Source organism: Schistocerca nitens, chromosome 2 (assembly GCF_023898315.1).
Source record: "Schistocerca nitens isolate TAMUIC-IGC-003100 chromosome 2, iqSchNite1.1, whole genome shotgun sequence".
Taxonomy (NCBI): domain Eukaryota; kingdom Metazoa; phylum Arthropoda; class Insecta; order Orthoptera; family Acrididae; genus Schistocerca; species Schistocerca nitens.
Window position 1 is genome coordinate 119852321 of NC_064615.1, and position 144179 is coordinate 119996499.

A 144179-nucleotide genomic window follows, 5' to 3' on the forward strand; every position below is an offset into this window, starting at 1 on the left:
AGGGTGGTCCATTGATAGTGACCGGGCCAAATATCTCACGAAATAAGCGTCAAACGAAAAAACTACAAAGAACGAAACTTGTCTAGCTTGAAGGGAGAAACCAGATGGCGCTATGGTTGGCCCGCTAGATGGCGCTGCCATAGGTCAAACGGATGTCAACTGCGTTTTTTTTAAATAGGAACCCCCATTTTTATTACATATTCGTGTAGTACGTAAAGAAATACGAATGTTTTAGTTGGACCACTTTTTTCGCTTCGTGACAGATGGCGCTGTAATAGTCGCAAACGAATAAGTACGTGGTATCACGCAACATTCCGCCAGTGCGGACGGTATTTGCTTCGTGATACATTACCCGTGTTAAAATGGACCGTTTACAAATTTCGGAAAATGTCGATATCGTGTTGATGTATGGCTATTGTGATCAAAATGCCCAACGGGCGTGTGCTATGTATGCTGCTCGGTATCCCGGACGACATCATCCAAGTGTCCGGACCGTTCGCCGGATAGTTACGTTATTTAAAGGAAACAGGAAGTGTTCAGCCACGTGTGAAACGTCAACCACGACCTGCAACAAATGATGATGCCCAAGTAGGTGTTTTAGTTGCTGTCGCGGCTAATCCGCACATCAGTAGCAGACAAACTGCGCGAGAATCAGGAACCTCAAAACCGTCGGTGTTGAGAATGCTACATCAACATCGATTGCACCCGTACCATATTTCTATTCACCAAGAATTGCATGGCGACGACTTTGAACGTCGTGTACAGTTCTGCCACTGGGCACAAGAAAAATTACGGGACGATTACAGATTTTTTGCACGCATTCTATTTAGCGACGGAGCGTCATTCACCAACAGCGGTAACGTAATCGGGCATAATATGCACTATTGGGCAACGGAAAATCCACGATGGCTGCGACAAGTGGAACATCAGCGACCTTGGCGGGTTAATGTATGGTGCGGCATTATGGGAGGAAGGATAACTGGCCCCCATTTTATCGACGGCAATCTAAATGGTGCAATGTATGCTGATTTCCTACGTAATGTTCTACCGATGTTACTACAAGATGTTTCACTGCATGGCAGAATGGCGATGTACATCCAAAATGATGGATGTCCGGCACATAGCTCGCGTGCGGTTAAAGCGGTATTGAAATAGCATATTTCATGACAGGTGGATTGGTCGTCGAAGCACCATATCATGGCCCGCACGTTCACCGGATCTGACGTCCCCGGATTTCTTTCTGTGGGGAAAGTTGAAGGATATTTGCTATCGTGATCCACCGACAATGCCTGACAACACTCGTCAGCGCACTGTCAATGCATGTGCGAACATTACGGAAGGCGAACTACTCGCTGTTGAGAGGAATGTCGTTACATGATTTGCCAAATGCATTGAGGTTGACGGACATCATTTTGAGCATTTATTGCATTAATGTGGTATTTACAGGTAATAACGCTGTAACAGCATGCATTCTCAGAAATCATGAGTTCACAAAGGTACATGTATCACATTAGAACAACCGAAATAAAATGTTCAAACGTACCTACGTTCTGTACTTTAATTTGAAAAACCTGCCTTTTACCAACTGTTCGTCTAAAATTGTGAGCCATATGTTTGTGACTATTACAGCGCCATCTATCACAAAGCGAAAAAGTGGTCTAACTAAAACATTCATATTTCTTTAAGTACTACACGAATATGTATTAAAAATGGGGGTTCCTATTTAAAAAAAAACGCAGTTGACATCCGTTTGACCTATGGCAGCGCCATCTAGCGGGCCAACCATAGCGCCATCTGGTTTCTCCCTTCAAGCTAGACAAGTTTCGTTCTTTGTAGTTTTTTCGTTTGACGCTTATTTCGTGAGATATTTGGCCAAATCACGATCAATGGACCACCCTGTATATATGTGATGTGTGTGTGTGTGGTGTGTGTGTGCGTGTGTGTCTGTCTGTCTGTCTGTCCAGCTTCTCCTCCCACACCCATGGGCCGGTTTCAACTAAATTTAGTGCATAGTACACAAACAGCAAATGTCATGAGTATCATTACTGTGAGGGTTAGAACCTCTGTGCTATGGAGGCTGTCCTGCGTGACAGCCATGTTGTGTGGGAGTAGTATCAGCCGGCCTTATCAACCTGTTTCGCAGAGCAGCCTATATGTAAGGACAAAAACCGGTTTTCAAACGCCTGATATGTAGACTCTCCTGCACTATAGGCATGTTGTGCAGGTAGTATCAGCCTGCTTTATCGATCTGTTTTGCTGGAGCTACAAGTGTGGAGGGTTACGGGTGATCTAAGAGGAGGGAGGTGATTCATAGAGGGGGAGGAGATGGACAGAGGGAGGATGAGATGGACAGAAAGAGAGAGCTTAAAACATCACTTTTAATTCTATTTATCATTCTAATTTTAATGTGGCAATAAAAATTGGCTCTGAGCACTATGGGACTTAACATCAGAGGTCATCAGTTCCCTAGAACTTAGAACTACTTAAACTTAACTAATGTAAGGACATCACACAGCCATGCCTGAGGCTGGATTCGAACCTGCGACCGTAGCAGTCGCACGGTTCCGGACTGAAGCGCCTAGAACCGCTCTGGCACCGCGGCCAGCAATAAAAATGTTTCCAAATATGTCAAAAATGAAGGCAACTTTCGAAAGTTAAAAAAGAGAAGAAATCTCTTATTCATTATGAATATGGAATACTGAGACTGTAATGAATAAAGGTTTTCAGAATTGACTGCGACCAGTCACAATTCGAAAATCTTTAGAAAGAAAATGGCTTGAACTTCAGTATTATGCGAAAGAGGTAACTGAATGGATGTGATACTGAAATATAGATCCTGGATTGTCCTGAATAAGGGTACAATGATGGGGTAATGGAAGAGAAAACTGCAAAAATGATTAGTTGAGAATGAGCTAGGGAAACGAGAACATAGGAAGTAATTTATATTTTATTAATGATCTCCCACTTATGTTTGAGAATAGAAAAAAAAGAAGAAAAGTGGTAGATTTTTCAAAAGATCTAACAAAATTTAATATCTCTCTGTAAAGTAAAACGTATGTCGTGATGGAAGTGACGAATGAGCCATTAAACTTAATGACGTGGATGGCGTAGACGGCGTACCTGTTAGAAATACCTGTAAAAAGAAACGGATATTCTCTCGTTACTCCGTTGTAATATAGTTACAAAACCAGGATATATAAATCTAGCGTAATTCTTAGACTTGATTAACGTTACAGAGATCGAAAATGTATATACTAGAAAGAGAGAGGGGAAGATGCTGTAGATAGAGTGGTGGAAACTTACGAAAGAGCTCTAATCAACTAATCAAAACCGGTTGTACTTTAGCGCGGAAATTATTGTTTGCTACTCACGGAGCCATCATGAGAGGAAGATGTGATTTAATTTTTTCTAATTTTGATGAGGAAAATTATCGTTGTTCTCGTATTCTACGAATCAGTATTGTGGTTTGTCAGGAATTCAAAAGTGGGGAAGTGATGATCATGCTTTACTGAGTAGAAGGGAATAGTTCCAAGACAGTTAAAATACCGCGAGCAGCAGTTGTGGAACACGTAACTCATTAACTGCCTAAAGATGCGCTAGCCATCGTATCCTACACTTGGAGAACTCCAACAAAGTATGAAGGAGCTGTCTGGTCTTGGGCGAAAGTGGTTCTATCAATCCCACGGAGATGGCTGTGACGTAGCTTTTAATTTCCGCTCTTGCAGCCTGTCACAGCCTCCACAGTGATTCCATTTCCTCCTTGTCATGGCTTCTGCTGTCCAGAAAAGGCTTCCCAAGGCCAGAACTGGCCTTCAAGATCGGTTTCCTCTTACTGTCAGAATGGCTGCTCAGTTCTGTGAAACGTTGATAATTGTTACGCGTTCGTCAACGCACAAGGAAATGAGTTTGGAAAGATTACGAGAAACCCAGTTTAAGGCAGGGAGCGAACTCGCATAGCAACCTGGGAACAATGACCACGCCTACAGACGAGCCATTCGAATAGAATCAGTCATAGATATAATACGATAATGTCGTGTGACTAAGGCCTCCCGTCTGGTAGACCATTCGCCAGATGCAAGTCTTTCAATTTGACGCCACTTCGGCGACTTGCGCGTCTATGCGGATGAAATGATGATGATTATGACAACAAAACACCCAGTCCCTGAGCGGAGAAAATCTCCGACCCAGCCGGGAATCGAACGCGGGCTCTTAGGATTGACAGTCTGTCGTGCTGACCACTCAGCTACCGGGGGCGGACACAGATATACTAGTACTGCGTATGGAAAGGCCATTGTTGCCAAAACGATTATTATACAAACGCCTCTTCCAGAGTGTAACACTTTATCATTCACGTTATGAAAAGTAAAGATTGGTTGCGAAAACTGCAGATCAATAATATTGAGTCACGGCTCCTCTTAGAAATCAAAGGAATAGCTAGGAAAGCACAATCAGGCAACTGTACAGAGGAAGTGCATCGATAAAACACTTTTTAGCCTCTACCAACGATAATTTCTTGACTATCTAAGTGAGATACATGCGTTTTGTTCTGACAGGGACAAATGAAATTTGACTGTCTTCTAATTTTGCACAGGAAACATATAATAAAACGTATCTGCGCCGGTTCCCGTAGACTGGGAGCAAGCCACAAAAACAGCGGAAAATTGACCACAATGTAACCTCGGCAGCGTTGCACTTCCAAATCAGTCGTTAGAATCTGTTCCTCAGCATTGTAGTTAATGTAGTCACATAAGACATGGGGCTCGCTATTTCCATGACTTGGCACACTATTTTGTTTTTAACTACGTGGCTCTATGCCTTGTCCTGTCACAGTCGTCAGTTAACCTAACGGAAGGAAGATACCTGCTCTATCTGTTTTCAAATGGTGTAAGCTTGGATCTGTGTGTTGCATTTTAACTGTTTGTGACTCATTTTTTCTAAGGCAGAGATTAGGGACCAGCCCAACAATGCCTAAACGAATGTGGGGCCGTCTAAACACTACAATCAGGCTGCAAGGTGTACCACACCGGCGGTTGTTTATCTGGCACACTTCGCTGTATCGCAAGCTACTACAGACCACATACACTCCTGGAAATTGAAATAAGAACACCGTGAACTCATTGTCCCAGGAAGGGGAAACTTTATTGACACATTCCTGGGGTCAGATACATCACATGATCACACTGACAGAACCACAGGCACAAAGACACAGGCAACAGAGCATGCACAATGTCGGCACTAGTACAGTGTATATCCACCTTTCGCAGCAATGCAGGCTGCTATTCTCCCATGGAGACGATCGTAGAGATGCTGGATGTAGTCCTGTGGAACGGCTTGCCATGCCATTTCCACCTGGCGCCTCAGTTGGACCAGCGTTCGTGCTGGACGTGCAGACCGCGTGAGACGACGCTTCATCCAGTCCCAAACATGCTCAATGGGGGACAGATCCGGAGATCTTGCTGGCCAGGGTAGTTGACTTACACCTTCTAGAGCACGTTGGGTGGCACGGGATACATGCGGACGTGCATTGTCCTGTTGGAACAGCAAGTTCCCTTGCCGGTCTAGGAATGGTAGAACAATGGGTTCGATGACGGTTTGGATGTACCGTGCACTATTCAGTGTCCCCTCGACGATCACCAGTGGTGTACGGCCAGTGTAGGAGATCGCTCCCCACACCATGATGCCGGGTGTTGGCCCTGTGTGCCTCGGTCGTATGCAGGCCTGATTGTGGCGCTCACCTGCACGGCGCCAAACACGCATACGACCATCATTGGCACCAAGGCAGAAGCGACTCTCATCGCTGAAGACGACACGTCTCCATTCGTCCCTCCATTCACGCCTGTCGCGACACCACTGGAGGCGGGCTGCACGATGTTGGGGCGTGAGCGGAAGACGGCCTAACGGTGTGCGGGACCGTAGCCCAGCTTCATGGAGACGGTTGCGAATGGTCCTCGCCGATACCCCAGGAGCAACAGTGTCCCTAATTTGCTGGGAAGTGGCGGTGCGGTCCCCTACGGCACTGCGTAGGATCCTACGGTCTTGGCGTGCATCCGTGCGTCGCTGCGGTCCGATCCCAGGTCGACGGGCACGTGCACCTTCCGCCGACCACTGGCGACAACATCGATGTACTGTGGAGACCTCACGCCCCACGTGTTGAGCAATTCGGCGGTACGTCCACCCGGCCTCCCGCATGCCCACTATACGCCCTCGCTCAAAGTCCGTCAACTGCACATACGGTTCACGTCCACGCTGTCGCGGCATGCTACCAGTGTTAAAGACTGCGATGGAGCTCCGTATGCCACGGCAAACTGGCTGACACTGACGGCGGCGGTGCACAAATGCTGCGCAGCTAGCGCCATTCGACGGCCAACACCGCGGTTCCTGGTGTGTCCGCTGTGCCGTGCGTGTGATCATTGCTTGTACAGCCCTCTCGCAGTGTCCGGAGCAAGTATGGTGGGCCTGACACACGGGTGTCAATGTGTTCTTTTTTCCATTTCCAGGAGTGTATAAGATTACTGCAGTAGCCAAATTGGTCGAATGTCATTAACGCATTATATTCTTTACGAACGCGCTGTGGGGTCCTTGATGACTCAGAGACATTTCAGACAAGTTCAGATAAATAAATTGCCATTCTTCTCCAGTTCACAGATTGTGTCAAAAAAATTTCTAACCAAAGGTTGGCATCCATGGGATTCCCAAGTTTCAGCCAAGAGTAACATGTGTCAAATTGACAAAGATTCACTATGATCAAAAGTAGCAACAGGTTTATTGGAAGTAGAAACCATGTTCTAATTGTTTATTTCATAATTCACTTGAGCGCTATCGGCTGATATCGGCGCGTGACTATTATCGAGTGCGTTAAAAATCGGAGCTCTGTCTACACTTCACAGGCGTCTCTGTAGCGTGGGAGCGTAATCGAAACTTTAGTACAAGAAAAGACCACCTCTCCCATTCCTACTAAGGATCTATTCTTGCTGCAGCTATAAGAAGGGTGATAGCGTGCGCATAGAGTAACTTGGCAGGTACCTACGCAGACGGTGGAGTAGGGGAAGGGACGACGGTAATGGTAGGGGTTCCATTGTGAACGGCCAGCACACGTAAAGGAACCATAGTTCAACAGTTCAAGCCCACACAAAAATTCAGATCTCACATAACTTGTAAGATGCAGATGGCGAGTTTGCAAACGATCATATTAACAAGTTACGTCAGGACGACCAGTAATTCGACAAATATAGACGTGCAAAGTCAACAGTTACTCACTAGAGTACCGAACAATCAATATTCGCATAAACAGAGCGTCATCCAGGGCAATACAAGTCCGATCACATGCTGCCAGAAGGAAAACTCACAAATAACAAAGTAGTTTAGTGAACAGCGTCACTTGCTACGATACTGAAACTACGAAATAAAGAACATGTGTCGCTCCAAATTATGTTATCAACCCACTGACAACCTGTTCGCCAATGTTACCTACACATACCGTTGAAAAAAAAAATCGCAACACCAAAAAGTCGTGCGACCATAATCACGTTGAAAGCGTATCCAGATGCCTATCTGAGTTTAAATGACAGCTCCGACAGAGCACTGCCCTTTTATTCCTTGCATACGCAATACTACCTCCACGTATATATGTTCATATCGATACCTCACGACTTTTGTCACCTCAGTGTATTTTACCAAGAGAAAACACGATTAGCACGTCTTTTGTAGGAAATGTAGTTTAATTTTGTTCTAGGAAACATTTTCGGTGGATGCCGCGGTTTTCGAGATATTCAAGAAAAATCTAAAAAAGGATGCTTTACATCCCCCACAACCCTTACAACCCCCAACTCAGGAATTCTGTTATTTGTTCATGACGCCGCCCCCCTCCCCCCAACTCCAAACCAATGTACAAAAATTTGAGACTGCACGAATGTCCCCCCTAATTTTCATTCGTTGACTGGAATAAAGAGCGCTGTCGATGAACCGCGTTACAGCGGAGTACGGATGGTGGTTATCGCTGAAACAACCTGTTTCCGGTTATGTCGATTTTTTCAGTGTCAGTTTAAGCGAAAACCGCTGAATGCAAGCGGTTTCTCAAATAATCGATTTTCGGTTTTTGTTCCTATTGTTTCCTGTAGTAAACGTTGAAAACGAACAAAGACTGAGAAATTTTGACTCTCTCAGTTCCAAGATGCCTAGGATCAAAATACTAATTTATTTGAAGATGGTATCTGTTCTTTAGGACATGTCAGAAAGAATAGATACCATCTTCATTTAAATATAGTTAAGGCTCACCGGCCATTTGACCATCTTCTTCTGTGCGGATGCACAGTGCCCGAACTCTTACGGGAATCGGCAGTACAGCCGCGAGTAATGAGTGTGACAGGCAGGGGCACTATGAAAATAGTGCGGGACAATAAGTTGCGACTGTGGGCCTCACGGGAGGCGTGCCAGAGGTAAGTCCCTGCAGTCGCACAGTCCTCTGTGTCCTCGGTGGCTCAGATGTATAGAGGGTCCCCCATGTAAGCAGGAGATCCCAGGTTCGAGTCCTAGACGGGGCACACATTTTCAATTGTCCCTGTTGACTTATATCAACGCCTGTATGCAGCTAACGGTATTCATTTCATTGTAATTTCAAAATACTAAATTAAATAAGCAAATAGATAGAAAAAAGTCTGTCCACCGCTTGCCGCTTTCCTCGAGAAGTGATAAGTGGCTGAATATCACAAAAGGTCACCAGTATTCTACTACTGATTCTAATTTTTTGGAACGCTGCTCAAAAATATTGTAATTGAGGATCATACCACTATTCTGGCATTAGGAATAGCCACTGCTAAAGGATTAAAACTGAGATCGAAGAACGCCGTACGTTTTCAAGGGATTCATGCAAATAAAAGAGCGTGTTCCTTAGACACAGGCAAAAGATCAGCTGCTTTCAGTTTTTATTGTAAACTATGAATGACTTATTAAATTACAGATTTTCTCCTTGTATGATGTCGCAGTTTGTTGTGGCTCCTCCAGTTCTTAACATTTTAAAGGAAATGGAGCATTGTACTTCACTGGTACCGCACCGGCGTCAACAGCGTGAAACTGTTATATAGACCAGATGAGATAAGTCTCGCACGCTGCATGTACACGCGAAGCATCCAGTAGGCCACGCCACATGGTTCAAAAATGGTTCAAATGGCTCTGAGCACTATGGGACTTAACATCTGAGCTCATCAGTCCCCTAGAACTTAGAACTACTTAAACCTAACTAACCTAAGGACATTACACACATCCATGCCCGAGGCAGGATTCGAACCTGCGACCGTAGCGGTCCCGCGGTTCCAGACTGAAGCGCCTATAACCGCACGGCCACCACGGCCGGCCACGCCACATGGTAACATGTACATTATTGTCTCAATAATGCTGTACCTATTCTTACGTCATGTGTTTGTCGCTCGTTTCTTTCAGAATTGTTGTTACAATAGCACTGATCACTTTTCCCATGTTCTATAATAATGTAGTATTTCAAAGCACTGGAAATTTTACGTATAAAAATTCCCTACTTGTAGGTAATTAACGAAGCCAACATTAAAAATCACTCAAATATTCCGCCTGTCATCAGAAATTAGAGTTACATCTAACTTTTTCAACTGCAATTTCCTATTTATTGACCATATTTTATTTCTCTGTTGTCCCACGACATATTCTTAACGAATTTCTGGCCGTGAGATATGACGGAGTTTAGTGAGTAAATTAACATGGAATATGTCGCTCTTCTTTTCGACCATTCACATACCCATTTCTTCTTTCCTTATTGTTTTTTGGACTGTGAGTCATAGTAATTTTTTTTAAAAAAGGCTTATTTAAAATCCAAAAATTTTAGCACTGCTGCTATGGCTAATTGATATTTCGTTATTTTTACCGGGTTATTAGTAAAGAATAAAACAACTGTTACCGAAAAATACCGGTTATTCAGAACTAAAATACCGGCCGGCGCTTCCCATCCTTAAGCGGAGTGGCGTGTGTCGACGGCGCGTATGGAAGGAAGGGCCAGCTGAGGCCGCGGCGCCGTCAGCGCAGCCAGAGCCGCGCGTAGTGTTGCGTCAGCCGGGGACGCGGCCTCGGTGACGCCCGCCACTGTGATAGCCGGCAGCGGCTGCCCGCCCAGCGGGCGGGAAGCACAGCAAAGCACACCGCGACCGGCCCCACAACGCGCCACCGCGAGAAAAATCAGGTGCGTACTTACAGCGTCCGTAGACGATCAAACAATTTGCCAAACCCACGTGGTTGTCAGATTACTTTGGCAGTTTGTTTCTTTCTTTGACGCGTTTGAGAGAGATTTTGATTGGCTGCAGATTTGACAAACAAGAATGACGATTTCAGGTGTGCCGCAGGTGAGTGTCGTAGGACCGTTGCTATTCACAATATACATAAATGACCTTGTGGATAACATCGTAAGTTCAAATGGTTCAAATGGCTCTGAGCACTATGGGACTTAACTTCTGAGATCATTATTCCCCTAGAACTTAGAACTACTTAAACCTAACTAACCTAAGGACATCACACACATCCATGCCCGAGGCAGGATTCGAACCTGCGAGCGCAGCGGTCTCGTGGTTCCAGACTGTAGCGCCTAGAACCGCTCGGCCACTCCGGCCGGCATCGTAGGTTCACTGAGGCTTTTTGCGGAGGATGCTGTAGTATATCGAGAGGTTGTAACAGTGGAAAATTGTACGGAAATGCAGGAGGATCTGCAACGAATTGACGCAAGGTGCAGGGAATGGCAATTTAATCTCATTGCAGACAAGTGTAATATGCTGCGAATACATAGAAAGAAAGATCCTTTATCATTTAGCTACAACATAGCAGGTCAGCAGCTGGAAGCAGTTAATTCCATAAATTATCTGAATTATCTGGGAGTAGGCATTAGGAGTGATTTAAAATGGAATGATCATATAAAGTTGACCGTCGGTAAACCAGATGCCAGACTGAGATTCATTGGAAGAATCCTAAGGAAATGTAATCCGAAAACAAAGGAAGTAGGTTACAGTACACTTGTTCGCCCACTGCTTGAATATTGCTCACCACTGTGGGATCCGTACCACACAGGGTTGATAGAAGAGATGTTGTTGTTGTGGTCTTCAGTCCTGAGACTGGTTTGATGCAGCTCTCCATGCTACTCTATCCTGTGCAAGCTTCTTCATCTCCCAGTACCTACTGCAACCTACATACTTCTCAATCTGCTTGACGTATTCATCTTTTGGTCTCCCTCTACGATTTTTACCCTCCACGCTGCCCTCCAATACTAAATTGGTGATCCCTTGATGCCTCAGAACATGTCCTACCAACCGATCCCTTCTTCTAGTCAAGTTGTGCCACAAACTTCTCTTCTCCCCAATCCTATTCAATACCTCCTCATTAGTTATGTGATCTACCCATCTAATCTTCAGCATTCTTCTGTAGCACCACATTTCGGAAGCTTCCATTCTCTTCTTGTCTAAACTATTTGTCGTCCATGTTTCACTTCCATACATGGCTACACTCCATACAAATACTTTCACAAACGACTTCCTGACACTTAAATCTATACTCGATGTTAACAAACTTCTCTTCTTCAGAAACGCTTTCCTTGCCATTGCCAGTCTACATTTTATATACTCTCTACTTCGACCATCATCAGTTATTTTGTACCCCAAATAGCAAAACGCCTTTACTACTTTAAGTGTCTCATTTCCTAATCTAATTCCGTCAGCATCACCCGACTTAATTCGACTACATTCCATTATCCTCGTTTTGATTTTGTTGATGTTCATCTTATATCCTCCCTTCAAGACACTATCCATTCCGTTCAACTGCTCTTCCAAGTCCTTTGCTGTCTCTGACAGAATTACAATGTCATCGGCGAACCTCGAAGTTTTTATTTCTTCTCCATGGATTTTAATTCCTACTCCGAATTTTTCTTTTGTTTCCTTCACTGCTTGCTCAAGACACAGATTGAATAACATCGGGGAGAGGCTACAACCCTGTCTCACTCCCTTCCCAATCACTGCTTCCCTTTCATATCCCTCGACTCTTATAACTGCCATCTGGTTTCTGTACAAATTGTAAATAGCCTTTCGCTCCATGTATTTTACCCCTGCCACCTTCAGAATTTGAAAGAGAGTATTCCAGTCAACATTGTGAAAAGCTTTCTCTAAATCTACAAATGCTATAAACGTAGGTTTGCTTTCCTTAATCTAGCTTCTAAGATACGTCGTAGGGTCAGTATTGCCTCACGTGTTCCCATATTTCTACGGAATCCAAACTGATCTTTCCCGAGGTCGACTTCTATCAGTTTTTCCATTCGTCTCTAAAGAATTCGCGTTAGTATTTTGCAGCAGAGACTTATTAAACTGATAGTTCGGTAATTTTCACATCTGTCAACACCTGTTTTCTTTGGGATTGGAATTATTACATTCTTCTTGACGTCTGAGGGTATTTCACCTGTCTCATACATCTTGCTCACCAGATGGTAGAGTTTTGTCAGGACTGGCTCTCCCAAGGCTGTCAGTAGTTCTAAGGGAGTGTTGTCTACTCCCGGGGCCTTGTTTCGACTTAGGTCCTTCAGTGCTCTGTCAAACTCTTCACGCAGAATCATATCTCCCATTTCATCTTCATCTACATCCTCTATCATTTCCGTAATATTGCCCTCAAGTACATCGCCCTTGTATAGATCCTCTATATACTCCTTCCACCTCTCTGCTTTCCCTTCTTTGCTTAGAACTGGGTTTTTCATCTGAGCTCTTGATATTCATACAATTGGTCCTCTTTTCGCCAAAGGTCTCTTTAATTTTCCTGTAGGCAGTATCTATCTTACCCCCAGTGACATCAGCTTCTACATCCTTACATTTGTCCTCCAGCCATGTCTGCTTAGCCATTTTACACTTCCTGTCGATCTCATGTTTGAGACGTTTGTCTTCCTTTTTGCCTGCTTCATTTACTGCATGTTTGTGTTTTCTCCTTTCATCAATTAAATTCAATATTTCTTCAAAAATGGTTCAAATGGCTCTGAGCACTATGGGACTCAACTGCTGAGGTCATTAGTCCCCTATAACTTAGAACTAGTTAAACCTACCTAACCTAAGGACATCACAAACAACCATGCCCGAGGCAGGATTCGAACCTGCGACCGTAGCGGTCTTGCGGTTCCAGACTGCAGCGCCTTTAACCGCACGGCCACTTCGGCCGGCAATATTTCTTCTGTTACCCAAGGATTTCTACTAGCCCTTGTCTTTTCACCTACTTGATCCTCTGCTGCCTTCACTACTTCGTCCCTCAAAGCTACCCATTCCACTTCTGCAGTATTTCTTTCCCCCATTCCTGTCAATTGTTCCCTTATGCTCTCCCTGAAACTCTGTACAACCTCTGGTTTAGTCAGTTTATCCAGGTTCCATCTCCTTAAATTCCCGCCTTTTTCTAGTTTCTTCATTTTAATCTACAGTTCATAACTAATAGATTGTGGTCAGAGTCCACATCTGCTCCTGGAAATGTCTTACAATTTGAAATCTGGTTCCTAAATCTCTGTCTTACCATTATATAATCTATCTGAAACCTGTCAGTATCTCCAGGCTTCTTCCGTGTATACAACCTTCTTTTATGATTCTTGAACCAAGTGTTAGCTATGATTAAGTTTTGCTCTGTGCAAAATTCTACCAGGCCGCTTCCTCTTTCATTTCTTACCCCCAATCCATAGTCACCTACTACGTTTCCTTCTCTACCTTTTCCTACTACCGAATTCCAGTCACCCATGACTATTAGATTTTCGTCTCCCTTCACTATCTGAATAATTTCTTTTATTTCATCATACATTTCTTCAATTTCTTCGTCATCGTCGGAGCTAATTGGCATATAAACTCGTACTACTGTAGTAGGCGTGGGCTTCCTGTCTATCTTGGCCACAATAATGCGTTCACTATGCTGTTTGTAGTAGCTTACCCGCACTCATATTTTTTTATTCATTATTAAACCAACTCCTGCATTACCCCTTTTTGATTTTGTGTTTATAACCCTGTATTCACCTGACCAAAAGTCTTGTTCCTCCCGCCACCGACCTTCACTAACTCCCACTATATGTAACTTTAACCTATCCATTTCTCTTTTTAAATTTTCTAACCTACCTGCCCGATTAAGGGATTTGACATTCCACGCTTCGAACCGTAGAACGCCAGTTTTCTTTCTCCTGATAACGACGTCCTCTTGAGTAGTCCCCGCCCGGAGATCCGAATGGAGGACTATTTTACCTCCGGAATATTTTACCCAAGAGGATGCCATCATCATTTAACCATACAGTAAAGCTGCATGCCCTCGGGAAAAATTACGGCTGTAGTTTCCCCTTGCTTTCAACCGTTCGCAGGACCAGCACAGCAAGGCCGTTTTGATTAGTGTTACAAGGCCAGATCAGTCAATCGTCCAGACTGTTGCCCCTGAAACTACTAAAAAGGCTGCTGCCCCTCTTCAGGAACCACACGTTTGTCTGGCCTCTCAACAGATACCCCTCCGTTGTGGTTGCACCTACGGTACGGCTATCTGTATCGCTGAGGCACGCAAGCCTCCCCACCAACGGCAAGGTCCATGGTTCATGGGAGTAGATAGAAGATGGGGGGGGGGGGATAGAAGAGATGGAGAAGATTATAGATAAACTCCAGTGGAAGACTCTACAGGAGAGACGCTCAGTAGCTCGGTACGGGCTTTTGTTGAAGTTTCGAGAACATACCTTCACCGAGGAGTCAAGCAGTATAAATATGCCCCCTCCTACGTATATCTCGCGAAGAGACCATGAGTATAAAATCAGAGAGATTAGAGCCCACACAGAGGCATACCGACAATCTTTCTTTCCAGGAAGAATACGAGACTGGTATAGAAGGGAGAACCGACAGAGGTACTTAAAGTACCCTCCGCCACACACCGTCAGGTGGCTTGCGGAGTATGGATGTAGATGTAGATATAGATTTAGCCTTGCGTTTGTCAGATGAAAGCTAGTTGTTTGCCGGACTTCGAAGATGATGGGCCGTACAAATGTCGATGTTTCGCCACGCCTTTCGAAAGAAAAAGAATTTCTATTACAGTTTATTTCTTTGTGTCGTGAGTCTCCACAATTGTGGAAACTAAGATCAAAGGTTTATATGGATAAAAACGACCGATCTCCTGCCATTACCAAAATGGTAGAGGGGAGAATGTTGTACCTTGGAACACTTCTCATACTTCTGCCTCTACTCAGTCCTGTAACAGAATGCATTTTATTATTCCATTTTTATATGGTGGCATTCACTTTTTATGTTCTCTACACTTATACTAAAATTTCAAAAATTGCTCCGGAAAATTAAGGTTTTTTTTTCCCAAATGTGACTGTATCTACTTTTCAGTGTGAGGTCGAAGTAATTCTAACAAGTTATTAAAATTTTGACTGTCCTTTCAGAGTGCAAGAAATGCTCTTCCTCTGCATTGGTAGCCTTTACCACCAGTTTTGGAATACTTCGCGACACCATATGCGCAACGTGACACTGCTTTAAAAGTGACGTTAAAGTTGACAAACTTGTTTAACGAATTCGAGGGTAGAAACAGCAAATGTGACAAACAATTTTGATTGTTTACGCGGGCCTTTAAGGACACGGACATGAACCATCTCCCAGGCACTTGATAGTGAATTGCAGAGTTATCATGTAGATGCAGATCCATGAGAGAAGATAGCGAAAACATTCCAGGTTGGTCCATATTTTGCCAGTACTTCCGAGGAGTGCTCACAAAGCTCTGATTATCACCTCGAAGAAAGGCAGCTGCCACCATCAAACTTGGTTTTGGCGTCAGTTATTCGCTACGTACTGACCTTTCATCACCATTCATATTCCCCAACTATGGATGACATGCCGCAAAACTTGTTTGCAGAAGTCTGCATTTTGGCTGTTCACGAAAATTCCACCTCGAAAATCACTTTCTTGTCATTCTGGAAATGCTAGCCATGCAATGGTATTTCTATCCAAAGAAAGAGGGAAAAGTGATTCGATAGCATGTCAGGAGAATATGGGGATGAACAAGAATCCGATAGCCCAAGGAAACAGCATGTTTGACTGAGTATGGTGTAGAAAGAGCTCGAGTGTTGTCATCGAGCAAAAGCATCCCTTAGATTTACCCCTTATGAGGATAATGTGTTCTGATACAGCTGCAACATTTGCCTCTGTTCAGCGTGTTTTTTTGAAAGGAAGTGACTAATCGCGGAACTCAGCGGGTACCGACATGCGTCATTTATTTATTTATTTTTGTATCAAGTTCCATGGGACATTGGGAGCCTTAGCTACTTGATCATGGGAGGAGTCATCTGATTACAATTTATAAACAAAAGAACTAAAGAATTAATAAATTATCAAAAAATTGTGAGAGGGTTTGTGAATAAATAATACACTACAAAGAAAAGTTGTGAACTACTGTAAGGGACGCCTCTGTAGAATAGTAGGAGTGTGTAAGAAAGAAACTTTTCTACTTGGATTTGGGGCTTAGGTTTTATCACTCAGTTTTTTCAGTCTGTTGGCAGCCTACTGGAAATGAAAGCTGATGAATAGAGCACGCTTTTCTGCACACCCTTCAGGAAGTGTCATCAAAGTGCATGTCGTTTTCCGTCTTGCGTCCACTGAATGAATTTTACAGTTTTTTTCCTGAATGAGTCAACAGGGCGAACAGGCTTGGATGGTGGGGTCATGTTACACGCATGGGAGAAGCAAGGTTACCCAAGAGACTCATGTGTTCAGCAGTAGAGGGTAGGAGGAGTCGGGGTAGACCAAGGAGAAGGTACCTGGATTCGGTTAAGAATGATTTTGAAGTAATAGGCTTAACATCAGAAGAGGCACCAATGTTAGCACTGAATAGGGGATCATGGAGGAATTTTATAAGGGGGACTATGCTCCAGACTGAACGCTGAAAGGCATAATCAGTCTTAAATGATGATGATGGTGATGATGTTAATATTGTCAACAAGAAATTCCACAACGGAATATACAGGGGCTGGATAAAAATATGTAATAACCACGAGACATGCATGTTTGAACATCAGTGCGGATGCTACTCAAGCCTGAAGGTTGCGCTGTTGTATTTGATCACGGACGGCAGTATCTTCAATACTTTGCAAGTGTTAGCCGTGGTCAGAATAGTATTCTGTGTAGTTGTGAGTGCGTTATGTCATAGCTAAGAGCAGTCGAACCTGGGAAAACTCTTGATGTTCGTCTGTTGGGCGCCTCCTTAACCAGGGAAGCCGAAGTGTATCCTGTTTCAAGAGGCACCACCTCGAAGATTTATACCTCATACAGGGAACGTAGAAAACCATCATCCGCCAAGTCACAACGCAGACGAAAGTGTGTTGAGTGACCGTGACGGACTGTCATTGAAGAGTTCTGTGAGGAAGAATGAGAGGACGACAGGTGCAAAAGTCACTGCACAACCCAATGTCGCACTCGTGAACCCTGTTCAGCACCAAAACAACACGAAGGGAGCTCCATAAGCAGGCAATTGCACTGCGAGCTGGAATTTCAGAACTATGCCCGTAACGAAAAAACGTGGTGCCGATGCCGTAAAACCTCTTCTATGACTCTTCTATGAAACAATGGAAGAATGTCATTTGGCCAGATAAGTCTTATTTCACACTGCTCGAACAGTCTACAGGTGTACTTCCGGTCCAGGGTATCCAACAGTCACAGTATTTCGGCGATCAGACATGTCGCCATCGTCATGTCCACTGACGAACTGAGATCCAGAGGATCTTTTTATTTTTTATTTTTTTAGCACATTTCATTCCTTCCCATAGGGGGAAGGCGGGCCTTACTAGAGCTTGCTTTGCTCTTTTTCGGTCGAGGGTGTACAGGGGACATCATTTGGTTGTTTTATTTTATGGGGGGGGGGGGGGGGGTACTTGTATCTCCCAGTTGGGAATTTATTTGCAGGAAGTTCGGGGGACAGCTCCGGTATTCACCTTACGGCCTGAGGAAGACCTGCGAAACCCGGCCAGAGCTGCTGGTGTTGTTGCCACCTTTGGTTGTTGTTTCTTCTCATTCCATGTGTTCCTCTTCCAGTCAGTTGCGGCGGAAGTTGGAGTAGCTTTCGGTTCTTCGCCGTCGCTTCTCCTCTTCGTCCCGGAGGCGAACTTCTTCCTCTTCTCTCCTCTTGATCGGTCGGAATACCAGCCAGCTGCACTGATCCCTGTTTCGCCCTTTATGATTTGGGCATGGTTCTTCCATGATCTCGAGGTCAATTATGTATCTGCTGTCTGTGATGACTTCTTTCGTCATCACTTCTTGGTCGATCAGCGTGGCGCGGTTTGTCTGCAGGGCTTGGTCTCTTGCAACAGACGGTTGTGATTCTGTTTATACCACCACCGCTGCCATTCGCAACTTGCTCTCGAATGCCTCCCGCAGCATGAGGCAGGCAGCTTCCATCTCCGCATGCAGCGCCATCTTGAAGTGCGTTTCCGCTTCTTTCAGTGCGGCTTCGATAGATGCGTGCGACTCTTCTTTGCTGCTGTCCTCTCGTGAGCCGCCTTCTGCCACTGCGGCGTCTTCGACTTTTCGGCGGTCTGGCGCCTTCCGACGTCGCCTGTTCGCGGTCGGCCGGTTGCCCCTTTGCCACTCTCACTGCGGTGGGGGCGGCTGTCCGCTCAGGTGCACAGCTTGTTGCCATCTCGTTGTTTCTCTGCGCTGGGGAAGAGCGTCAGGATTTCTTGCGTCTTCTTCTCCGTCGTCTCTTGTTTTGGCCTTGTTATGTTCTCCAGGCGCAGCTCGCTGCGCGTTGTCGTTTTTGGCACGGTCCGCAAAAGCCTTGGAGCCATGCCAACTGGCCACGTGCAGCCCGCCACAGCGGTGGTCTTGTGCATGTGTGGCTGTCACGATTGCCAGCGCCCTTGACACAGGTTGACTGGTTGCGGCAGTATTTTGCCACATGCCCTTCTTGTTGGCACTTAAAGCACTGAGGCCTGGTGTCCAGTTCCTCAGGCAGAGGATCCATCGTCACGTCGAATCCCAGGATGCTGTTCATGCCTGGTGCGTTCACGGCCAGGATGAATAGTGGAGGTCTTCTGCTGTCGGTTCGGTTGTGTAGCTTTACCGCTACGTCTCCGAACCCGTCGTCTCGTAGTGCTCTCTGTACCATATCCTCGGAGCACAGCCAGGGAAGTCCTCTAAGGAGGGCCTTGATGGTTTCTTTCTTCTCTTTTGGCTGGGGCTTCTCTTGGGCCGGCGCTCTGTATGTCTCCAGGATAGGTGTGAACACCTTGAAGTCATAGATGCAACTCGGTTGCACTTACAGTAAGGTGTTATTATCCAGACACTTCACCTTCAGGGGGCCTGTTGCAACGTTCTTCAGTTTGCCGTATATATCCCACCAATCGTCCCGGCATCGGATGTAGATCGGTGGTGGCGGCAGCGTGAGGTCGTTGATAGCTTGTTCTTCTTCATGTGTTCTTCTCCGTCGTTCGCCAAGTTTTCCTACGCGGCGGATACTTCGATCGACGAACTCCTTGTTTCTGCGTTCCTATTCTTATTCGATTTTCTGCGCATGGTGCAGTGCGCGCTTTACACAACAATTTTGCACTTGCCGTTAGAACGACAACACGACAATTTGCTGTGTGCGCGCACTTTTCACCTAGCAATTCCACTGCTCTGCCTCTGCACTAGCGAGCGCTCGCCTACAGCAACCCTCTCGCCATGGCTGCACAAGCGGAACTGGGAAGTGTCAAAGACGATCTCGGTTGCAGAAGGCCAGCATATACCAGATACCGTGTCAGTGTGGGAATACTTACATTGGACAGACAGTGCGCTCCACCGAAGATCGTTGCCGAGAACATGACAGGCACACTCGACTTAGGAACCTCAACAAGTCGGCGGTCGCAGACCACTGTTTGTCCGAAAATCACGAAGTGGACTACCAACATACCAGGGTCTTGGCACAGACATCTAAATACTGGGACAGCGTCGTTAGAGAGGCTATCGAAATTCGTTCCAGGGACGGACTCATCAACCGAGATTGTGGTTATAAACTCAGCAAGGCGTGGGAACCAGCATTGAGTCTAATTAAAAAGACGTTCAGCAAAGATAACGAACGGGCGACCAGGGCGGACGAGTCACTTACTCTGACGCCACCACAGACGCCGACGCCAGCGTCTCAGCGACCGACGACGCGCGGCCGCGGGCGCGGACCGCATAGAGAACGCCTCGCAGGGGGAGGGGATTTAAGACCGCCGTCCGCCCTCAGGAGCTCAGTTCGGCAGCGCACCTGACGATGGCGACGTGTCTGATCACCGCAATATTGTGCCCGTTGGACGCTATGGACGCGCACATTCCTTGAAGTCATAGTCAAAAGAAGAGCGGATGGCACCCCCGGCCACGGGGTATACAGGAAGAAAATGCCCTTCAGTCCGGAACCGCGCTGCTGCTGCAGTCGCAGGTTCGAATCCTGCCTCGGGCATGGATGTGTGCGATGTCCTTAGGTTAGTTAGGTTTAAGTAGTTCTAAGTCTAGGGGACAGATGACCGCAGATGCAAGAAACGCGCCGGGAGAAACTGGAGAAACACATTATTTCACACTGTTTCCAAATTACGGCCGAGTTTACGTCTCAAGAGTGAAACACGGCGGGGGTTCTTCGGTGATGATTTGGGCAGCAATGTAGCGTTACAGCCAAGGATTATGTGACCATTCTGGCTGATCAGTTCCATTCCATGGTACAATGTTTTTTCCCCAGTGGTGATGGTGCGTTCCAAGAGGGCAGGACCCACTTCACATACCTCGCGTGTTCCAGGACTGGTTTTGTGAGTACGACCATGAATTGTTGCATCCTCTGTAGATACCATAGTTACCAGATCGCAATATTTTCTAGACTTTGTTGACTGGTTTGACAAGAAGGGAACGTGATCGCTATTCCTCCTCCATCATCGTTACCTAAATTGCCACTATTTTCCAGGAAGAACGGTACAAGATTCCCTTGAAAACTCTGCAGGACCTGTATTTGTCCATTCAGAGACTCTTGTTTTGAATGCTGATGGGTTTCCGACACCGTATTAGGCATGGTAATGTGTATTGTTTTTGGTGTTTCCGTGTTGTGTTCCACCTCTTCTGTGTACAGGAATGGCAGAGTTAGAATTCCGAGACAGCTGAACAGCGGCCTACACGAAGTCCGTTAACAGATCAGTCTGATTGACCTTTCTTGGGTTAAGCCGGCCGCGTAGGTCTAGCGGTTCTAGGTGCGCAGTCCGGAACCGCGCGACTGCTACGGTCGCAGGTTCGAATCCTGCCTCGGGCATGGATGTGTGTGATGTCCTTAGGTTAGTTAGGTTTAAGTCGTTCTAAGTTCTAGGGGACTGATGACCACAGATGTTAAGTCCCATAGTGCTCAGAACCATTTTTTCTTGGGTTAAGAATCTTCTTGATGAGGGCGCATATAAGATAAGAAAGTGAAAGTAAGAAAAGTAAACCTACCTTCTAGTTTCAGTGTCAGGACCGTGCAGATCACCCTTATAGTTCTGCGCAGGATCTTGAATGCGATACGTCCAAAAAAAAAGTCCTCAGTCCTAAGAATTTAAAATGATAGACGTAACTGACTTCGAGAACCGGGAACAATAAAATTGCCCTTTTACAAGAGTTCTGCGGAACAAACTGTATACACTGCGTTATACTGCAGTACAGCAAAATATCGTACGAAATGAAAACTGGTTTTCATTTTTTCCACTGATTGTACCGTTTGTGACACGATCTCTACTTCTCTTAGTTCTTAACATTCTTAACAGACGGTTGGTCTGCCACTTCTTCTTCTTAATACAGACGTTCCACCACAGTGGAAACGTCTGTGCCAACTAACCACACCACCACTGTGTCATATGGGAGTGCGTTGCTGCTGTACACTTCTACCGAATGCTGGACAGTTGCGATCGCCGACATTTGCGATCCCTCAGGCAAGGGAGTCCCTTCCTCGTTCTCGTTGTGTCCGCTTTCAAGTCGCCGTCTCCCCATCTTGCCCGACACAGCCAGTGTACCAATTGCCTCCTCCTTCGACACCTTCCCTTCCCCAAATCATCCTGGCAAAAGAAAATACTGATATAATTATTGACGTTGCCCCACGAGATATGTTACTGGAAAAAAATTAGTATACACTTTTAGAGCTTTCCAATTCTCTTAAATCTTATTGTTGCGTAAGTGCATATGGAGTACATGAAACGCTTACTGAGCCGTGCGTGGCTCATGTTCGTGCCATCTATTATTTAACATCTTGTTTTTAGCGTACGGCCTCCTCGTGATTTTAATTTCTTTTACTGGTGTCACTGAATTGCTGTCTTGCCTGCCCGTGAGTGGCAGCAGCAGCGCGTATCGATATTAGCCCTGCCGTATTATCTTTGTTGTACGGCTATTACTTCTCGGTCGTCGTGGGCTGGAGATCGCACGTGGTAGTCGTTGAGTTGGAACGCGGCAGAAGTGCAGTTGGGACGCAGCAGCAGTCGGGGACGGAGCGCTAGGGAGGCGCGGACAGCCAGTACTCGCCGACCGCTCGCGACACAGGATGAACTGTCCGACGGACAGAGGTGGCAGCGGGGTCGGTCGTGGGTCGGTCGTTCAGTTGGTCGCCTCTTTGGGCGACGTGTGCTTGGTCTTTCTGAATATGGGCAATGACTTTCATGCAGGACCTAATGTAGCCAGTCTCTTCATAATTTTCTTAATTCTGTCTATTCTGACGTCCAGCTTCAAGTATTTCTTCTTCCTTCTTCCTCTTCTTCCCTTCAAGAAGCTGGTGAGCTCCGATTCCTTCTTGAGGCACTCCACCAAATGTGTGATTGTAGGGGATGAGATGCAATAACATTATTTATTTTTTTCTGCCACTCTTCCACATCATTCGTCGTTTGGTGCTTTTCCATAGCAATTACACGTTGCTTTGAGGATATCCAGTTGTCCACAAAGTAGTCAGGAGAGAGTCATTCGTTACCAGGAGCTTTTGCATGAAGGGCCGATATCGCAGCTGCCTCAAAATCGACGTTCACTTTTCTAGGACACCACTCAAGAACTGCTTGTTTAATCTGACGAAACAGGCGACCATGTGTGGCTTTCTTCTTATTAGGGAGCAGTGCAAATGGAGCAGGAAGAATGTTTGTTTCGTCGCTCGGGCCTCCTAAATTCACGTGTTTGAAATACATTTGGACAAACTGCTTCCGCCAACTCTTAAATGTCCTATCCATGAAAATTGGGAAGTGGTTTTTAAGCGTTCTTTTCCTTTGTTCCCTTTAAAAATTATTATCCTCTCCTCTACCCTATCGTCTTCTACAAGAAAAACACTGCCATCTCCCGTTTTTAAGAGAGCTTCATGAAGATTAGTTTCAAAAGAGTTCTTGGGCTTTTGTTGGTTTCCCTTCATAGATTCTGAGTTAGGCATCACTGTAGCAAATACAGAAACTTTATTATGAAAATTTCCCATTTCATCGCCGTGTATCTCGGATAATTGCGTAGTTATTTGTCGAGCCCTCTTCTTTGCTATCCCCACTTACTTCTTCACTTTTAGAGCTGCATCGCAAGGTAAATTGGAGCAGATAGCATCGTTGGCAGGGAGGCACCATCCAGGGAAGTTCGGCTGCCAAGCGCAACTGTTATTTCAGTCGACGCCACATTGGGCGACTTGCGCGCCGGTGGTGAGGATGAAACGATGATAGAGGACAACGCAACACCCAGTCCCCGAGCGGATAAAATCTCCAACCCGGCCGAGAACCGAACCCGGGCCCGCTTGCATGGGAGGCGAGCAAGTTACCACCCAGCTAAGCAGGCGGACTGCAGCACGAGGTGACCCACAGAGATATTCTGATCCTTTAAACACTTCCCCGTTTTTCGAATGCATCGTTACCTTGCAATGAACCGATGTTTGGCGTAAGACACCCGCGTTACACCTACTTTGGATTCCTTCACTACACGATATGCGTAACCACTCTACTGAACAGAACGCCTGCCCTTGGTCGTTCTAACAACTTCCATACTGATGGTCGCACTAGGAACTTCGGAAGCAAAATGAGTTTAAGGACTTGTGATTCGACCAGCGTTCGTTATTCCTTCGGAGCAGGTACAACCGTAAATGTGTGGACACTGTTCAGGGGAATTCCAGGGGTTGGACGGTGGGGGAGCAGGAGGAGAAAAGTGTACCCAACCGTTCGTAGCAAGTAAAACCAAAAATGTCGGGAGTCGCAAGTATTCGCGTTCCCATGTGTACGGATATCCTTCCACCAACTCTGAATGGAGAGTTGCATCATTTTTACCCTTTAAATGCAAATGATGAAATGCGGCATGGTACTCCATTTTGTGCGTAGACTGCGCCATTTTACCTTGACTCCCGTAGCGGTGAGCTACGGTGCCGTGGTGCGTGGACTTCCACGATTACAGGCATTGCACCTGGAAAAAAATAATCACGCAACTTATTATTTTCGAAGCAGTAATTTAAACCGATGACAATCATTGTTATTTTCAGAAGGGTGCGGTAGCTGCCTCTTCCTTCTTTGCGGGGAGTGAAAAGCTTATGTTTCATACTGTCCTCGTTACATGCTGCAAACACTTTGATCTGTAAAGTAAATTTGTACGGCATTGTTGATCGGGAGGGGGGGGGGGAGGGTTGAAGTATCGAAGCCAGCCCGTTTATGATACCGATGTCGACGGGACGTTAAACCTTACGTCTATTTCTACATCTATACTCCGCAAGCCACCTTACGGTGTATGGCGGAGGAGACTTTGTGTACCAGTTTCACTTCCCCATTTTGCTGTTCCAGTCGCGTATGGCTCACGAAAGAATAATTGATGGTAAAGCCTCTGTGTGGGCTCGAATCTCTCTAATTTTATCTTCGTGGTCTTTCCGCAGATACACGTAGGAGCGAGACATATAACAGTAGACCGTACTGTGATGCAGGACGGCACTCTTGCAGCGTCTGCCACAGGAACTGACTGAGCATCTCCGTGACGTTTTCGCTTTTAATAACTGAACCTGTAACGAAACACACTGCTCTTCTTGGATATTCTCTATTTTCGCTATCAGTCCTATCTGGTATGGGTCCCAGACTAACCAGCAATATTCAACTATTGGACGACGAATGTTTTGTTGATGGATTTCATTTCATGAAGATTATTCCAACGGATCTCAGTCTGGAATCTGCCCTTCCCGCGATTAATTTCATGTAGCCGTTCCAATTCAGATCGTTCCGTAGCATACTCCTAGATGTTTTATGGAAGTAACTGCTTCCAGTGATTGTTTTGCAATCCTGTAATTATGCGCTAAATGCTGTTACTATCTGTGTATTCGCAATACGTTACTTTTATGTTGAGGGTCAGATGCCACTCCTTGCATTAAGAGCCGGTCCTCTGCAGGTCTTCCTGCATTTCGGTACAATTTTCTGGCATTGCGACTTCTGTGTACAGAACAGTATCAGCCAGCCGAATTTTCTTTTACGTCTCTCCGTTGAGAATGAAATGCTGCGTTCTATTTGGTAGAAACTCTTCAATACAATCACATGGTCTGATATTCCGTACGCTAGTATTTTGTTCATTAGACTGCAGTGCGTAATGGTTTCAAGCCCTAATCTTCCTTTATGAACCGTCGTTGTGCGCTCCTAAACCACACACTCACAGCCTTTATACTCTTATGAGCAGACCATCGTCAGAGCTGTTGCCAGCGAAATGCGATAATAGCGGCGCTGACGGCGGTGTCCTGAGTTTCGCAATGGCTGCGCCCTCACGGATGGAAGAATAATTTCAAGCTCTCTTCGCTCTCCTGTGGGGGTACCCTATAAATGTTCTCTAAATAACTGTTCTCTAAATTTACTCCACAGCTTTTCGCGAAAACTACGTCGTCTTTCTTCAAACGGTTCAAATGGCAATAAGCACTATGGGACTTAACATCTGAGGTCATCAGTCCCCTGGACTTAAAACTACTTAAACCTAACTAACCTAAGGACAGCACACACATCCATGCCCAAGGCAGGATTCGAACCTACGACCGTAGAAGCAGCGCGGTTCCGGACTGAAGCGCCTAGAAACGCTCGGTCGCAGCGGCCGGCCGTCTTTCTTCCAAGGATTCCCATTTCAGTTCTGCGAGCATTCTGTTAAACTTTCATAAGTTGTATAGCTACGGCCGTTACCTTCCTAACAGCGTGTCTCTGAATTCGTTCGATGCCTGATGTTGTGCCTACTAGATATGGAATCCAAACGCTGCAACAATAGTATAGAACTGGAAGGACTAACAGCCTGTACACCATATCTTTTACAGATGCGCGGTACTTTCACAGAATCCTTCCGTCAATTTTCGGTCTTCCATTCTACTTCCATTGCGTAGGAAATGTTGTGTACGTCTTTTTGCACACCAGGAAGGAGAGTTGGGTTACACGATGGTGCGGCAACTGTCGTGATAGGAAACCTCGACAGGGACAGAAAAGATTAGCGAACAAGTTAACATAAGAAACAGAAGATATAATTACATTGTATTTCTTGAAGTGAATGAAGACTTTACAAATAATACTGTAAGGAACACAGCCCAGCTATTACAACAGCAACAACGATGGAGTTGGAGCATCGACTCGAGTGAATTGAGCCACTTCCGCCGGCCACACTATACTGAAAAGCCAAAGAAACTGCTACACCTGCCTAATGTCGTGTAGGGGCCCCGTGTGCAAGCAGAAGTGCCGCAACATGTCGTGTCATTGACTCGACTAATGTCTGAAGTAGTGCTGGAGGGAACTGACACCATGAATCCTACAGGGCTCTCCATAAATCCGTAAGAGTGGGAAGGAGTGGAGGTCTCTTCTGAACACCATGTTGCAAGACATCCCAGATATGCTCAATAATGTTCATGTCTGGGGAGTTTGGTAGCCAGCGGAAGTCTTTAAACTCAGAAGAGCGTTCCTAGAGCCACTCTGTAGCAATTCTGGACGTGTGGGGTGTCGCATTGTCCTACTGGAATTGCCCAAGTCCGTCGGAATGCACAATGGACAGGAATGGATGCAGGTGATCAGACAGGATGCTTACGTACATGTCACCTGCCAGACTCGTATGTAGACGTTATCAGGGGTCCCATATCACTCCAACTGCACTCACAACACGCCATTACAGAGCTTACACCTGCTTGAACAGTCCCCTGCCGATATACAGGGTCCATGGATTCATGAGGTTGTCTCCATACCCGTACAAGTCCATCCACTCGATAGAATTTGAAACGAGACTCGTCCGACCGGCAACATGTTTCCAGTCATCAGCAGTCCAATGTCGGTGTTGACGGGCCCAGGCGAGGCGTAAAGCTTTGTGTTGTGCAGTCATCAAGGGTACACGAGTGGCCTTCTGCTCCGTTTGCCCGTATCGATGATGTTTCGATGAATGGTTCGCACGCTGACACTTGTTGATGGCCCAGCATTGAAATCTGCAGCAATCTGCGGAAGGGTTGCACTTCTGTCACGTTGAACGATTCTCTTGAGTCGTTGTTGTCCCCGTTCTTGCAGGATCTTTTTCCAGCCGCATCGATGTCGGGGATTTGATGCTTTTTCCGGATTCCTGATTTTCACGGTATGCACGTGAAACGGTCGCACGGCAAAATACCCACTTCATCGCTATCTAGGAGATGCTGTGTCTATCGCGCGTGCACCGATATAACGCCACGTTCAAACGCCGGCACGGTAGCTCAGCGTGTTCGGTCAGAGAGCTAGTTGGCCTCTGTAATAAAAAAACTGAGTGGGAGGATCAACAAACGAACCTTAATGGATGTCATGTGACGTCCGCAACGACCAAACCAAAAAAATACCCTCACTTAAATCTTGATAACCTGCCATTGTAGCAACAGTAACCGATCTAACAACTTCGCCATTTAACTTGTTGTGGTACATATGCGTTGCCGACCGCAGCGCTTGTTTACATATCTCTGTATGCCTATACCAGTTTCTTTGGCCCTCCAGTGTATATTGCTGTGGCGGAGGGCACTCATAATACGGAGCTACTGGAAGCGTAGCTCAGCGGGTGCGCGCGACTGGTTTCGCGAGATCCCGTGCGACCGCTATCGACATCAGATGAAAACTTGTAATTCCTTTGCTAGGACGCCTGTGGGGTGGTACTGATACGTGATACCACTGACAACATTTAGCATAGCTAACAGTCCCTTCAGCAAACAATCTGATATTGCTTCTGGCCCCATCTAATAAATACACTCCTGGAAATGGAAAAAAGAACACATTGACACCGGTGTGTCAGACCCACCATACTTGCTCCGGACACTGCGAGAGGGCTGTACAAGCAATGATCACACGCACGGCACAGCGGACACACCAGGAACCGTGGTGTTGGCCGTCGAATGGCGCTAGCTGCGCAGCATTTGTGCACCGCCGCCGTCAGTGTCAGCCAGTTTGCCGTGGCATACGGAGCTCCATCGCAGTCTTTAACACTGGTAGCATGCCGCGACAGCGTGGACGTGAACCGTATGTGCAGTTGACGGACTTTGAGCGAGGGCGTATAGTGGGCATGCGGGAGGCCGGGTGGACGTACCGCCGAATTGCTCAACACGTGGGGCGTGAGGTCTCCACAGTACATCGATGTTGTCGCCAGTGGTCGGCGGAAGGTGCACGTGCCCGTCGACCTGGGACCGGACCGCAGCGACGCACGGATGCACGCCAAGACCGTAGGATCCTACGCAATGCCGTAGGGGACCGCACCGCCACTTCCCAGCAAATTAGGTACACTGTTGCTCCTGGGGTATCGGCGAGGACCATTCGCAACCGTCTCCATGAAGCTGGGCTACGGTCCCGCACACCGTTAGGCCGTCTTCCGCTCACGCCCCAACATCGTGCAGCCCGCCTCCAGTGGTGTCGCGACAGGCGTGAATAGAGGGACGAATGGAGACGTGTCCTCTTCAGCGATGAGAGTCGCTTCTGCCTTGGTGCCAATGATGGTCGTATGCGTGTTTGGCGCCGTGCAGGTGAGCGCCACAATCAGGACTGCATACGACCGACGCACACAGGGCCAACACCCGGCATCATGGTGTGGGGAGCGATCTCCTACACTAGCCGTACACCACTGGCGATCGTCGAGGGGACACTGAATAGTGCACGGTACATCCAAACCGTCATCGAACCCATCGTTCTACCATTCCTAGACCGGCAAGGGAACTTGCTGTTCCAACAGGACAATGCACGTCCGCATGTATCCCGTGCCACCCGACGTGCTCTAGAAGGTGTAAGTCAACTACCCTGGCCAGCAAGATCTCCGGATCTGTCCCCCATTGAGCATGTTTGGGACTGGATGAAGCGTCGTCTCACGCGGTCTGCACGTCCAGCACGAACGCTGGTCCAACTGAGGCGTCAGGTGGAAATGGCATGGCAAGCCGTTCCACAGGACTACATCCAGCATCTCTACGATCGTCTCCATGGGAGAATAGCAGCCTGCATTGCTGCGAAAGGTGGATATACACTGTACTAGTGCCGACATTGTGCATGCTCTGTTGCCTGTGTCTATGTGCCTGTGGTTCTGTCAGTGTGATCATGTGATGTATCTGACCCCAGGAATGTGTCAATAAAGTTTCCCCTTCCTGGGACAATGAATTCACGGTGTTCTTATTTCAATTTCCAGGAGTGTATTTTATGTTACTCACTGGACAAACATTACTCAACCCTTGAAATGAGCACACAGCTCGCTTTGGGAAGCTGCAGATGGTGTAGAACTGATACCACGTCCTCATGTGACTCTCCGCTACTGACGAAAGGCACTGCAATGAAGTCGTATTTAGGTGTATCTGTCTGAAATCAGCCACGTACGATTTGTCGACGTGGATACGCCATAAACAGCAGAAAGGAGTCATTGTGCTTGGACTTGTCCATCACCACATCATGAATGATGTTACCCGAAGTGTTAGTTTATCAACGTGGGCTGTCTGACATGTCTACAAGTAATGGCGTACCACTCGCTGCTTTGTAAAGAAAAAGATCCCAGTCGACAGGGAGCGGATTTCTTTTTAATCGGTTTTGGCCTACTAGGTCATCATCCCACTATAATTAATGATGGCCTTGTAAAGCAGAAACTGGCAGACGAAATAAATTTGCGTTGTAGAACATTCAAAATTTTGTGTTTTTCTTTTATAATTACATGTCCTTACTGGGCCAGACAACATGGACTCGGGATGGTAGCAGACTATATGCGTGTAGTGTAGTACGAAGAATTGAAATTTTGCCTCTTTTGAAGTGATGCATGGCGTCGATTGCACCGACGTCTCAATGAGGCGTTTAATGTGCATTGTGTGGAAGGTGCAGTTGGGGCCAGTTGTGGTTCTGTTATTTGTGGGATTTTTTTTTGTTGTACCATAATTTGCACAATTCTGACGCCTGCGTGACTGCACCGCTTTATGCGACTCCTTGCCTCTTCATGAAAATGTCACATGTGCCCAGTGTACACGAAAAGTCACACAGGTGTAAACGCATCGTTAGAGGGTGGGCGTGGTCTAGCTTCTTGTCTGATGTTTCTATTGAGTACGTCGGTGATCGTATAACGCTTCCTTGAGAAGAGCCAATTTACTTTCGTTTATGGTATGCGTCCAGCAGAATCTACTGGCTTCTATTAGTAAAAACGTCTGTCAAATGTAAATTTCTAGAAAGCTCTGCTTGGTATAAGAATTAAGTGATAAGAATTGCCAAATTATGTGCACTGTACGAAACAGTCTCTAACAATGTCTTCAACCATTTAGAAGACATCCGTTGCAGACATCATAACGCTTTGTTTTCATGTTCATCTTTTGCTGCCTAAAAGTCTCCCATCACAAGAAAGCATGCACGACGTCTCTAACAGTGACGTGACAACGCGATCATCAAAGTGGATGAGTAAGTTAGTATTAAGAGATGAAGATCACGATAAAATTTGTGAGAGCCAACAGTGTTTATGTGCGTGTATTGCGGTGACAGTGGAACTCGGTTGATTTGCTCCGATGGACTGCCGCTGTCTTCCTAGTTCGAAGCTAGGTCATTCGCTCCAGTTGGTGGAAAATCGACCTAATTTGTTTATGAAGATCGTTGAGATGGTAGAATACAGAATATCCCACAATGTGGTAACGATTTGTTATTGGGCTTCATCTACGTCTGCTTGGCCATAACCTTGTCCAGAAAGCAAAGACCACGGCATTATAATAAGAAGAAAATCAGGTGGGTTTCTTGGAGTAGGGGACCACAGCCCTGAACTGAACCACATTTGATTTCTTTGCGATGAAACGGAGCGGCTGTTGCATGTCATACCATTGCGCCCAAAACATCCGTAACAATCACTAGGCATTCTTCAGAGAGAGAGTGGAAACTACAGCCAACCTCGGCGTATTAGAACTTTGTTAACGTAGCAGGCCTGATTATTTCCTTATGATGCAATACTACCCACGACTAAACTAATATATAATACTACGATATGATATTTTAAACACCCTTGATTCTTTTTATATTGCTTTGGTATGTTTACCGTAATGTGTTGTAACAGATCAGGCTTAATGAAAAAAAAACTAATATGTAGCACTATAGGATGCAGGTTGCAGTAGCTATTCGAAGATAAACAGGCTTGCACGGGGTATATATATATATATATATATATATATATATATATATATATATATATATATATATATATATATATATATATATGTGTGTGTGTGTGTGTGTGTGTGTTTGTGTGTGATTAGTGTTAAGATCAATGAACATTTTTTATGCCTACTACACTAGGTATCTTTTTACAGAGTATCAGTTTTTAAATAATAATTAGTCCATGGAATAGAAATTGTCCTCAAAACGTTTGGTCGCTGTATAATGGACTTCTTTTAGAGATACCGATAGCTTCAATAACGTGTAACAAAGATAATTTATTTCCACAAGTGTTGTAGGTATGGGTTCTCGAATTGTGATGGATTATTTATGACTAATTTCATTAGTGAACATTTGTATTGCGGTGGTGCAGTTAAGGTTCCTAACACCTTGAAGAGATGCCTACACGATGACTCAGGTGACCACCATGTATCATTCTTACTGCTCGCCTTTGTGCACTCTGAGAGAAGAGTTGCCCTAGCAAATTATTTCATAAGACGTAATTGAGTGGAAATCAGCAAAGTATGTCAGGAGGTTGATTCGTCTGCGTCCACGACTAGCAACTGAACAAAGAGCAAAATAGTTGGACTTGATAGTTCGGCAGCACAGCAATAGGCATCCTACAGTTCAATTTTTCATCATGAAGTACACCCAAAAACTTGCAGTAGTTGGTCTGACAGCATTTGTTGTGCAGTAACGATTACAGAGGTTTTCTTAACATGAAAGGAGAACCAATTTGCAGAAAACCACTCAATAGTTATTTGAAAAACATCATAACATCATTAACAATCTATTCTGCTGCTTTCTCTCTAATGGTATTTATTATAACACTAGTATCTTCTGCAAAATTACCAATTCTAGTTGATGAATGTTAAGTGGAAGGTCATTCAATTATATGAGGAAAGGAGTGGATCGAAAACTGAACCTTGTGGAACTCTCTTTGTGGTTTCTCCTCAGTCACTAAAATTTCTCTCTCTCCAACATTGTTTGAAATATTCAGCACAACTCTTCTGGATTATGTTGTTCAGTATGATTTAAATATGTTGTGTGTAAAGCCATTGGTTCCATAAAAAGTAATTTTTCCTCAGAGAGTAACATGATCTGCATAATCAAATGCTTTGGAAAGATAATAAACATAGCAACTGGCCATATTTTATTATTGAAAGCTTATAATATTTGGCGAGTGAATATATAAATAGCATTCCGAGTCGAGCAGCAATTCTTGGAACCAAACTGTGATCTGGTAATTAAACTGTTTCATCTTAAATATGAGTACACTACTTTTTGGAATGTTTTCGAAAAAGACATCAGTAAGGATATTAGACGATAATTATATAAGCCTTCCTTGTCAACTCTCATATTATAGAGAGGTCTAACAACAGTATATTTTAATATTCTGAAAAAAAAACTTCTCAGAATTCTTTTTGAAATTAAATCAGCATTATATAAATTTTTGTTTTTGAATATTTATAATTATGTCAATTTGGATGAAGAATACTGGTGATATTTCTAGTTGCTTAAAGTTTTGTGGAGTGACATTTGTAATATATTCTCTTGCTTCTTCAACTGATCTAGTGAATCCACTTTTGCTGTTACATTAAGAAGTGATTGTTAAAAGTACTTGCAACTTGTGAATTATCATTCACGACATTGTCAATGAGTTTAATTGTTATGGTAATTTGTACACTGCCTGATTAGCATGTTTTCTGTCTCACAAAATCCCATATAGTTTTGATCTTGTTATCTGCATTATTAATTTCTGTCAGGAAGTGCATATCAGTATTTTAACGACTATTCTTAACATCTTACAGTATTTTTTTGTTGGATGCAAGTAATGTATTGACTTATTCTGGCTTTTAGAAGGATTTCGATATTCTTCCTACATGTGATTCTAAGCCCTTTAGTTATTCATGGCTTAGCTGTCTTTTTTAATGAACTTTCTGGATATTTTTCTAGAAAAGCTATTGACACAAAGCTATTGACACAAATTTACAGGCCAGTCTTCAGGACGTTACTACAGGTGCTCAGTTGCCAGTTACGCCATTGTCCCTCCAGATGGTTTTGGCTGACACACAAACGCCGCCCTTCCACATGGTCATTGCCGACCGGCAGCGTTTAAACCCTGGCCTGGCCAAGAACGTCATGATCTGCACAGCCAGGCTATGTTGTGGTGACCGCCGTGTGCTGGTTGCCGCTGTGAGACCTCCTGACACGGCCACTACCGCGACCAAGCTGCGATCCCCAGACCTGTGCCTGATTGCCCACACCCCGGAAGCCAGCACACTGGCTTGATCTCTTGATCTCTATGGGGCCGTTTGTCATCACCAGAGTCCACAAGCCACCTGTCGCCACTCTCCAGCCAACGGTTCGGGAAGGAAGTAAGGAAGATTGGCTTTAACGTCCCGTCGACATTGAGGTAATTAGAGACAGAGCACAAGGTCAGATTGTTTCAGGCATTTTATGCTGCACGCAGTTTTGAAAAATCGTTTCTCGAAAAAAAAAACTGTGTAAAGTTTGGGGAAAACTTTTATACGTATTATTACTTCAATTTGCTTAAAACTACATGTTATCGTATACTTTTGATGTCGCTGAACACATCTACGTCTACATGGATACTGTGCAAATCACATTTAAGTGCCTGGCAGAGGGTTCATCGAACCACCTTCACAATTCTCTATTATTCCAATCTCGTATAGCGCGCGGAAAAAACGAACACCTATGTCTTTCCATACGAGCTCCGATTTCCCTTATTTTATCGTGGTGATCGTTTCTCCCTGTATAAGTCGGTGTCAACAAAATATTTTCGCATTCTGAGGAGAAAGTTGGTGATTGGAATTTCGTGAGAAGATTCCGTCGCAACGAAAAACGCCTTTCTTTTAAAGATGTCCAGCCCAAATCCTGCATCATTTCTGTGACACTCTCTCCCATATTTCGCGATAATACAAAACGTGCTGCCTTTCTTAAAACTTTTTCGATGTACTCCGTCAGTCCTATCTGGTAAGGATCCCACACCGCGCAGCAGTATTCTAAAAGAGGACGGACAAGCGTAGTGTAGGCACTCTTCTTTTACATTTTCTAAGTGTCCTGCCAATAGAACGCAGTCTTTGGTTAGCCTTCCCCACTACATTTTCTATGTGTTCCTTCCAATTTACATTGTTCGTAACTGTAATACCTAGGTATTTAGTTGAATTTACAGCTTTTAGACTAGACTGATTTATCGTGTAAGCGAAATTTAACGAATTCCTTTTAGCACTCACGTGAATGACTTCACACTTTTCGTTAATTAGTGTCAACTGCCAATTTTCGCACCACTCGGATATCTTTTCTAAATCGTTTTGCAGTTTGTTTTGATCTTCTGGTGACTTTATTAGTCGATAACGACAGCGTCATCTGCAAACAACCTAAGACGGCTGCTCAGATTGTCTCCCAAATCGTTTATATAGATAAGGAACAGCAAAGGGCCTATAACACTACCTTGGGGAACGCCAGAAATCACTTCTGTTTTACTCGATGACTCTCCGTCAATTACTACGAACTGTAACCTCTTTGACAGGAAATCACAAATCCAGTCACATACCTGAGACGATATTCCGTAAGCACCCAATTTCACTACAAGCCGCTTGTGTGGTACAGTGTTAAAAGCCTTCCGGAAATCCAGAAATACGAAATCGATCTGAAATCCCTTGTCAATAGCACTCAACACTTCATGTGAATAAAGAGCTGGTTGTGTTTCACATGAACGTTTTCTAAACCCATGTTGACATAAATCTGAGATTAAATTTGCAGCCGGCCGCGGTGGTCTCGTGGTTCTAGGCGCGCAGTCCGGAACCGTGCGACTGCTACGGTCGCAGGTTCGAATCCTGCCTCGGGCATGGATGTGTGTGATGTCCTTAGGTTAGTTAGGTTTAAGTAGTTCTAAGTTCTAGGGGACTGATGACCACAGCAGTTGAGTCCCATAGTGCTCAGAGCCATTTGAACCATTAAATTTGCAAAAGTCAAAATGACTAATCCAATAGGGCGGAACAAAAATTATGTTTCGGTCAATTTTGACCAAAATTTTAACAAAAAAAGTGTTCTTGATTCTTACATTCAGTCTGCAATTCCAGGGCCGTATACGAACCCTTCCTCTAACTCTATTTGTTCCTGGAGAGCAGGTCCTTCGTTCTTTTTGGCGAGAGAAGCCGATCTGGCTGAGCTGTATATGCTGCGTTCGGCAGCCTGTACGCGTTGTTCGTCAGCTTTTTCGGGGAATATGTTTGCATGCATACTGCAGTATAAATCGTTTTGTGAACGTGCCTCACCCCACGACTACTTTTCCACATGAGCCGACCGTCTCCGGCTGAGAGCGTCCCACGGTGGCCGTGACACTGCTCCGAACAATGGGCTGTGGGAACTTTTGTAACGCACAGATTAAAAAACCTTTTCGTTCCAACATTTTAGACACATATACCTTTCAAAAATGCAATAAAAATCGAATTTTCGACCATTTTGAATGAGAACCTGGCCTTAAAGGAGTAGATTACGTACGTCCACACTGTTCCGCTTCCAGCTTTCCTCTCAACGCCATCAACAACACAAACACAACACTACAACTCCACTTGCACTCATCACATGCGACAAGAATAGTTACGACACAACTTTGGCGTTTCGCGAAGGACAGGTACCAAAGTACACAAAGAAAGAAACCCTTTACACTTCGGTGACTAAATCTCCTATTATGTGTCTTCCAATCCAGGGCATTCGATGACCATCGATATTTACAAAATATTTATTTTGAGGCTTGACACTGATGTTGCAATATCGATATTAAAGGTTTTGAAACATCATAACATTGATGTTGAATACAAAATATCGAACTTCCTTGCTGGCAAAAAAAAAAAAAAAAAAAAAAAAAACCAGGCTACGTGTTACCACTTCCAATGTTGTTTTTATCATTTAAATGAAATTTTTCTCACTATGTGCCCTGGTTAAAGGAGTAGAAACAGTATTTGGAAGAAAAGTCAACTATCGTGTTTCGCCAGATGCTCAATTTGGCAGCAAATAACATTTTTATAAACAGTGCTCAGGTTGAAACAATTGATGTGTACCAAACTGTTGCCGGCCGCTGTGGCCGAGCGGTTGTAGGCGCTTCAATCCGGAACCGCGCTGCTGCTGCGGTCGCAGGTTCGAATCCTGCCTGGGGAATGGATGTGTGTGATGTCCTTGGGTTAGTTAGGTTTAAGTAGTTCTAAGTCTAGGGGACTGATGACCACAGATATTAAGTCTCATAGTGCTTAGAGCCATTTGAACCATTTTGAACCAAACTGTTGGCAGACTATCTGATCATAACACACAATTAATGGAAATAAATAATGTAGCACCTTACAGCTCCGAGCCATTTTCATGCAAAGCAAGGGTGTTTATTAATAAGAACAGGGTACAGGTCTTTAAAAATAAGTCAAAAAAGGTGGTGTGGCATGAGGCATATATAGAATGGCGGGGTAATGTGAAATTCAGTACTGAATTGGCGCAGAGTAGCTGCGGAGAAACTGGAGTGAAACATAAAACAGTTCTCGCTTATCAGGATGTCTGAGAGTCTCCCTGTGGCACGGTGGAGTTGGTAGATGGTTTGCAAAACATCTGTGTTATGTGGGGGAGCTGCAGGTAAACTAGCAGTGAGTAAGAAACAGTTCTTTATTAATTTATTCAACTTGGACAGTCTTCTGTGTGCCGCTCTCTTCTGTGGCGCGGTCCGGCGTTCTTTCGTAATATTCCAGCGCTGTAGCAGCAGACAAGGAAGATATGGTGCTGCTCGGGCGATGACGTGTTGCCCTGTAGCCACAGGCACGCCGCAGCTGAGTCGTCAGCGGCGCCCGTAGAACTGCACGTGGCTCCTTTGTAGCGCGGTATGGGGCAGCCAGCAGCGAATGGTCCGTAGACTCGACAGCCAACCCGCTCGCCGAGACGCCCGACTGTGTGTGGACATCGGAGACTGTTTGGCGGACCCTACCTGCCTGCACTAAGAACGGCCTGGCTGGAAGCGCGTTTGAGGGTAGTAGGCAGAGATCCACTGGTCGAACCGACGCACCAGGACCGAGGACCCGACACCATACCCATCTCCCACACACAGGCGGATTGGCCGGCACACACCTACTCCGTGGACGCGTCGGCTGTCCGGTGCACGTGGGTACAGGGGCCATAAAGCCGTCGGCACACCGACCGTGCATCCGAACGTTAAGCGTTGAGCGTGCCGAGTTTCTGGTTTCTGACGTCATAGCGTGGAATAGCACGTTCGGGAGTCTTTCCGAAAGTGCAGAGCAATATCTGGCATGTAACATATTCTGAGCATGCGTCTGAGCGTTGACCAATGAGATGGCACGCCGTCTCCCTTCAGTACAGAGTCGTGCGGCGCATATTGGCATTCATTTCAAGCCTATATGTACCGGGTGATCAAAAAGCCAGTATAAATTTGAAAACTCAATAAATCACGGAATAATGTAAATAGAGAGGTACAAATTGACACACATGCTTGGAATGGCATGGGGTTTTATTAGAACCAAAAAAATACAAAAGTTCAAAAAATGTCCGACAGATGGCGCTTCATCTGATCAGAATAGCAATAATTAGCATAACAAAGAAAGACAAAGCAAAGATATTGTTCTTTACAGGAAATTCTCAATATGTCCACCATCATTCCTCAACAATAGCTATAGTCGAGGAATAATGCTGTGAACAGCACTGTAAAGCATATCCGGAGTTATGGTGAGGCATTGGCGTGGGATGTTGTCTTTCAACATCCCTAGAGATGTCGGTCGATCACGATACACTTGCGACGTCAGGTTACCCCAAAGCCAATAATCGCGCGGACTGAGGCCTGGGGACCTGGGAGGCCAAGCATGACGAAAGTGGCGGCTGAGCACACGATCATCACCAAACGACGCGCGCAAAAGATCTGTCGGACATTCTGCGAACTTTGATTTTTTGTTCTAATAAAACCCCATGTCATTCCAAGCATGTGCATCAATTTTTACCTCTCTATCTACATTATTCCGTGGTTTATTAACTTTTAAAATTTATACTGACTTTTTGATCACCCGGTATACATGCCGTTTCTGAGCACCGGCAAACTGAGAATCACTGGAAAACCCGTTGTTAACTGTGTGATTCGTTCCAATAAAATAATGAGAAACATCATATTCGTGGCAAAAGAATTATTGTAACTTGCGTATTATGAGAGTAGGCTATTTGAAGGCAGCGACACACTGAAGATCCATCCAAAATGTATTGTTTTGGTACAATTTGTTATAATTAAATTTCAGTTAGTAACATATCTACGATTAAGGTTTTCAGCAAGGGGTTTAGCGTAATGACGGCACGGTAGCTCAGCGTCTTCGGTCAGACGGTTAGCGGCCCTCTGGAAAAAAAAAAGAACTGAGTTACTCGATGAACAACGAACTTAAACGAATGTCATATGACGTCCGCCCCAAGTAGATGCAACGAACAAATGCAAACAAAATAAGATTAAAAAAAAAAAAAAGAAAGTAGAGTCACCTGTGAAGAGTTTTATGGTGGGGCAGTGGATCGCGTCTTGACCCTTCCAAATTTTTTTTCCTAACATTCGCGTTTTTATTAGGTTCTGATACTTCATTATTAGTTTAAAATAAGCATATACTATAATATTTGATGTTACGTAAATATAAGTTCACCTTTTTTTGAGGGGTGACTTTGTTGGATTGGCTTAACCTACAGGACAGCTTGCGCTACTTGTATAAAGATACAGGGTGTTTCAAAAATGACCGGTATATTTGAAACGGCAATAAAAACTAAACGAGCAGCGATAGAAATACACCGTTTGTTGCAATATGCTTGGGACAACAGTACATTTTCAGGCGGACAAACTTTCGAAATTACAGTAGTTACAATTTTCAACAATAGATGGCGCTGCAAGTGATGTGAAAGATATAGAAGACAACGCAGTCTGTGGGTGCGCCATTCTGTGCGTCGTCTTTCTGCTGTAAGCGTGTGCTGTTCACAACGTGCAAGTGTGCTGCAGACAACATGGTTTATTCCTTAGAACAGAGGATTTTTCTGGTGTTGGAATTCCACCGCCTAGAACACAGTGTTGTTGCAACAAGACGAAGTTTTCAACGGAGGTTTAATGTAACCAAAGGACCGAAAAGCGATACAATAAAGGATCTGTTTGAAAAATTTCAACGGACTGGGAACGTGACGGATGAACGTGCTGGAAAGGTAGGGCGACCGCGTACGGCAACCACAGAGGGCAACGCGCAGCTAGTGCAGCAGGTGATCCAACAGCGGCCTCGGGTTTCCGTTCGCCGTGTTGCAGCTGCGGTCCAAATGACGCCAACGTCCACGTATCGTCTCATGCGCCAGAGTTTACACCTCTATCCATACCAAATTCAAACGCAGCAACCCCTCAGCGCCGCTACCATTGCTGCACGAGAGACATTCGCTAACGATATAGTGCACAGGATTGATGACGGCGATATGCATGTGGGCAGCATTTGGTTTACTGACGAAGCTTATTTTTACCTGGACGGCTTCGTCAATAAACAGAACTGGCGCATATGGGGAACCGAAAAGCCCCATGTTGCAGTCCCATCGTCCCTGCATCCTCAAAAAGTACTGGTCTGGGCCGCCATTTCTTCCAAAGGAATCATTGGCCTATTTTTCAGATCCGAAACGATTACTGCATCACGCTATCTGGACATTCTTCGTGAATTTGTGGCGGTACAAACTGCCTTAGACGACACTGCGAACACCTCGTGGTTTATGCAAGATGGTGCCCGGCCACATCGCACGGCCGACGTCTTTAATTTCCTGAATGAATATTTCGATGATCGTGTGATTGCTTTGGGCTATCCGAAACATACAGGAGGCGGCGTGGATTGGCCTCCCTATTCGCCAGGCATGAACCCCTGTGACTTCTTTCTGTGGGGACACTTGAAAGACCAGGTGTACCGCCAGAATCCAGAAACAATTGAACAGCTGAAGCAGTACATCTCATCTGCATGTGAAGCCATTCCGCCTGACACGTTGTCAAAGGTTTTGGGTAATTTCATTCAGAGACTACGCCATATTATTGCTACGCATGGTGGATATGTGGAAAATATCGTACTATAGAGTTTCCCAGACCGCAGCGCCATCTGTTGTTGAAAATTGTAACTACTGTAATTTCGAAAGTTTGTCTGCCTGAAAATGTACTGTTGTCCCAAGCATATTGCAACAAACGGTGTATTTCTATCGCTGCTCGTTTAGTTTTTATTGCCGTTTCAAATATACCGGTCATTTTTGAAACACCCTGTATTTTGCTCCTTTTTGTTTTATGCCACCTAATTTACATGTTGCAAAGATTCTGCTGCTGGGTAGGTACAGTGATCAGTGATCAAGTCTGGCCATCCAGATTTAGGTTTTCCTTGGTTTTCCTACATCTACATGGATACTCTGCAAATCACATTTAAGTGCCTGACAGAGGGTTCATCGAACCACCTTCACAATTCTCTATTATTCCAGTCTCGTATAGCGCGCGGAAATAATGAACTCCTATATCTTTCCGTACGAGCTCTAATTTCCCTTATTTTATATTGGTGATCGTTCCTCCCTATGTAGGTCGGTGGCAACAAAATATTTTCGCATTCGGAGGAGAAAGTTGGTGACTGGAATTTCGTGAGAAGATTCCGTCGTAACGAAAAACGCCTTTCTTTTAATGATGTCCAGCCCAAATCCTGTATCATTTCTGTGACACTCTCTCCCATATTTCGCGATAATACAAAACGTGCTGCCTTTCTTTGAACTTTCTCGATGTACTCCGTCAGTCCTATCTGGTAAGGATCCCACACCGCGCAGCAGTATTCTAAAAGAGGACGGACAAGCGTAGTGTAGGCAGTCTCCTTAGTAGGTCTGTTACATTTTCTAAGTGTCCTGCCAATGAAACGCAGTCTTTGGTTAGCCTTCCCCGCAACCTTTTCTATGTGTTCCTTCCAATTTAACTTGTACGTAATTGTAATACCTAGGTATTTAGTTGAATTTACGACTTTTAGATTAGACTGATTTATCGTGTAACCGAAGTTTAACGAATTCCTTTTAGCACTCATGTGGATGAACTCAAACATTTCCATATTTAGGGTCAACTGCCACTTTTCACACCATTCAGATATCTTTTCTAAATCGTTTTGCAGTTTGTTCTGATCTTCTGGTGACTTTATTAGTCGATAAACGACATCGTCATCTGCAAACAACCGAAGACGGCTGCTCAGGTTGTCTCCCAAATCGTTTATATAGATAAGGAACAGCAAAGGACCTATGACACTACCTTGTGGAACGCCAGAAATCACTTCTGTTTTACTCGATGACTTTCCGTCAGTTACTACGAACTGTGACCTCTCTGACAGGAAACACGAATCCAGTCACATAACTGAGACGATATTCCATAAGCACGCAATTTCACTACGAGCAGCTCGTGTGGTACCGTGTCAAAAGCCTTCCGGAAATCCAGAAATACGGAATCGATCTGAAATCGTTCTAGGCAAATGCTGGGATGGTTCCTCTGAAAGGGTTCAAATGGTTCAAATGGCTCTGAGCACTATGGGACTCAACTGCTGTGATTATCAGTCCCCTAGAACTTAGAACTACTTAAACCTAACTAACCTAAGGACATCACACACATCCATGCCCGAGGCAGGATTCGAACCTGCGACCGTAGCAGTCGCACGGTTCCGGACTGCGCGCCTAGAACCGCGAGACCACCGCGGCCGGCTCCTCTGAAAGGGCACAGCCGATATCTTCCCCCTCAGCCGGAGACGCCCGGCTCAGGGAGAAAACTTGTCGTGGGGTGACGCACATTCGGAAAATGATTTATACTGCAGTATGCATGTAAACATAGTCACCGAAGAAGCTGACGAACAACGTGTGCAGAGTGCCGAACGCAGCATATACAGCTCAGCCAGATCGGCTTCTCTCGCCAAATAGAACGAGGGAACTGCTCTCCAGGAACAAATAGAGTTAGAGGAAGGGTTCGTATACGGTCCTGGAATTGAAGACTAAATGGAAGAATCGAAAACACCTTTTTTTAAAAATTTTGGTCAAAATTGATCAAAAGATAATAATTGTTCCGCCGTATTGGATTAGTCATTTTGAGTTTTGCAAATTTAATCTCAGATTTGTGTGATCATAAATATATGATAAGACGTAGTTTTATGCAAATTATACTAATAATACATACAAAAGTTTTGCCCAAACTTTAAGCAGCTTTTTCTCGAGAAACGATTTTTCAAAAGCGCGTGAGACATAAAATAAAAACCGTTCAACCTATTAACTTCTACCTTCGGCATCTGAAAACACATTTCTTGGGCGTTTATACCTATAATTTATGAAATTTGTTAGTATTAATTATTTTGTGAAGCCATAAAGACTGGGAAAAGAACAAATATCGTACTCAAAGTTCGAGTTAGCACCATAGCGGTAACTTAATTGTGGTTGGTATAAGCTCCCATAAATGTAATGTAGTATGGAGCCATGTTATCCATTTTTGATGTCAGATTAACTACTGAGGGGCTACCTTACACGCAGTCTGCTTACGTAGAATTCGCAGGCCCTTGATCAAACTATGATTACGTGCGCCATTGTGTCCTTTTTTCGCATTGAAAATCTAATATTCAAAGTATGATCAATCATAATCCCCAAACAAATCCTTTGTAAGTCTTTTCATTGTCTCAAAAAATTTAGCAAATTTTTCCAATTTTTTGCTCATTTGAGTGAGCCGCAGGGTTTCAGGTCCTCTTGCGTTAGGCGAATCGCTAGTGGTATGAAATGTGCTCACTCTGAGAGTCTGCACAGAAGTTCAGGAACCTAATTCAGGCGATTAGCGCCAGTTAAGACGATTAAGAATCTAACGCTACCACCTCTCCTGCTCTTGCTAGCCAAATACAGTCGGTGAACATTTCAAATGGTTCAAATGGCTCTGAGCACTATGGGACTTAACTGCTGAGGTCATCAGTCCCCTAGAACTTAGAACTACTTAAAACTAACTAACGTAAGGACATCACACACATCCATGCCCGAGGCAGGGTTCGAACCTGCGACCGTAGCGGTCGCGCGGTTCCAGACTGTAGCGCCTAGAACCGCTCGGCCGGCGTGAACATTTCTTCCACCACTAGGATTCGAACCGGCGATCTCTGTTTCCTCCGCACAAACGTGTGTACGTGACCTCAGCTACGGAAGAGTGTAAGGTGGCTTGGAACAACTGAATCAGCTCTTCATGTTGTAAACTCCGTACTGGTGTCGCTGAAAGCTCCGCCGTGCTACGGGGCAGCACGCAGTGCATCGCATGCTTGGCCGCACAAGGAATTCGCTCTCAAGGACTGCCTGTGAATCAGCGAGGTAACCGCAGAGCGCTCTAACGAAATGCTAGCGAGCTGCCGCTTCCTCGCGTATGGCAAAGCAACGCGTCTCGCCACACCAGTACTCGCCGCTGCGTCCGAATATGGACAAGTACTCTGAAAATCATACGAGGGTCGTTCAATAAGTAATGCCTCACATTTATTTTCCTCAGAACATATTTACTGTCAAGAGTCAGAATTTGGTGACAATATACGTCAACATGTCTTGTCCATGTTCTGTTTTTCTACGTAGTTTCCATCACGTTCTATGGCCATACGCCAACGTTGTGGAAGAGCATGTATTCCCTGCTGGTAAAAGCTCTTATCCTGTAGGCATAGCCATGTTTTCACTGCATGACTGACACTCCAGAATGAGATTTTCACTCTGCAGCGGAGTGTGCGCTGATATGAAAATTTCTGCCAGATTAAAACTGTGTGCCGGACCGAGACTCGAACTCGGGACCTTTGCCTTTGGCGGGCAAGTGCTCTACCATCTGAGCTACCCAAGCACTACTCATGCCCCGTCCTCACAGCTTTACTTCCGCCAGTACCTCGTCTCCTACTTTCCAAACTTCACAGAAGCTCTCCTGCGAACCTTGCAGAATTAGCATTCCTGAAAGAAAGAATATTGCGGAGACATGGCTTAGCCACAGTCTGGGGAATGTTTCCAGAACGAGGTTTTCACTCTGCAGCTGAGTGGCAGAGCACTTGCCTGCGAAAGGCAAAGGTCCCGAGTTCGAGTCTCGGTCCGGCACACAGTTTTAATCTGCCAGGAAGTTTCATATCAGCGGACACTCCGCTGCAGAGCGAATATCTCATTCTGGAAACATCCCCAGGGTGTGGCTAAGCCATGTCTCCGCATTATATTACATATTCAAAGGTATTTCTGAACAAAGAGATGGCAATATGGCTAGAAACCGTCTAAAATAAAAACTTCAATATAACAAAGTACGATGTTACTGACATGATGGCGGCAGGTGGCGGTGGACGTCAACTGCTAATGCAGCGTTACTCCAGGATACATAGCATAAGCTCCGCCCATCGCATACAGCTTTACATCATTTACAACCAGTCATGTACTTTTTATGTGAGGTATGCTAGACTGAATGGTGTAGTCGAATTTACAATATATATATAAGAACTATATACATTCATATTCACAACATATCATATCACAATTAATTTAATGTAAAGAAACCAGGTAATACACATGATCTGATCGTTTTGTGTGTAGACTGTGCCCTCTATGGGCATTAGTATGAAGTCACAGAAACTAGGCGTAGCAGAGATGCCCTTTTTTTAGCATGGTGCAGCAGAGTCAGCAACTGTAAAATGTAATTATATTAAATTTCAGCCTCCATTTGCATAAGCAAAGAAAATATATGAGTAATTATATTTAAGAGCTCCATAAAGTTTCATATAACTCCACTGGCTGTACTGTCTTCATAAGTTTGTGGTGTTGCACACACTTATTATCCAATAAATACATTACTTTATATGGTGTTCCACCTACGTCAGTAGCTGGCTACGACATACAGCCTACTGGTTTTCTTATGTATTAATTGCTGATCACATACTGTATATCTAACCGTTAACGTGTATGAGACAATTGTCCTCATTATCTTTCGCAGGCGTTAATTCTTAGCTAAGTTCCACACATTTCAGGCATTGTTAACCTTAACTTATGGCCTTTTCTTATTAAAAGGTTGCTTTAGGCTTTATTATGTTATTTACCTCCCATAGAACTGTATTATGGTTTATTTGCCAGTAACATTTCTAGCTGATGTATCACATAATGTTTATTCATACTTATGTACAGTACACTTTTTACCCGTCACGGTAGCCGAGAGCGCTAACGCGCTGCTTCCTGGACTCTGATAGGCGCGCCGGCACCGGTTCGAATCCGCCTGGCGGATTAACGACGAGGGTCGGTGTGCCGGCCAGCCTGGATGTGGTTTTTAGGCGGTTTTCCACATCCCGCTAGGTGAATACCGGGCTGGTCCCCACGTTCCGCCTCAGTTACACGCGTTGCAGACATTTGCAACATGTTCGCGCACTATTTCACGATTTACACTAGATACAGACAGCTGGGGTACACTGATTCCATCCCAGGGGGTACAGGGTGGCGGTAGGAAGGGCATTTGGCCACCCCTAAAACTAACCTTGCCATATCCGTTGTCACCATGCCGACCTTGCAATCGCTGCGGGACTCTGGCGTCAGCGAAAGAAAGAAAGAATGTACAGTACACTTTTTATATGTCTTTTGCTTATTATGGAACGGTAACTTCAGTAACTTAAGGGTTTAACGCCATTAATAGTCCGAACTATTGTAACAAACTATTTTCCATGATAACCTCAGTTAACATTTACTGTTTTTAAGTCTGTATTACTCCGCACCCGCATGCGCGCGGTCACCAGCCGAGCTCGCTGCGTCGCTGCCCGTGTCGCCGAGTTACGACTCAGCGCTCGCGGCTCACCTGTCTGGCCTGTTGGTGTGACCTATCGGCAAAACTTTAGTAGAAGTGACCCAGTATTATGACTATGTACTGTAGTACTAATATTTTAAGTCTGACAAGGCCAATATCTGGCATGTTTTAATTTAATTTTATATTGTGACATTTCTGAAGAAGGCTACATTATTATAGCCGAAACCTAGGTAAAGTTTCTTTGCTTATGCAACTGGAGGCTGAAATGTAATATAAGAGATGACTATGTTTGGTTACCATAGCAAAGGCTTGCCGGTATCGATAGTTAGGCTCCAGAGAGGCGCACCGCGCACACCACGGCAGAGGACGGAACGCCGAGGAGGCAGTCCCTCTCCGATTGGCTTGGAAGTCTTCAAAAGGTTCGAATGGCTCTGAGCACTATGGGACTTAACTTCTGAGGTCATCAGTCTCCTAGACTTACAACTACTTAAACCTAACTAACCTAAGGACATCACACACATCCATGCCCGAGGCAGGATTCGAACCTGCGACCATAGCGGTCTAGCGGCTCCAGACTGTAGCGCCTAGAGCCGCTCGGCCACTTCGGCCGGCGCTTGGAAGTCTATCATCGCGTGTACGATCTGTTATCAGCACCATGTTTGGACATTTAAGATCTGTCCTTAGAAATCTGAGGTCGAGTGTTGCAACATATTGGCGTTCTTTCTTCCAGTTCAGCTTCTATAGGATTGCCATCACCCTCTCCAGCAAATCTAAGAAGCGTCTGACTATTCGTGCGCATTCTGCAACCCTCCCCCGTCCCTCGCTCCCCCGTTGAACTCGAGCGGAATTCCTGTGCATGCCATAAGGAATCTCTTTCGCAAACGAATTTTAAATTGCTGGAATCGTACCAGTAAAGTGAAATCGAGTGTCCAGTGCTCCTAAGACTGAAACTTTTCACATCCTGACGCTGTCGTAGATGTCGAAGGAGTTGAAAGACCAGCTGAACAGAATGGGTAGTGTATTGTGAAATGAATTTGTTAGATTGTCATCATTAAAAGTGAAAGAAGTGAGTTGGTATGCCGGCGAATTAAGTCAGGTGATGCCGAGGGAATTAGATTAGGAAATGAGACACGAGCTTGACTATTTGGACAGCAATATTACTAACGGCGGCTGTACCAAAGAGGATATAAAATGCAGACTAGCAATTTCAAGGAAGAATCTCCTGAAAAAGAGGAATACGAGTTGTGATCAAAAAGTAACGGGAATTTTTATTCATAAATATCAGCTTTGTCCCCTTCAACGAAATTCCCCTCTGTGCCAGCGCTTTTTCTAGTCTTGGAAGCACTTCTGGAACTCACTTTTCGTTTTGGTGTTCAGCATCTTCAGCGATTCTGTTATTATCCCATCAATTGCGGCAGAACTACGTCCTTTCATGGTTCTCTTCAACCTCGGGAATATAAAGAAGTCGCAGAGAGCCATGTCCGGCGAGTACGGTGTCTGAGGCAACATTACGGCTTTTTTCCAAAAATCAGGAACAAGCATTGAGGTGTGAATGGGAGCATTATCGTGAAGGAATGTCCACGAATGGTTTTGCCACAAATCTGGTCGTTTTCTTCGGATTGCTTCATGCCAACGTCGTAAAATTTCCAGTTAGTATCCCTTATTGACTGTACGGCCATAAGGCAGGAACTCTCTTACTTACTTTCTTTCGCTTACGCCATAGTCCCGCAGCGATTGCAGGGTCGGCGTGGTTACTAAGGATTTGGCAAGGTTAGTGTTAGGGATGGCCGGATGCTCTTCCTGCCGCCACCCCGTACCCCTCCCCCCCCTCCCCCCTCCCCCCCAAGGACGGAATCAGTGTACCCCAATTGTCTGCGTCTGGTGTAAATCGTGAAATAGTGCTGACGTGTTTCAAATGTCTGCGACGCGTGTAACTGAGGCGGAACGTGGGGACCAGCCTGGTATTCACGTAGCGGGATGTGGAAAACAGCCTAAATACCACATCCAGGCTGGCCGGCACATCGGCCCTCGTCGTTAATCCGCCAGGCGGATTCGATCCGGGGCCGGCGCGCCTACCCGAGTCCAGGAAGCAGCGCGTTAGCGCGCTCAGCAACACTGGCGGGTCCATAAGGCAGGAACCGATGATCCACTATTCCATTGTAATCGAAGGAAACAGTGAGAAGAACCTTCACATGCGATCGAACGTGTAGAATTTTTTCAGGCAGTTTACATTGGGGTGGTTGGGCCTTGGTTTTGATGTCATACGCGTGTACCAATGTTTCGTCATCTGTTGTAACCTTCTTTAGATTAGTTTGGATTAGATTCGGTTTCCGATCCATAGACCCAAAAAATGAGATGATTCTCGTGGGTGTGGAACAAGTAAAATGGTTCAAATGGCTCTGAGCACTATGGGACTTAACTTCTAAGGCCAACAGTCCCCTAGAACTTAGAACTACTTAAACCTAACTTACCTAAGAACATCACACACATCCATGCCCGAGGCAGGATTAGAACCTGCGACCGTAGCGGTCGCGCGGTTCCAGACTGTAGCGCCTAGAACCGCTCGGCCACCCAGGCCGGCGGAACAAGTAAGAAAGTATAACATAAAACATTTGAATGTAATACTTTCTACCCTTATCATCTGTCAAGAGATTGTAAAAATCGGCGAATACAATGCTATAAAGTGGAACAGCTAAATTTACAGAATTAACACGCTGTTAGACTGAACCACTGTTATGCACTATTAATAAATTTATCATACACAGAATAGCTAATCTTGACTGTTGCGACCAAGTGTTGTCAAAACTGAAATCCAACAGGCATTTTTACTTAAGATGGCTTAACAGTCTGTGTTACGATATTCATCTACATAGCAAAAGGAGTTGCTTATCAAAAAGTCTTTCAAACTCTGTTTAAACTATGCTTTATCTGAAACGAAGTTTTTAATGGTTGCTGGCAATTTATTGAAAATGTGTGTTCCTGAATATTGGACCCCTTTTTGGACCAAGGTAAGTGATTTTAGGTCTTTATGTAGATTGTTCTTATTCCTAGTATTGATACTATGTATTGAGCTATTGGTTGGAAATATAGATGTATTACTTGCTACAAATTTCATTAAGGAATAAATAAACTGAGAAGCAGTGGTTAGAATACAAAGGTCCTTGAACAGGTTTCTACATGATGTTCTTGAATTTACATCACAAATCATTCTTATCACACGCTTTTGCACCCTAAAAACGTTTGCTCCGTTTTAAAAGTTGCCCCAGAATATGATCCCATATGACATAATAGAATGAAAGTAAGCAAAGTATGCAAGTTCAAATGGTTCAAATGGCTCTGAGCACTATGGGACTTAACATCTATGGTCATCAGTCCCCTAGAACTTAGAACTACTTAAACCTAACTAACCTAAGGACAGCACACAACACCCAGTCGTCACGAGGCAGAGAAAATCCCTGACCCCGCCGGGAATCAAACCCGGGGACCCGGGCGCGGGAAGTGAGAACGCTACCGCACGACCACGAGCTGCGGACAAAGTATGCAAGTAGTTTTGTATTTATATCTCCTACATCTGACATCATTCTTACTGCAAAAAAATCAATTTGTTGACTTCATTCAGCAATTCCTGAGCGATGTCTACGCGACGTCGTTTTTGGTCGAAATTCAACAATGTCGGAAGAAACTTTGCTGCCACAAGCTTCGTGCCCAAAACACCCGAAAACATCGCCTGGCATGAGCTATAAAGGATATGCCGACATCAACAGCAACCTGTCAGATGGTGATTCGGCGATTTTCCAGAACCATTTGCTTTACTTGTTCCACATTGTCGTCAGTAACTGGTGTGCTAGGGCGTCCAGAGCGGTCGTCTTCCTGAAAGTCTTCTAGACTCTGCTTGACACGTTTATATTACTGATAAACTCTTGTATTGTATTGTATGTTAACGGGGGACCTAGAAACGGAGAGGCTCCTTCCCCGCCGCAGACGCAGTGGTCCACAACCCCACGACGACTACCGCAGTCCACTTCACCCCTCCGCCGCCCCACACCGAACCCAGTGTTATTGTGCGGTTCGGCCCCCGGTGGACCCCCCCCCCCCCCCCCCAGGGAACGTCTCACACCGGACGAGTGCAACCCCTATGTTTGCGAGGTAGAGTAATGGTGGTGTACGCGTACGTGGAGAACTTGTTTGCGCAGAAATCGCCGACATAGTGTAACTGAGGCGGAATATGGGGAACCAGCCCACATTCGCCGAGGCAGATGGGAAACCGCCTAAAAACCATCCATGGACTGGCCGGTTCGCCGGACCTCGACACAAACAAACAAAAATTACGCGAAGCGAAATGTAGTGTGAGGAGGGCTATGCGAGAGGCGTTCAATAAATTCGAAAGTAAAGTTCTATGTACTGACTTGGCAGAACATCCTAAGAAATTTTGGTCTTATGTCAAAGCGGTAGGTGGCTCAAAACAAAATGTCCACACACTCTGTGACCAAAATGGTACTGAAACAGAGGATGACATGTAACCTCCCCCTCACTTATCGACCTTAATGACAGTGAAAAATGAAACCGCGTGTACCTAATGGGAATTTTGGAAAAGCAATCGTCATCGAAGTTAACCTGTCGGTAAAGAGGGAGGAAAGGGTTACATCTAAATGAAAGGAAAAATGCAAGTGAAACTGGTGGAAATTAATTTTGAAATAGGGATAAAGTTAATAAAGAAAGTAAATGTGCGGCCGTTACGTTAACAATCAACTAGCGGTAATTAGATATTTGAGATTTGGGGGAAATTACGGTCGCCAGTCCTATGGAAAATTACTATAATAACTGAAAAAGAAAGGTTATTACACATATAATTAGCACTAGAAGCGTGGCAACTGAAGGTTGACACGTGTAGTGTGAAAACTGAAAGTTTGTCAGAAGTAATAAATTTCGCTACACTTAATTTAGCAAAAGAATTAATGAAACCGGAAAATCGAAAGTTAATTTAGTGACTGAAGTTAATAGTGAACTTTCTTTCTGAAGCACATCGAAATACAGTTAGTCTTGGACTACCTCAACAATCATTTCTAAAGCTACTTGAATCTACGCAATTTAGAAAGAAGAGATTTAACTTTGAACTTGAATTAAATGATTCTGAACAATTAACAATAGTAAAATTTAGTACGTACCAAGCTGAGCTGTAGTCACAGGTAAGCTAAAATATGATAACAAAACTCGCACTCTTAATTTGTGCTTGTGTAATCTAACTATTGTAGCCAGCTATGAATACTTAAAGTGAACTTTGAAATTAAAGCAGTGAAATGGAATTATGCTGGCGTTTGAATTTCAACGACACTCGGGTTCATTTCGGAAAAGGAAGGGACCCTGCTTGGCAATGCAATTGGGACAATGAGCAACAAAGGTTCATGCTAAGTTGCTGTAATTTTGCAAGGCAAATGGAACAATTTGAAAAGCTGAGGTCTGCCATACAGTTCTGAAACTTTACGTGCTTTTAGTCTTCCTTGTTGGTTGATTGAAGGTTTGAAGCCGTCGATCGAGGAGGTGGCGACAGTCACTCATTGTCGGCCGTCGCTGTTGCAGAAGCTGGATGTTGGCGCGCCTTCTTCTCGACACGGTCACCAGACGAAACGGGCTCTTGATGTGCGCCAGCTAATGCTTCGCGTCCGCGACACCATGTCAGAAACTATCATTGCAAGTCGAGCGCAATTACATGCTGCCAAACCCCGAAAGCGCGGCAACTCGCGGGAGCGTCACACAACACACCTGCTCCACTCGCTACTCCAGCCAGACTCCGACTGCTCTGCCCGCGCTCCACGCGGCAGAGTTAACACTACCAAAGATCCTACACACTTTGATTCTTCACACGACCTATCGATGTAATCGTTCGATAGCAGTTTTCCCTAGGCAAGACCCAGCGTAAAAATACAAATAATATTTACGAAACAAACCAATTATACATCGACATAAATGCATAAATATATATATATATATATACAAATAGTAAAACAATTACAATATACGAAGACACAGAAATGTTATATATTCAGGTAACAAAAATAGGAAAAAATTATAGTACAATAGATGGAAATAGGAGGATATGCATTTCCGGCGTTACAGACAGACTAAAGGCCGAAATACTAAATGTCTTTTTCCAAAGCTGTTTCACAGAGGAAGACTGCACTTTAGTTCCTTCTCTAGATTGTCGCACAGATGACAAAATGGTAGATATCGAAATAGACGACAGAGGGATAGAGAAACAATTAAAATCGCTCATAAGAGGAAAAGCCGCTGGACCTGATGGGATACCAGTTCTATTTTACACAGAGTACGCGAAGGAACTTGCCCCCCTTTTTGAAGGGGTGTACCGTAGGTCTCTAGAAGAGCGTAGCGTTCCAAAGGATTGGAAAAGGGCACAGGTCATCCCCGTTTTCAAGAAGGGACGTCGAACAAATGTGCAGAACTATAGACCTATATCTCTAACGTCGATCAGTTGTAGAATTTTGGAACACGTATTATGTTCGAGTATAATGACTTTCCTGGAGACTAGAAATATACTCTGTAGGAATCAGCATGGGTTTCGAAAAAGACGGTCGTGTGAAACCCAGCTCGCGCTATTCGTCCACGAGACTCAGAGGGCCATAGACACGGGTTCACAGGTAGATGCCGTGTTTCTTGACTTCCGCAAGGCGTTCGATACAGTTCCCCACAGTCGTTTAATGAACAAAGTAAGAGCATATGGCCTACCAGACCAATTGTGTGATTGGATTGAGGAGTTCCTAGATAACAGGACGCAGCATGTCATTCTCAATGGAGAGAAGTCTTCCGAAGTAAGAGTGATTTCAGGTGTGCCACAGGGGAGTGTCATGGGACCGTTGCTGTTCACAATATACATAAATGACCTTGTGGATGACATCGGAAGTTCACTGAGGCTTTTTGCAGATGATGCTGTGGTGTATCGAGAGGTTGTAGCAATGGAAAATTGTACTGAAATGCAGGAGGATCTGCAGCGAATTGACGCATGGTGCAGGGAATGGCAATTGAATCTCAATGTAGACAAGTGTAATGTGCTGCGAATACATAGAAAGATAGATCCCTTATCATTTAGCTACAAAATAGCAGGTCAGCAACTGGAAGCAGTTAATTCCATAAATTATCTGGGAGTAGGCATTAGGAGTGATTTAAAATGGAATGATCATATAAAGTTGGTCGTCGGTAAAGCAGATGTCAGACTGAGATTCATTGGAAGAATCCTAAGGAAATGCAATCCGAAAACAAAGAAAGTAGGTTACAGTACGCGCGTTCGCCCACTGCTTGAGTACTGCTCAGCGGTGTGGGATCCGTACCAGGTAGGGTTGATAGAAGAGATAGAGAAGATCCAACGGAGAGCAGCACGCTTCGTTACAGGATCATTTAGTAATCGCGAAAGCGTTACGGAGATGATAGATAAACTCCAGTGGAAGACTCTGCAAGAGAGACGCTCAGTAGCTCGGTACGGGCTTTTGTTAAAGTTTCTAGAACATACCTTCGCCGAAGAGTCCAGCAGTATATTGCTCCCTCCTACGTATATCTCGCGAAGAGACCATGAGGATAAAATCAGAGAGATTAGAGCCCACACAGAAGCATACAGACAATCCTTCTTTCCACGAACAATACGAGACTGGAATAGAAGGGAGAACCGATAGAGGTACTCAGGGTACCCTCCACCACACACCGTCAGGTGGCTTGCGGAGTATGGATGTAGATGTAGATGTAGATGAAATCCGCCGGGCGGATTCGTGCCGGGGATCAGACGCTCCTTCCCGCCCGGAAAGCCGTGCGTTAGATCGCCAACCGGGCGGGCAACTCTTGTCTTACTCAGGTAGATTTACCAAATGCCACATTCAACATTTCGAATGCGATGCTGCACTTTATTCCATTTTTCAAGCAAAATTTTATGCAGATTTTTGATCTATCTTTTTCGAAAGTAAAAATTCGCTGAGTTCTCGACACGTTATAATCTTTTCGACTGTCAACTATAAACTAAATATTGAAAACAGGTGAAAATGCAAGCACCAACGGCCTTGCCGCAGTGGTAACACCGGTTCCCGTCAGATGACCGAAGTTAAGCGCTGTCGGGCTGGGGTAGCACTTGGATGGGTGACCATCCGGTCTGCCGGGCGCTGTTGGCAAGCGGGATGCACTCAGCTGTAGTGATGCAAACTGTGGAGCTATTTGATTGAGAAGTAGCGGCTCCGGTCTCGGAAACTGACATACGGCCGGGAGAGCGGTGTGCTGACCACTTGCCCCTCCATATCCGTACCGAGTGACGCCTATGGGCTGAGAATGATACGGCGGCCGGTCGGTTCCGTTGGGCCTTCATGACCTGTTCGGGAGGAGCTTAGTTTTTTTTTTTTTTTTTTAGAAAACGCAAGCATCCGTCAGGGAGGTATGTACCAACAAGTTAAAAAAATTGAAAATCGGATGTATAAAGCCCGGAAAATTACAAATATTCTCGTTACTTTTGATCACACTTCTTGTGTTGACGTCAAATATAAAATTAAGTGTAAGAAGACTTCTCTGAAATTATTGAGGAAAGTGGAGAGAAGCAGGGAAATGAAACGTGAATAATAAACAGAACAGTCAAGAAGAGAATAGAAGTTTTGAAATATTGGTTACAGAAGACTGCAGATCATACGCGCCCATGTCAGAACTGTAGAGCACAAGGACAAAAGAGGAGTTAAAAGCGACTACACGTTAAGCCCAATCGACGGAAGGAAAGACACCTAAAAACAGGTGCTTGGAGAAAAGTCCATAAAATACGCCATAGAGAAATAGAGGTCCTTACTAAAGATTAAATTCCTTCGCCACGTTTCTACGACGGATAAAAAGTAATACGAGGTCGACAGCCCGCGCGTCGTTCGCTGAAACAGCCGATAACTCACACAGAAAACATGAATTGGAATGTAAGTGGTTAAAAAAAGGGTATTCCGTCAGGAAATGGCGTATCGTCTGCAGAAGATTACATGTGTAGATCGAATAATCAATGAAGAGAAGAAATTTGTGATGAAACTTAACTAAACGAAGAGATAGGCTGATAGTCACATTATTAGGCATAAAGGAAGACATAATTTCGTAATGAAGTGAAGTCTTGGGCGTAAAAGTTGTGGATTAAGCCAAGGTTGAAGACAGTAAGGAATTTTAAGTGAATGTAGGTTGCAGTAGTTATCCATGTTCATATTTCTATGCTAATATTATAAATGTGAAAGTAACTCTGTTACGTTTTCACGACTAAACCGCTGAACCGATTTTGATGAAATTTGATATGGAGATAACTTGAAGGCTGAGGAAGAATATAGGTTACTTTAGAAAGTGTCTAGTACAATATATTTATTGATTTAAAGAATATAATGCAAATGAGGAAAAACATTTACCGCTTGAAATGCTATTTACTCTTTGGCTTTAGGACTTGAACATATTTGTGAAAATCAATTTATTGTTTGATATGTTCTACATAATACGATTCAAAGTAATGAATACAATGCTTAGACAGTCCTCTACGTACTAATATCACAATCTGGTCGCATTTAAGCTGCCCAGCTTCTCGCGACTATGTCACCTTCTGACTGTGAGTCGCGCCCTGCTGTACTTGAGAAAGTCGTGCTCCTGTGGGTAACGTTGCTGACTTCCAGTAGTGGGGTACCAGGTTCGATTCCTGTCGAGGTCAGATTTTTTCCGCTCACGACTGAGTGTACGTGTGTTGTCCTCACCGTAATTTTATCACCGTCGACGAGCAAGTCACTGATGCGGTTCAAATAAAAAGACTTGCACCGAGATCCTGGGAGGAACTGATAAGACTTCTGTTTTAAATTTGCTTTTACCCAAATTCGTAAAAATGAAAGAGTTGCTGCTACACTAGCAGCCTCCAGAATACCTTCCATATTGCTCAACGGTGGCCGAACGGCGCTTTCAGTACTAAAGCTACCGTTGATCTTATCTCACGACGATACACCTATTTGCAACATCATGAAAAATAACAGCGTGGACAGATGTTGCAGCAAAGCAAGCTGTTGGTTTGGGACGAATGTATAATGTCTTGACAGATTCGCCCGCAATAACTGAAGGCACACAGGTAGATGAAGTAAATGCATTTGCAAGACGTCAACATTAAGGCAACATGCTAGAACTTTAGTTTTGAAAAAATATGCGTGTGCAATTGTACAGTAACACAGAATCTGCACAATATGTGGGATGCTCTTCTCAAAATCGGTGAAGATCGTATTGGTACACATGCCAAGGATATGATTACATTATACCATGATTTCTGTAATATTTTTCATAGTTCATAAGAGTTGATGAGCAAAGTTTACCCTGAACTCCAAGAATACATGGGAAATAACGAATGGCTGTGTGAAAGGCCAATTGTGGCACCGACTAATGAATTTATAGGACAGCTGAATGAAAAAATTATATCACAGGTCGTAGGAGATATTTTAGAGTATCTCTCTGTCGACAGTATTGTAGGCACTGAAAAAGTCATTTCTTACCCTTTAAAGCTCCCTGACTCTTTGAAATAATCAGGAGTGCCTTCCATCAGCTTAGTTTAAAGGTTGGTGTTCCAGTCCTCTTAATGAGAAATCTTGATGCGACCAAATTATACATCAGTGCCCAAATATTGTTAGGGCTACGATATTTAGTAGCTCAGCTAAAGGAGAAAGTGTTTTGATTCCACGAATCTGAATTATACCGGCGGATTTGAATTTCCAATTTAAGATATTGGAATTCTCGTTAAAAATTGTTTTTGCAGTGACATAAATAAAGCCCAAGCCACACACCCAAAGTTTTCGGCGCGCTTTTAGAAAAAAAATAATGTGTCCTTTTCGTGAACAACTCTATGTGGCGTTCTCACGTGTGTCCAACCCACAAAATCAGTACATCCTTGCAAAAGAAGGCATGAGCAAAATCATTGTTTATATAACTACGTTAAGATTTTGAAATAAATGATTGATAAGAAAGAACTAATTTTGGTAGTTTTTAATATTTTTAACTAACATTCGACAGTCGGCAAAAAATAAAAATAAACTCACTATGTACCTATATACAAGCACTACAAACATCTGTTCGTACACACATACATAGCTATACCGCTGCATACTCAGATATAAATAAATTACTAACATACTTCCTCACCATAATTCATTGTAAGGGAACTACTGCTATGCGAGCGCAGCCGCCGGTGACAGCTACTATATACATATAAAGAAGCTTTCACGTGATGGACTACTTGAAGAGCTGCAATAAAACCTTCTTCGGACTGAAAACTACGACATCTGTGCCACAAATTTTACTGAAGAAGAGATTTTGCATTACCAACTTTTCTCAACTTCAAAGTGCGAGCAAACGTTCCTTTTCCTTTTGTACAGACTGAGCATGTGGCCGGAAGATCGGCACCTTCTGCACAACGTTCAGGCAGAAAGGTCCGGTTCAAACTGGTTTCACCCCAGGAGTTCGATCGCTGCATCTAGGAGTGGTGTTCGTAGTTTCTCATTGCGCAGCTATCTACGGGACTATAAACGGGTTTACGACTGACACATACCGTACTTAATAGTCTCTAATTACAGTTCTGTCGACCTACATACATATTACGAGTTTCATTTCAGCAGATTGCTTTCTTATAAATTTTATCAGTAATCTATGAGATGCAAATTTCTTTCCTCGACCAATCCTCAACTTCCAAGAAAGACGAAAGCACTTGTTTACTTCATAGTAAATCGCAACGGATTACACATAATAATGTAATCCAGTGGAATTGCTTAGGTAATAGAGAAATACCATTGGAAAATTAAACATATGATAGTAGGCAATCGCGGTTAGACGTGAGGAAAATAGGTAGCACATAAAGTGTCCTTAGGAAAGTGGTGAGTGTTGTAATCTTTCCTTGGGGCGGTGTTGCGTACTGCAATACGCGAAGCTGCTGGCAAGCTGTTAATTTCTGTTATCGATTCCGCCCGCTGTCAGCGAGATTATCTCTGCAGATAATTAAAGGGGACCAAGAACCAATTATTCAGATGTCTCAGCGCGTCAGTCATACAACGAAGACAGTAAACGAGGACGCGCTTTTCATTATCACTTAGAATTAGCTATTGTCAGATGCACAGGCAACAGAGGCATTGACCAGAAATAATTACCCAGAAGTATTGTGTTTCAACGGTTGGTGTCGGAAGAGAACAACGCTTTGCTGTACTGTCTGGAGACTTGAATGATATTTTCAGTCTGCAGCGGAGTGTGCGCTGATATGAAACTTCCTGGCAGATTAAAACTGTGTGCCCGACCGAGACTCGAACTCGGGACCTTTGCCTTTCGCGGGCAAGTGCTAGAGTGGTAGAGCACTTCCCCGCGAAAGGCAAAGGTCCCGAGTTCGAGTCTCTGTCGGGCACACAGTTTTAATCTGTCTGGAGACTTGTCCAGAGCAGTCTAGAGCACAGCTGAAAGTGCATCGGTATATTTGTTCACACAGGAAGTAAAAAAATGTAGCTGGATCCACTTAATTGACTTCGAGCTTTGGTCCTCATGAAACGTCTAACTCACTGGTCTCAAGTTTATAATTCCCCCCCCTCCCCCCCCCCCTTCTACCGTGAAAGTTGTTCATTAAACTAGCGTCAATGAAATTTAATAATTCAGTAAATTCTGGGATCGAAGAGACGCAAACGTGTCCATCGCACCTGACTGTTCGTTAGAGACTTCAAAGAGGCGGTCGGTACAGTAATTAGTAGAAAACAATAAACCTAATACGTTCAGCGTGGGGTGTCGTATCTCTACGGCACTCATACGCAGGTGGGACAAAGGACACGTTCCCAACTGGCAATGTCGAGCGGACATGTAGTTCTCTCGCGAGCCAGTTCACAGCACACCAGTACAAGAGGACAAGTGCATTCAGATACTGCTCGTCGGTTATTCTTGAATCTCCTCGCTCGTTTTATGTTTTTAATTTTAATTTTTTTAATCTTCAAACTGAATATATGCAGACTTCTAAATAAATGTTTTTGGAGCTGTACAAACAACGCCCATACATGATGTTGGCAGAGTCTTGAATACATCAGTCAATTGCTGTATTTACAGCATTGCAACACAGCAGTAGTAGTCACACAAACTCTCTATTTTTTAATTTCGAATTTTTGTGGAACTGACACGATATGGGAAAAATACTATTACGTGCTTCTTTTGATTATAGCATAATTTTAATTTCGGTTACAGGTTCTAATGTCCATAACCTCTGTAATGCACATTTAATTTTTTTAGGTGCTCACACGAAGCACGCCCGCATCTCGTGGTCGTGCGGTAGCGTTCTCGCTTCCCGCGCCCGGGTTCCCGGGTTCGATTCCCGGCGGGGTCAGGGATTTTCTCTGCCTCGTGATGGCTGGGTGTTGTGTGATGTCCTTAGGTTAGTTAGGTTTAAGTAGTAAGTTCTAGGGGACTGATGGCCATAGATGTTAAGTCCCATAGTGCTCAGAGCCATTTGAACCATTTGAGCCACACGAAGCACGAAGGGAGGTACCATTTCCGCCGTTGCGTCACAGTAACGAGATGAAAGTTATGCCTTTACAGACATTTAGTACCTGCGAAACTTTTTGTGTGTTATTGCAAAATTGTCCAAACCCTAAGAAACTTTTGTGTGGTATTGCAAGATTCTGCTCTCTCTCTTTCTTATTCCGACCCCCCCCCCCCCCCACCTCTTCTCCCCCCCCCCTCCCCTCCCCTAAAAAAACTCACAACAAAGAGCTTCAGGAATCAAGTGCCTGGTCAATTCTATCTTCCATTACACATCAACGAAATTGTTACCTGGAAAGAACAGAAGCATAAAACTTTATATTTTGGAGGCCAGCGCATAGCCTTTAATCGCTTCTTCCAGAGACAGCGAAGCTTTGAGAGACCCGTATCGTGCATCGTTTAGACGATTCATAACAATAAGCGTAGGTTAGTTAGTTAGATGTTCTGTGATAGACTTCATGACGTGGGGTATCGCATTTTCAGGACGTGTATCAGGTGCAGAAGTATGAAACCGGAATTTGGATGCAATTATTACACGTCTGTTGTTTGAAACTTATAAACAATATTTTATTAAAAATAATCTCCATTGCTATTTATATATTTCTCCCACCTCTCCGGCAGGCTATGAGTGCCACGCTGAAAAAACAGTTCTTCTTTTGGAGCGAACCAGTTAGCGCGCCATTTTCGTACATTTTCATACGAACTGAAGCGTTGTTCAGCGAGAGCGTGTCCCAGTGATGCAAATAGACGACAATCGGACGGAGCCAAGCCGCATGCCCTAGTAATTCTCAACTGAACACCTCGATCGTTTTGCTGTGTATGATGGAGTGTTATAACGGAGCAATGTGACTTTGTGTTGGCTTTTTCCGTATTCCGGTTGTTTTTCACGTAATGCTCGATTTAAATCGATCATTTGCTGTTGGTAGCGATCAGTGTTAATGATTTCACCAGGTTTTAGCCGCTCATGATAGATGACACCCTTCTGATCCCTCCAGACACAGAACATTGGCTTCTTTCGAAAGCGATTCGGTCTTGCAGCGGATGTCGATGGTTTGACTGGATTCACCCATGATTTACGGAGCTTAGGATTCTCAGAATACATCCATTTTTCATCACCTGTCACTTTTCGATGGAGAAACGACTTTCTTTTGTCTCTGGCGAGCAGCATTTCACAAGCGAACTTTCGACTTGGTCGCTGTCTTTCATTCGGTTCATGCGGAACCCATTTTCCCACTTTCTGCACCTTTCCTAGTCTGTAAACTCAAGAGCGAGCAGTGCTTTTGGTGGGGGAAGCGGCCTTTCCCAGAAGAACCCTGCCACTGGCCTACAGGGGCACCCAAAATCAGTTGCCCGTTACCTGCCTAGCGGGGGTAGATCAGCGAGCAGAGATACACGTCGTTCTGTTCGTGGGATCTTAATTGCCAGTGTCAGACAGTTAATTTTGTATGCTTACTGATATACTTCGGTATCCGGAAGTGATGGATAATCGTCCTGCATTGCTAGAAAATGTGCAGAATATGGAGAAGAGGAGGTATTTATGGAGTAACGAGCGTTCGATTGTCTGTAATGTTACAACATCATGTGTTAAAGAGGCGGCACAAAAGAACTATGGGCTAATATTACCAGTCCCAATCAGAGGGCTGTAATTTATGCAAACGTCAGCCTCGCCACAATAGGACGCATTAGGAAGAAACGCGAAAATAAACCGCGTGGTTTACTGGAACCGCCACGAACGAAAACTGATAATTTTGGGAGGAAACTCTTCGTTATAGGCTGTTTCACAAAATCGGTCATTCGACAAACGATGGAGGACTTTCACATAAACCAAAAAATAATAACGACATTATGGACATTACTTACTGCCGTCAAAAAAAAAATCTGTTTTCTTTGGCAGAAAGATGTTTTACGTAAGACACAGCGTAAAATGGGATTTACCTGGAAATTTCTACCTTTTCATAGAAACATATAGTAAGAACAAGGCTTAAATTCTACAGATTGATTGCACCATACGGGGTTCGTTTTACGAATAGCAGTAGAGGGTACATACATTCACATGAACAGGCATTCGGTTCTGTATTTGTAGCAGAATCCTGACTTCCGTTCCTACGTTAATATTACTTACTCTATAATGTTGTGTTTCGGAAGAAGCTATCGTCTTTTGGATTCATTATGGTCTTAACGCATTTGTCTAAGAATAAACGCTGCCAGGACGAATCTGTGCACGGCGTCGACAAAGATTTAAAACGCGCGCCGCGGCAGGACCGGTACTAAGTTGTGAAACAGCCTGTAGAAGCGCCTCGTGACGTAGCTGGGTAGGCAGAGTGGGGACTCGCTCGCTCGCTCTTCAGTTTACCGACAGACTATACTACAGCTTTCAACCGAAGAGAAACGTCGTTCTGCGTCACATTGTTCCGCGAGTTCCTATTGAGTTTGAGCATAATCTTCATCCATTAATGCCTGAAATTCGTTGTCTTCGAACTTCTTCGCTGGTTTCTCGCGCTCGTCGTTTCTCACGTCAAAAATCATCACTTTTGCATTTTTTGAGCCACTCGAAACACTACGTTTTTCCAAGAGCATGTTCGCCGAAAGCTTCGACAAACATTCGATGCGATTCTGCAGCAGTTTTCTTCCAATGATAACGGAAAACTAATGTTGTCTGCAAATCGTAGTTCTTGGGCACAAAACTCGATATGTTTAAGGGTTTGAAACAGATGCCGATACATGGAACTTGCGTTACTGTGTGTTGACATTCGTCGTCAGTCGTTACGGGAAACAGATGACGCCGCAGACGCGGTCTCAAGGGAACTACACAGACGTCTAGCACCATCTATAGGGAAATTCCGGTTTCATACCTCTACACTTGGTAAACTCATTTTTTGTTTATTTACACGTCAACTAGTGACCATTTACAAGTATGTAATGGACTGTTTATTTCTTTTTAGGAATTGCTGTCAGATACGCCGAAGTTGCCAAGAAAAGACGACGTTAAATTAGATTTAAGCAATTTTTTGCTACTTGACAGACTTTTACTTGTGTGTTTGATCGCTAACCTCGTGTTCTTGTTCAAAAATGTGTGTGAAATCTTATGGGACTTAACTGCTAAGGTTATCAGTCCCTAAGCTTACACACTACTTAACCTAAATTATCCTAAGGACGAACACGCACACCCATGCCCGAGGGAGGACTGGAATCTCCGCCGGGACCAGCTGCACAGTCCATGACTGCAGCGTCTCAGACTGCTCGGCTAATCCAGCGCGGCGTGTTCTTGTGATTAAATAAAATAAAATGTGCTTCGGTAGCTCAGTTGGTAGAGCACTTGCCCGCGAAAGGCAAAGGTCCCGAGTTCGAGTCTCGGTCGGGCACATAGTTTTAATCTGCCAGGAAGTTTCAAAATAAAATGTGCTTGTACGTGTCAGAAAAACGACAGTGAAGGAATTAAGTGTTTCAACAGCTCTAATACAACTCTAGTAATCTCTCTTATGCAGTGTACTGTATACTAAATACAGGGTCTCTCTCCTAAGAGTCGTCAGACGCTTTTTCTTTGGCGTTTCGGCAGATATTTGCAGTTCCGGTTTTGCTGTGTGTAACTGGACTCATCCGAAACAAATACTGATCATCGCGTCTTTCGTACGACTTTAAGTGTCGATGGGAAGAGTAGATTTTACAAACAAACTTGTTTTTAAAGCCGAATTTTACGTACCCATTCGATAGAACGGCTCCAAATTAGTCTAGCGTGATATTCCTGTTACCGGTATGTATTAAGAGCGACAGTATAACACGATGGGTGTAAGGCGTATGCTTCGCCGGCGATGGGCGAGGCATGACAGAATCTCTGACCAGAGAGTAGTTTATTGTTAGTTGTTGCTTGTCGCGAGTCTGCGCTAGTCTGCGCGAGTCGACAGTAGTAGTCAGTCGGATACAGTAGTAGTCGTTCGGCTTTAGTAGCGAGTGGACAGGAGTAGTCTGCGGGAGTCGGCATGCGTCGGCTGTGTGCTCTGGTCGCGACTCTGGTCAGGACTCTGGAGGATGAGTATTGTTGTAGAAGGTAAAGAAGCAGCCTTGCGCATAATTAATAATGTACGTTAATTGTAATTTAATTTGTTCCAAAAAAATGCCCCAATAATAATTTTTTTATAAAATAACTCTTTTAAAGAAAAGCATTCATTTCAATTTCCAATGCATTATCACTGCTTCCAAGAATCAATATATATATATATATATATATATATATATATATATATATATATATATATATATATATATATACGCCAGCATTGTACGAAGCTGTGTCGAAGAATGTATAATTAAGAGCAGATATAATTGCAGTGTTTATTGAGGTAAGAATTTTTGCTTGTTTTATTCAGAATACAGGGCCGAAGGTCAGCGCTGCTGTTCTTATAAATTTACCAGAGATTATTATTTCTGTTGGGAGGTTACATTTCGTTCATGGTTCATTATTTAATTAATATTATTGTGTTGGTTTATGGTCAATTTTCATTTATCAATTTTGTGGGGAGTTTACGCTTGGCTCCATTTCACATTTTTCATTTAACATTTTTGCGGAGAGGTTACATGGGTTACGAGTATTCCAGCAACGCCTGAGCACCGTTGCCACTAGATGGCGGTGGCAGTCAGCGCTGCCCAAGGCGCGACTGTCGCTGCTGGAGAATACTCGTCATCCATCGTGTTATACTGTCCCTCGTAATACATACCGATAACACAGATATCATGCTAGACTAATTTAGGACCGCTCTATCGAATGGGCATGTAAAATTTCGCTTAAAAATTATTTTGTTTGTAAAATCTACTCTTCTCATCGACACTTAAAGTCGTACGAAAGACGCGATGATCAGTATTTGTTTGGGATGAGTCCAGCTACACATAGCAAAACTGAAATTGGAAATATCTGCCGAAATACCAGAGAAAATGCGCCTGGCGACCGGTACGAGAGACAACCTGTCGGAGGTTCGAGTCCTCCCTCGGGCATGGGTGTTTGTGTTGTTCTTAGCATAAGTTAGTTTAGTTAGTTTAAGTACTGTGTAAGTCTAGGGACCGATGACCTCAGCAGTTTGGTCCCTTAAGAATTCACACACATTTTAACATTTTTCAGACAACTTGTGTTGCAGTGGTAATTTACATCTTTCATTTAGTTAAGCATCGATACAATATATTGTGGAGTTGACTAGCCTGAAAAGTAACGTGCGACACCTTACTTCACCACATTGTGAGAGCTCATTTTAATTATTAGAGCGCGTGTAAACGCATTGCAGTTCTGTCTCTTTATACAGCTGCACTGTTTAGCAGCGATACGCAAAGCGGCAAAAAACAACGGTGCGCCGGATGCTAATGAATGGAAAACTAGTTAGCGACACGGAGCTTGGCGTGCGGCAGGCGCCGACTCACAGGAAGAGCGACTTCCCGTGTTGATGGCTGGTCCACCGGTCGCGCGAGCTCTAACCGCGAATCCACAGCACAAGCAGCTGCAAACCACTGTGCACTGTAAATGGCAGGGTTCGGGGAATACCCGGCAGAGACAGCGGTGGCACCGATCTGCAGGTGTGGCTACTCTACACAAAGTGCTCGAGTCAACTATCCTCCGACCTCTTACACTGAAGCGCCAAAGAAACAGGTATAGGCATACGTATTCAAATACAGACATATGTAAACAGGCAGAAGGCGGCACTGCGGTCGGCAACGCCTATATAAGACAACAGGTGTGTGGTGCAGTTCTTAGATCGGTTAATGACAGTGGCACGTAAAGTGCCCTCCGCCACACACCGTTGGGTGGCTTGCGGAGTATAAATGTAGATGTAGATGTAGATGTACTGCTGCTACAAAGGCAGGTTATCAGGCTTTAAGTTTGAATGTGGTGTTAGTCGGCGCACGAGCGATGGGACACAGCATCTCCGAGTGTACCGTGAATATCAGTAATCCGGTAAAACATCAAGTCTCCAACATTCGATAAAACATTAGATCTCCAACGTCGCTGAGGTCGGAAAAACATCCTGAAGAGAATCGTTCAACGTGACAGAAGTACAACCCTTCCGCAAATTGCTTCATATTTCAGTGCTGGACCATCAACAAGTGTCAGCGGGCGAACCATTTAACGAAACATCATCGATATGGGCTTTCGGAGCCGAATTCCACTTGTGTGCCCTTGATGACTGCGCGACACAAAGCTTTACGCCTCGCCTGGGGCCGTCAACACCGATATTGGACTGTTGATGACTGGAAACATGTTGCCTTGTCGGACGAGTCTCGCTTCAAATTGTATCGAGCGGATGGACGTGTACGGGTGTGGAGACTACCTCATGAATCCATGGGCCCTGCATATCAGCAGGGGACTGTTCAAGCAGGTGGAGGCTCTGTAATAGTGTGTTGCGTGTGCAGTTGGAGTGATATGGGACCCCTGATACGTCTAGATACGACTCTGACAGGTGACACGTACGTAAGCATACTGTCTGGTCATCTGCATCCATTCATGTCCATTGTGCTTTCCGACGGACTTGGGCAATTCCAGCAGGACAATGGGACACCCCACAAGTCCAGAATTGCTACAGAGTGGCTCTAGGAACACTCTTCTGAGTTTAAACACTGCTGCTAGCCACCAAACTCGCCATACATGAACATTATTGAGCATATCCGGGATGCCTTGCAACTTGCTGTTCGGAAGAGATCTCCACCCCCTCGTACTCTTACGGATTTATGAACAGCCCCGCAGAATAGATAGTGTCTATTCCCTCCTGCACTACTTCAGACAGGTCGAGTTCATACCTTGTCGTGTTGCGGCACTTCTGCGTGCTCCCGGGTGTACCAGTTTCTTTCGGTCTTCAGTGTAATTCACAGAGTCAGCTGAGGGCCGGTGCGGTTATCTCCTGTTCCCCACGCAGTGATTGTCCAGCCGCGTGTGTTTGGCGTTCTTACTGTATTGCGATCCATAGTCCCTCGCTTAGCCGTTTTTGCTCTTGCTTTCGATTAACACAAACCTCAGTACGACTTGAGGAAGTCAGGTACGAGAATTCCGTTTGAAATGTTAACTTTTCGATCAAGTTCGCATCTAATTGGCCTCAAATTTCACCTGTAGCTAATGGTTTGGAGAATATGGTACTTGCATCATGGTGCACCAGCATATTTTGATGCTGATGTAAGACAAACCTAACGCGTCATTATAATCCAAATGGATCTCCAAGATCAGTTGATCTGAATCTTCTGGATTTCTCTGCCCGTAATAACCTCAAAAGTGAAGTGAACAACACTTCTGTTGACACAGTTGGTAACCGGACAAGCGAATTTTACATCGTTTCAGAGTTTCGCTAGATGATCCGGTGTTATTTGAAATTATTCGTAATTCACTGCAAAGACGAGGGCAGTATTGCATATACGAGAACGAGACATGGAGCATCTGCTTTAACAAATACGAATTCACCGTAAATTGTAGTATGTGACGTGCTCAAGCAATATATCTTGCTAAGGTAGGCTTTAGGTGAAATATGAACCCAATTAGAGGAAGACATAATCGGAAAAGTTTACATTTCACACACAGGTGTAACAGAATGGATAATATTTCGTACTGAAATCAGTCGCAGTTTATAACCATACACGCGCAATTATCACGCAAATCGTTCCTTTGCGGACCCGTGATTATTGGACCGTTTTAGTTTTAACCTTTTTTCTATTACGAACGACCTACAGAAAACAGTTGTAGCTCTCTTGCATGAAGCTTTACGTAGCAGTTAAGCAATCACAGTACTAGAATGAAATGTTCACTCTACAGCGGAGTGTGCGCTGATATGAAACTTCGCAGGAGAGCTTCTGTGAAATTTGGAAGGTAGGTAGGAGACGAGGTACTGGCGGAATTAAAGCTGTGAGGACGGGGCGTGAGTCGTGCTTGGCTAGCTCAGTAGGTAGAGCACTTTCCTGCGAAAGGCAAAGGTCCAGAGTTCGAGTCTCGGTCCGGCACACAGTTTTAATCTGCCAGGAAGTTTCATATCAGCGCACACTCCGCTGTAGAGTGAAAAGTTTATTCTAGAAACATCCCCCAGGCTGTGGCTAAGCCATGTCTCCGCAATATCCTTTCTTCCAGGAGTGCTAGTTCTGCAAGGTTCGCAAGAGAGCTTCTGTGAAGTTTGGAAGGTAGGAGACGAGGTACTGGCGGAATTAAAGCTGTGAGGACGGGGCGCGAGTCGTGCTTGGGTAGCTCAGTTGGTAGAGCACTTACCTGCGAAAGGCAAAGGTCCCGAGTTCGAGTCTCGGTCCGGCACACGGTTTTAATCTGCTAGGAAGTTTCAACCACAGTACTGCTCTACAATGAATTTTTACTATCTCTCGAAAATAAATTACAAATTCCCACACAGGACCCCCCCCCCCCCCTACCCCTACCCCGCAGTAGAGCGGATCTCTCGGAATGTGTGAGTGTTTGACATGCACTCGTCGCTCTGCCTGGCATGAATTACTGGAGTCTCCAGTGGCACCTCCTGGCTTGGCTGGAGTGGCAATAGCTGCGTTTCCTCTGCTTGCTCCCCTTTTCCTGCACACTGTATGGGTGTAGCGGGTGCCGGTTCTATCTGCTCCTCTTGAACTGCCGCATCATCTGACGTGAGGATGTAAACCAGTTTTACTTGTCCGATGGACAGTGTCTGCTGCTTACCGTTACATTCTATGCGAAAGGTACTCTCACCTCGTTGTTAACACTTTGTACGGCCCGTTGTACGGTGGTTGCGAAGTGGGCGCACTGCATCAGACCGTACATTACATGTGAGCATGTTCGGCAATCTTTATGGATGAAAATACCGTTATCCCCATGCCGTGATGCTAGAGTTGGGCGTAACATCGCAGTTTGGCTCTGCACTTTGAAGCAAATTGATGAGTTTGTGGATTCCGTTCCGGGCTGTGCGGAAAAAAACTCTGTTGGTAGACGTAAAACATCTCCATATAGCACCTCCATTGCTGAAGCTCCAATGTCCGGTTTACACGCGGTTCGGAGGCCCAATAACACTAGTGGCAGCGCGAAGATCCAAATGTATTTATGGCGCATGAGTGTGGTCCTTAATGTTCTGTGCCACCGCTCCACCATCCTGTTACTCGATGGATGGTAACTGATAGTACGATGATGCCGAAATCAGCACAGATTGGGTAACTCTCGGAACAGGGCTGAGTCAAACTGCCGCCCTTGACCTGTGGTGACGTGTAACGGGCAGCCGAACTAAGCTATCCAAGTTGATAAAAAAGTCCTTGCTACCGTTTCCGCTGGTATGCCTGCGATCGGTGCTGCTTCAGCTCATCGAGTATGCAGGCCAAAAGTAGCGATACCCTTCAGGAGGAGGGGGGGGAGGGGGGGGGGAGGGGCGCAGTGGTCGTACGGTATCAGTATGTGTGAGACTGTTTCTGTTGTCTTTGGAAACTCTCCGATCTGTTTATGCACATGTCTGCCCACCTTGCATTGATGGCACATTCGCACTCCCTCGCCCGTCTGCGGCAATCCTTCTTAATGCTGGGCCTTATGAATCTATCAGTCAGTTCTACACTCGTGCGCGGTTCTGGCGCTGCAGTCTGGAACCGCGAGACCGCTACGGTTGCAGGTTCGAATCCTGCCTCGGGCATGGATGTGTGTGATGTCCTTAGGTTAGTTAGGTTTAACTAGTTCTAAGTTCTAGGGGACTAATGACCTCAGCAGTTGAGTCCCATAGTGCTCAGAGCCATTTGAACCATTTTTCTACACTCGTGTTCGCGCCTGAGCGAGTAAAGCTACGCACATTATCAAAAAACATCTTGCGGAGACACTCTGTAAGAAAGGTCTCCGTCTGGCTGGAAACACGTCACATCAGATCATATCTTCGCCCCCGCTGGCCATATGTGCTTAATTTGCAGGTCCGTAGAGCTGTTTTTCATGACGTTTTAAGTAGTAAGTAAGCAGTCTTACTACTGCTCTAAAATGACTGTTTATTATATCTCGACAATAAATCACAACCCTAAGTAGTACAAACAATGAGTAATCAAAATTTCAAAAGCTCGCACAACATAAAAAAAAGGTCTCTGTTTATAGACTTATGCTGTATGCTGTTTTGAAGCGAGAGTGGGCAGAACCTGTATCCATCTTAAATAGCCCAAAACATTAGCGAACTACTATTTACGACTGCTTCTTGTTCATTATTTCTGTCGTATGCACTCAAAAACTGTTTTAAATACTAAAAATTGCAGTGCCTACATGAACAACATGGTGTAAATAAGGCAATTTCGAACGTTTTTCGGTTCTCGAATGCATGTTTGCTCTGGTGATACGACACTTTTGGCCTCGTTGATGTAACTTGCTTTTTGTTCATGTATTTCGAATAACCAGGAAGAGAAGGAAGTGATGCTAAAAGCATGCTTTCGTAATCCATTTAATTCCACTTTTATCGTATTTTTATCGATAACAAATGAAGCCGGAACGCGGAAACAATGCTTGTTTACTTACCTGTACTGCTTCTTGTTCGTTAAATCTTCAGCTTTCAGCTGACATACACAACATTTTTAATGTTCACGTTGTAAAGAAAAGTTACCTACACGTTCTCTGCTAGCTCATAAACGCGTGCAGCGAGGGACGAGTCAAGGTATGCTATCGTATCTTGATAATTAATTGAAACCCTCAGCTGCCGACAGGTGTTGATGACATACCTTGATGGGGACAGCTGAAAATTCGTGCCCCGACCGGGACTGGTACCCGGGATCTCCTGCTTACATGGCAGACGCTCTATCCATCTGAGCCACCGAGGACACTGATGAATAGCGCGACTGCAGGGACTTATCCCTTGCACGCCTCCCGTGAGACCCACATTCCCAACTGTTTCAACCTACATTCGTAGTGTTCCTAATAGATATTTGCCCATTCACTCGTTACTCGCGCCCGTTAGAGTTCGGGCAACCTGTGCGCACTCGCACAGACGAAGGTCAATGGCCGGGTAGCCATTTAACTATATATGAAGATAGTAATTGTTCTCGAAAGAACAGATACCATTGACGACCGTACAGCTTCTCTAGAATGAATAAGAATTAATTGAAACCCTCAGCTGCGGGCAGGTGTTGTTGACATACCGTGATGGGGACAGCTGAAAATGTATGCCCCAACCGGGACTCGAACCCGAGATCTCCTGCTTACATGGCAGACGCTCTATCCATCTGCTCCACCGAGGACACAGATGAATAGTCGCGCTATTCGTCTATGTATTCGGTGGCTCAGATAGATAGAGCGTCTGCCCTGTAATCAAGAGATCTCCGGTTCGAGTCCCGGTCAGGGCACACATTTTGAGCTGTCCTCATCAAGATATGTCAACAACACCTGTCGACAGCTGAAGGTTTCAATTAATTATCATTCATTCTGGAGAAGCTGCACGGTCGTCAATGGTATCTGTTCTTTCGAGAACGGCTACTATCTTCATGTATATCGTATCTTGTGGATGCCAAGAAAGTAAACGATTATTAAAATGTCAAAGAAACAGAACGGCGTGCAGAGTAAGAGCTCTTGTTTTATTGAATTGTCAGTGCATTCGTATCACTGTAATTTAAACAGCTTTGAAATCTTACCTATGATGTCATTCAGTGTGTGACCAATAACAGCAATCTAGAGGGTAAAAAAACGATATAATTTTTTAAACATGTTGCAGCATTGTGCAATACTGTAAATATGTTTAAGGGTGTAATCTCAAACGCCTAGACCACGTAAAATGGATATTTTGCTTTAATATGTATGTAAACCATTTTTTAGCAATGATAGCTTAACCTGTATAACATATAGGCTTACCTTTACAGCAGTAACCTATTTGTTTCTTTTCCCGGAATATTTCTCGCCAGTAATTCTGTCAGCTTTTCAGCAATAACCAAACATATCACAACTGGAATGCATGTGCTGCACTTACCCAGAACTGTCAATACGTTTTTCGGTAACAACACTGACAGATATTTATTGCATGCAGTATCCATAGGCAATAACAGAAGAATGTGTTTGCATTTGTTTACTGTGAGGGTATCGCCCATGAGGAAAAAAAACATGAAGGCAGTTAATTATCTGCTTCATTTTACTTTTGAATTTAATTTTGAGGTTTTCAAAGTACATAAATCTATACCAGGCTTTGTGATATAACAATAGTTTGTTAGTTTCATGGCCGGCCGCGGTGGTCTCGCGGTTCTAGGCGCGCAGTCAGGAACCGTGCGACTGCTACGGTCGCAGGTTCGAATCCTGCCTCGGGCATGGATGTGTGTGATGTCCTTAGGTTAGTTAGGTTTAAGTAGCTCTAAGTTCTAGGGGACTAATGACCACAGCAGTTGAGTCCCATAGTGCTCAGAGCCATTTTGTTAGTTTCATGTTCCATGTGTCATTTGCAAGATAAATCGTCATGATGTGGAACGAGTCATTTTATATTAACATCAATTTTTTGTTGATATGCCTCCGTGCTGATTATTTATTAGTTTTTTGCATTTTAATTAAGGACAGGTATTAGTAATTACTAAGCATCACTATTTCGTCTTTACAATAATGGATAGTCTTCTGCGGAATAGACGGAGTTGTCAAAGAGAAACGTTTTCAGTTTAATTTCAACTTGTAGCTTTGCTATCTGTCAGGCATTTTATTGCACTGGGAAAATGATCAAAACTTTTAATTGCGGCACTGTAAACCCTTGCATTGAGCACTTGGGGATTCTTCTGCTGCCATTGGCACGACTCTTTGTTGGTGTAATACACTGATGTGACAACAGTCACGGCTTTGCGATATGCACATATACAGATACGGTAGTATCGCGTACATACGGTATAAAAGAGCAGTGCAATGGCGGAGCAGTCATTTGTATTCAAGTGAGTCGTGTGAAAAGGGTTCTGCCGTGATAATGGTCGCACGACGGGAATTAAATTCAGAGCGAGGTATGGTAGCTGGTGCTAAACGCATGGGACATTCGATTTCGGGAATCGTTAACGAATTTAATATTCCGAGATCTGCAGTGTCAGGAGTGTGTCGAGGATACCAAGTTCTCAGGCATTACCTCTCACCACAGACACCGCAGTGGCCGACGGCCTTCACTTAACGAGCGATAAGAGCGATATTTCCGTTGAGTTGTCAGTGCTAACATACAAGCAACACTGCATGAAATAACCACAGAAATCAATGTGGGACGGACGACGAACGTAACAGGACAATGGGACGCAATTTGGTGTTAATGGGCTATGGCAGCAAACAACCGACGCGACATCGCCTGTGGCGCCTTCCTGGGCTCGTGACCATAACGTATGGACCGTAGACGACTTCAAAATCGTGGCCTGATTGGATGAGTCCGATTTCAGTCAGTAAGAGCTGATGGTAATGTCGAGTGTGGTGAAGGTCCCACGAAGCCATGAACCCAAGTTGTCAACAAAGCTCTGTGCAAGCTCCTGACGGTTCCATAATGCTCTGGGTTGTGTTTATCTGGAATGGACTGAGTCCTCTGGTCCAACTCAACCGACCATTGACTGTAGATGGTTACTTTCGGCTACTTCGAGACCATTTGCAGCCATTCATAGACTTCAGTTATGGATGGCAATAGCGTGGGGCTGTCTTTACGTGGAATGAACTGGGTCCTCTTCTGAAACTATGGGATTTTTATGGCTGACAGTGTGTCATGACACGGGCAGCTGTTCGCGATTTCTTTGAAGAACATTCTGGACAATTCGAGCGAATGATTTAGCCATCCAGATCCCGTAGAACATTTATGGGACATAATCGAGAAGTCAGTTAGTGGACAATATCCTACAACGTCAGAACTTTCGCAATTATGGGCGGTTGTAGAGGCAGCATGGCTCAGTATTTCTGGGTGGGACTTAGACTTTAATCCATACCACTTCGAGTTGCTGCACTACGCCGGGGAAAAGGATGTCCGACACGATATTAGGAGGTATCCCACGACTTTTGTCACCACAGGGTATACACAGACTCTACAAACGTCAGCCAACGAAAACACAGTCGCTGGATTAGAGGTAATGTCTACTGCACACCGACAGCATCCTTCGTGTATATAGCCGCACGAGAATCTTCAAGGTTGAATGGTTTGCAGTTTATACATACCACACTGCCTAAGCTACGGAAGGCGGACCTTTTCGAGTTCTGACAACAGACACTCGGTAATTTCAGTGCCGGAAAGACATCTAGCGGCGGAAACGCGCTGTGTCTTTTCGACATGCACATTCTACGTCGTAATAACACTTCAGAAGGGTAGAGCAGTAGCCACAGTCTGATGTGCTGAAGTACGAGGGTGAGTCAAATGAAAACCTTAAGCCGGCCGGAGTGGCCGAGCGGTTCTAGGCGCTACGGTCTGGAACCGCGTGACCGCTACGGTCGTAGGTTCGAATCTTGCCTCGGGTATGGATGTGTGTGACGTCCTTAGCTTAGTTAGGTTTAAGTAGTTCTAAGTTCTAGGGGACTGATGACCTCAGAACTTAAGTCCCGTAGTGCTGAGAGCCATTTGAACATTTGAAAACCTTAAATTTGTAATAACAAATCGAAATTTCGCCCCGTTATCCTGTAAGTTGGTAAGCGTGCTACAAACAGCGTGCAGAATGGCCTGTAGGAGGCAACATAGTGCAGATGCACACATACCGTCGTAGTATCAGTATAAAGATGGCCGCCCCACTTGAGATTTGAACCAGGGAAGAACAGCGTTCTGTTATTGAAATTCATCGGCGAATGAAAGTTTAGTACGGTGATGCATGTTTGTCACAGCAGCAAGTCTACGAATGGAGTAGGAAGTTCGCAAGTGGTGTGACTTCAGTGGAAGATGCTCCTCGTCCAGGTCAGGCACAACGAGTTGAGACTCCACAGAACATTGCAGCAGTTGAAGCCATAGTGAAGGAAAACCGCCGAGTGACACTGAAGATTAGTCATGGGTCAGCACACCACATTTTGCATGATGTGCTCCAGTTTCACAAAGTGTCTTCAAGATGGGTGCCACGGCAGCTGACTCCTGAAATGAGAGAACGACGTGTTGATGGTTGTGAAGAACTTCTTCGGCGCTTTGAACGAGAAGGTGATGGCTTCCTTGCAAGAATCGTTACTGGGGACGAAACCTGGGTTCACTTCCACCAACCGGAAACGAAGAGAGCGAGCAAGGAATGGCGCCATTCCTCATCACCAAAACCACACAAGTTTCGAACAGAACCATCAGCAGGGAAGGTTATGCTGACCCTCTTTTGGGGCGAAAAAGACGTCATTTTGGAGCATTACATGCCTAGAGGGACCACTGTCACAAGTGCATCACACACAGATCTCCTAAAAAATCATCAGCGGCCTGCAATCAAATCAAAGTGACGTGGATTGCTGTCAGCAGGTGTCCTTTTGCAACATGACAATGCAAAGCCCCACACTGCCCGTACAGCAGCTGCAACAATCACAGACCTGCACTTTGAGTGTCTTCCTCTTCCACCATACTCACCAGACCTTGCCCCAAGTGATTTCCATATGTCTGGACCACTCAAAGACTCAATGTGAGGAAAGAAGTTCCGTTCTGATGAAGAGGTAGGCCACGCAGTGCATGAGTGGTTGCGCGGACTACCAAAAGAATTTTTTTCCAAGGGAATTTATGCACTTTGTAAGCGCTGGAGGACTTGCATTGAGCGTGGGGGAGATAATGTCGAAAAGTGATACAGCCTTGTACCACTTCTGCACAATAAATAGAATTTTTTTAAAAAAATTTAAGGTTTTCATTTGACTCACCCTCGTATTTCTTCCTCATTTCTACAAAAGAATACTGCTTTAGTGAACAGTGAAAGGCCTGTAAAGATGTGTGACTTGTCAAATGCTTCAAAGGCGAAACTGCGCTGTAGTCACTCGAAGATGGTGTATTTTAATCGATTCATTTACTGCCAGTGCGGCGGAATTATCAGTCGGAAAACGACTGCTGATACCCTGTGGCGCCCCGCACCTTGACGTACACTGTTTGTGCAGTGTGACGCACCGGGACGTTGCTGCAGCAAGACAGTGAGTGACTCATTGCCGCTTCAACCGGCAGTGACCAAACGAACGCAGATAACGATAAACGGCCTGGAAACTAGACTTTTTTTCAAATGAGCCTCCGTTCTGCCTGGAAGTAGTGTACTGTCTTCAGTATTTCTTACAGCAAGCATTTTTGAGATCACAGACGACGTACACAGTATAATGACGGAAATGTGGTTCGATGGCAGACGATCTCAGCTGCTACGATATGAAGACCGCTATTGTGTCTACGTCATCATTGATGCCCCATAAGCCACAAAACAACCTTCGGGGAAATTAGAAGCAAGAGAGGTAACATTAAGATGGCAACGGCAATTCCTTTGTTAAATGCAGAGGAGAGCGCAAATAGGTGGAAAGAGTACGTTGAAAGCCTCTATGAGGGGAAGGACACGTCTAATGACGTGACAGAGGAAGAAACAGGAGTCGGTACGGAAGAGATAGGAGATCCAGTATCAGAATCAAAATTTAAAAGAGCTTTAGACGACTTCCCCCCCCCCCCCCCATGAACCATGGACCTTGCCGTTGGTGGGGAGGCTTGCGTGCCTCAGCGATACAGATGGCCGTACCGTAGGTGCAACCACAACGGAGGGGTATCTGTTGAGAGGCCAGACAAACATGTGGTTCCTGAAGAGGGGCAGCAGCCTTTTCAGTAGTTGCAGGGGCAACAGTCTGGATGATTGACTGATCTGGACTTGTAACATTAACCAAAACGGCCTTGCTGTGCTGGTACTGCGAACGGCTGAAAGCAAGGGGAAACTACAGCCGTAGTTTTTCCCGAGGACATGCAGCTTTACTGTATGATTAAATGATGATGGCGTCCTCTTGGGTAAAATATTCCGGAGGTAAAATAGTCCCCCATTCGGATCTCCGGGCGGGGACTACTCAGGAGGACGTCGTTATCAGGAGAAAGAAAACTGGCGTTCTACGGATCGGAGCGTGGAATGTCAGATCCCTTAATCGGGCAGGTAGGTTAGAAAATTTAAAAAGGGAAATGGATAGGTTAAAGTTAGATATAGTGGGAATTAGTGAAGTTCGGTGGCAGGAGGAACAAGACTTTTGGTCAGGTGTATACAGGGTTATAAATACAAAATCAAATAGGGGTAATGCAGGAGTAGGTTTAATAATGAATAAAAAAATAGGAGTGCGGGTTAGCTACTACAAACAGCATAGTGAACGCATTATTGTGGCCAAGATAGACACGAAGCCCATGCCTACTACAGTAGTACAAGTTTATATGCCAACTAGCTCTGCAGATGATGAAGAAATTGATGAAATGTATGACGAGATAAAAGAAATTATTCAGGTAGTGAAGGGAGACGAAAATCTAATAGTCATGGGTGACTGGAATTCGTCAATAGGAAAAGGGATAGAAGGAAACATAGTAGGTGAATATGGATTGGGGGGAAGAAATGAAAGAGGAAGCCGCCTTGTAGAATTTTGCACAGAGCATAACTTAATCATAGCTAACACTTAGTTCAAGAATCATAAAAGAAGGTTGTATAACTGGAAGAATCCTGGAGATACTAAAAGGTATCAGATAGATTATATAATGGTAAGACAGAGATTTAGGAACCAGGTTTTAAATTGTAAGACATTTCCAGGGGCAGATGTGGATTCTGACCACAATCTATTGGTTATGAACTGCAGATTGAAACTGAAGAAATTGCAAAAAGGTGGGAATTTAAGGAGATGGGACCTGGATAAACTGAAAGAACCAGAGGTTGTAGAGAGTTTCAGGGAGAGCATAAGGGAACAATTGACAGGAATGGGGGAAAGAAATACAGTAGAAGAAGAATGGGTAGCTCTGAGGGATGAAGTAGTAAAGGTAGCAGGCGATCAAGTAGGTAAAAAGACGAGGGCTAATAGGAATCCTTGGGTAACAGAAGAAATATTGAATTTAATTGATGAAAGGAGAAAATATAAAAATGCAGTAAATGAAGCAGGCAAAAAGGAATACAAATGTCTCAAAAATGAGATCGACAGGAACTGCAAAATGGCTAAGCAGGGATGGCTAGAGGACAAATGTAAGGATGTAGAGGCTTGTCTCACTAGGGGTAAGATAGATACTGCCTACAGGAAAATTAAAGAGACCTTTGGAGAGAAGAGAACCACTTGTATGAATATCAAGAGCTCAGATGGCAACCCAGTTCTAAGCAAAGAAGGGAAGGCAGAAAGGTGGAAGGAGTATATAGAGGGGTTATACAAGGGCGATGTACTTGAGGACAATATTATGGAAATGGAAGAGGATGTAGATGAAGACGAAATGGGAGATAAGATACTGCGTGAAGAGTTTGACAGAGCACTGAAAGACCTGAGTCAAAACAAGGCCCCGGGAGTAGACAACATTCCATTAGAACTACTGATGGCCTTGGGAGAGCCAGTCATGACAAAACTCTACCATCTGGTGAGCAAGATGTATGAGACAGGCGAAATACCCTCAGACTTCAAGAAGAATATAATAATTCCAATCCCAAAGAAAGCAGGTGTTGACAGATGTGAAAATTACCGAACTATCAGTTTAATAAGTCACAGCTGCAAAATACTAACGCGAATTCTTTACAGACGAATGGAAAAACTGGTAGAAGCCGACCTCGGGGAAGATCAGTTTGGATTCCGTAGAAATGTTGGAACACGTGAGGCAATACTAACCTTACGACTTATCTTAGAAGAAAGATTAAGAAAAGGCAAACCTACGTTTCTAGCATTTGTAGACTTAGAGAAAGCTTTTGACAATGTTAACTGGAATACTCTCTTTCAAAATCTGAAGGTGGCAGGGGGTAAAATACAGGGAGCGAAAGGCTATTTACAATTTGTACAGAAACCAGATGGCAGTTATAAGAGTCGAGGAGCATGAAAGGGAAGCAGTGGTTGGGAAAGGAGTGAGACAGGGTTGTAGCCTCTCCCCGATGTTATTCAATCTGTATATTGAGCAAGCAGTAAAGGAAACAAAAGAAAAATTCGGAGTAGGTATTAAAATTCATGGAGAAGAAGTAAAAACTTTGAGGTTCGCCGATGACATTGTAATTCTGTCAGAGACAGCAAAGGACTTGGAAGAGCATTTGAACGGAATGGACAGTGTCTTGAAAGGAGGATATGAGATGAACATCAACAATTGCAAAACGAGGATAATGGAATGTAGTCAAATTAAATCGGGTGATGCTGAGGGAATTAGAGTAGGAAATGAGACACTTAAAGTAGTAAAGGAGTTTTGCTATTTAGGGAGTAAAATAACTGATGATGGTCGAAGTAGAGAGGATATAAAATGTAGACTGGCAATGGCAAGGAAAGCGTTTCTGAAGAAGAGAAATTTGTTAACATCGAGTATAGATTTAAATGTCAGGAAGTCGTTTCTGAAAGTATTTGTATGGAGTGTAGCCATGTATGGAAGTGAAACATGGACGATAACTAGTTTGGACAAGAAGAGAATAGAAGCTTTCGAAATGTGGTGCTACAGAAGAATGCTGAAGATAAGGTGGGTAGACCACGTAACTAATGAGGAGGTATTGAATAGGATTGGGGAGAAGAGAAGTTTGTGGCACAACTTGACTAGAAGAAGGGATCGGTTGGTAGGACATGTTTAGAGGCATCGAGGGATCACAAATTTAGCATTGGAGGGCAGCGTGGAGGGTAAAAATCGTAGAGGGGGACCAAGAGATGAATACACTAAGCAGATTCAGAAGGATGTAGGTTGCAATAGGTACTGGGAGATGAAGAAGCTTGCACAGGATAGAGTAGCATGGAGAGCTGCATCAAACCAGTCTCAGGACTGAAGACCACAACAACAACATAGACGACTTAAGATCGAATAAGGCAGAAGAGATTGATAACATTGCATCGGGATTTCTAAAATCATTCGGAGAAGTGGCAACAAAGAGTCTATTCACGCTGGTGTGTAGATTGTATGAGACTGGAAGTATATCATCCGACTTTCGGAAAAACATCATCCACACAGTTCCGAAAAAACAAATGCGAGAGTCATCGTACAACCAGCTTAACATCTCATCCATCCAAGTTGCTATCAAGAACACTGTACAGAAGAATGGAAAACAAAACTGAGGATCTGTTAGATGACGATCAGTTCGGCTTAAGGAAAGGTGAAGGCACCAGAGAGGCAGTTCTGACATTACGACTGATAACGGAAACAAGATTGAAGGAAAATCAAGACACAACCGTAGGACTTGTCTACGTGGAAAAAGGGATCGACAATTTAAAATTGTGTAAGATGTTGAGGAAAATAGGGGTAAGCTATGCGGAAACACAGGTAATGTATAATGTTATAAGAAACAAGAGGGGACAGTATGACGGGAAGATCAAGAAAGAAGTGCTCTGATTAAAAAGGGTATAAGACAGGGATGTAGTCTTTCGCCCCTGCTGTTCAATCCATACACCGAAGAAGCAACGACGAAAATAGAAGAAAGGTTCAAGAGTGCGATAAAAATTCAGGAAGAAAAGATGTCAACGATAAGGTTCGCTGATGACACTGCAATCCTCAGTGAAAATGAAGAGAATTAGAGGATTTTTTTGAATGGAATGAACAGTCTAATGAGTACAGATTATGGATTGAGAGTAAATCCAAGGAAGACGAAAGTGATGGCAAGTAGCAGAAATGGCAACACTGAGAAACTGTACTTCTGAGTTGGTGATATCGAAGTAGATAAAGTTAGCGAGCGGAGCGAAGCGGACATAAAAAGCTGACTAGCACTGGTAAAAAAGGGCACTCCTCTCCAAGAGATATGTACTGGTATCAAACATAGGCCTTAATTTGAAGAAGAAATTTCTGAGAGTGTACGTCTGAAGCACAGCATTGTAAGTAGTGAAACATGAACTGTCGGAAAATCGGAACAGAAGAGAATTAAAGTATTTGAGATGTGGTGCTACAGAAGAATGTTGAAGATTAGGAGAACTGATAAGGTAAGGAATCAGGAGGCTCTTTGCAGAATCGGCGAGGAAATGAATATACGGAAAAGACTGACAAGAAGAAGGCAGATGTCGGCAGGACATCTGTTAAAGCATCACGGAATAACGTCCACGTTACTAGAGGGAGTGGAAACTGTAGAGGATAACGGAAACAAGACTGAAGGAAAATGTAGACACTTTCGTAGAACTTGTCTACCTGGAAAAAGCGATCGGCAATGTATAATTGTGCAAGATGTTCGACATTTCGAGGAAAACTGTAGAGGACGGCAGAGACTGGAATACTTGTAGCAAATGATGGAGGACGTAGATCGCATGTGCTACTCTGAGACGAATCCCAGCCCAAGAATGTGCTTGTTCGCGGTATTTTATCATTTGTTGTATTAAAGCTGACCCTATCAGCTGACGATTCAGCGATGCGACTAGTACACAATGGGTTCGTGGAAAGTTATGAACTAAGGTCTCGCTCCCAAGAAAGGGTCATACTATACTCCAGCCCAGGCATGTGCTAGTTAGTGATATTTTATCCCAGCCCAGGCATGTGCTAGTTAGCCATATTTTTTCGTTTGTTGTTGACCAGTATGAGGTCATAGAATTCTTTTTGCACTGCATTCTTATCGACCAAATGAACACGTCATAAAAGCCTCTCTTGAACTTTTTCTGTTTTTTCAACGAATTCGATCCGACAGAGGCCTCATACAGATGTGAAGTTATCAAGGGTAGGTCGTATTTGAGTCATGTAGCCTACCTCGTTTGGAAAGAGGTTACGCATCCTCGGAAGCTCTCCAATGAACCACACTCTGGAGTTTCCTTTTTGAATTTTAACAATGACGCTGCCTTTCCATTTCGTGGTGCTCCGGTGTGCTAAAAAGATCTCACTGACTAGTGGTTCAGCGCCGTCATATTACTCAAACAATGTACGGGGCTCTCGTCTACTTACGGGAAATACTTTGCTTATGACTGCATTTAGAGAGTAACAACTTCACCAGGAAAGTGAGTAAATTTGAAATTGTATTCTTCTTGCGTACCGTGCTAGCTCTATATATCAATACGATGACGCAGGATCACACTATGAGATTTACGCTGTTTCCGATCCGTGAAGAAATGCGCTATCGCTCAATTGTCACCCTTATCAGTACTAATTTATAAGTGGTTAGTGCCAGCTGATTGCTCAGAAACTTGTCCAGGGGATGACGCATTAGTGTGTTAGTAACTAAACCACGATCAATCACTAAAAGTGTATTATCCAAATGAATGTATATTATGAATGGATATAATGTTCCATGTATTTTATTTTATAAATTAGCATTGTAATATTGTAAATTTTACAGAGGACAAATTATTCTATAATGTGTGAATTTATTGTATATATATATCCAAATGAAGGTAGGATTAAGATGATAATAAATTGCTGTGTAATTAACAAATTATTCAACAAACGGAAACTGCTCCAGAGACCTTCAGCAGTGCTCCCATAGTTTGACGCTGTCCAGAAACACCAATTGTGACTGGGTGTTGTGTGATGTCCTTAGGTTAGTTAGGTTTAAGTAGTTCTAAGTTCTAGGGGACTGATGACCACAGATGTTAAGTCCCATAGTGCTCAGAGCCATTTGAACCATTTTTTTTTTTTGAAACACCAATTAAATCGCAAGAGTTTGGACAACTTACAACTCGCGGGAACCTACTTCCAAATAAAGTCCGCCTTCTTTATCATAATCTCACATGCCCTCGCTTCCATAAAAAGCTTCACGTAAAGTATCCTTAGAAGCCTTGGAAAGGGTATTCGGAGAAGTCAGTACTCCATCCAAATTTATACAGGTAAAGTGATAGTATGAGGGTTAATTGTGTGGTGAGAGATTGCCGTAGCTATTGAGAAAGGCGCAATCATTAGCAGGAATTCCGGAAGATATCTGAAACAAATAGCGGGTGTGATATTTCCTATAGTGGCAGCTTTGAAGGGATCAATCAGAACATAGCGAGGGATGAAATGTAACATCCGATTTTTCACATGATTTCGAAAGTAATTTGGATAGCTTGATTAACTATTATTTCATTAGGTAGGAACCATATTTGTAATTTCATCGTTTGAGCAGTGCAATGTGATTTTGGACAACTTCATAGCAAAGTATTCGCTAATAGTATGTCCACACATTGACAGGAACATGTATCAGATTCGTTTAATTGCAGTAATATTCGTTTACAAACAATTGGATAACGAAAGTGCACCAAATATATTGTACTGTATAAGTTAGAAACCTGTAATAACTCTGTCATGTGGTGAACATGCTGTGCTATAGTTTAACACAACGACATGTAATTACTTTGTAATTTCTGTAATTCACAATGTGAAACTGAAATAAGAATGTAAACGAAGTGTTTACTTAGGCTACTGGATTATATATTAAAATTTCATCTATACCAAGCAGCAATATACTCATATTTGAAGCAGGAAACATGTTAGGAATACTTGGAATAATATAGTTTCAATTCAATTAATAAAAATGTAATCAGCATTGTTTATTTGAATTATTTAACTTATTTTTTTCGTGAAATCGACAGATATATATATTTTTTCATTTTCCGCAAATTTGAACTTCTACGACTGTAATTAACGAAATTACTACATGTAACAACGTTACGACTGTCAGCGAGTGTATATAAGATCCACGAGAAATAGTGCAAGGAGGCCAATACAATGTGAGATTTTGAACGGTACTGTGTGACGTAATATCAAGTCAAGAAATAAACAATATTCAGAGTTCTACATCTGAGTACACCCGAATCATTTTTTGATCTTTCGCGTTCTGGAGGACAATGGTATTCTCTGACCCGTCATCCCCTAAGAAATTTAAAGGAAGTATCGGCTGCAACGGGGCAAGAATAGAAGTTAGATTCACGCCATTTTATTTTAACAATCTGAATTACATCCGTCCAACTTCAATAACTCTTGTTTCAGCTACCTTCTTCAAAATTGATATTCGCCAAGACTTTTACTTTTATTTGTTTATTTTTTTCGACTGTTGTTATCCCCTGCAGGGCGGTTACGCCACAGAGACAAACGAGAGCCACAATGCATAGTGAATAATGCTTTCCTAGTCATTGGACCGAGGTTTCACGTCGACAAGTCACGGAACTCTCTTATTGGTATTTTGTAGAAAGGTATTCAGTGATTCAATAAGGCTGCAACATCAAACAGAGTGCCGTCATTAACTGTAGAGGGGTCTAAAGAGTGAGAAACAAACCAGTCTTACAAACCAGCCAGTGGTGTTGGCTATTGGGCCTCGCACGTTCAACAAATTTTGAGAGCTATTCTCAACTCAGTATACAGGGCGAATTGATTGTTGATCCTATGGAGGAAGTGTCTCGGACTGTCCGTCTATAAGTGTTCGTCTTTGTGTTCAAAGAAATACAACCAAAAATCATAACCTCTAAGGGAATATATGGTACTGGGCATACTGCCATATAAACGATTTCCCGCATTTGCGCATGCGAATCCCGCCCTCCACGTGACGTAACCGCCACTAGCAGAATTCCAAGCGACAGCACCCAATCGAAAACAAGTTTGAACGCCACTACAAAGAAAGTAGACTTCGCTCCCAGCAGACATCTCCTAACGAACTAGATGGTGCTAATCTCCGAAAACTCGAGTTTTAAATCCGTTCTTGATGCGGTCTGAAAGCCGAGAAGGTTTTATACGAGGCTGCAAACATTTTGCATGAAGTTACATCTGGCTAGAAATAAGCCACCAGGCGGTTTTCACAACAGATATTTGTTAAGGATGCGTCTTGTCATTCTGTACTTAAATATTTAGTCCTGAAATCTTACTACGTTTCATTTGTTCACACTTTACTTTCAGCTGATAAAGAAAAAGGGGGCTAAGAACTGCGAATTTTCATTTTCTGATGTACATTTTGCCGTTCCGGGGCACTAATGCTGAGCACGTTATTTTTTCACGTAGGCGCCACTCCACAGAAAGCTATAACAAAATATACTTAATGCAATTAAAATTAACGAACTAGTGCGCTACTAATAACTATAGATACATTCGAACCATAAGGTTTCTAACCCTGAAACAAAAGAAGATCGCCGGCCGGAGTGGCCGAGCGGTTAAAGGCGCTACAGTCTGGAACCGCACGACCGCTACGGTCGCAGGTTCGAATCCTGCCTCGGGCATGGATGTGTGTGATGTCCTTAGGTTAGTTAGGTTTAAGTAGTTCTAAGTTCTAGGGGACTTATGACCACAGCAGTTGAGTCCCATAGTGCTCAGAGCCATTTGAACCATTTTTGAAAAGAAGATCACGTCCATTTATTGTTTTTGCTTTGGTGCGCAATAACGTGCAGAGTGACAATTATTGAAGCATATGAAATAAAATCGTCATAACTTCTGAACGGTTTGCGTTAGGATGTTCAAAGTGCACGGTCGGCCGCGGGGCATGATGGGAATTAGTATGCGCATGCATGGTTTTGTTTAGCGACGAAGCTCAATTGCATTTGGTTGGCTTCGTCAATAAGCGAAATTGGCGTATGTAGGGGACTGAGAATCCATATTTCGCGATCGAGAAGTCTCTTCACCCTCGACGGGTGATTGTGCTCTGCAGTGTCCAGTGAAACGATGCTGTATTCCTTGAAGGCAGGGTGACTACCGAACGGTACGTGAAAGTTTTGGAAGATTATTTCAACCTCTTTATCCAAAGTGACCCTCATTTTGACAAGATGTGGTTCATGCAAGACGGAGCTGGATCCCATCGAAGCAGGAGAATATTTGATGTCGTGGAGGAGCACTTTGGAGATCGCATTCTGAATCTGGGGTACACAGAGGCCACTGGCATGGGCCCCGATTGATCGCCATATTCTCCGGATCTGAACAAGTGCGACTCGTTTTTGTGGGGCTGTAATAAAGACAAAGTGTACAGCAACAACCCCCAAACGATTGCTGAGCTGATGACAGCCGTTCAGGAAGTCATCGACAGCATCGTTGTTCCGACACTTCAGCGGGCCATGCAGAATTTCGCTATTCGTCTACGCCATATCTTCGCCAATAATAAGTCATTCGAACATGTCATAAGCTAATTCCGGATATCTTTAGTGACGTTTACATGTTGAATAAAGTGTGTACATACCGTAGTTTGTAACTAATTTATGTGTTTTTTTACATGTAGTTCAATAATTGTCACTGTGTATCGGCACGATAACCTAATTTCAATAAAAGGAAATAATTATAATCAATTATTTAGCACGCCGAAGTGTTGGATGTAATAAATCTGTGTTACCATTTTTACAGCTTAAATGATTGTAAGAAGATCTATTATAAAAATAATTAACCATTATGTGTATAAAATACAATTACATTCAACACGTTACAATTACACTACACACAGACAAGATATACACTAGAAGGACTCTGATTTCCTAGAAGAGATGCCTCAGTTTGCGAAATCACTTCAGGTATTTTAACTCGATATTTTTAGCTGCTTGATACGTCGACATAAAGAAATGGCAGAGTGAGTCACTGGCAGATTTTGTGTCTTGAATCTTTGCCGGCCGAAGTGGCCGTGCGGTTCTAGGTGCTGCAGTCTGGAACCGCGAGACCGCTACGGTCGCAGGTTCGAATCCTGCCTCGGGCATGGATGTGTGTGATGTCCTTAGGTTAGTTAGGTTTAAGTAGTTCTAAGTTCTAGGGGACTGATGACCTCAGAATTTGAGTCCCATAGTGCTCAGAGCCTTATGAACCATTTGTATCTTTTTACGTTCAATAGGTCTTTTCTTTGCCCTTTGTTCACGCTGCACAATTGAATCTTGTATCAACATGGAAACATAAAGTTTCTTAACTTTCTTTGGTTATTCTTTGCCACATCGGTGCTCGATTGATGAGGAAATGTCCAAAAACTGTGTCCCGTACACCGTGCGGTAAAGGCGGAAGCAGGCACTGCGCTGCCCTGCGCTGTCCTTCGCCTCAGTTGTCGCTGTTGTATTTACGTCCGCGAGCCACAAAAAACTTCGCTGCGCTGCCCTGCCCTCCGTCGGCTGCGTCTCAGTTGCTCCTGGCCTCGTCGTATACGCCGCAAACGTATCACTGCGACATTCGTCCAGAGAAGATGGGCACAATGGCGTTTCGGACGCGTTAAACATTAAAGCGTGCATAAGTTTTTTGCAGAAATGTGTTGAAACGTGGCAGACGAAGCAACTGTAATGGCACTGAGCTCAAAATAAGTAAAAGGAACATAAAACAGGATCGCAAATACAACACTAAGAGAGCTCCGCTATCATTAAGGGTACGTTTATGTGGGGAACGTGGTGAGCGATGAGAGTGTGGAAATGAGAAGCTACTGAGACAACGCGTGGCTCTCAGCTTTTATGGGGCGTTCATAGCGGAACTCCGACGACAGCACGTGCTCATTACTGGGCAGTGTAGTTGTTTTGACTTTTCGATGGAAGTAAAGATAATCCTAAACGTATTTCGTAAGTTTTCCTATTTATTTCGTACTGCAATGGATGAAAAATCAAACGACACGTGTCTAACGATACGTTGCTCTTCAAAATCACACTGCATGATTATAAACAGGCGATAAACTGAAATAATGAGCTTTACTAAGCATTCCGATTTTTTTCATGTAACTGTCTGCTGGTCAGTAATTTAGAAGTAAAATATTTTATTTTACTGTTGGAGTTGAAGGTATTGGGGAAATCGTAAGATGAGTATTGTTTTACTGGAATTTTTTCAACTTGCCACAATTTAAAACTACAGACGTCGACGATTTCAAAGACTAATACTAGACGTTTTCCTGTTTAGAAAGTGCAGACAGTAAACACGGGAAGTATTATTGAGCGCGTTCATTCTTTCTCAATGTTCAAAAATTTCAAACATGATGTTCTATTGTGTTACAGAGATTGTTTGACGTTAATTATAACTTCATAAACATTAATGATGTTGAAACTTCCTGGCAGATTAAAACTGTGTGCCGGGCCGAGACTCGAACTCGGGACCTTTGATTTTCGCGGGCAAGTGCTCTACCAACTGAGCTACCCAAGCACGACTCACGCCCCGTTCTCACACTTTACTTCTGCCAGTACCTCGTCTCCTACCTTCCAAACTTTACAGAAGCTCTCCTGCGAACCTGCAGAACTAGCACACCTCAAAGAAAGGATATTGCGGAGACATGGCTTAGCCACAGCCTGGGGGATGTTTCCAGAATGATATTTTCACTGTGCAGCGGAGTGTGCGCTGATATAAAACTTCCTGGCAGATTAAAACTGTGTGCCGGGCCGAGACCCGAACTCGGGACCTTTGCCTTTCGCGGGCAGGTGCACAGCTTTAATCTGCCAGGAAGTTTCATATCAGCACGCACTCCGCTGCAGAGTGAAAACTCTCATTCTGGAAACATCCCCCAGGCTGTGGCTAAGCCACGTCTCCGCAATATCCTTTCTTTCTGGAGTGCTAGTTCTGCAGGTTCGCAGGAGCGCTTCTTTAAAGTTTGGAAGGTAGGAGACGAGGTACTGGCAGAAGTAAAGCTGTGAGGACGGGGCGTGAGTCGTGCTTGGTTAGCTCAGTTGGTAGAGCACTTGCCCGCGAAAGGCATAGGTCATGAGTTCGAGTCTCGGCCCGGCACACAGTGTTTATCTGCCAGGAAGTTTCACATCAGCGCACACACCGCTGCGGAGTGAAAATAATATTCTGGATTACTGATGTTGATTACGCAAAAGAAAGTGGTATTGCATTATATGTTAACCGGAGGCCTAGAAACGACGGAGAGGCTCCGTCCCCGCCGCAGCCGCAATGGTCCACAACCCCACGACGTCTACCGCAGTCCACTTCACCTCTCCGGCGCCCCACACCGAAACACTCTTTCAGGGTTATTGTGCGGTTCGGCCTCCGGTGGAGCTCCCAGGGAACGTCTCACACCAGACGAGTGTAACCCCTATGTTTGCGTGGTAGAGGAATGGTGGTGCAAGCGTACGTCGAGAACTTGTTTGCGCAGCTATCGCCGACATACTGTAGCTGAGGCAGAATAAGGAGAACCAACCCGCATTAACCGAGACAGATGGAAAACCGCCTAAAAACCATCCACAGACTGGCCGTCTCACCGGATCTGGCAGATCGTGTTTTAAGTTTTATTCGAGCAAGCGGCTTTTATAGGTCCCTCTAATTTTATTGCGTCACCCTCTTTTGTGCTGTATATTTTACTTAGTTTTGTGTTGTAATTCGATTCCACCCTAATCTTTTAGGCTGGAGGTTTTAACGTGTTGCAGAGTGGCTGGCTCATCCTATTATTTTCGTGATCAGCCAGCCACAGTCCTCTGTTTTAATTCCTTCTGCCTTTCTTCTATGTGTTGTTTTTGTTGCTGTGCTCCGTTTTCCGTGTTGTCTTACCATTGACCTTGGGGCTTTTCTTCCCCCGGAATTTTTATTTTAGTGCTTCGCCTGACTGGTGGATAGTTTCAATGTGCTCTGTGTTTTTATGAAACAAGGGACCGATGACCTTTGCAGTTTGGTCCCTTTAATCTTTAAACCAACCAACCGGCGGACCTCGACACTATTCCGCCGGGCGGATTCGTGCAGGCGCTCCTTCCCGTGCCGTGGCTTAGACCGCACGGCTAACCGGGCGGACAAACAAAGCGGTAGTGGAAAACTTAGGTTTTCAGCTGTGTTTCTCCATTTGTCAGACGGATGAGAGTGCTTCGCAAAACCGTGATTTCACTGTATCTTTTGTAGTCTGTCCATCTTTACCTACGACGTTAAATCATAATCCAAGGCTCATTTGGGTACTGACACAAAGTACTGAAACAATAGGTTATAATGAGCTCGAGTAAGTGTTAAAACTGAGAACCGGGAATACACTTATGTCCAAAATTAAAGCAAGAAATCGAAATTCGTTCTTGCGCAACACAGCTTGCTCTTTATTCCCATGAAGTAATGAGTGCTGCCGACAACGGATCTCTGGTCGATTCCATATTCCTAGATTTCCAGAAGGCGTTTGATACCATTCCTCACAAGCGACTGTTAATCAAATTGCGTGCATATGGAGTATCGTCTCAGTTGTGTGACTGGACACGCGATTTCCTCTCAGAGAGGTCACAGTTCGTAGTGATAGGCGGTAAATCATCGAGCAGAACAGAAGTGATATCTGGCGTTCTGCAAGGTAGTGTTCCTGATTTATATAAATGATCTAGGTGATAATCTGAGCAGCCCCCTTAGATTGTTTGCTGATGACGCTGTAATTTACCGTCTAGTAAAATCAGCAGACGATCAATTCCAATTACAAAATGATCTAGAGAGAAATTTTGTATGGTGCGAAAAGTGGCAATTAGCACTAAACAAAGAAAAGTGCAAGGTCATCCACATGGGTACTAAAAGAAATCCGATAAATTTTGGGCGCACAATAAATCGCACAAATCTAAGGGCTGTCAGTTCGACTAAATACCTAGGAATTACAATTACGCGCAAGTTAAATTGGAAAGACCACATAGATAATACAGTGGGGAAGGCGAAACAAAGACTGCGCTTTGTTGGCAGAACACTTAGAAGATGCGACAAACCCACTAAAGAGACAGCCTTGTCCGTCATCTGCTGGAATACTGCTGCGCGGTATGGAATCCTTACCAGGTAGGATTGACAGAGGACATCGAAAAAGTGCAAAGAAGGGCAGCTCGTTTCGTGTTGTCGAGCAATAGGTGTGAGAGTGTCACTGATATAATACGCGAGTTGTGGTGGCAGTCACTGAAACAAAGGCGGTTTTCTTTGCGGCGAGACATATTTATGAAATTTCAATCAGCACCTTTCTCTTCGAATGCGTAAATATTTTGTTGACACCCACCTACGCAGAAAGAAATGATCATCATAATAAAATAAGAGAAATCAAAGCTCGAACGGAAAGATTTAGGTGTTCGTTTTTCCCACGCGCCATTCGAGAGTGGAATGGTAGAGAAGTAGTATGAAAGTGGTTAGATGAACCCTCTGCCAGGCACTTAAGAGTAAATTGCAGAGTAACCATGTAGATGTAGATGTGGCTGCTTACATTGTCAGATTTGTGTGCTGCTGCATAAAATAATAATTCACAGAGAGGGTATCGAACATTGTCGAACAGGGGAAACAACTTACCGACCAATAAATGTGGCATCTAACCTAGCTCCCGCTGAAAGACCAGCTCAAACAGTTGCAAATATTAGCAGTTACACTGTAAAAATAAACTTTTTCAAATAAGTGTTATCTTAGAATTTAACTGGCATGTTAGTTCAAAATTTGTCCAGAGTGAACGTACTTATGATAGTTTTTGTACTGCTGATCCGGTAATGCAGGGCTGAAAGCTATTTTACTAGGGAGCATTGATTATCGACATCCTTATCGCTGCTTACTTAGCCTATTGCTGAGTGTGATCCAATATAAACACTGCTGTGAGAGTGCTGTACACAATTTCGCTGCAACACAGGAATCGTCGATCTCGCCACTTTTCACAGCTCCAACTTACATTTAAACGAGTTCTCCTCGATCGTAGGGTTGTTATCCGCACTGATATATCGGGACCGTCACCGTTACGGGCCTTTTTGTACCGACTTCCCGATTTTACAAAATAATGTTCCGAGATTGGCTTAAGTACTTAAGTAGCGCCATCTGTTAGAGCAACATGTAAATGCAGTCTCAGTTTTATTTATGTCAACAAATTTATGTTGACAACGTAGTCTCACAGATGGCGTTGTATGTTGCTTATCCTGTATCGATGATGCATCTTCTAGGTCCGGAGCCATCATTCGAGAAAATACCAGACTTCTCCAGTAGTACAGGGCTCGAACTATTTAAGCAGCGCCACGTGGAAGAGTCGGGCAGCTCTCATTTGAACAGCGACCTGATAAGATGATTATTTCGTAACGTAATACGAGCTATGACACTGCAAGCTAGTAATGTTAAAATGTTTATTGTGGGTGTACATGGCATGGAGTGTATAGTGACGAGTATTTAGTTGACTAAAGTGTTATTCTCGACTATTTACTGTCTAATAAACTTATCACAGCTTACAAAAATAGCTAAGAATGGAAAGAGAGAGCGTCACTTTTCGGATGATTACACAAAAGAGTGGTCTTTTGTCAAGAAAAGATGTACGGATCAGGAAGCGTTGTGTGAGATTTGTAGCTGTTTCATCTCAGTAACTCACGGAGGTAAGGCGGATGTGAGGCATCACATTTCTATGAAGTATCATACAAATGGATTCGCGGTAGCATCGACATCAAAATCTGTTTCTACATTCGTGATTAAATAAGATACCCAGGAACAATTGCTCGTTGCTGCTGCAGAACTAACAACAGCTTATGAAGTTGTCAAGCATCGCCAGTTCTTCCGTTCCTTGACTGTACCACAAAACTGAATACCGCTATGTATTCCGACTCCAAGGTCGCCGCAGTACAGTCTACAGCCAGGACCAAAACTACAGCGATTCTTAAAAATGTTCTCGCACCACACTCCGTGTCGGAATGTATCATGTAGTTGCAAGAAGTTTCATTCTACTGCATAGGCACCGAGCCATCGAACCACAAAGATTTTTAGCGATAGTTGTTCGATACTGAAAGTGACGGAATCCAACAGAAGCTGTTGAAGTTTGATTCGCTGAATAACGATACATCGGAGATAATTGCAAAGTAGGGTCTAGGCACTTTAGACAACTGAAAAATTCCGTTAGATAATCGCTTTTTGTAGAGACAATACCCATACCAACTTCGGAGAGTATCTTTCACCAAATTAAAAAAGAACTAGGAAAAAATGTATAAGAAAGTGGATGCCCTGCCCATATTCTCTGCAATACTGCACGAAGCGCTGCTGAAGCCTTAACTGTCGGCATTGAAATAATAGCCATGAAAATGTTTAATTATTTTTCAATATAAACGGCAAGGACAGAGAAGCTGAAAGAGTTCTGCTTATACGTTGAGTCAATCATCAGATTCTTCTGTCTCACTGAAAAATAAGTGGCTGTCGTTAATGCCCACAGTTGAGAGAATTCTTAAGCTATGGATTCCATTAAAATAATTTTTTGACGCCGAAGCAGACTACCTAAAACAATTTCAGATTTTTTCAGTAGTCCGATTAGTGAAATTTACTTGATGTTTCTGCACTAAAACTAGACGCTGCAAAAAATATAAAAAGCTTGGATAACAATAAAGTCCCGATAATTGAAATAAGAAATCATTAATCGACACTCAAAGATGTCTGAATGAAAGGAAGACTGCCAATTTTATTAGCAAGCAAACCAAAATGAATTTGTGAACAAATTAAAGAATGAGAACCCTAATGAAGAGATAATTAATTTGTTTTCGAAATATGAGGAATAGACAATGGCTTTCCATACCATAGCTTTTAATTACTTAGAGATATGGACTATTTGTTTTAATAAATATCAAGTATTTGATTGGATGACGCTATCTGAAACGCCAGATTGGGTGATGATTGAAAACACAACATTATATACCTCAATAAAAATGATGTAAAGATTTCAGGCGACAATTGTTTTCAGGAACATATGTATGGCGGCTGCTGTGGCCGAGCAGTTCTAGGTACTTCAATCCGGAACCGCGCTGCTGCTGCCGTCGCAGGTTCGAATCCTGCCTAGGGCGTGGATGTGTGTCACGTCCTTAGGTTATTTAGGTTTAAGTAGTTCTAAGTCTAGGGGACTGATGACCTCAGATGTTAAGTCCCATAGTGCTTAGCGCCATTTGAACCGTCTGGAGATACGTATCTGAAGAGCCTTGTAGTAACTAAGTGTGACTCGAAAGAATGGAGGTCTAAACACTCCATGAAAGAATGTTGGATTTACTTTCTTGAGGAAACCGAAAATCCTGAACGCAAATGGCAACTGCTAAAATTATGCTAACACTTGATTTTCATCCCCGCACACGACGCCATTGCGAAAAGAGCATTTCTGCTGATGTCGGCCCAGTGGACTGATGAAAGAAAACGGCTGCTGCCAGAACACTTCTGCCGCCATGTAATTGTGTTCTAAATAAAAGCTTATTATATTAAATAAATATTTTACTTCATTTCTACACTACCATCTCAGAGTGTCCAAAGAGGTCACACCTAGGTATAGCAACTCCACTCGTTCCTCTGTTTCGTAAATTGTACACAACGAAGAATTTTTTGGCGAGTTTTTATAACAATGAGAAATAAACAATCCCTGTCAAAATATTATGGCGCAAGTTCATAGTAATGTAAAGCAAACCAGGGTACAACAGAAAGATAATTAAAACTTTTCTATCCATTTGTAATAATGTAGGCCCTACGTAACATGTGGTTTAATAAAGCAGAACTATAACGAATGTATTCTTCAAGTACACACAATTGTATGTCAATAATCTATTATTTAAGCGATGCGTAGTAATAGGTACATAAGCCAAAACAATGCTATTCTTTTCATTTCAAAATTTCGGGCGGTTAACTTCCCCCAGTGCGCCTGCTGGTTCCCAAACATCGCGGAGCCTGTGGCATCGCTGTGTGAGATGCATTGATCAGGCACGGTTCCAGGATTAGTTTCTAGGTGGTATGGTTCATTTTCAAACCCGCCGCAAGTACAACTTCTCGTCACCACTGATATGGATTTTGTTACATCAGTGCTTAGTACATCGCTTTAGCATAACTTCCACGGAACTGGAGTTCAGAAAAATACATTATTTGAAAATAATTCCTCACAAAACTGTGGAAGTACTGAGTGGTTGTAATTAGAATGCAGCTACTGACGTAGGTCCAGTGTGTACCACAATTATTGTGCAGCAGCGAAACATGGTAGATATGGTAATGCGGTACTGGTTTACTTTGGAAAAAAATTAGTTCCAGTTTTGGCCACTAGGTGCAAATCTGGCGCTGTGCAGCATCTTCTCTACATCTCTGGCGCTCGTATTGAACAAATTGTGTAAGTGCGGGTTAATAATAAAGTCAACTGTGTGCCTTTCTCAATTGTTTTACCTTTTCTGCCCACATCCTGTTACTAATTCATTACACACTGAAACATTTCTATACATCTTTCTGGCATTCACATTGCCAGATTTGCACCTGGTGGCAAAAATTAGAACTAATTTTTTTCCCCAGCGTAAATTGGTTCCACATTAATGCATTAGAAAATCTGCCAAGTTTCGCTGCCATACGATAATTACAGCCCAGCCGGTCGGGGTGGCCGAGCGGTTCTAGGCGCTACAGTCTGGAACCGCGCGATCGCTACGGTCGCAGGTTCGAATCCTGCCTCGGGCATGGATGTGTGTGATGTCCTTAGGTTGGTTAGGTTTAAGTAGTTCTAAGTTCTAGGGGACTGATTACCTCAGAAGTTAAGTCCCATAGTGCTCAGAGCCAGCCAATTACAACGCACACTGGATCTCTGTGAGTAGCTGTACTCTAATTATAACCACCTAGTACATTTGTCATGTAAATGATTTGAGAGCTATAGTAGGAATCAACTGTCACAACTCTCGTAAAGTACACGTTATGAAATCAAAATGTGGACTCACAGTATGCGAGCACAGATCGCAGACTAAGGTTATGGGAGTGTGTAAATGCTGTTTCATTCAATCTCCTCCATCTCCGTTCAGACAACTGGTCTCTCTGTATTTTTTTCCTTGGTAGGGGCTGTTCTCCTGTCTCTCTTGTCTTACTCAGCTTGTCTGGTTTGTTGTTGGCAGCATGTGTTTTCAATAAGTGACCCGGCGACCTTTCCTGGTTGCCACTTTTTTTTCCTTTTTTCCTATGCCGGCCAGGCCGCAAGCCCATCTACGCGAGCTGAACCCTCAGGCAAGCAACTGGAAAGTACATGCTGTAAAACGTAACTCGCACTTAGCAAACTCAGGCTTCGACTGCCAGAGGCACAGCGACCGTTGTAATGAATGCACAGAAAACAGACAGAGGTCGCGTATTATTCGTATATGATTTATTTTTATCGGTTTCCCTAGTCAGGCGCGAGCCACCTCGGATATTCATTGCGCCAGTGGAAACACTTTACACGCTAACAGAACCGCCCAACATCGCGCAACTTCGTGTTGACAATGGTACCGAGCGGTCCCTTTAAATAGTCACGTGTTTCCATTAGCTTAATGAATATCTGAGGAGACTCGCCTCAGACGATGGAAACCTGTGGAAGTAAAAAAATAAAAAAATAAAAAAAAAATAGCACGCAACATCTGGCTATGTTCTGCTCATTGATAAGTCGTAGTTTTCTAGGAAATGGATGACGTGAAGTCTTCGTTGCGGTCTGCGGCCATGATGCACTTATACACTTAATTTTTCTGTCTAGATCGCACTTTATATCTGTTGTAAGACAAAAAAGAATAAACATGGGATCCACGTTATTTCATTTATTACTAGAAAGGAGATGTGCTCACAAACTTATGAGAGAGAAACTCAGTATACACGTATGAAAGATACATACCTATAACTTAAAGAATCAATACAGTCTATTACGTTGAATGGTACATGATCGTACTTAACATAAACACGTACTAGGGATAACAAGGTCACAGGCGTGAAAGTAAATGCTTCATCCGTCACCACGAGGCGCTCTAAACCCAAGAAAAGCGCAGTCTGCCTTAATAAAAGTATAACAGGTTCAAAATACAAGGTACACAAAAAATTTATCTTTCATTTGTTTCCTTATTTCAGTAAACAATGAATGAGACATCCATATACAGGGTGTTTATAAATAAATATCGGGGTTTTAAAGCTTTATAATATTTATTATAAATTATATGTCAAATGAAAGAGCAACTCAGTTTTACCAAGAACCTTATAAATGTTCAATGTGTGCACCATTTGTCACACGGCATACATCAAGTCTACAGCTGAGTTCTTCCAAAATGTTGATAAGTGTGTCTTCAGTGATTATAGCAACAGCTGCTTCAATCCAGTTTCTTAATTCAGGGAGGTCTGCTGGTAGCGAAGACACGTACATACGATCCTTGATGAGACCCCAAAGGAAAAATCGCATGGCGTTAGGTCGCGTGAACGTGGAGGCCATGCAAAGCAAGCCCTGTTATTGGGCCCCTTGGGGCTTATCCAGCGCTTGGGTACAGGGAAGTTCAACCAATCACGTATTTCACTGTGGCAGTGAGGTGGCGCATCATCTCGCTGGAAAATGAAGTTCTCTGGCTCATCTTCTTCCAACTGAGGGAAGGTAAGAAGTGCCAGTTACAATACGTTCACCAAAAAAGAAAGGCCCATAAACTTTCCGCCGGGATACGGCACAAAAAACAGTCACTTTGAACATTTATAAGGTTCTTGGTAAAACTGTATAAGTTGCTCTTTCATTTGACGTATCATTTATAACAGTAAGTTTAATGTAATAAATATGATAAAGCGTTAAAACACCGATATTCATTTATAAACACCCTGTACATTAATGCATACGCATGTTTATAAATCTCGTAAAACTTTAACAAACATGTAGTTACGTAACCATAGACAATATGAGACAGCGTTATAAAACAGACATAAAACGTCAAAACAAAATTAGAAGCGAAGGTAGGATGCCAAAGATATAAACGTATCACGTACATGATAAAAATAAGAGAGTTCACAAAATATTAAAATGACATAAAATGTTAAATAAAGTAACACTTTAAGGTGAAAAAAATCGTGGAACCCGGAAGAAAGTAAAAAGTCAATAGTTAAAATACAGTATCAACGATAAAGATGTAGGCGAAAGAAAGGAACACAAGAGAAAGTATGGGGGCAAAGTGTTTGATGGAGCAGTCGGACGTCGTAACAAGTCATAAAAAATTATCCAAAAACAAATTCTCACTATAATAAGTCTATTCATTTACCACCCGTTCTGGTTGTCTTTTTCTGTGTAAACGTATCTCAAGCACCTATAAATTTTTGAGAAAATGATCTTCAGGCGCATTATGTAGAGTTTTAAGGCTTTCTTTAGGTGGGGTCAAGGTTATGCTCCTCGAAGTTTAAATGGTTTCCCAGTGAACCCCTTGGTGTCTCGTAAGTTTGTTCCCTATACCTTGTTCCAAAATTCCTGCCAGTTTGGCCTGTGTAAAATTTATCACAGTCTCTGCAATTCAATCTGTACACCTCAGACTTAAAAATTTGTTTTCATTGTTTTTATAGAATGGCGCAATCTGTTGACTATACAGGGTGTTACAAAAAGGTACGGCCAAACTTTCAGGAAACATTCCTCACACACAAATAAAGAAAAGATGTTATGTGGACATGTGTCCGGAAACGCTAATTTCTATGTTAGAGCTCATTTTAGTTTCGTCAGTATGTACTGTACTTCCTCGATTCACCGCCATGATTTCATACGGGATACTCTACCTGTGCTGCTAGAACATGTGCCTTTACAAGTACGACACAACATGTGGTTCATGCACGATGGAGCTCCTGCACATTTCAGTCGAAGTGTTCGTACGCTTCTCAACAACAGATTCGGTGACCGATGGGTTGGTAGAGGCAGACCAATTCCATGGCCTCCACGCTCTCCTGACCTCAACCCTCTTGACTTTCATTTATGGGGGCATTTTAAAGCTCTTGTCTACGCAACCCCGGTACCAAATGTAGAGACATTTCGTACTCGTATTGCGGACGGCTGTGATACAATACGTCATTCTCCAGGGTTGCATCAGCGCATCAGGGATTCCATGCAACGGAGGGTGGATGTGTGTATCCTCGCCAACGGAGGGAATTTTGAACATTTCCTGTAACAAAGTGTTTGAAGTCACGCTAGTACGTTCCGTTGCTGTGTGTTTCCATTCCATGATTAATGTGATTTGAAGAGAAGTAATAAAATGAGCTCTAACATGGAAAGTAAGCGTTTCCGGACACATGTTCACATAACATACACTCCTGGAAATGGAAAAAAGAACACATTGACACCGGTGTATCAGATCCACCATACTTGCTCCGGACACTGCGAGAGGGCTGTACAAGCAATGATCACACGCACGGCACAGCGGACACACCAGGACCCGCGGTGTTGGCCGTCGAATGGCGCTAGCTGCGCAGCATTTGTGCACCGCCGCCGTCAGTGTCAGCCAGTTTGCCGTGGCATACGGAGCTCCATCGCAGTCTTTAACACTGGTAGCATGCCGCGACAGCGTGGACGTGAACCGTATGTGCAGTTGACGGACTTTGAGCGAGGGCGTATAGTGGGCATGCGGGAGGCCGGGTGGACGTACCGCCGAATTGCTCAACACGTGGGGCGTGAGGTCTCCACAGTACATCGATGTTGTCGCCAGTGGTCGGCGGAAGGTGCACGTGCCCGTCGACCTGGGACCGGACCGCAGCGACGCACGGATGCACGCCAAGACCGTAGGATCCTACGCAGTGCCGTAGGGGACCGCACCGCCACTTCCCAGCAAATTAGGGACACTGTTGCTCCTGGGGTATCGGCGAGGACCATTCGCAACCGTCTCCATGAAGCTGGGCTACGGTCCCGCACACCGTTAGGCCGTCTTCCGCTCACGCCCCAACATCGTGCAGCCCGCCTCCAGTGGTGTCGCGACAGGCGTGAATGGAGGGACGAATGGAGACGTGTCGTCTTCAGCGATGAGAGTCGCTTCTGCCTTGGTGCCAATGATGGTCGTATGCGTGTTTGGCGCCGTGCAGGTGAGCGCCACAATCAGGACTGCATACGACCGAGGCACACAGGGCCAACACCCGGCATCATGGTGTGGGGAGCGATCTCCTACACTGGCCGTACACCACTGGTGATCGTCGAGGGGATACTGAATAGTGCACGGTACATCCAAACCGTCATCGAACCCATCGTTCTACCATTCCTAGACCGGCAAGGGAACTTGCTGTTCCAACAGGACAATGCACGTCCGCATGTATCCCGTGCCACCCAACGTGCTCTAGAAGGTGTAAGTCAACTACCCTGGCCAGCAAGATCTCCGGATCTGTCCTCCATTGAGCATGTTTGGGACTGGATGAAGCGTCGTCTCACGCGGTCTGCACGTCCAGCACGAACGCTGGTCCAACTGAGGCGCCAGGTGGAAATGGCATGGCAAGCCGTTCCACAGGACTACATCCAGCATCCCTACGATCGTCTCCATGGGAGAATAGCAGCCTGCATTGCTGCGAAAGGTGGATATACACTGTACTAGTGCCGACATTGTGCATGCTCTGTTGCCTGTGTCTATGTGCCTGTGGTTCTGTCAGTGTGATCATGTGATGTATCTGACCCCAGGAATGTGTCAATAAAGTTTCCCCTTCCTGGGACAATGAATTCACGGTGTTCTTATTTCAATTTCCAGGAGTGTATTTCCTTTCTTTGTGTGTGAGGAATGTTTCCTGAAAGTTCGGCCGTACCTTTTTGTAACATCCTGTATACCTATAGGTAAGAAACCGAACTTTCAATTGTTTTTTTAACGGCTTCGCTCACAATGTGGGCCGTTTGACATGGTCCAGCCACATTAATGTGACGACCGCTTACATTCGACGTCAGCGTGCAGTAACCACTCACAGACGGCAGTTGGCAGCACTAGCAGTGGAGGGTATACGAAGCGTGTCGGGGGACGCGGGAAACAGTGCAGTTGTTGTTGTAATACGGATGTCCAAGATCATTCGCTTTCGGGGCATGGGCAGAAGCATTTTCAGAATGGCTAAAACTGTAAACTGTTCGCTTGGCACCGGGGTTATAGTATGCCACGCATGGCATGATGGCGCTACACAAAACCGGCGCCGATGCAACTGTGGTGCAATAAGGGCCATCAATGACAGGAGCGAACGACGGCTGCGATATGTGTACGGCCGCATACACGTGCAACTGTTCAGCAACTGACGCCCAGATGAACCAAGAGGCTACCAACAGCGTCTCCTCAACGACTGTTCAGCGAACGTTGCTACCTAGGGGCCTCTGTAGCACGCGCCTGGTTCATGGCACACATGTTGACTGCTATTAATCAGCGACGATGGCTGGAATTTGCAAGCCAGTAGCACAGCTGGACGTCTACTGATGAATCATGTTTAATGCTCCAGCGGACAAATGTCCACTCAAAATCGCTCAAAAGAGGAAAGGCCGCTGGACCTGGTGGGATACCAGTTCGATTTTACACAGAGAACGCGAAGGAATTTGCCCCCCTTCTTGCAGCGGTGTACCGTAGGTCTCTAGAAAAGCGTAGCGTTCCAAAGGATTGGAAAAGGGCACAGGTCATCCCCGTTTTCAAGAAGGGACGTCGAACAGATGTGCAGAACTATAGACCTATATCTGTAACGTCGATTAGTTGTAGAATTTTGGAACACGTATTATGTTCGAGTATAATGACTTTTCTGGAGACTAGAAATCTACTCTGAAGGAATCAGCATGGGTTTCGAAAAAGACGATCGTGTGAAACCCAGCTCGCGCTATTCGTCCGCCGGCCGAAGTGGCCGTGCGGTTAAAGGCGCTGCAGTCTGGAACCGCAAGACCGCTACGGTCGCAGGTTCGAATCCTGCCTCGGGCATGGATGTTTGTGATGTCCTTAGGTTAGTTAGGTTTAACTAGTTCTAAGTTCTAGGGGACTAATGACCTCAGCAGTTGAGTCCCATAGTGCTCAGAGCCATTTGAACCATTTTTTTGCTATTCGTCCACAAGACTCAGAGGGCCATAGACACGGGTTCACAGGTAGATGCCGTGTTTCTTGACTTCTGCAGGGCGTTCGATACAGTTCCCCACAGTCGTTTAATGAACAAAGTAAGAGCATAGGGACTATCAGACCAATTGTATGATTGAATTAAACAGAACGCAACATGTCATTCTCAATGGAGAGAAGTCTTCCGAAGTAAGAGTGATTTCAGGTGTGCCGCAGGTCAGTGTCGTAGGACCGTTGCTATTCACAATATATATAAATGACCTTGTGGATAACATCGGAAGTTCACTGAGGCTTTTTGCGGATGATGTTGTAGTATATCGAGAGGTTGTAACAATGGAAAATTGTAGTGAAATGCAGGAGGATCTGCAACGAATTGACGCATGGTGCAGGGAATGGCAACTGAATCTCAATTTAGACAAGTGTAATGTGCTGCGAATACATAGAAAGAAAGATTCCTTATCATTTAGCTACAATATAGCAGGTCAGCAACTGGAAGCAGTTAATGCCATAAATTATGTGGGAGTAGGCATTAGGAGTGATTTAAAATTGAATGATCATATAAAGTTGATCGTCGGTAAAGCAGATGCCAGACAGAGATTCATTGGAAGAATACTAAGGAAATGCAATCCGAAAACAAAGGAAGTAGGTTACAGTACGCTTGTTCGCCCACTGCTTGAATACTGCTCAGTAGTGTGGGATCCGTACCAGATAGGGTTGTTAGAAGAGATAGAGAAGATCCAACGGAGAGCAGCTCGCTTCGTTACAGGATCATTTAGTAATCGCGAAAGCGTTACGGAGATGATAGATAAACTCCAGTGGGAGACGCTGCAGGAGGGACGCTCAGTAGCTCGTTACGGGCTTTTGTTGAAGTTTCGAGAACATTCCTTCACCGAGGAGTCAAGCAGTATATTGCTCCCTCATACGTATATCTCGCGAAGAGACCATGAGGATAAAATCAGAGAGATCAGAGCCCACACAGAGGCATACCGACAATCTTTCTTTCCACGAACAATACGAGACTGTAATAGAAGGGAGAACCGATAGAGGTACTCAAGGTACCCTCCGCCAGACACCGTCAGGTGGCTTGCGGAGTATGGATGTAGATGTTGATGTAGACGTGTTCGAGTTGAACCGTCTGAAAGCAAACATCCTTCAACCATCGTCGGAAGAGCCCAGGCCGGAAGAGGGAGCGTTATAGTCTGCGGAATGTCTGCATTCCCTGGATGATCTCGCCATTCTGGAAAGGACAATGGATCAACACAAGAAGGCATCTACCCTTGATGACCAAGTCAATCACTACATGCAGTTTGTTTTTCTCGGCACGATGGCATCTACCAGCAGGACAATGCAACTTATCACACAGATTTCAGTGTACGTGTGCGCTTCGAAGAGCAACAGAATGAGTTTACTGTACTCGCCTGACCACGAAACTCTCAGGATTTAAACCCAATCGAGAATCTGTGGGGCCATCTCGATTGGGCTGTACGCGCAACGGATCCTCAGCCTAGAAACGTAGCGCAACTGGCCACAGTACTGGAGTGAGCACGGCTGCATATCCCTGTCGGTATCTTCCGCAACCCCACTGACTCTACATCTACAAATCTACATACATACTCCGCAATCCACCATATGGTGCGTGGCGGAGGGTACCTCGTACCACAACTACCATCTTCTCTCCCTGTTTCACTCCCAAACAGAACGAGGGAAAAATGACTGCCTATATGCCTCTGTACGAGCCCTAATCTCTCTTATCTTATCTTTGTGGTCTTTACGCGAAATGTAAGTTGGCGGCAGTAAAATTGTACTGCAGTCAGCTTCAAATGCTGGTTCTCTAAATTTCCTCAATAGCGATTCACGAAAAGAACGCCCCTTTTCCTCTAGAGCCTCCCACCCCAGTTCCTGAAGCATTTCCGTAACACTCGCGTGATGATCAAACGTGCCAGTAACAAATCTAGCAGCCCGCCTCTGAATTGCTTCTATGTCCTCCCTCAACCCGACCTGATAGGGATCCCAAACGCTCGAGCAGTACTCAAAAATAGGTCGTATTAGTGTTTTATAAGCAGTCTCCTTTACAGATGAACCGCATCTTCCCAAAATTCTACCAATGAACCGAAGACGACTATCCGCCTTCCCCACAACTGCCATTACATGCTTGTCCCACTTCATATCGCTCTGCAATGTTACGCCCAAATATTTAATCGACGTGACTGTGTCAAGCGCTACTCTACTAATTGAGTATTCGAACATTACGGGATTCTTTTTCCTATTCATCTGCATTAATTTACATTTATCTATATTTAGAGTTAACTGCCATTCTTTACACCAATCACAAATCCTGTCCCAGTCACCTTGTATCCTCCTAAGTCACTCGACGACGACGCCTTCCCGTACACCATAGTATCATCAGCAAACAGCCGCACATTGGTACCCACCCTATCCAAAAGATCATTTATGTACATAGAAAACAACAGCGGATCTACCACACTTCCCTGGGGCACTCCAGATGATACCCTCACCTCCGATGAACACTTACCATCGAGGACAACGTACAGGGTTCTGTTACTTAAGAAGTCTTCGAGCCACTCACATATTTGGGAACCAATCACATATGCTCGTACCTTAGTTAGGAGTCTGCAGTGGGGCACCGAGTCAAACGCTTTCCGGAAGTCAAGGAATATGGCATCCGTCTGATACCCTTCATCCATGGTTCGCAAGATATCATGCGAGAAAAGGGCGAGTTGCGTTTCGCAGGAGCGATGCTTTCTAAAGCCGTGCTGATGCATGGACAGCAGCTTCTCTGTCTCAAGGAAATTCATTATCTCTTCCTGAAGGTGTCGTAGAGGTCTTCATGGTTAAAGGGGGTCATTAGGGCTTTTGACAATTGGTCACATTATTGTGACTGGACAGATAAAATTCGTTTTGGTCGTTATTTGCGTTTCATGCCTTTCGCTTCTATCTATAATCTTTGTGTACTTCATCATTACAATACGTCTTTTAAAACCGCTAGCGATCGATACCTGTGTTATTACGCTCAATTCACATTGAATTGCATAATGATCAAGAGACAATTTGAGGAGCCTATTAGTCATTGACCTAAAACAAGCCTACTTGTGAGAACTCGGATGACATCAGTAGTGGTTTGTTTACAGAAAATTTCAACGAACAGTGTCCCATCAGTTTTCTTTAACAAGAGGTCCAACAAGCTGATACTTCCATCCTTCTCCAAGTCTACAGAGAATTTTGTTTTTGGGTACATCAAGTTAAATTTCTTAGCCACGTCATTAACATCATCGATGTTGTCCTTACGTAGAATGATCAAATCATCGCCAAATATGTGATAAAAAATCGTACTCTGAAAAACATCTCAATATAACTGTAAAAAATTGTTTTCCAAGTCATTCATAAAGATGTCGGCTATAGTCCCTGCCAAGCTGTTGCCAATGGCCAAATACATATCCTAAAAATAGATATTACTGTTAAATTACTTCTTCTACTTCTTCCTTTTTTCCTAGGCTAAAAGCCTGTTTCCTTCAGAACGTATCAATCTGTCCTGAGATTATCCCTTCATGTTTTGCTCCGACGGCCAACATTTCTTTTACCAGCTGGTGATTTTTTATTACGATTTTCACAGTCTCCCGCTCATCTATCCTGTCTACGTGTTCGTTCATTTATGCTTTCTCTTATGTACCCACTCATTAATGAAATTCACTTTACAATCTTTTCTGATGCGCTACGGTCGCAGGTTCGAATCCTGACTCGGGCATGGATGTGTGTGATGTCCTTAAGTTAGTTCGGCTTAAGTATTTCTAAGTCTAGGGGACTGATGACCTCAGATGATAAGTCCCATAGTGCTCAGAGCCATTTGAACCTTTTCTGATGCTTTCACTTCTCTCTTATCTCTCGATGTCTTCCCTGTAATCCTTGGCAGAATTTTCATTTCCATGGTTTCCAGAAGTCTCTTCGTTTTTTATGTTTCCGGTCTTGTCTCAGCTAGGTGTGTCATAACTGGTCTCACTATTGTTTTGTATGTTCTTACCTTTGCATCTTTTTCAATGTGCTTCTTTTTCCAAATAGTATCATTTAAACACCCTGCCACTTTGTTTGCTTTTATTATTTTTTCTCTAACTTTCTTTTCGACATTTCCACTGCTGAAAAGATCAGTACCAAGATATTTAAATGCCATTACCTATTGAATAATTTTTCATTCACTTTCAGTTTGCGTCTAATTAGTTCCAGAGATGTTGCCATACATTTGGTATTTTGAGTGGATATGATCGTATTTAGGTTTTTGTCTGCCACGTTAAATATATATAGAAGCTTCTGTAGGCTATCTGCTCTGGTTGCCAGCAGAACTGCATCGTCAGCGTAAAATATGATTTTTATTTCTTCGTCTTCCATTCTATAACCACGACCAACCAATACCTTCTTGATCACCTCATTCATGATTATAAAAAAAGCAGCGGGCTGAAATGGCAGTTCAAATGCCGGAAAATGTCCGACGAGTTCGTGCAGCTCTGCAGCGAAGTCCACAGCGATCTGTCAGTCAACGTTCCAGTGCAATCGCAATGGTGCCAGTTGAGTCTATCAATAGATCGGCCTTCACTAGGCATTGCCTGCGCCTCAATAGGTATGGGAAGCGCAGACCGGCAAAGCTTATAGGTGGCAGTGTAGTGGGTGGTGGTGGGATCACTCATGTAAAAATTCCTGTAGTAGTCAGCTAATAGGTATACCTGCTTAATGGAAGTTCCTCTAATAAAGGATTCACCTTCAGAGGAGATCAGGTATTCAAGTAGAGAAGGAATTAGCATAATTCATCAAAATATAAGTCATATTAGAAACAAAGTTAGTGAACTTGTAACGCCGGAAATGCATATCCTCCTATTTCCATCTATTGTACTATAAATTTTTTTCCTTATTTTGTTACCTGAAGGTATGACATTTCTGTATCTTTATAGACTGTAATTGTTTTACTATTTGTATATATATATATTTGTGCATTTATGTCGATGTATAATTGGTTTGTTTTGTAAATACTTTTTGTATTTTTACGCAGGGTCTTGCCAAGGGAAAACGATTACATCGATAGGTCGTGTGGAGAACCAAAGTGTTTAGGATCTTTGGTAGTGTTCTCTCTGCTGCGTGGAGTGAGGGCAGAGGAGGTTTGGCTGGAGGAGGGCGGTGGAGCAGGTGTGTTGTGTGACGCTCCCGCGAGTTGCCGCGCTTTCGGGGTTTGGCAGCATGTAATTGCGCTCGACTTGCTATGATAGTTTCTGACACGGTGTCGCGGACGGGAAGCATTAGCTGCCGCACATCAAGAGCCCGTTTCGCCTGGTGATCGTGTCGAGAAGAAGGCGCGCCAACTTCCAGCTTCTGCAACAGCGACGGCCGACAATAAGTGACTGTCGCCACCTTTTCCACCGACGACTTCAAACCTTCAATCAACCAACAAGATGACTGAAAGCACGTAAAGTTTTAGAACTGTATGGCAGACATCAGCTTTTAAAATTGTTGCCTCACAAAATTACAGCAATTTAGCATGAACCTTTGTTGCTTATTGTCCCAACTGCTTTACCAAGCAGGGTCCCTTCGTTTTCCGCAATGAACCCGAGTGTCGTTGAAATTCAAACGCCAGCATTAAAGTAATATGATTCCATTTCACTCCTTTAATTTCAAAGTCCAATTAAAGTATTCATAGCTGGCTACAATATTTAGATTACACAAGCACAAATTAAGAGTGCGAGTTTTGTTAGCATATTTTAGCTTACCTGTGACTGCAGCTCAGCTTGGTACGTACTAAATTTTACTATTGTTAATTGTTCAGAATCATTTAATTCAAGTTCAAAGTTAAATCTCTTATTTCTAAATTGCGTAGATTCAAGTAGCTTTTGAAATGATTGTTGAGGTAGCCCAAGACTAGCCTTACTTTACTGAATTTCGTAGTGCTTCAGATACATAGTTCACTATTAATTTCAGTCACTAAATTAACATTCAATTTTCCGGTTTTATTAATTCTTTTGCTAAATTAAGTCAGAGTGTAGCGAAATTCATTACTTCTGACAAACATTCAGTTTTCACACAACACGTGTCAACCGTAAGTTGCCACGCTTTTAGTGCTAATTATATGTGCAATAACCTTTCTTTTTCAGTTATTATAGTAGTTGTCCATAGGACTGGCGACCGTAATTTTCCCCAAATCTCAAATATCTAATTAACGCCAGTTAATTGTTAACGTAATGACCACACATTTACTTTCTTTATTAATTTTACCCATTTCTCAAAATTAATTTTCACCAATTTCATTTGCATTTTTCCTTTCGTTTAGATGTAACCCTTTCCTCCCTCTTTCCCGACAAATTAACTTCGGTGACGATTACTTTTCCCAAATTTCCATTAGGTTCACGCGGTTTAATTTTTCACTGTCATTAAGGTCGATAAGTGAGGGGGAGGCTACAAACTGCTTACAGATGGTGACTCTGACGTTATTGGTATACTGGAGCACCACTTAAATAATTTGTCAATTCAATATCCTTTACCAGGATACAGATTAGTTGGCTGTTTTTCAAGGAGTTCTTCGCGGAGTGGGGGAGTGGCCATGTATGTAAAAAACAGTATTCCATCTGAGTCCGTAGACGTATCACGGCATTGCACTGAACAGGTATTTGAATGTTGTGTAGGGGCAGTTGAATTTAGCGAAACTAAACTTCCAATTGTTGTTGTTTATAGGTCCCCTAACTCTGACTTCAGAGTATTTCTGCTCAAGCTAGAGAGGGTTCTTGGTTCACTTTATAGGAAGTAACAAAAATTAATTATATGTGGAGACTTTTTTAATTTTGTATATGATTGAGCAAGAAAAAGGATGTTGGTAGATCTAAACTCGTATGATCTGATGCAGACTGTGTTTTTTCCAACTAGGGTGCAGGGGAATACCAGCACACCCAAAGACAATATTTTTATTCATTCTTCATTACTAGATGGGCATCCTGTTAGTAAAAGCGCGAATGGCCTCTCAGACCATGATGCACAAATTTTAAGACTAAAAGGCCTTTGTACCCAAACAAATGTTGCATATTACAAACTATGTGGGAAAGCTAATCCAACGGCAATAGCGGAGCAAGAGTGGCAGGATGTTTATAGTGCCGATCACATAGGTGAAAAATATAATGCTTTCCTTAACGCATTTGTCATGCTCTTTGAGAGTTGCTTTCCATTAGAACGTTCTGAACGGGGTATTAGCAGTAAAAGGCAGTTTGGGTGGCTTACTAGTGGGATAAGGATATCATGTAGAGCAAAGTGGGAAATATATCAAAATGTTAGATGGTTCAAATGGCTCTGAGCACTATGGGACTTAACTGCTGTGGTCATCAGTCCCCTAGAACTTAGAACTACTTAAACCTAACTAACCTAAGGACATCACACACATCCATGCCCGAGGCAGGATTCGAAACTGCGACCGTAGCGGTCACGCGATTCCAGACTGAAGCGCCTAGAACCGCACGGCCACCACGGCCGGCAAAATGTTAGAAGTAGTCACAATTAAGCTGCAGTAGCCCATTGCAAACAGTATTGTAGGATGCTTAAAAATGTTGTTAGGAAAGCAAAGAGTATGTGGTGCGCAATTAGAATAGCTGTTTCACAGAATAAAATTAAAACCATACGGTCAGTTGTGGAGGAAGTGTCTGGTCAGCAGCACAAGGTCGACGATATAAAGTCAGTTGGTAATAAAAATATTTCTGTCACTGGTAAGTGAGATATATGTACAGTATTTAACAATCATTTTCTGATCACTGCTCGTGAATTAAACAAAAACTTAGTTTCTATAGGAAATAATATAATTCTATTGGAAAATGTTAGCTGTGTATTTAGCCATATCTATAATTTTTCCTTTAGCAATGGTCATTTTCCTGAACCATTAAAGTACTCAGTAGTAAAGCTTTTTAAAAAGGGAGAAAGGGATAATATAGACAATTTTAGAGCTGTTTCTGTGCTATCAGTGTTTGCTAAAGTTATTGAAAGGGATGTGTATGTAAGGATAATCGATCATTTTATTTCACATAATTTGCTATCAAATGTGCAGTTCGGCTTTAGATGTGGTTTAACAACTGAAAATGCTATATTCTCTTTTCTCTGTGAGGTACTGGATGGATTAAACAAAAGGTTTCGAACGCTAGGCATATTTTTTTGATTTAACTAAGGCTTTTGATTGTGTTGATCACAAGTATTGCTCCAGAGGTTGGACCACCATCGAATATGGGGAGTAGCTCACAATTGGTTCACCTCTTATTTTAACAACAGATAGCAAAAGGTCATTATTTGCAGTATTGAGAATGGCTGTGATGTGGGATCTCAGTGGGGCACAGTCAAATGGGTGGTGCCTCTGGGATCAGTGTTGGGGCCACTCTATTTATATAAATAATCTGCCCTCTAATATTACAGGCAATTCTAAATATTGCTGTTTGCTGGTTATAGCAGCTTGGTAGTAAAGGATGTCGGGTGCAACATTGGCTCTGTTTCAAATAGTGCAGTTCATGACATACGTTCGTGGCTTGTGGAAAATAAACTAACGCTAAGTCACAGAAAGATTCAGTTTTTACAGTATCTAACACAGAATTCGACAAAACCCGACGTTTTAATTTCACAGAATGGGCATATGGTTAGTGAAACTGAACAGTTCAAATTTCTAGGTGTTCAGATAGATAGTAAACTGTAGTGGAAAGCCTACGTTCAGGATCTTGTTCAAAGACTTAATGATGCCAGTTTTACTATTCGAACAGTTTCCGAAGTAAGTGAGCGTTCGACACGAAAATTAGCCTACTTTACTTATTTTCATTCGCTTATGTCATTTGGTATTATATTTTGGGATAACTCTTCCAATTCTCAAAAGATATTTTTGGCTCAGAAACGGGCAGTTCGGGCGATAAGTGGTGTAAGTTCGCGAACCACTTGTCGACCCCTCTTCACTAGCTTGGGCATTCTGACATTGGCTCTCAGTATATATATTCTTTACTGTCGTTTCTTGTTAACAACATTAGCTCATTCCCAAGAATTAGCAGCTTTCACTCAGTTAATACTAGGCAGAAATCCAATGTGCATTTGGACCGCAGTTCCTTAACTCTTGTGCAGGAAGGTGTGGAGTATACTGAAGGTACCACAAGAACTCAAAGACTTTAACAGTAAACCACGCGCTTTGAAGTCGGAACTGAAGAGTTACCTCATGGATCACTCCTTCTGTTCTGTCGAGGAGTTCCTTGGAAAAATTGTGCTGATTGCTATGTTATATTGTTGCTTGCGTTTAATTACGGCTTGACTTTTTTTGGGATCATAACCATTTTATTTTATCTGGTATTACTTTTATGTTGTAATTCTGTATACTGACGCGTTTCATGACCTTGGAGATCTGCTCCTCAATTTGGTCCTACGGAACCAGACGTGTAATAAATAAATGAATAGATAACATCACAAACCCTCGCACGACTTTGCAGAGGATTGTAAAACAAATTTCAGCCTTATAAGCTACAAGTGGCTCAACATTTACGATCAGTAGGGTGTAGATGTCATTTCTGCACAACATTATTAGACAAAATTGAGCAGGATCACGCGTTTGTGACGAAATTTGCGCAAACTTTTGCCTGAATTGGTCTGTCAGTGAACAAAGCTTCCGATATTACTCGAACGTAAACCCGCAGCTCATTCAGTAGAAGCTCCGGGGGGTAACTCAAAGGTTGTCGACTGGCGTGCTTTTGCACAGCCCATTGGAATCATTGGGGCATAAATTTGTGAAGACAATAACGGCCGGCCAGTATCAGTTCCGAGCCGTATACGGCCATACAATCCAGAGGTGTAAGGACATTGCCCTCTGGTTTCAGCAAGGTGAGGCTACAGCTAGGATTCCCAGGTGCAAAAATAAAAAAGCCGGACTCAGCGTTATACTTAGCCTCAAATTTTGGGCTAAAAGCGAGATTACATATTTTAAATAAAAACAGTTGGGTATTTTCAGTCGTTTCTTAACACTCAAATACAGTCAGCTTTTTACGAGCTCCCGAACATGCTTAAAGTAAAAAAAAAAGGGGGAGAAACAGCCTTACAATTTGGCAGTTATGATAGCAACTAAGTGCTCGGTCTTCTTCCCAAGATAGTCTTATGTTAAAATAAACTAAAAGTTCTTTATTCGCCCTGCGAAGAAAAACATTTGACACAGCCCTAAGAAGAGCATAGGATGGTATATATAATACGTATATATTGTCCGTTCTCTACTTCATCGCTAAAAAGCCGCGTAAGTCGAACTTGAATATAGTTGACCGGACACGACCGTAAAAAGCCTGAACCTACCTACAGCCTCTTCGGCGCCACTTACAACATCGATTACTCTCACGATACGGTGACGTGCCATGGCCGGGTAGACCACCTGATCTGCCATCCCCTGATTTTTTTCTGTGGAGAACTAAGGTTTTTCACTGCGGCTCCACTATATTGGTGAGTTTAAAGCCGTAATCTGGGAAAAGATAGAGGCCATTTCTCCAGTAATGACTGAGGACGTAATGAGGAGCTTTTGAGAACGTCTTCAGGAACACATCGGCAATGATGTAGGTCATTTGTATGATGTGCTGTTTAAGAAATAAACTTATGATTAGCTTTTCAGCGACTGGAATGTGTGTAGAATAGTTATCTACAGGCTGGTCAGAAGCAGTATGTAAAGCTTGTAAGGGTGTTGCAGGAAAGATTGTGTTGAGAAATAATCGTTAAGAAAAAGATTCTACACATTGCACAATTTCCCAGTTATTTAGCACTGAAATTAGCCAATCATGTCAAAAAATGGTTCAAATGCTCTGAGCACTATGGGACTCAACTGCTGAGGTCATCAGCACCCTAGAACTTAGAACTACTAAAACCTAACTAACCTAAGGAAATCATACACATCCATGTCCGAGGCAGGATTCGAACCTGCGACCGAAGCGGTCGCGTGGTTCCAGACAGTAGCGCCTAGGACCGCTCGGCCACTTCGGCCGGCGCCAATCATGTCGTCGCACGCGCAGATTCAAGCATCCTGCCAGAGACAGTGTAGCCAAACTTGTTTGGTTTCCCCAAACCGAACAAAGAAGCGTTTGCTCATCTAGCTTAGATTCATCACTTTCGAGGAAGGCACATTTTAACTGGCAGTAAATGGTAACTCAGAGACCCACAGATGTCTGTGCATTACCGCATTTTAGCGCGTGCAGATGCTTGCATTTGAGAGCACATCGGTCGGATTGGCTAAGTTCAACGTTTATAACTCGGAAACAGCGCAACATATCGATTTTTTTTTCTTAACAATTATCTCTCAGCACAACTTCCCCTGTAGTTGTTCTGAACAAAAAATTTAATATAGACATATGCCCTGCACCGAAAGGTTTCCCAGACAGAACACATTTAATTTACATTGTTATTTATTTACTGTGTTATTGACACACTGGCTTTGTTTACAACGTACCACAGTAATGTAGAGGAAGCTGAGACGAACAATTTGATGCAGGACATCTTGTGGTCTGTCAATTTGGAAAACCACCTCAAACTGTCTTACTGAACCTACGTAAGCTACGGCGCATGCGCGTCTCGCGAGATTTTCAATATTCTGGCGCTGTCTTCACGCAAGTTATTAGTCATGGACAAAATAATTAATAGGACTTTTCGTAGGAAATTTAATATAGTTTCATTTTTAATTGTGACACATTTTCGCTGTAGTGTTCGGTTAGCGAGTTATTCAAGAAAATCGTACTAGAGTGATATTAAATGTGCTCTGTCTCTGAAAACATTTGAATAGTGCGTATATCGATATGAAGTTTTTTGCTCAGAATCACTACTACTATCACCCCTCACCTTTTCTCAGAGTAAACCTCATAATAACGAAGCGAAAATGGAACCACACTACTGGCCATTAAAATTGCTACACCACGAAGATGACGTGCTACAGACGCGAAATTAACCGATAGGAAGAAGATGCTGTGATATGCAAATGATTAGCTTTACAGAGCATTCACACAAAGTTGGCGCCGGTGGCGAGACCTACAACGTGCTGACATGAGGAAAGTTACCAACCGATTTCTCATACACAAACAGCAATTGACCGGCGTTGCCTGGTGAAACGTTGTTGTGATGCATCGTGTAAGGAGGAGAAATGCGTACCATCACGTTTCCGACTGATAAAGGTTGGATTGTAGCCTATCGCGATTGCGGTTTATCGTATCGCGCCATTGCTGCTCGCGTTGGTCGAGATCCAATGACTGTTAGCAGAATATGGAATCGGTGGGTACAGGACGGTAATACGGGACGCCTTGCTGGAACCCAATGGCCTCGTATCACTAGCAGTCGAGATGACAGGCATCTTATCCGCATGGCTGTCACGGATCGTGCAGCCAAGTCTCGATCCCTAGTCAACAGATGGGGACGTTTGCAAGACAACATCCATCTGCACGAACAGTTCGACGACGTTCGCAGCAGCATGCTTGGAGACCATGGCAGCGGTTACCGTTGACGCTGCATCACAGACAGGAGCGCCTGCGATGGTGTACTCAACGACGAACCTGGGTGCACGAATGGCAAAACGTCATTTCTTCGGATGAATCCAGGTTCTGTTTACAGCATGATCATGGTCGCATCCGTGTTTGGCGACATCGCGGTGAACGCACATTGGAAGCGTGTATTCGTCATCGCCATACTGGCGTATCACCCGGCGTGATGGTATGGGGTGCCACTGGTTACACGTCTCGGTCACCTCTTGTTCGCATTGACGGCACTTTGAACAGTGGACGTTAAATTTCAGACGTGTTACGACCCGTGGCTCTACCCTTCATTCGATCCCTGCGAGACCCTATATCTCAGCAGGATAATGAAGGACCGCATGTTGCAGGTCTTGTACGGGCCTTTCTGGATACAGAAAATGTTCGACTGCTGCCCTGGCCAGCACATTCTCCAGATTTCTCACCAACTGAAAACGTCTGGTCAATGGTGGCCGAGCAAGTGGCTCGTCACAATACGCCAGTCACTACTCTTTATGAACTGTGGTATCGTGTTGAAGCTGCGTGGACAGCTGTACCTGTACACGCAATCCAAGCTCTGTTTGACTCAATGTTGAGGCGTATCAAGGCCATTATTATGGCCAGAGGTGGTTGTTCAGGGTACTGATTTCTCAGGATCTATGCACCCAAATTGCGTGAAATGTAATCACATGTCAGTTCTAGTATATTTGTCCAATGAATACCCGTTTATCATCTGCATTTCTTGTTGGTGTAGCAATTTTAATGGCCGGCAGTGTATTTCCCCTGGGCCACCTTGTATAGACGCTTATATTAAAATGTGGTATGGGGAGAGGACCGTGACTCCTCGACCCTGATGAGGCGTCGCCCCCGGGTGCACGGCTGATACGGATCAGCCGCCTGTGTCGCGCGCGCGTGCCCGGGCAGCGGCGTGCGGAGCGTTGGCAGCAGTGGGCAGGCAGTGCGGCCTTGAGCCGGCGTCAGGCGGAGCTGACTCTGCACGGGACTTCCCCTTCCTCCGCGCCAGTGCCCTTATCGTCGCCCACGTGCTCGGGAGATCAAACACTTGCTCCCAGGCGGAGTAGATTTCCGCGGCCCGGGTGTGTCACAAGGAACTGGGTTGCGCCTTCCAAGCGAGTGACGTGTTAAAGGAAGCTGTACACAGATAAGCACGTCTGAGTAATAAGTACGCACTTTTTCCACGCGACTTTTGTGGCACAAAATATAGAATCCCCTATAAGCCAAGACACGAGCTATACTGACCCTACGTTTTATCATAGATTCTAACACTAGAATTACATGATACATCGACAAGAGGCAAATCTACTGAGCCGTGTATCGACTCGTGCTACACCTTGTGTTTCGATTGCATTGGTTTTCCTTTTCTTCCCCTGACATGTTTGTTTGATATGTTGTCTGTCATTAATTGGCTACTTGGTTGTCTTTCCCTCTGCTATCGATATCTGCGTTTTTGCTTCCGGGAAACTGCTATGGAGGAAGTGAGATCTTTGACCGGTTGTAACCTTGTGTGGTGGCGCGGCGCGAAGCAGGCGTGGTCGGTTGTACCGAGTCGCCACGTGATGTATGTCGGTTGTGTGCAACGAGCGGGTCGAGTTGACGGAAGAGCTCCCCGCGTGTTGGTTGTACACAGAATCGCCCAGCGAGTAGTTGCTGTTCATTTCGCCTTGGTGGGACGTTAACAAGCTTCTTTAAATCCTCCGTTTCATCACTGGAGTTTAAAAGGAGACACCTAACATGAAGCAGCGGTCACTACCCGTCAACGTTGCAGACAAGACGCAAACTCCGGTGACAGAGCGTGTTGTCGCGTGACCGTGGCGTGTTGGGTGCGCTGGCGACACGTGCGCCGTCGGATGTGTGGATCCTTGCCATCGGAGGTCGTGTACTGCCTGTTCGAGTAAAATTGCAAGTTAAGTTCGTGGAAGGTTCAATCATTAAGTAATAATTTTGTGTAACCAGCGTCTCTTCTGCCTTGTGGCCTCTGGCGACCGGGTTTCCTGTCCCTGGCACCGCTGTAACTGAAGACAGTGCTCTTTCCTCCTCCTCTCGTTATTGGCCGATGGGAGGTGTAGTTTTGGCAGTTTAATTGTTTCGCTATTCTGTCGTGGGTTATGAGTAAATCCATGCTTCTTGTTGGTTGATCATGTGGTCGCTCATTCAGGACTGTGTGGTGTAATGTTTCCTTGCACGAGGTTAGCTCTAGTTCTGTCAGCATGTTAAGCCATCTTATAACAAGCTTTCGCTGGCTAAAAGTCGGTGCAGTGACCAGCCTGAGAGTGGCAATTGTGTTTACAGGCGTATTTAAATTGGTCAGTATTCTGTCTAGCCTGAGCATCCCTGAGTAGGTGATTTGTGGCCTCCTTACACAGGTCCGTCATGTCTGTTATGTTCTAATGATATTCCAGGACACTTTTGTTTAAAATTTTTTTAAATTCCTCCACGTTTGTAAATTCCTTTTATTGCCATTAATGGTGTGTTTGCTGAGACCTATTTAATTTTTTTAATGGCGGTGTTGGTAGCTTCACTATCTCACCGTACTTTATTAACAAAGTTCTGTATTTACTTAAGTAGCCTGTTTACTAATGTTCTTTAAATTTATTTAAAATTGTTATATTGCTATAAATTACTTGATTGCCGTTAGCGGCGTGTTTAAAAGGCTGTTTATTACCGTACTGCTAGTTTCTGTAAGATACAAATAAAACATTTGTGAAAATCTCAACTCGACAGTAAACTACTAGAAATTTGGCCCCGGTTCCCAACTTGTGGTGTGGCTTGTAGTAACCGTAACCACTGTGTGTGTGTCATCTACGTTTATGGTACCGGTATTTCACAATTTTAAACATTGGCTCATAGCAGCTACTGTAAATAAATTTTCAGTACATAATGCATTGTCGAAGGTGGGGTACAGCGTAACATGGTGCACGGTGTAACATTGCGATTTTTGTGTAAGTTATCATGTTGGTAGCTTTGTGTTTTATCTTTTTACAATGTACATTTGTTACCACTTTTAGCCAGCGCACTTTGGAAGCGATTAAAATTCATATTTGATAGGTAGTGAAAAAATATCTTTTGAGGTATGTGAAGTAAATTTTTACCATAAAATAATATTCTCTCTATTATTTATGCCCATGAAAAATGGCAGTAATTCTGAGTATTATGGCTAGTCATATACGAGCATATCAAACTGTTGTTGTTGTTGTGGTCTTCAGTCCACAGACTGGTTTGATGCAGCTCTCCATGCTACTCTATCCTGTGCAAGCTTCTTCATCTCCCAGTACGTACTGCAGCCTACATCCTTCTGAATCTGTTTAGTGTATTCATCTCTTGGTCTCCCTCTACGGTTTTTACCCTCCACGCTGCCCTCCAGTACTAAATTGGTGATCCCTTGACGTCTCAAAACATGTCCTACCAACTGATCCCTTTTTCTAGTCAAGTTGTGCCACAAACTCCTCCCCAATTCTATTCAATACCTCCTCATTAGTTATGTGATCTACCCATCTAATCTTTAGCATTTTTCTGTAGCACCACATTTCGAAAGCTTCTATTCTCTTCTTGTCTAAACTATCTATCGTCCACGTTTCACTTCCATACATGGCTACACTCCATACAAATACTTTCAGAAACGACTTCCTGACATTTAAATCTATACTCGATGTTAACAAATTTCTCTTCTTCAGAAACGCTTTCCTTGCCATTGCCAGTCTACCTCTTATATCCTCTCTACTTCGACCATCATCAAAGTGCACTGTGAAATAATTCGTAACGTTTTGCACTTTTTTTTAAAATTACGAAAATATACAAAGCTGCCGTATGGGGTACAGTGTAACAGTTTAACTTGGGGCACATTATAACACCGTTGCAGTAGTGTAAACTGTGCAATATAAGTCCTAGGGCCACTGATTGTGAGGAAGGCCAAAGTGAGTCACAGGAAGACCTATGTAATACACCAAATGAGGATGTACCATACCAGGATTTTGTTGGTCCTGATATTTTTCGAGGCTGCCCTAAAAGTGAACAACCAAAGAAACACAAAGAGGGGAATAAGTTGTATTACAACGGATAAGCCAATTAAAAAAGATGTTTGAAGATCATTTAAGACAGTGGGTGACGATACGCGAAAAGACAACTACAACCAACAATAGAAATCCATTTTCCAAAGAAAATGACTCGCATGGAACAATGAAATGCAAAGTGTGTAATCCTTTAGATTAATCAGACAATGGAGATATTAAAGGTCAAAATGAGGGCACAGAAGAAAGCATTAGCCCAGATGTTTGTGCCAATTATGTTTTCATAGGACTGCCTGGCAAGAACTCAGACGAGGAATGAAGGTTATGATAGTGACTAGGAAGCGACATATCTCTATAGCGGGACCAAAAAGCCAAATGCGTCCGTATATTCACTTACAGCTGATACGACATAAATTCTGTGTCAGAAAAGTGTTGCAATGTTTTTTATTAAAATGTTCTGGCCTGGTACTCCACTGTTGGATGAATTTCTTGTTGTTGAGTTTGAGCGAAAAATTCTCCTGACAATAACACAATACCCTGGAATATTTTAATAAGCGTGACATTTACAGCCATGAAAGTTTCCATTTTAGCAGTAGTTTTACGAAAATCTGTTTGCTCGGGTAAACCCAAAAGGCAGCAGGGATACATTTAATTTGACATCAGTCTAAATGTTTTACGTTCAATGAATATTGTAAAAGAATTGAATTTTTTTCAAGGATTTTTAGTATTAATTTCGTTTAATACGTAACTGTAGGTGGCATTCTGAAGCAGCTGAATAAGTCAGGTTATACCAATTTGAATGTAGTTTTTCGTTCCTCTTACACTTTACCTCAGCATGTATTACACTCTGGGGCACACTGACCGTTCACATACATACTTAACATTCTCAATGACTACATCAACTTCAAAACCCCACCGAGCCTGTGAACTTTAAATCATTGTTAAGGGATCCTTACTGAAAAATACATAAAAAGAACAATGTCTTCAAAAATACGTTTCTTAAAATTTTAGAAAATAACTTTTCTGTTACAATGAAAATACCTTGAGCAGGTGTCAATACTTCTAAGGGTATCTTCTTCAGAAGGAAGCAAATTATAAAGTAAACATATTATAAAAGAAACATCTAAAGTACTTAATATTTGACACTACTGAAAAGGTGAACTTTGAATAAAAATGGTACTTAATTACATGACGTTAAAATTGTAAATATACATGATGAGCTAAGGAGCTCAAGTCAAACGGTAGAAAATATGGAATAAAGTCCTCCATGCAAACAGTAAAAATTGTTACACAGGTACAGCTTGTTACAAGAGCAGACATTGGAGAGATGGTGTGGCAACTAGTTACAAAATATGGTTTAGAGCGTACCACTTACGCGATAGTAGCGTGGTAAACGCTCAGCTGTATGAAATACGTAACTGTTACAATAACACATCAAATTAAACTAAACGCCGCCCGAATAGGCCATGAAGGCCCAACGGCACCGATCGACCGCCGTGTCATCCTCAGCCCACAGGCGTCACTGGATGCGGATATGGAGGAGTATGCGGTCAGCACAATGCTCTCCCGGCCGTATGTCAGTTTTCTGGACCGGAGCCGCTACTTCTTAATCAAGCAGCTCCTCAGTTTGCCTCACAAGGGCTGAGTGCGCCTCGTTTGCCAACAGCGCTCTGCAGACAAGATGGTCACCCATCCAAGTGGTTGCTCAGCCCGACAGCGCTTAACTTCGGTGATCTGATGGGAACCGGTGTTACCCCGGCGGCAAGGCCGTTGGCACAGTTATACATCGGCATGATACATATATCGTGTTTTAAACAAAATAAATTGTATGTAGCGTAAAAGACAGGATGTGTAAAAGATACAAAACTAATAAAATATATTTATTTTAAAATGACTAAGCCAATATGTACCATAAATGAATAAAATGGTTAATCCTAAACACGTTCTGAGAATAAAGAACGTACTGTAGCAGGATTTAATCAAGATGTTACAATAAGAAAAAAAAGTGTGGGGGGGGGGGGGGAGAAATGTGCTTTAGATAAAATCTGCAAAACAGACTGTGGTATACCACATTGTACAATCAATGAGGAAGTAGAGAGTCCATAAAGGAAAGGGACAAACAACGTTTCCGAAATGGAACTGAATGGAAACATCAACCACAGCACCGTTTAGTTGCTACCAGTGGTTTGAAGACGTCGAGGAAGCTTTTGTTTCGCGACTGTAATTGTTTGTTTAAGATGAGGCCATCGTTACTGACCATATGTCTAAAGATATCAAGTTCTGTCTACGAAGTCTTTCGCGACGTATTTCTTGAATAATAATCTCTCGGTGTACATGCCGCATCAATTCAGGCGACGACCATAGGGGTAGTGGTCGACAGCTTGGAGTTTTATCCTGAATTGACGCGGCATGTACACCGAGAGATTTTTATTCGATATCAAGTTCTTCCAAGAGAACAAGTTTCCACCCTTTCTTCTCTTTATGTAGAATCGTCATTTCACCACACCTTTTGGATTGCAATCCTATAATAATAAATGCTCCGCGAAAGTGAAATTACGAACATTAGTCGCATTGCATACGCCAACTCAAGTGCGAGACAGTCGAGCATCCGCCCTATTGCCCTGATAGGATTTCTAAATTTAAAAAAATCTTTTGACAGTGTTGACTGGAATCGACCACGTCAAATTCTGAAGGGTAGCAGGGTTCAAAATGGCTCTGAGCACTATGGGACTTAACTTCTGAGGTCATCAGTCCCATACAACTTAGAACTGCTTAAACCTAACTAACCTAAGGACATCACACACACCCATGCCCCGGCCGGCAGCTGCTGTTTGTGTATGAGAAATCGGTTGCAATCGTTCCTCATGTCAGCACGTTGTAGGTGTCGCCACCGGCGCCAACCTTGTGTGAATGCTCTGAAAAGCTAATCATTTGCATATCACAGCATCTTCTTCCTGTAGGTTAAATTTCGCGCCTGTAGCACGTCATCTTCGTGGTGTAGCAATTTTAATGGCCAGTAATGTACATAGTGGCGTGTCAAACTTACTGACTCGTTTTATATCAAATTAAGAACATAATAAAACGTGTCAAGTAATCTTTTGTGAAGAGTGCCGCAGTGACGTGCAGTAAACTGCTATTCGATGGCAGAAAAGGGGGCAGGTTTTTTTTTTCGTATTTCACTGGACAGGATTGCGAAAAGATGCTATATACGGCTGTATCGAAGTAGAAGGAAGGACATTTCCATACGAGTCTGCTAGACTACATGAAATAAAGAAACATTTGTCTCATTGTAGATTACTTAACAATGAGCTTAAATATTAGCCCATTATATAGTACTTGCATTACGTAATCACGGACATCGTAATTGATAGCGTACTGGACTCAAAATGCAACGTTTCAAGATCAGTCCTCATGACGAGCAATTCTTTTTACTTTATTTGTAATACAGTTATGTATGAGGTTTAAATTCCGCGTTATATTACATTTTAATATCTATTTTCATTAATTAGCCTCATATAACATTTGATTAGTTTGAGATGAATCACGGGAATGATGTTAAGAAACAGTATTTCATGCTTGATGCAGCTCTTATTCTGAAGAATCTGAGAAGTCATATAACAATTTCCGTCCTTATTTCTCCCCAACAAGTCGTAGAAAACTAAAATTTCCAACTTCCAGTAATGTCAATCGATCATGTTGTAAAGCTGTATGATTTTGCCAAGCGCCGGCCGAAGTGGCCGTGCGGTTAAAGGCGCTGCAGTCTGGAACCGCAAGACCGCTACGGTCGCAGGTTCGAATCCTGCCTCGGGCATGGATGTTTGTGATGTCCTTAGGTTAGTTAGGTTTAACTAGTTCTAAGTTCTAGGGGACTAATGACCTCAGCAGTTGAGTCCCATAGTGCTCAGAGCCATTTGAACCATTTGATTTTGCCAAAGAATAAAAATAGGACACTGCTTGGATCTCACGAGAAAATGTAATAGGACCACAGCATTACCATAAAATGAAAGTTGGTCCTGCTTAAGCATTTTAAAATCATATTGTTTCAGCATCAGTTATGTAATAGAACAACAGATACTTTCAGGTTCTGCTGCGTCAACTGCGTATTTTATAGGCATAGTTTTCCGACTGTTTAAATTAATGATCTCGATGAACTGAAAAACTGCAGTGTGTGAAGCTCTTGGAGACAAACACGATGACGCCATGAAGTTCTCCACTAGCTTTAGTAGATCTGAAGATCTGGAGAAGAGACACATGTAAAACAATAGTTGTTCTGTCAACAACAGGAGTTAACACTCAGAATCAACTTTCGAATGAAAAAGATTTCCACTGTGTTTTATTGGGCAGGCTTTCACTAGATGCCTTGGAAAAGCTTTCCGGCATTGTTCAAGTAAATAATCGCATTTCCAGATTCCTTCAGTTCTATGACAGTTCTGCGGCTGATTGCTGTGTCACAATATTTGCGTCCCAGTCGGCATGGCAGTTATCAGACAGAAATGCTCAGTTGCTCACCGGCTACCCAGAACACACGCGTGCTTGTGATGAGTCAGAACGCACCAACGGTGCAGCCCTACCTGTGAGTTCAAATGTAGACACAAGCGCCGTAGATAAGATTTCACAAGAGGAAGAACAGTTTCTGAATTATCTAGCAAGGAAAACAGTTGACAAGTTAACAGAAATACGTGTATGTGATGTGTACTGTGTACCGCTTTAAGCAGGTGGACAGTTTGAATGACTAGATCAACCAAACTCAGAATTACACGATCGGCGACAGCTTGGAATCTTTATCAGAAGCAGTTTTAAACATTATTCAAATGGGAAAAAATGTCTATGTGAATGGAAAACAAATATTGGAATCGGAATTATCGCTTCAAGTACTGGAGGGAGATGCATGTAAAGCAGCCAAGAAACACCCTTATAGTATTCGGTTTGTCACACTGCCGCAGAGATAGTTGTACATACACTCCTGGAAATTGAAATAAGAACACCGTGAATTCATTGTCCCAGGAAGGGGAAACTTTATTGACACATTCCTGGGGTCAGATACATCACATGATCACACTGACAGAACCACAGGCACATAGACACAGGCAACAGAGCATGCACAATGTCGGCACTAGTACAGTGTATATCCACCTTTCGCAGCAATGCAGGCTGCTATTCTCCCATGGAGACGATCGTAGAGATGCTGGATGTAGTCCTGTGGAACGGCTTGCCATGCCATTTCCACCTGGCGCCTCAGTTGGACCAGCGTTCGTGCTGGACGTGCAGACCGCGTGAGACGACGCTTCATCCAGTCCCAAACATGCTCAATGGGGGACAGATCCGGAGATCTTGCTGGCCAGGGTAGTTGACTTACACCTTCTAGAGCACGTTGGGTGGCACGGGATACATGCGGACGTGCATTGTCCTGTTGGAACAGCAAGTTCCTTTGCCGGTCTAGGAATGGTAGAACGATAGGTTCGATGACGGTTTGGATGTACCGTGCACTATTCAGTGTCCCCTCGACGATCACCAGTGGTGTACGGCCAGTGTAGGAGATCGCTCCCCACACCATGATGCCGGGTGTTGGCCCTGTGTGCCTCGGTCGTATGTAGTCCTGATTGTGGCGCTCACCTGCACGGCGCCAAACACGCATACGACCATCATTGGCACCAAGGCAGAAGCGACTCTCATCGCTGAAGACGACACGTCTCCATTCGTCCCTCCATTCACGCCTGTCGCGACACCACTGGAGGCGGGCTGCACGATGTTGGGGCGTGAGCGGAAGACGGCCTAACGGTGTGCGGGACCGTAGCCCAGCTTCATGGAGACGGTTGCGAATGGTCCTCGCCGACACCCCAGGAGCAACAGTGTCCCTAATTTGCTGGGAAGTGGCGGTGCGGTCCCCTACGGCACTGCGTAGGATCCTACGGTCTTGGCGTGCATCCGTGCGTCGCTGCGGTCCGGTCCCAGGTCGACGGGCACGTGCACCTTCCGCCGACCACTGGCGACAACATCGATGTACTGTGGAGACCTCACGCCCCACGTGTTGAGCAATTCGGCGGTACGTCCACCCGGCCTCCCGCATGCCAACTATACGCCCTCGCTCAAAGTCCGTCAACTGCACATACGGTTCACGTCCACGCTGTCGCGGCATGCTACCAGTGTTAAAGACTGCGATGGAGCTCCGTATGCCACGGCAAACTGGCTGACACTGACGGCGGCGGTGCACAAATGCTGCGCAGCTAGCGCCATTCAGCGGCCAACACCGCGGTTCCTGGTGTGTCCGCTGTGCCGTGCGTGTGATCATTGCTTGTACAGCCCTCTCGCAGTGTCCGGAGCAAGTATGGTGGGTCTGACACACCGGTGTCAATGTGTTCTTTTTTCCATTTCCAGTAGTGTATATTTTTGACAAAAGAGTGTACATTATTTTGAGGAAATATAACCGCCAGACAGAGATGGACTCCACTTACGGTTGCCATCCGTCCCAGTATATATCGGGGTCGTCACCGTTATGGTCTTTCTTGTCCCGACACCCCGACAAGACCCAATTTTGTCCCGATTTTGCAATACTGTTAAGAGCTGGACTGATGAAAGAAATCAACTGCTGCCAGAGACCTTGGAATCAATCTTACAGTGCCAGTTTAATTACAACTGACTTGCATGGAGTTTTATAAATACGTAAAAGGAAAAAAAAGACTTGCTGCAAAAGGTGAAATCTTCCGAAATATACGGTATACCAACTAATTCTGCCGCAACAAGTTCCCTGTAATTGCGTTCTAAATAAAACGTAACTATATTAAACAAATTTTTTACTTTATGTCTACACTCCCACCTCAGAATGGCGCGATGAGGTCCCAGCTAGGCATGGCAACCCTAACGTCACTGCAAAATCTCACAATAAAATTACAGGAATGAGACATGCGGTAAGGTTATTTTAAGAGGCAGGCACCAGGCAAATAATTTATTTCATGTATTTTTTTGTTAATTATTTTATGTAAATGCAAAAAGAGCTGTAATCTGCAAAACAAACTGAAACATTCAAGACGTTAATACATAAACAGAAGTATGCGTTTGTGTTCCAATACGGTCTGCAATTCACAAACATCTGCGTCACAAACTGAATGGGCATCACATATAATGCTGTTATATCTCGAGCATGTATTACTATTACAGAAAGAAGTTCAAGAAAGTTTTAGCCCTATTGTGCAGGAAATGAAATGCTATGATCTCAGAGACGGACTTATGAAAGTCGTAATTTTATTCACTTTATATTTTTTTTTCAAGAAAAAGTGCTGGAAAGAAGAAATGCGAGGAATGCATGGATTAAAGAAAGGGACAATATGACATTGAAGGAAAGATACTATAAACTCCGCCAAGAAACGCAAAGAACCCTAAGACAAGAGAGAAGGGAATACTATAACAGTATGATCAGAGAAGCAGAGGATGATTTCCAACATCACAGGACAAGGCAGATGTATCAAAATATAAAAAAAAATCCTTTGGAAAATACAATAAAAGGGAACAGTTTATAAAGGATCAGTATGGGAAAATATTGGCCAACAAAAGTGACATACAAAACAGATAGAAGAAATACTTTTCACAACTTCTCAACTACAATGACCCACACTCTTACTTTAAATTGGAAGAACCTGATACAATTGATACAGCTGATACAGTTACTACCCTATCAGTAAATGAAATACAGCAAGCAATAAAGAAATTAAAGAATAACAAGGCTTGTGGTGAGGACAAGACATACACCTAGTTACTAAAGAATGGAGGTCCACAACTGGAATTAGAAATACAGGCGTTAATAGAAACAATTTGGGAGACGGAAACCATTCCTGCAGATTGGAAAACTGCAATTGTGTGCCCCATATTTAAGAAGAATGATCCACTAGTTTGTGATAACTACAGAGGAATTGCCTTACTGGATGTCACCTACAAAATCTTATCGAGCTGCCTATTAAACAGGCTGATACCAATAACAGAAGAACTGATTGGGGACTACCAATGCGGTTTCCGCAGAAACAGATCCACATTAGATCATTTATTCACCCTAAGACTAGTAACTGAGAAGGTGTGGGAATTTAATGTAGATGTCCACATATTATTCGTAGACTTTAAAAAGGCCTATGATAGTATACACCGACAGACGCTCCTAATATAATGAAGGAATTTAAAATACCATCAAAATTAATCATATTAGTTAAAATGTGTATCGATGAAACTTTATGCCGCATAAAGACACCCGTAGGAGAAACTGAAGATTTTAAGGTGTACACTGGACTGAGACAAGGGGATGCCATTTCACGTATTTTATTTAACCTTGTCCTAGAGAAGATTAATAGAGAATTTTCTAAAACCAGTCCACAAGGGATCCAGCTACAGGATGTGAACATTACCAGACTTCCCTATGCAGATGATGTAGCACTAATAAGTAGTTCCAAAAGAGAATTAATCAGAATGATGCAAAATTACTACAGAATCGCTGAGAAAACAGGATTACATGTTAATGAAGAAAAGACAGAATACCTGCCCATAAGTAAGAAAACCAGAAAAGATGCACCTCTGACTGTAGATGGATTCAGTTTCAAGACTGTTGACCACTTCAAGTACCTAGGAAGTATTTTTAGTAATAACAACAGAACAGGTATAGAAATAGATGCCCGCTTATCAACAGCAAACAAGACACTTTTTAGTTTCATCAAAATTCTAAGAAAAAGATCATTTAGCAGTAACTTCAAAATCCGCTTATGTCAATCGACCATTATACCTGTGATGTTATATGGATGTGGAACATCAATATTTAGAAAGAAAGATGAAGAAAAACTGTTAATATTCGAAAGAAAAGTACTCAGGAAAATTTTTGGACCTGTATACGACGAAGATAACATGGAATGGAGAATAAGAAGAAATGAAGAATTAAGAGGGCTGTACAAACACCGTAACATCGTCGAAGTGCTCAAGAGGAGAAGGTTGAATTGGGCAGGCCATATAGCAAGAATGACAGAGAACAGACTACCTAGAATGGCATTCAGCAGAACAATAGAAGGAACGAGAAGAAGAGGGAGACCCAGAATCAGATGGCGGGATAACATTCGGGAGGACGCAATGGGGATGAACAGCAGCAGCAACTGGACAAACATCGCACTGGACAGGCAGAAGTGGAAGAGGCTCATAGAGCAGGCGTATGGTCGGTAAGGCCCTTGCCACATGTAAAGTAAAGTAAAGTAAGTTATATTTGCAGCAGAAACCAGAAAACAGTTTAAAACTGTGGTTCATTGTTTCCTTTACACACTTGGGTGTAACATGCACATACAGTCCCGTTCACTTCCTTATATATGACAATTAACACTTCTGTCTATAGCGCTGCTGCAGCCGTTTGGGCCCAAGGTAGCGGCTGCCGCCGAGTTGGCGGTACTTGCTTTATTCAGGGCTTAATGCTATACACGAACACAGCGCGCTCCATCGGCGGTTGGCGGTTGTATCTGGCTCGCAAATGACACGGGCTACAAAATGGAAGAGCGTAAGATTTCAACGCGAGCTCTATTAAAACGCACATTTCCTCCCTTGTCCATATGCTATTCATGTTCTGTCTGCAGAATAGAAAAATAAAAACCTCAATATCCACGAAAATGTTACGAGGCAAAAAGGAAAGTACCATGTCCAGTCAATACAATAGATTCATCGACTTATAAAAGTTACATAACAAGTAGTGGGATAAAATTTACAGTAGTTTTCCACATACGATGAAAATTATTTCATCATTCTCACTTTTTGTAAAATCCTAAGGTCATTTTTACTTGATCACTGTTCCTACTCAGTAGCAGAATCTTCGCAAGTGTAGTACTGAACTTGGAACAGGAATGTGCAAAATATCTCACCGCAAGTTGTGCAAGCTGTCTTGTAGATAAAAGCCCAAGAACAAACCACTTTTCAGAAAGAGTGCACTTATTTTTATATAACATCGAATATAATAAAAAAAAAAGAGAGAGCGGTTCGGATCTAGTCAGATGCGAACCAGTCACAAACCGCCAATTACATTACAACGCTGCATCTCTACTCCGCGCACTACACTGACCTTTTATGGTCGACGACCGTACTTAAATCTTAACATCTCCTGAAAGCTTTAATCGTTGATATGCTATTAACTGACATTTAATTATAACAAACTGTACCAAGAACAACGCGGTTTGGACGGATACTCAATGTGGCGTTGCCTTAAAACGGCATACTTTCATAATAAGCAAATCACAATAATTCTTTAGCCACCAGTATGACGTAAACTGTCATTTCATTCTAAGAAATCGTACAATTAACGATGGGTTTTCGAGTGATCCTCCATTTGCTGGTGCTGAGAAGCGGCATATGTACTTATGGGCTTTAACAGAAAGCCAATTCAATGTCTCGCGTCTCTGCACTGAAGAGAGATAGCCACATGTGACGTAGGTGGCGTTCTTCCATCTCATTGGTCTACGTTCGAACGCACTTTCAGAGTATCTGGTATGCTAGATTTGCTCTGTACGTTCGGAAAGACTCCCCAACGTGCTTTTTCCGCGCTATGACGTTAGAAACTGGGCAGACCCAACGTTGACGTTCGAATACACGGTCCGTGTGCCGACAGATTTATTACCAAAGGCGTCCACACAGAATCAAAGTACTGTTAATCTTTTCTTGGCTACCGAAGAGCAAACAAGGGTAGACATCCATCGCAGAATGAAGACTGTGCATGAGGCTGCACGTCTGTCGAAAACCACCGTTCTGGAATGGTGCGCCAAGAGGTGCTGCTGCTTCGCGATAACGCAAATGAAATGCAAAGGTCACGTCAACTCAAGTGGGAGGCCCTCGAGCATCCGCTCTATGATATTGATCTCTCCCCATGCGATTATCACGTCTTCGGTCCCTCAAAAAAGGCTTTGAAATGTCGGCGATTACCGCTGCACGAGGGTGTGTAGCAGGCAGTTACGGACTTCTTCACACAGCAAGACACGGAGTTTTACTAAACGGATACCTTCAATCTGGAGCGTCGGTGAGGCTCAATGCACACGGCGGTTTTGTCTGATTGGGATTCCGAATATAGACTATACGGCCTTCGAACGAAAACTTTTTGATTTCCCCTTATTGTACGAGGGGTGTTTGAAAAGTCCGCCCAAAAAGAAAAACTACTTACGAGTTTGGGGTAAACCTTTTTTATTTTTCGACATAGTCTCCTTTTAGACTTACGCACTTCGTCCAACGCTGTTCTAATTTGTTGATCCTTTCTGAATAGTAGGAATTGTCCAAGTCTGCAAAACAGCTATTAGTTGCTGCAATCACCTCCTTGTTTGAACAAAATCTTTGTCCTGCCAGCCATTTCTTCAAATTGGTGAACAAATAGTATTCCAAGGGAGAATAGAGGGGATTTGACACGAGTTGGAATCCTGTTTCCATTAATTTTGCGGCAACAAATGCTGAGGTGTGTGCTGGTGCATTGTCGTGATGGAAAAGGACTTTTTTGCGGTCCAATCGCCGGTGTTTTTCTTGCAGCTCGGTTTTAAAACGGTCCAATAACGATAAATAATATGCACCTGTAATAGTTTTAACTTTTCCAGATAGTCGATGAGGATTATCTCTTGTGAATCCCAAAAGACAGTCACCATAACCTTTCAAGCTGAAGGAATGGTCTTCGCCTTTTTTGGTACACATTCTCCATTGGTAACCCATTGTTTAGATTGTTGTTTGGTCTCAGGAGTATAGTAATGTATCCATGTTTGATCCACAGTGACGAAACGACGCTTAAAGTCCTGCACATTCTTCCTGAACAGCTGCAAACCTTCTTCGCAACACTTCACACGATTCCGTTTTTGGTTAAGCGTGAGCAGTCGCGGAACCCATCTTGCGGATAGCTTTCTCATGTCCAAATATTTATGCAAAATATTATGTACCCTTTCATTCTAGATGCCCACAGCACTAGCAATCTCACGCACCTTAACTCTTCTGTCATCCATCACCATATCATGGATTTTGTCAGTGATTTATGGAGTCGTAACCTCCACAGGGCGTCCAGAACATTCAGCATCACTTGTGCCCATATGGCCACTCTGAAAATTTTGAAACCACTTATAAACTGTTCTAATCGAACGTGCAGAGTCACCGCAATGTTTATCAAGCTTCTCATTAGTCTCCAGAGGCGTCTCGCCTTTCATAAAGTAATCTTTAATCACCATACGAAATTCTTTTTCGTCCATTTTTTGACAATCACTCGACTTTCTTGATTCACACGAATGCCAAACACAAAGAAGTAGACCAATATGGCTGAAACGTGGTGTGCGTTCTTTCCAAAGACGCTACTAACTAAACATGACCTCGATACGCGCCGGTAGTGCCATCTCTCGGACATTGCACGGACTTTTCAAACACCCCTCGTAGATCAGTTATGTTATTTGTGAAGCAAAATAAATGACGATGCATGACGTAGAGAGTATATAAAATACAGCAGGGAAAGAGCTTTTACGAAAGAGAAGTTTGTTAACATCTTATGTTAATCTAAAATCTTTTCTGGAGGTATTTGTCTGGAGTAAGCCTCGTGGACGATAAAACACTTCGAACAAGAAGAGAATAGAAGGAGAATGTCGAAAATGTGAAGAATAAATCGAATAAATAATGAATAGGTACTCAGACTAATTGGAAAGAAAAGAAATTGATGGCACAACTTGATTTAAAGGAAGGGATCAATTGGAAGATACATTCTGTGGCATGAAGGATACGTCAGTTTGGCAATGGAGGGAACAGACAGTCTTTCACTTGAGAAGCGTGGAAGGTGCATAAGCATATTGGTTTTCAAAATCTTAAACATGGCTGCAAAACAGCAACTGTAAATTTTAAAAACATGGTCCACCCCTTCAGAAGAAGATATTTTTAGAAAAATCGAAAACTAGGTCGATGGCTAATAAACTTTTGTTTTGCAACTGGTTGTCTGATTTTTAACCTCTTCATATTGGCTTTTAGTTGTAAATTTTATTGCATATTCTAGTTTCCTGATGTGCTGCGCATCCTAGAGGGTCTCCTCATTATGGATCTATTGGAACGTAATGCACATCTAATCTGATCTAATGGATACATCTGTCTGTCCGTGTGATGGGGCAAGATGTGAGTTAGTTTGGCCGGGGGGGGGGGCATGTTGCATTAATTCCCCCCCCCCCCCCCCGCCTTCCCCTCCCAAACCACACCGATGGGTAAGCACATGCCACATCGTATCAAAGACTCGCAGGATCACTGTAGAACATTACACTTGGACATTGTCAAGGGAAGAACGATATAGCATTTGACCAAAAACTTCCGCTCCCGCGACAAGACGCTGGAAAACGAGCCTGTTGTTACGAATAAGAACCAACAACAACGATGGGCTAACAATTCTACACCAGTTTTACTGCTGCCAAACTCCCAAATTGTATGGTTCGTAGTTCTCGCTTTAGATCACAAACGCTCTTGTCTGGACAACAGGGCAGAAATTCCCATCAGAGCAAAATCTTTTCTGCCCAGCCCATCGTTCAACAATTTTCTCGAAGTCCTTCACGGCAGCAAGAACTCGAATCTGGAATAACTTCCCGCCTTATATCAGAGAACTGAATAACATCTCTAACTTCAGAAGACAGTTGATGACATATCTACTAAAGCAACGATAATGATTGCCACTGTTCCTGTACTCGTTACCCTTGTACATCCATCTTTTCAATCAGATCTTCCTCGTTTCCCAGCATTCTTAGCTGGTGCAGTCTCTTGAATTGTTTTGAAAAATTTTGTGTTATGGATGCACAGAACAAATGGATGTTACCACAAGGAAAGAGTTGGTATGGATAAAAAGGACCAAATTCTCAGACAGCACCATCAACCATCAGATGAGTAACACTTTATCTTCTTAATTGAATAGTTTTGTGAAAGTGACAAACATTTGTGTGGGAAGTTTTATATTTTATAATTTACTATGGCTGATAATGACTATGTGAAAATGAGTGAGAAAAAAGGCGTTAGTAGTAAATCTGTAGAAAACACTTCGGACCTAGGAGCAAGTATCAGTGAACTATCGCCCAATAGTAATCAAAGTGTAGATCAAAGCTTTGGTGGAGAGAGTTCCAGTGAAAAAGTCGCCACGATTACTCCAATTGCACAGGGAAGAGTAGGCGGAGATAATTTGTTAATGTTATTAATGCAGCATATGAAAGAAACGAAGGAACAGATGGGAGATATTAGGCAAGAAGCGAAGGAACAGATGGAACAGATTAAGGATATTTGTCAACAGGGTCTACAGTTAAGTCAGCAATTCAGTGAACAAACGGCTGAATTAAAGAATACTGTTACTGAAAATACTAATCAAATTAGGGAAATCCAGGGGGGTTTAGCAGCACTAAGAATTATTGTTGAGACTGGACAGAGTGAACTCAATACTCGTTTAGGAGCAGTAGAAGGAAGGTTAGAGATACTAGAAACTAATTTCACACAAGAGTTATTCAAAAGCGAGGAGAGATTCGAAAAACTAGATAAACATGTAAAAGTAGAAAATTCTAAACTTAAAGTAGAGGTTGTTCATATTAGGAGACTGTTAGAAGAGAAAGTAGAAGCTTTCAAAAGGAACTCCAAGCTAAAACTTACAGACATTTCCAATCAAATAAATAATGTAGAACTAAAGTATGATCAAAAAATATAGTTGTGTAAAAGTAATGTTGTAGATTTAAGTAAGAAAGTTGTAGAACTACAAGAGGGTGTACCTCAAAGAAATTTTGTTAGCAATATTAACTGTGTATGGGGTGGAATACCTTTAAAATGCTTTGCAGGAGATGGTAAATTGTATCCTGTTGATTTTTTACAGCATTGTCAAGATAATTGTGGTAATGACATGACATACAATGTTAAAATTAAATTTTTAAAGAGAGTTTTGGATGGAGAAGCAATCTCATGGGCCAGTCAGAATGTTAATTGTACCATATCATATGATGAATTTGAAAGAAACTTCATAAATAAGTTTTGGTCAGAATCTGAACAAGCTAGGATTAAGAGTGAGTTTTTGAATGGTCGAATGTACAGGGAAGGTGATGGTAGCTTGAAGTGTTTTTGTGAAAACCAGTTGAGGAAATTAGTACACTTAGACAAACCTTTTGATGAACTAATACAAACAGATGCCTTAAAAAGGAGATTACCGAAAAGAGTACAGCGGGAGTTGATTTATGGACCAGATGACTCCGTAGATCAGTTCTTGAAGTATGTATATAAGTTGGATAGAGCCTTTGAAAGAAATGAGAGGTTAAGCAATGGCAGATTTGACAATCAACCATCTAGGGGGTGGAATCAGAGCAGGAATCAAGGTAGGAGTGACAATGAAAATCAGAATAATAATAATAATAATAATGGTTACAATAGAAGTGATAATAGATGGATCAACCATAGAAATGGGAATGGAAACAGAGGATATGACAACAGGGAGAGACCTTGGGAGAATAATAACAGACAGTTGGATAATCATCAATCAAGACCAGGCTATTTGAACTGACGGACGCCTCATTGGGAGCCTGTCAGTTTGGGGCGAGAAATAAGTACCGAAATCATGATAAACACCATCGGCCTAGAGACATCGAAGATAATTACAGAAGACAGAATAATCGAAGATATTGGAGAGGAAATGACAGAACCAATGTAAGAAGAGCACATCAGATCATCAAATTACAGTTTGACAGTAAATTCTGGAAAAGTACGAATGAAAGTGTTGAAGATGGAAGTAATAGCATAGTAATGTTGAAGAGGTTCCGCGAGAGGAGGAAACTATTTCAAATCTATATAATCCGTGTGGTAAAGAAGCTTACGAAGAAAATGTTGGTTCTGATGGTAATCTTGATGAGTCTGGATTAAGTAAATTAATGGAGGAAGAATCTATCACTGTTAAACACTTAAGTGATGATACTTATACTGGTGTACTGGTCAACAATTCTGATGATCATTGTAAAGAAGTTGTAGAAGTGCCTAGTACTGGAGATGATATCATGTGTGACGATGTTGATAGTGAAGGTGACAGTAATAATGATGAACTAAATTCCGAAATCCCATCTTCACCCAGGATGTAGAGCATATATTATTACCACCAACTTTCAAATCACGCAGTTGTCACCATTCAAAGATAAGGGAAATAAGAGCTCGTACTGGGGCGTTCAGACAGTCGTTTTTCCCTCGTGCGATCCGCGAGTGGGACAGAGGCGGGGTAAATACGACTTTGGCGCGAATTGTGCCCTCCGCCACACACCGCCTGGTGGCTAGCAGAATATATATGTAAATGTACAGGGTGTTTCAAAAATGACCGGTATATTTGAAACGGCAATAAAAACTAAACGAGCAGCGATAGAAATACACCGTTTGTTGCAATATGCTTGGGACAACAGTACATTTTCAGGCAGACAACCTTTCGAAATTACAGTAGTTACAATTTTCAACAACAGATGGCGCTGCGGTCTGGGAAACTCTATAGTACGATATTTTCCACATATCCACCATGCGTAGCAATAATATGGCGTAGTCTCTGAATGAAATTACCCGAAACCTTTGACAACGTGTCTGGCGGAATGGCTTCGCATGCAGATGAGATGTACTGCTTCAGCTGTTCAATTGTTTCTGGATTCTGGCGGTACACCTGGTCTTTCAAGTGTCCCCACAGAAAGAAGTCACAGGGGTTCATGTCTGGCGAATAGGGAGGCCAATCCACGCCGCCTCCTGTATGTTTCGGATAGCCCAAAGCAATCACACGATCATCGAAATATTCATTCAGGAAATTAAAGACGTCGGCCGTGCGATGTGGCCGGGCACCATCTTGCATAAACCACGAGGTGTTCGCAGTGTCGTCTAAGGCAGTTTGTACCGCCACAAATTCACGAAGAATGTCCAGATAGCGTGATGCAGTAATCGTTTCGGATCTGAAAAATGGGCCAATGATTCCTTTGGAAGAAATGGCGGCCCAGACCGGTACTTTTTGAGGATGCAGGGACGATGGGACTGCAACATGGGGCCTTTCGGTTCCCCATATGCGCCAGTTCTGTTTATTGACGAAGCCGTCCAGGTAAAAATAAGCTTCGTCAGTAAACCAAATGCTGCCCACATGCATATCGCCGTCATCAATCCTGTGCACTATATCGTTAGCGAATGTCTCTCGTGCAGCAATGGTAGCGGCGCTGAGGGGTTGCCGCGTTTGAATTTTGTATGGATAGAGGTGTAAACTCTGGCGCATGAGACGATACGTGGACGTTGGCGTCATTTGGACCGCAGCTGCAACACGGCGAACGGAAACCCGAGGCCGCTGTTGGATCACCTGCTGCACTAGCTGCGCGTTGCCCTCTGTGGTTGCCGTACGCGGTCGCCCTACCTTTCCAGCACGTTCATCCGTCACGTTCCCAGTCCGTTGAAATTTTTCAAACAGATCCTTTATTGTATCGCTTTTCGGTCCTTTGGTTACATTAAACCTCCGTTGAAAACTTCATCTTGTTGCAACAACACTGTGTTCTAGGCGGTGGAATTCCAACACCAGAAAAATCCTCTGTTCTAAGGAATAAACCATGTTTTCTACAGCACACTTGCACGTTGTGAACAGCACACGCTTACAGCAGAAAGACGACGTACGGAATGGCGCACCCACAGACTGCGTTGTCTTCTATATCTTTCACATCACTTGCAGCGCCATCTGTTGTTGAAAATTGTAACTACTGTAATTTCGAAAGTTTGTCCGCCTGAAAATGTACTGTTGTCCCAAGCATATTGCAACAAACGGTGTATTTCCATCGCTGCTCGTTTAGTTTTTATTGCCGTTTCAAATAAACCGGTCATTTTTGAAACACCCTGTAGATGTAGAGTGGGAGGAAGATCCAGATGGCATGGTGTAGATGGGTATTGCAGGGAAAAATACTTTAGTAAAAAACATTACACAGCAGGTGTGATCGGATATGGCGGTAGAAGGTGCTTGGTTTCTTAATGTATGCATTCTATGTTGTATGAAAGGATGATGTAACGTACCAGTACTTTAACAGGATAAAGTCTTTGCACTCAAGAGACATTGTACCACTTTTCACGGTCAGGAGCAAGAGGAATATTAGGAGAAATTGTTATGGACGCGAAGGGAATACAATAAATCCATCCAAAGCAGAACTGATTGACGTTAAAATGGCCTAACAGCCTGTGTTATAGCAATACCCTTCTATACATGATCACTTGCTTATGGATTCGGATGAACGCGATTTTTTTTAACGGAATGGGTATGTGCGACTACCTAACATTTGGCAGAAACCTATACATTTTCCTCCTCTCAATAGAACCTAGTTTTCAAGCTCTGATTTATGACTATGGAAATGGATTGTTGGAGTCTGATCCCGTGTAAATGCTAACGATACTGAAGTGACTTTTAGTGTTGCATCTTCGGAACATTTTACCGTTACTTACTTCGTATTAAATATTGTTACAGCATTAATGACACAGTCTTTGTGCGCCATATACTTGAATCAACGCCCTAAACGTCGAGAGTAGCAACAACGTTCTACTTGTAAACTGAAGAGCCAAATAATCTGGTACATCTGCCTAATATCGTGTAAGGCCCCCACGACACGCGGCAGTGCCGCAACACGACGTGACGTGCACTCAACTAACGTCTGAAGTAGTGCTACAGGGCCGGCAGCGGTGGCCGAGCGGTTCTAGGCGCTTCAGTCCGGAACCACGCGACTGCTACGGTCGCAGGTTCGAATCCTGCCTCGGGCATGGATGGAGTCCTTAGGTTACTTAGGTTTAAGTAGTTCTAATTTCTAGAGGACTGATGACCTCAGATGTTAAGCCCCATAATGCTCAGAGCCATTTGAACAATTTTTTTTTTCAGTGCTGGAAGGAATTGACATCATGAACCCTGCAGGGCTGTCCATAAATCCGTAAGAGTACGAGAGGGTGGCGATCTCTTCTGAACATGTGGCAAGACATCCCACATATGATCAATAATGTTGACGCCTGGGGAGATTGGTGGCCAGCGAAAGTGTTTAAACTCAGAAGAATTTCCTGGAGTCACTCTGTAGCGATTCTGGACGAGTGGGGTGTCGCATTCTCCTTCTGGAATTTCCCAAGTCCGTCGGAATGCACAGTGGACATGAATGGATGCAGGTGATCAAACAGGATGCTTACGCACGTTTCACCTGTCAGAGTCGTATCTAGACGTATCAGGAGTCCCATGTCACTCCAACTGCACACGCCTCACTCCATTACAGAGCCTCCACCAGCTTGAACAGCTCCTGCTGACGTCCAGGGTCCATGGATTCGTGAGGTTGTCTCCATACCAGTACACGTCCATCCGCTCGATACAATCTGAAACGAGACTCGTACGACCAGGCAACGTGTTTCCAGTCATCAACAGTCCAATGTCGTGTTGACGGATCCAGGCGAGGCGTAAAGCTTTGTGTCGTGCAGTCATCGAGGGTACACGAGTGGGCCTTTGGCTCCGAAAGCCAATATAAATGATGTTTCGTTGAATGGTTCACACACTGACACTCGTTGATGGCCCAGCAGCAATTTGTGGAAGGATTGCACTTCTGTAACGTTGGACGATTCTCTTCAGTCGTCGTTGGTCCCGTTCTTGCAGGATCTTTTACCGGCCACGGCAGTGTCGGAGATTTGATGTTTTTCCGGATTCCTGATATTCGCGGTACTCTCCCCACTGCCTCGGAGATGCTGTGTCCCTTCGCTCGTGCGGCGACTATAACACCATTTCAAAAAATGGTTCAAATGGCTCTGAGCACTATGGGACTTAACATCTGAGGTAATTAGTCCTCTAGAACTTAGAACTACTTAAACCTAACTAACCTAAGGACATCACACACATCCATGCCCGAGGCAGGATTCGAACCTGCGACCGTAGCGTTCGCGCGGTTCCATACTGAAGCGCCTAGAACTGCTCGGCCACACCGGCCGGCAACACCACTTCAAAGTCACTTAAATCTTGATAATCTCCCATTGTAGCAGTAGTAACCCATCTAACAACTGCGCCAGACACTTCTTGTCACTTATAGGCGTTGACGACCGCAGCGCCATATTGTGCCTGTTTATGTATATCTGTATTTGAATGTGCATGAGGACGAAAAAGCACAAATGCGTAGAAAGTAGAAGATGGACGCTATACGTGACGTACGATAAGAGAGTGCACAGTGAATTCGTAATGTCAGCGGGAGAACTTATCTACTGATATTTTTGTCATTGAAGCCTTTCCTGACAAGCCTACCTTTCCTTTATCCTTTTGGTTTCAGAACATTGCGGGTTCAATGAGTTTCTTGCCAGTCCCTTATCATTTCGGCTCAGAGATAATCCTTCCGTGTTGCCATCAAGCTGTAAACAATGACAAAATTAATCAAGGACACATTACATACGATGATCTGTTGTCTTTCTGTATAGCGGTGGCAATGTCGATTCGACAAGCATTTGTCTGTAATGAAAGCCTATTCCACACGTATTGCTCATTCAACACGCCGTACTACCTGTAATTTAGATTTCCAGCCATTGTTTCTTTATCTCGAAAAAGTTTAACATAACTTTGACCCTAAATGTTTTGGACGACATTTATAGTCTCTCATCATTTCAAGTCTCATGGTGTTGGGATGAAATTGTTTACACACGCTTGAAACTAGTAATGTCAGAACGCAACACATTTTGGACTTGCATTTGTGTTCCGTTAACGCTGAGGTGAGAGCTAGGCCGATTTGTGACAACATTATTCTGTAACGTAAAAGTTAATATCGAGAAATCGTTGTCAATAAACTTTATTTATTAAAAACAGCTTTGTGGTTTAATATTTTGTCGTATGTGAATCATATGGCCCTTAGCAAGCTTATAAAGATACAAAACCTAGTGTTTGGTAGAAAAAGTTTACTACATTGTCGTCAGCTGACAAGTTAGGCTTTGCAAATCATATTAAAATCTCACATAAAAGTTAACATTACAACAATGTTCCACAAAGATCCAAAAGAGTGCCCTTGTTACCACGCCTATATTTTTGCAAAGCTAATCCTAATGGCGGAAATACAATATTCAAAACAGCTTTGGTAGTAACTTCTTACAATGAATGTATTGTGTGAAACCATGCTTCCTTGGAGATGTTAATCATGAGTCAGCACTTAACGGCCACGAACTTGTTCAGTATTCTGGGCAGAAACAGCCTTCACCACTGTGAGCGCTGTTTCTTTGCGTTGCTTTACAGTGGCCGGCGCATTTGGCATTCCTTTTGACGCCATCTAGCACTCGGCTGTCTCGGAGAGGAAAGTACGCCAGCAGAAGTGCTTTCGAAACCCACTCCTCCGAATCCGTGCACCACTGCAGACGGGGTTACTTGTGCAGTTTTCCTCTTTCGCGAGGAGCAATAGTTCTCTGGGGCAAGGAAACACTGCAATTACTAGCGGACTGCTGCAGGGTTTCTGACGTCTGACAAAGCAAACAAAGTCGTAAATGGATTTCAGTGCGGTGCACTAGATCAGACTGGACGAGAAAGAGGTATCGGAGAGACTGCTCATGTTGATGGAAACATTACAACATCACATCATGTGGATGTGTAGTATATCTGTATAACTGAATTTGTACTCAGTCTAGATTATCGATTAGAAATCCAGAAACTCGTTTTTTTCACTATTTACTCTCAATAAATCGTGAGTTAATTAACATTTGCTTTCTAACAATAAGCCATTGATGGAAAATATGCATGGAACTTCGTGTTATTGTGTTTAAAACTGTCGCAGAGAGATTTTGCAGAGCTTCGGAGAGATGAATTTTTGGACGTCAAGTTGTTATGAAGGCGGCCATGTATTTTATCGGTACACATGCGAAAGCATGCGCTACCTGATTTGTTCCGAAAAGCCGAGCATAGAAACGAGACTCTTCCGGGGCTCATACCTCAGGTTCTGTTGGTGATAGAAAGGAAGAGTCAAGTGTTTTGTATAGGCCCTGAGTTAGGAACCATTTGTATACGCAACAAAAGGATCGTTTTAGAGTCACTGTCTACGTAAACACCCCCCCCCCCCTCCCCCCATGAACCGTGGACCTTGCCGTTGGTGGGGAGGCTTACGTGCATCAACGACACAGAGAGCCGTACCGTAGGTGCAACCACAACGGAGGGGTATCTGTCGAGAGGCCAAACAAACGTGTGGTTCCTGAAGAGGGGAGCAACCTTTTCAGTAGTTGCAGGGGCAACAGCCTGGATGATTGACTGATCTGGCCTTGCAACACTAACCAAAACGGCCTCGCTGAAACTGGTACTGCGAACGGCTGAAAGCAAGGGGAAACTACAGCCGTAGTTTTTCCCGAGGGCATGCAGCTTTACTGTATGATTAAATGATGATGGATTCCTCTTGGGTAAAATATTCCGGAGGTAAAATAGTCCCCCATTCGGATCTCCGGGCGGGGACTAACAGGAGGACGTCGTTATCAGGAGAAAGAAAACTGGCGTTCTACGGATCGGAGCGTGGAATGTCAGATCCCTTAATCGGGCAGGTAGGTTAGAAAATTTAAAAACGGAAATGGATAGGTTAAAGTTAGATATAGTGAGAATTAGTGAAGTTCTATGGCAGGAGGAACAAGACTTTTGGTCAGGTCAATACAGGGTTAGATCCGCAGCTCGTGGTCGTGCGGTAGCGTTCTCGCTTCCCACGCCCGGGTTCCCAGGTTCGATTCCCGGCGTGGTCAAGGAATTTCTCTGCCTCGTGATGACTGGGTGTTGTGTGATGTCCTTAGGTTAGTTAGGTTTAAGTAGTTCTAAGCTCTAGGGGACTGATGACCATAGATGTTAAGTCCCATAGTGCTCAGAGCCATTTGACCCATTTGAACCAATGCAGGGTTATAAATACAAAATCAAATAGGGGTAATGCAGGAGTAGGTTTAATAATGAATAAAAAAATAGGAGTGCAGGTAAGCTAACAACAAACAGCATAGTGAACGCATTATTGTGGCCAAGATAGACTCGAAGCCCACGCCTACTGCAGTAGTACAAGTTTATATGCCAACTAGCTCTGCAGATGATGAAGAAATTGATGAAACGTATGATGAGATAAAAAAAATTATTCAGTTAGTGAAGGGCGACGAAAATTTAATAGTCATGGGTGACTGAAATTCGACAGTAGGAAAAGGAAGAGAAGGAAACGTAGTAGGTGAATATGGATAAGGGCTAAGAAATGAAAGAGGAAACCGCCTGGTAGAATTCTGCACAGAGCATAACTTAATCATAACTAACACTTGGTTCAAGAATCATGAAAGAAGGTTGTATACATGGAAGAACCCTGGAGATACTACAAGGTTTCAGATAGATTATATAATGGTAAGACAGAGATTTAGGAACCAGGTTTTAAATTGTAAGACATTTCCAGGGGCAGATGTGGACTCTGACCACAAGCTATTGGTTATGAACTGTAGATTAAAACTGAAGAAACTTCAAAAAGGTGGGAATTTAAGGAGATAGGACCTGGATAAATTGAAAGAACCAGAGGTTGTACAGAGTTTCAGGGAGAGCATAAGGGAACAATTGACAGAAATGGGGGAAAGAAATACAGTAGAAGAAGAATGGGTACTTTGAGGAATGAAATAGTGAAGGCAGCAGAGGATCAACTAGGTAAAAAGACGTGGGCTGGTAGAAATCCTTGGGTAACAGAAGAGATACTGAATTTAATTGATGAAAGGAGAAAATACAAAAATGCAGTAAGTGAAGCAGGCAAAAAGGAATACAAACGTCTCAAAAATGAGATCGACAGGAAATGCAAAATGGCTAAGCAGGGATGGCTAGAGGACAAATGTAAGGATGTAGAGGCTTATCTCACGAGGAGTAAGATAGATACTGCCTACAGGAAAATTAAAGTGCCCTTTGGAGAAAAGAGAACCACTTGCACGAATATCCAGAGCTCAGAAGGAAACCCAGTTCTAAGCAAAGAAGGGAAAGCAGAAAGGTGGAAGGAGTATATAGAGGGTCTATACAGGGGCGATGTTCTTGAGGACAATATCATGGAAATGGAAGAGGATGTAGATGAAGATGAAATGGGAGATATGATATTGCGTCAAGAGTTTGACAGAGCACTGAAAGACCTAAGTCGAAACAAGGCCCCGGGAGTAGAAAACATTGCATTAGAACTACTGACAGCGTTGAGAGAGCCAGTCCTGGCAAAACTCTACCATCTGGTGAGCAAGATGTATGAGACAGGCGAAATTCCCTCAGACTTCAAGAAGAATATAATAATTCCAATCCCAAAGAAAGCAGGTGTTGACAGATGTGAAAATTACCGAACTATCAGTTTAATAAGTCACAGCTGCAAAATACTAACACGAATTCTTTACAGACGAATGGAAAAACTGGTAGAAGCTGACCTCGGGGAAGATCAGTTTGGATTCCGTAGAAATGTTGGAACACGTGAGGCAATACTGACCCTACGACTTATCTTACAAGACAGATTAAGGAAAGGCAAACCTACGTTTCTAGCATTTGTAGACTTAGAGAAAGTTTTTGACAATGTTGACTGGAATACTCTCTTTCAAATTCTGAAGGTGATAGTGGTAAAATACAGGTAGCGAAAGGCTATTTACAATTTGTACGGAAAGCAGATGGCAGTTATAAAAGTCTAGGGGCATGAAAGCGAAGCAGTGGTTGGGAAGGGAGTGAGACAGGGTTGTAGCCTCTCCCCGATGCTATTCAATCTGTATATTGAGCAAGCAGTAAAGGAAACAAAGGAAATGTTCGGAGTAGGTATTAAAATACATGGAGAAGAAATAAAAACTTTGAGGTTCGCCTATGACATTGTAATTCTGTCAGAGACAGCAAAGGACTTGGAAGAGCAGTTGAATGGAATGGACAGTGTCTTGAAAGGAGGGTAAAAGATGAACATCAACAATAGCAAAACAAGGGTAATGGAATGTATTCGATTTAAGTAGGGTGATTCTGAGGGAATTAGATTAGGAAATGAGACACTTAAAGTAGTAAAGGAGTTTTGCTATTTGGGGAGCGAAATAACTGATGATGTTCGAAGTAGAGAGGATATAAAATGTTGACTGGCGATGGAAAGGAAAGAGTTTCTGAAGAAGAGAAATTTGTTAACATCGAGTATTGATTTAAGTGTTAAGAAGTAGTTTCTGAAAGTATTTGTATGGAGTGTAGCCATGTATGGAAGTGAAACGTGGACGATAAATAGTTTAGACAAGAAGAGAATAGAAGCTTTCGAAATGTGGTGCTACAGAAGAATGCTGAAGATTAGATGGGTAGATCACATAACTAATGAGGAGGTATTGAATAGAATTGGGGAGAAGAGGAGTTTGTGGCACAACTTGACTAGAAGAACGGATCGGTTGGTAGGGCATATTCTGAGGCATCAAGGGATCACTAATTTAGTATTCGAGGGCAGCGTGGAGAGTAAAAATCGTGGAGGGAGACCAAGAGATGAGTACACTAAACAGATTTAGAAGGATGTAGGTTGCAGTAGGTACTGGGAGATGAAGAAGCTTGCACAGGATAGAGCAGCATGGAGAGGTGCATCAAACCAGTCAGACTGCAGACCACAACAACAACATCTACGTCAAAGTGTGAATGGCACACAGTTCCTCCTGATCAGGCAAATGGAGCAAATCAGTTGGTGCTCTTTGCATTTGATGTGATCTACGGTGAGCCTTACGGGGCTTATGGAGGCACCATTAGTTCATTGGCCAATTTCTTAGGAAACCCCCCCCCCAAAAAATTAACATTTTTTTCTTACCAAAACTGAGCCGCCGATTCCAAGACGGCTACGCACAACAAACAGTTGAAATTTTTAAGACATGTTTCTAAGCTCCCGATCTCAAAGAAACTTGAAAATTATAATGTTATCTTTATCCGTTTCCGAGATACAGCGTTTCAGTGTTACCCTCCTTCTATACGTAAAATACAGTATGAGGCGAAATTAAACAATAAATTACCGCAGAAAATGGCTAAATTTTAGTAGTATATTCTCTAGACATTTATCTAAAATTATCATCTTCCCGTTTTCAAAAATCCTTATTCGTTCATTGGCGGATCCTGAGAAAACCCCCCAAAAGTGTTTTTTTAACCGTTTTTGCACCAAAATCGAGCGGTGGATTCCAAGATGGCTACGCATAGTAAATGGCTGACATTTTTGCTATGTATTCCTAAGATCCCAAACTCGAATAACCTTGAAAATTTTCTTGATATCTTTGTCCATTTCCTAGATAAAGAGATTCAAAGTTATTGTCTCACAAGCTGTTCCCTAGGGAAACCCCCCCCCCCAAAAAAAAGCGTTTTCTTTTACTATTTTAAGTACCGAAACCGAGCCGTGGATTCCAA

The 144179-nt window shown here is 43.6% G+C and overlaps 1 long non-coding RNA gene and 1 pseudogene across 1 annotated transcript; both read left to right on the forward strand.

The window, feature by feature from the left end:
- The first annotated feature begins 10064 nt into the window (after nt 1-10064).
- Nucleotides 10065-106872, forward strand: LOC126235802 (uncharacterized). Its single transcript, XR_007544815.1, has 2 exons — nt 10065-10201; nt 106385-106872. It is a non-coding gene; the product is annotated as an uncharacterized LOC126235802 (long non-coding RNA).
- On the forward strand, nt 54418-54535 carry LOC126238641 (5S ribosomal RNA; annotated as a pseudogene).
- Nucleotides 106873-144179: the final 37307 nt, after the last annotated feature.